At 39.4% G+C, this 144,179-nt stretch overlaps 8 protein-coding genes across 11 annotated transcripts; 3 read left to right on the top strand and 5 right to left on the bottom strand.

Annotated features, from left to right (window-relative positions):
- The first annotated feature begins 50,189 nt into the window (after positions 1-50,189).
- On the top strand, positions 50,190-106,069 carry pbx1b (pre-B-cell leukemia homeobox 1b). 2 transcript variants are annotated; one of them, XM_026305043.2, is made up of 9 exons: positions 50,190-50,883; positions 51,906-51,979; positions 90,243-90,487; positions 92,383-92,573; positions 94,829-94,964; positions 98,003-98,162; positions 100,080-100,192; positions 100,905-100,994; positions 103,248-106,069. In XM_026305043.2, the coding sequence occupies exons 1-9, from the start codon at positions 50,696-50,698 to the stop codon at positions 103,338-103,340; spliced, it is 1,290 nt and encodes a 429-aa protein (XP_026160828.1). In that variant the 5' UTR covers positions 50,190-50,695; the 3' UTR covers positions 103,341-106,069. The 2 variants fall into 2 exon arrangements, with proteins under 2 accessions (XP_026160828.1, XP_026160829.1); XM_026305044.2 differs by lacking the exon at positions 100,080-100,192 and having other exon boundaries at positions 50,191-50,883.
- A 7,583-nt stretch (positions 106,070-113,652) lies between these two features.
- On the bottom strand, positions 113,653-116,280 carry med8 (mediator complex subunit 8). Its single transcript, XM_026305146.1, has 7 exons — positions 116,180-116,280; positions 115,832-115,953; positions 115,081-115,225; positions 114,828-114,968; positions 114,633-114,720; positions 114,303-114,542; positions 113,653-113,992 (listed from the first exon to the last, which is right to left on the bottom strand). Exons 1-7 carry the CDS (start codon positions 116,183-116,185, stop codon positions 113,922-113,924), a joined length of 813 nt encoding a protein of 270 aa, XP_026160931.1. The 5' UTR covers positions 116,186-116,280; the 3' UTR covers positions 113,653-113,921.
- Positions 116,281-118,776: 2,496 nt separating this feature from the next.
- aldh9a1a.1 (aldehyde dehydrogenase 9 family, member A1a, tandem duplicate 1) lies at positions 118,777-123,477 on the bottom strand. 3 transcript variants are annotated; one of them, XM_026305516.1, is made up of 12 exons: positions 123,397-123,477; positions 122,966-123,124; positions 122,317-122,462; positions 121,923-122,052; positions 121,679-121,813; positions 121,340-121,536; positions 120,711-120,851; positions 120,422-120,610; positions 120,153-120,240; positions 119,855-119,996; positions 119,457-119,569; positions 118,777-119,281 (listed from the first exon to the last, which is right to left on the bottom strand). In XM_026305516.1, the coding sequence occupies exons 2-12, from the start codon at positions 123,105-123,107 to the stop codon at positions 119,187-119,189; spliced, it is 1,518 nt and encodes a 505-aa protein (XP_026161301.1). In that variant the 5' UTR covers positions 123,108-123,124; positions 123,397-123,477; the 3' UTR covers positions 118,777-119,186. The 3 variants fall into 3 exon arrangements, with proteins under 3 accessions (XP_026161301.1, XP_026161303.1, XP_026161300.1); XM_026305518.1 differs by having other exon boundaries at positions 123,393-123,469; XM_026305515.1 differs by lacking the exon at positions 123,397-123,477 and adding an exon at positions 123,249-123,386.
- A 1,329-nt stretch (positions 123,478-124,806) lies between these two features.
- Positions 124,807-127,425, bottom strand: tmco1 (transmembrane and coiled-coil domains 1). The gene is made up of 7 exons (XM_026305118.1): positions 127,210-127,425; positions 126,625-126,702; positions 126,461-126,520; positions 126,283-126,329; positions 125,928-125,995; positions 125,511-125,655; positions 124,807-125,280 (listed from the first exon to the last, which is right to left on the bottom strand). Exons 1-7 carry the CDS (start codon positions 127,277-127,279, stop codon positions 125,182-125,184), a joined length of 567 nt encoding a protein of 188 aa, XP_026160903.1. The 5' UTR covers positions 127,280-127,425; the 3' UTR covers positions 124,807-125,181.
- Positions 127,426-128,254: 829 nt separating this feature from the next.
- On the top strand, positions 128,255-133,131 carry uck2a (uridine-cytidine kinase 2a). The gene is made up of 7 exons (XM_026305117.2): positions 128,255-128,359; positions 130,520-130,679; positions 130,913-131,009; positions 131,452-131,594; positions 132,011-132,108; positions 132,216-132,264; positions 132,626-133,131. The coding sequence occupies exons 1-7, from the start codon at positions 128,255-128,257 to the stop codon at positions 132,760-132,762; spliced, it is 789 nt and encodes a 262-aa protein (XP_026160902.1). The 3' UTR covers positions 132,763-133,131.
- A 943-nt stretch (positions 133,132-134,074) lies between these two features.
- On the bottom strand, positions 134,075-136,284 carry aatf (apoptosis antagonizing transcription factor). Its single transcript, XM_026305115.1, has one exon. The coding sequence runs from the start codon at positions 136,220-136,222 to the stop codon at positions 134,585-134,587; it is 1,638 nt and encodes a 545-aa protein (XP_026160900.1). The 5' UTR covers positions 136,223-136,284; the 3' UTR covers positions 134,075-134,584.
- Positions 136,285-136,834: 550 nt separating this feature from the next.
- On the top strand, positions 136,835-138,681 carry magoh (mago homolog, exon junction complex subunit). Its single transcript, XM_026305436.2, has 5 exons — positions 136,835-137,026; positions 137,363-137,421; positions 137,808-137,918; positions 138,275-138,357; positions 138,463-138,681. Exons 1-5 carry the CDS (start codon positions 136,936-136,938, stop codon positions 138,560-138,562), a joined length of 444 nt encoding a protein of 147 aa, XP_026161221.1. The 5' UTR covers positions 136,835-136,935; the 3' UTR covers positions 138,563-138,681.
- Positions 138,682-138,876: 195 nt separating this feature from the next.
- On the bottom strand, positions 138,877-142,416 carry cpt2 (carnitine palmitoyltransferase 2). The gene is made up of 6 exons (XM_026305435.1): positions 142,367-142,416; positions 141,834-142,071; positions 141,501-141,581; positions 141,307-141,413; positions 139,916-141,220; positions 138,877-139,395 (listed from the first exon to the last, which is right to left on the bottom strand). Exons 2-6 carry the CDS (start codon positions 142,013-142,015, stop codon positions 139,067-139,069), a joined length of 2,004 nt encoding a protein of 667 aa, XP_026161220.1. The 5' UTR covers positions 142,016-142,071; positions 142,367-142,416; the 3' UTR covers positions 138,877-139,066.
- Between the last annotated feature and the right edge of the window lie 1,763 nt (positions 142,417-144,179).

Below are 144,179 nucleotides of genomic sequence, written 5' to 3'. Positions count from 1 at the left end.
TATCTGCTGAAAGGGTAAATTGGGAAGTTCGCCATGTGAGATGTTAGTATTTCAGTTTTCTGTTAATGGCTTTTCCCAATTTACGGCTCAAAATATGCAGTTTCAAGACACATTTAAATGAATACCTAGAATTTCCTGATTTTGGAAGTTACACTGGGAAGTTCAGTTTGACAGTTCAAAGATTAGCAGTATAAAATGATGGGGTTTTATACTAGTTTACTTACTAAATAGATGCAGTGTTTCTCAACATAACACTGCAGTTTCAGTTTTCTGAAAATAAATTTGATACCCATTTTACTCCTCATCCTTGGCTTGATGCAACCTTTGAAAAGCTGACTTTGGTATCAAAGGAGACTGCTGGGTTTATATTGGGTGGTGTGTTTCATACTGTAGACTTGTTGTTGCCTTTGTAGTCGTCTTGTTGCTTGTCTTGTAATTGACAGAGAAAGTAGACCAGAATGTTATGGATTGTGGGTGTTATCTCCAGTCTAGCATCCCCTCAGTACACTGCACAACTCATTTCTCACTTTGGTCGGAGGGGCTTGGAGCGTGTCTCTTTCTTACAGCCCTCAGAAGTCAGGTGGCCCTCAGCCATTCCAGCTGTCTGTCGGGTGTCGTTCTGAATCAGCATCACACAGGGGTGTAAAAGACAATCACACAGTTTTACAAGCTACATTTGCCTTTAATCGAGGGGAAATCGCGAGCAGAGCCGAGCCCCAAATAGAAATCTCCAGCAACACTTGTGTGCATGTTTAATAAGCACAGTGAATCCCCTAATTAGCTTGTTTTGTTGTCGGTGTTTATAGCAACATGTGAAGTACTGGGGGTGTGGTGGAAGTTGTGGCAATGGTGGTGGTGGTGGTTGGGAGGGATTCAGCAGATGGCTGAGTGCTGTCTTGCGGGCACACAGTCATGGAGTGGAGAAGCAGAAGCTGTGTCAGACGTTGCTCCGTCAGGCCTCTGCCAGGAGCCCCTCCAACCCACATGCCTTAACCCTGCTCTCCTCCACCCCAGCAGCCACAGAAGCAGAAGTGAAGGATACAGGAAGTCTTGTCACATTGCATGTAAAGCCATCCTGTGTTCTAAGGGGTGATACACACTGGAAACAAACATTGCCACTCGGCCGTACGACCCGATGTTTGCTTTTTTTCCCCTAGTTATTAGTCCCTTTTGGTCAGATACTGTCACAGATCTGCACTGTTGACAGTTAAGTTTAGGCCTCAAGTTGAGATAATCCAATGTGTGCCCTGCTGTTGTTTCCCTTTATTGGGATAGAGTCTCAGTATGCCACTGGATTGCAGTGCTTATGTTGGTATCATTAAAAATCCTATGCTGTCAAATCTTCTCTTTTCAGATTTTAATACAAATGTTTTTGCCAGGAGAGTGTGGACGAAAATGTTTTAATGAGACGACAAAGATATTTTGTGAAGTCTGTGACTTATTCCAAAAATTAATACACCAAAGGATTTTTGATGTGCTCCAGTTTAGAGTACACAGATGTAGAAATCGTAATTCTCTAAATGGAGACAGAAGCTGTGAAAGCCCTCCTTACTTGGTCACTGATGCTAAAATGCACCTTATTTAGTACGAATCATTGCAGCTGACTTTAGATGTAGCTCAGTCTGTCTGAAAATCTTTTCTGACGTGTAGAACAAAAGCAGTTTCAGGGACTTCGTCCTTCTCCAGATGTTGAATTTGATTCAAAAAGAAAAGGTGATTTTGAGGGGGTTGGGAAAAAAGGAAAGGGGGGGTAGTGGGGGGGTGGAGGAACAACACGACAGCAGCTGCTGCAAGAAAGAGAGCAGACAGTGCAATGCTAAGAGGTGAGACAAAAACACAAAAACATTCCAGGGCAACAGCAGCACTGGGCGAAATGTGCACTTTGTTTGTCAGATGTTGTTGTGTTTGATGGATTCCTCATTGCGCCTTCTTGTTTTTTTGCCCGTAAAACAATATTTCATCCTTACATATAGGGAAGCTCACAGAAATACACTATAATCACATGCATTCATTAATGCTTACTGTTTGATTTTGAAAAGCTTGTCAACAAAGTAGTTGTTTAAATGGATAAGAATGGATAATTCTGTTCAGTTGTTTTTTTCTTATGAACAATGTTGGTATTTGTGAGATATCCCACTATGGCTTTTGTTCCTTTCATAGCCCTAATCAGTGCTAAAATTTACTGCTTTCTGCCAGCACTGGTAATTGGGTCTCTTCCAAGCCTGTCCCTGTCACCTGTGGTGTCCCTCAAGGATCGAGTTTAAGTTCTCTTATTTCCTGCTTACATACCTCCACTGTTTATTTTACAATCTATCACTCTGAGAAGAACAGCACCATGACTAATTTCACTCAGTGCTCCAATACAACATCTGTTTAGGGGATTACAGATTAAAATTCAGCAATAACAGTTGCTGTTCCTAGTAATGCTCCATTACTTTGACAGTTTGTGGTTGACTTGTTGGCTGTCTTGCTGCAAGTTTGACGGAGGTTTGATATCGGTTTGTTGTTCAGTGGCAGACTGGTTAGGAATATGGTTGAGGAAATTAAATGCTGAATTGTAATCTATTATGAGCCACAGGGACAGCCTGCTATCCTCAGGCAGGGCGTTTTTGGTCCTTTTAACCACTCATCTCATAACTCTGAGTAATGACACCTTTTTGGTCCATAACCCCAGAACTCATTTCAGGCTTTCCAAGTCTACATATTAGCATCTTTTAAGTCCTTCATTAAAAGTCACTTTGATTGGAAAGTGTTACATTTTAAAAATGTTTTTAACCAGTTTTAACTGATACATTTACTTGTGTTCTACTCGCCAGCGTCATTCATATTTAACATTTTCATGAACCTCTTATCTATTCTTATTACTCTTATTGTGTCAGGTATTCTCTTACCTATAGGTTTGTACAGACTGAGATTATATAAATGTGGACTCAAAGTCAAAAACTGTCCATATCAGTTCTTTCTGCCTTTATTTTTTTTCATAAAGGCTGAGTTTATGGCAAAGCTACAATGCTATTGGTGTATAAATATATGACAATATAACTGGGGAATTACTCTAACATCCCTATATTACTACAGTTAATATTTTAATGATGATGAAGTTTGATGTGAATATTATTTTGACAGATGTGAGTTTGCCAAAGGCACAAATGTTCCATAAGTGTCAAATGTCAAAAAATGAGCAATTTAAGAACCACTATGTCCTATATATTTCTGATATAGTTTAATTAAATGACTTCCAGTGATTGAAAAAGATATAGTTTCAATTAAAAAGCTTTAATTGAAAAAGGTCATTTCAAAAACTAAATGTTCTATTAGAAATTCAATTACCTCCCAAAGAAAAGGAATATAATATAATTCTTCATAATGGACTCTGGATTGTAATAAGTTGGCCAATTAACTATTTTTTATTTGATTTAGGTAGATTTTATGATCTTTGTTCACAATATCAATTACATGGAGAGCTTTGTGTAGGCAATGTTCATAATAGCTGTAAATGGCAGAGGAGGAAAGAACCCTTGACTAATTAATGCATCCCTAACCAGCTTTCAATTATAACACAAATCATGCACTAACACACATCTAGGTCAGGATTCTCAGTCTTTGTTCAACATGGAGTTTTAGTACTGACGACGAGTCTTTTTCCAACTAAAGCTGACTTTTATGTGGAAACAGCAACATTATACAAAAACAACACATATTGGTATATGTTAGTAGCTGAGGTTGGAGTGCTGCTAAACATTGTCAGGTGAATCTTTGCTCCGTCTGGCTGCTTTTACCCTTTTGACATATATCAATCAATCCAACAGATGAGGTCAGCTGTTTTAATTTGCTCACGCTGCGCCCTGGGAAATGAAGATTCAGCACTTTGATGATAGAACGTTGCTGTTTATGCACAGTGAAGACATTTATTTGCTGGCACCATTACTTTTTCCTCAGTACATTTACTACAACACATAGGTCATAACAGGCAACTTTATGCTGAGAAAATTAAAATTCATCCAATAGACAACAATAATGTTGCAACAGGAACCATGTTGCCTGTATCAGGAATGGACAGGAAAAGGAGTACAGGTCTGATAAAATCCTTCAATGAGTGGAGTCATGCCTCCTATGAAAGACAAAGGAAATGCTAGTGGATTTTCCAAGGTGTAAGCCTCCTCCGTATCCAGTCAACATCTGTGGACATTGAAGTGGTGCCAGCCTACAAATATCTAGGTGTACACCTGGACAATAAGTTGGACTGGTGACAACAGATGTTCTAAATAAAAAGGGCAGAGAGAACTTGTCCTCTCAATGCCGCTTAGGTCTTTAGATGTCTGCAGGAAGATGCTCCATATGTTTTACTAAACTATGGTAGCCAGTGTGCTGTTTTATGCTGCAGTCTGCTGGGGAGGCAGCATTTGCTGCTTTAGCAGAAGGATGCAAGATAACACGACAAACTGGTGCAAAAAGCTGGTTCAGTGACTGGAATGAGACTGGACTCAGTGGAGGCTTTGGTGGAGAGATGCAGACAGAAAAAGATAGAGGCCACCCTGGAATACACTGATCATCCCTTTCACAACATCCTGATGGACCAGAGAAGCAGCTGCAGTGGACGAGTCACCTCACTGTGTTGCAGGACTGAATGATACAGAAGATCCTTCATCCCCACTGCCATCAGGCTCTACAACACCTTAGCCAATGGCAGATGACTAACATGGACTGGACTGTTACTAAATACTTTTACAACTTATGACTACCTGAATTTCCCCTTGGGGATTAATAAAGTTGATCTCATCTCATCTCTCAATAAAAGGATACTCCAGAGAAAAAAATAAATGAATTAAAAAAAATAGTAGTTGGACTTGAGTGAAACAACACATGCTTGTTAAAGATCTGCTTTGTGAGTGAGCTGGTAAATGTGGCATAACAGTGATTAGCAGGTTTTGCTTTAAGGCACATGCCAACTGCAACACTGTTACTGAACAATTAAATACAAAAGATCCCAGAGAAAACAACTAAAAAAATAATGCTTTCCCATTTTTGATCATGCCAGAATTCATACCAGAATGCTGAATATAATGATAATATGTACATTATACTGCCTAAGCATATAGCAAATATAACACATGATTGAAGCTAAAATGTAAGTACACTGGTTCCAGATTCTGTTAAGAGTTACTGCTTTTCTCTGTGACATGATCGAAATTGTGGGTTTCAAACAAGCCACTTATAGTCATCACTGTGAACTGCAACATGGTGATGGGCAATTTTCACAATTTTTTGTCAGTGTTAGGACTAAATACTGAGAGTAAATCAAGATAACAATAGTTACATTATTTGATAATAGAAATAATCATTAGTTGTAGCTTCTAACTGTGTAAAGATGCAATTACAGTATAATATCCTTCTGTAGGTTTGGAGCCAAAAGATGGCAACTTAAGTTTCTTTCCAGCAGGGGGCAATATTACCCAGGGAGGGATACACACCAAAACAGCAGAATATAATAAAATGTTGCATGATATCAATTAAACTCCAGCAACAGAAATAAATATTGTGGTAACTTGAAAAATAGCCCACAAGCATAGCTACACCTGATTACAGCCTGTAAATGATACAAAATACATTAAGCTGTTAATGTTGGGGATCCAACCTCAAATGCAAAACCATCATTGCTGCTGCTACTGAGTTAGGGCCACCTTAAATGATCAGAGATTCTTTGTGAAATGTACAAAATAAACAAAGGCCTTGCTTCACAGGCAAGAGACACTTTAATAGCACATGAACTGATTGGTTCTGCACGCAACTTTAATACACATTTTGTGTAAAATCCCCAGTGTGAAAATGCATGTTGTTTAAAAGACAACACATTCCATACACACACACACACACGCACGCACGCGCGCGCACACACACACACACACACACACACACACACACACACACACACACACACACACACAGTGTAACAGTACAAGCTGCATAATTTCATAGCGCTTCCTGAGGCAAAGAGAAGTGAGACTACCACATGAGCAGTGGATTATTATCACTGCATAATGTATTTTCACCTTCATAGGTGAAGTAAAGGTGTCATGCAATTATTCAGAATTGTTACCAAAAACAGAGCAGAAATCCAAAACCTGCAGATGAAGGAAGCATCCTGAATATATCCATCACTATTTTTGACATAAATATTCATTATTGCTCTGGTATTCATGTTTGCTTCTGATAGACTGTAACTGCCAGCAGTGGATAGTTGTACTCAAGGTCTGCACAGTTACTTGTAATTTCTATGTAGTGTAAGTTAAACTCACACTGAAATATTACACTTTTTTCCACTTTAGTTATTTGACAGCCAAGGTCTTTTACAAACTGTTTTCATACCAAACATTTCATCATCTTAAACATATGTTGCATTTTATGCACACAATAGGTTAACTAGCTTGCCCAGATGCATATTTAAAATGCTACTTATGTATTGTAACATGGTATATACAATAATGTTATCTCTGATAGGGATCCTTGTGCATGTTTAAAAACAGTAAAAATCAAATACATATTTTTATTTTATTTTTTGTATGTGTTTATTTCTTTGTCTTTGTTCAGCCTCTGAAGCACCTGTGTCTCAGGCAGGCAACAGCATGTCTATCAGAGTTAAGTTGTGGAGGGAGATTAAGCTTCTATGTGTGTATTTGTGCGTGCTATGTGTCTGTGCATGTGTGAGTGAAGGGTTGGGTCGGCAGCTGGCTATGGCTTTTTTTTTTTTCAGTGCACCCGCCTTGGGGAGCCCCCACTCCAGCTGTGATTGATGCGCTCCTGTTGCTGACCGTGCAGAGGCCAGAGCACAGGGACCTGCTGAGGCTGATGTTTATTTGTGGTCAGAAACCGCCTCGGTCGGGGGGCCCTGGTCGTCAAACATCTTAATCCTCACAAACACAGCTCTGGGTCTGATTTTCTCCTCGAGACGGACACATCAACTTCTCTTTTTGCTTGTGGCTGTTGTACACATAGGCTAAATCTCTACTGATCTGTTTGTTGCATTTTCAATATTATTTGAATTGTGAAACATCTAAGGTAACATGGCTCTAAATACTGGAAGTGTCTCCGTGGCTTTTATGTTTTGGAAAATTGCATTTTCTTTATTTAATGTTCTCTTCACAGGAAAAAAAAATAGTTTTGGGAAATCTTGTGTGTTTTGCTCTGACACAGCCAAATATAGTAGTAGACAGTGGAGTCTAAACACTGAGGAATTATGTTTCTGTGGGAGAGTGGGAGAGTGCCAAATACACTCAAGTCTCTTTGATCACAGTGGACGTTAGGTTCTGGGCGCTGAATGAAGAATGCTTTTTGTATGTGACATTCTGGAGCACTTCAAGGAAATGATCGGTCAAAGTGCAATCAACAGGTGAAGCCAGGGCTTCATACCTAACTCCCTGTGGGGCTATGAAGGTAAAACCACAAGACCTGAAGTCACTTGGGGAAAACGAGCTCAGCGGTTTGTTTTTGCTTGAGTCAAGATGCTTTACAATTATTCTGCTTTACAGTTATTGTGTTTGCAAAAAGCTGGTACTAAACATGTAATTATCCAGTCCATTGCATTTGTCTCATAATGTAAAATTATGTAATTGTTATTTCAGATAATTGAAAAACATACTTTATAGTGATGAACACTCACTGCACAGCTTGTTGGTTTTTATGCTAATCATTAATGCATGAGGGGCTACTTTGCCTCTGTCAGTCTGTAACTAATTATTCAGTATTGTACCTAAGTACATCTATGATGCACTTTTGCTTTATTTAATAATTACATTTTCATGTAATTCATGTAATTTGACATTATAATATGCTTTATAATATATATCAGCTCCACTACATTTTAGACCAAAATACTGGGCCTTTTACTCTGCTTCATTTATTTTACTGCTATGATCAGTGGTGGAGGAAGTAGTACACTAAAAATGTAACAATACTGGTATATATTATATAATTCTTTTAGTATTAGTGATGCATTAATGCATTTTACTGGTGGTCAGGGTGGAGCTCATTCTAAATATTGTATATAATTTTGTGTGAACTCCAGTATGTATAGCAGTGAGTCATATAAGCTCATTATATCTTTTGTAATCTGTAAGTCAACACAGTAGTATCCTAATATGTCAAATAAATGTAGTGAAATAAAAAGTACAAGAAAGCACAGTATTTGTGTACTTAACACAATCTCACTAAATCCAATCAGCAACATTACACTGTTGACTAAAGCTACTAGTTACTTGCGGATTCAACCCATTGAGTTGTATACAAATAATATGATCATCTTACAAAATAAAACACAGAGAATAAACTGCCCAGCAGCATATTATGTAGTTATATTAGCTCCACCTTGATGAGCTGCAACATTTAAACACTCCTTACACTTTAAAGCTTTAGTAATAATAAAATGATTATCTAACACTCTGAAAGAATGAGAATGGGTTTAATTGCAGAATACTTGTAATTGAGCATATTTTTGATTGTATTGCTAATAATCCTCACGTCTGCCAGTGCTGTCCAGTACATAGAGCATCTCTGTCTCCCGATCTGTGTGGATGTAAGTTTTTATAGAGACCTGCCTCACATCTCTCATTTCACATTACACCGCAGGTTAACGGTTGACTTTTAAAATTAACAACCCCTAAAGATATACAAGCTCAGGAGATTAAATGTATGATGTACAATTCCATGTCATCGTTACTGTTGGCTCCAACTTTTAGCCTAGTATCAGAGAGAAATTAGTTTATTTTGTTTTCCTGCAGTACACAACACACACAAAATTGATTTTTATCCACAATTTGTGGATAAAAGTGAAAATGCATGGGCAACAGCGTTATTTCTGCCAGTGATTCCCATGATTGTTATCTAAAATAACTAAATTCTTTCGAAGTAAGAGGCCAGTGTGATGGCTATATAAATGCAAAGTGATTGCAGTAGTGTTTTATCGATTAAGATCACACTGAGACACAATGTTGTGTGCTGACAACAGACGTTCTACATCCTTCCAGGTTAAAATGAAGCTTCCTCCACTTGGCATGCCAGAGTGTGACAGTGATGCTCTCACTACACTGTCCAAAACATTCAGTGGATTACCAGGAATAATAAAACCAACACCTAGCACTTTAAACTGGATGTACCTATCCGATGCAAGGGGGGAGATTGATCTCCCATAATGCTTTGTCTTGATGAGACAATGAAAAATGGCCCTAGCCAGCGACATGTCAATATCAGGGCTGGAGATGCACCGACGGTCTTAGGTTCTTATTTAATCCAGTTTTCTTTAAGATGATAGCTCTTGTTACATTTTCACTGCCTGTCTGTCAGCTTGACGTGGCAATATTCCCCCTCTCCTCACTTTCCTGCTTGGTTTCATTTATTTTGAAACGCCATTTCACACACGGCTGACTTTAACAAGGCATTATACAGCACTGAGGGAAGGCCTGAGAGATAGAATTGTGACAGATACAACATTTTTTATGGTGAAAATACAGAATATTGTAAACAACAGAGTGCATAAGTGTGGCAGATTTAAAAGAAGAAAGCTGGTCATGTATGTTTAAATGTCATTCAGGCGCCTCTTCCCTTGTGAAAAAAATGTCCATTGTCAAGACTCTGTTCATTTAGGGTTTATAAGTAACAGCGGCTGCAATTGCTCAGCATCATTTACCAAAAAGCAAACATACAGATTGCAGATTTTTAAGCATTGATTATTTCTCAAGGTTACAAGGTGTTAAAAACATAAACATGCAAACATGCAATTTCTCCAGCTAAAAAATCTAAAATCATTCTAAAAAATTGCATTGCATTCTGATCATGAAGATATTTGGTATGTGCATATATTATAAAACACTTTGGCTGGTGTGCATACATAAAATGTTACAAAATCAATTTTATTTAATATTTTACACAAATATTTATTTGTGTTGTATTTTACACAAATATTTATTTGTGTAAAATGTAAAATAGATTTTGGCAATGATATAGAAGATCATATATCCCAGGAAAATGCTCCAATCTGATATTGATGCTTTAGTTTTTTTCCCCCCTGTGTGGTCTGGATGTAGCCACTATGGCATTTTACAGTGAGAGTGCAGTGACAGTAGTGGTGTAGCTGCTCACTGCACCCACCATGATGCAGCTGTGGGTGAAACATGCTGTGGCTGACATATCAGTGATGTTTATTAAGAGACGAGTCTATCAGGTCTCATAAGCCAGTTCTCGCAGGCGGCAGATCTTTTGTTTCTTCCGGAGGGTGTCATCAATCTTGCGTGGCTGCGCTCTCCTGAGCGCTTGATGGGAGACCACGGATTCCTCCCTCCCCATTGCACTGGTTCAATGGTGGAGGCAGGTAGACAGCACACATGCAGATACACACATAGAGAGACATACAGTACATGCCCTGTAGAGCACCTCTATTCTGGGACAGAAAACACAGATGGAGGCTCCATTTTAGACAGGACACTGTAATTCTCTCTTCTTACTACGGGATAAGCTTGCAAAAAAAAAAAAAAAAAAAAACCTACAATATAAAATTTTTGTTTTGACACACCATGGGGCTGTTATATTTATTGTCTGCTCTAGCTATATGTTCAAGAAAGCATTCAGTATACATTTGGTTTTCAGTAATTTAACATATGCTGGAGATTTTATGCTAAATATATGACTTTCATTTCTTTAGCTGCTAGGTTCATGATTTTCTTTTAGCTGCCTGATCAGGCTCCCAGAATATCTATTTTCATGGTTGCCAGTTTGAGCAAACCATCTTTACCTGAACTTGATTACTATGGTAGTAATGTTTGTAATACAGGTTATGTCATATAAAATTGTCTTTAAAAAGTAAGACTGCATTAAAGATACAGAGGAGCACATATACAGTACATAGTACCGACTGTGTCTGTTGAGAAATTAAAATTAAATTAAAAGGAATATGATATTAAGCTTCAAAACTCAGTTTTGACGCTTAAAACATTACCTTGTCAACTTAACATCTTTTTACTGCCTAGTTGCATGTTTTTGGCAGTTGCCAGCTCTTTTTGCTACAATTTCCATGACAACTGGACAGAGTTCACCTGCTGATGAAGTTCATGTCACAATCACAATCTTCAATCTGTTATTTGCTGAATTTTTTTTCTGAACCATTATTCCCCATCCAGTCTCCAGATGTCTCAGGACCTTTCCTTTGATTCATCGCTGCGTACTTGCCCCTGATTCCTTCTGCCAGATTGTTTCCTGTACTTTTGCAGCAATGGAGTTCTAGCTTTATTGTTATGTTCCTGTTCTCCTGTGTTGTTACCTACCTGGTTTGAACTTTCAGGCAGCATGGTTGGTTTGGTGGTCAGAACTGTTGCCTCACAGCAAAAAGGTTCCTGGTCTGAATAAGGCCTTTCAGTGTAGAGTTTGCATGTCCTGCCTGTGCTTGCGTGGGTTTACTCGGGGCACTCCAGTTTCCTCAAACAGTCCAAAAACATGTATGTCAGGTTGATTGGTGATTCTAAATTACCCATAGGAGTGAAAGTGAGTGTGTGAGGTTGTTCATCTACATGTAGCCCTATGGTGGACTGGTGACCTGTCCAGGGTGTACTTCTGTATCCTCCTCACACACCAACTATCCTCATGTCCTCCTTCACTACATCCAAGAACCTCCTCTTTGGTCTTCCTCTAGGCCTCCTTCCTGGCAGCTCTAACCTCAGCATCCTTTTACCAGTGTATTCACTGTCCCTCCTCTGAACATGTCCAAACCATCTCAATCTGGCTTCCCTGGCTTTTTCTCCAAAACATCTAACATGAGCTGTCCCTCTGATGTCCTCATTCCTGATCCTATCCATCCTCGTCACTCCCAGAGAGAACCTCAACATCTTCAGCTCTGCTACCTCCAGCTCTGCCTCCTGTCTTTTTCTCAGTGCCACTGTCTCTAAACCATACAACATTGCTGGTATCACCACTCTCTTGTACACCTTTCCTTTCATTCTTGCTGACACTCTTTTGTCACACATCACAATGTCATCTGCGAACATCATGGTCCACGGAGATTCCTGTCTAACCTCATCTCTCAGCCTGTCCATCACCACTGAAAACAAGAAGGGGCTCAAAGCCGATCCTTGGTGCAGTCCCACCTCCACCTTGAACTCCTCTGTCATACCTACAGCACACCTCACCACTATCTTACAGCTCTCATACATGTCCTGCACCACTCGAACATACTTCTCTGCCACTCCAGACTTCCTCATACAAAACCACAGCTCCTCTCTTGGCACCCTGTCATACGCTTTTTCCAAATCTACAAAGACACAGTGCAGCTCCTTCTGGCCTTCTCTGTACTTCTCCATCAGCATTCTCAAAGCAAATATTGCATCTGTGGTACTCTTTCTTGGCATGAAACCATACTGCTGCTCACAAAATGCTCACTTCTGACCTCAGCCTAGCCTCCACTACTCTTTCCCATAACTTCATTGTGTGACTCATTAGCTTTATTCCTCTGTAGTTTCCACAACTCTGCACGTCTCCCTTGTTCTTAAAGATGGGCACTAGTACACTTCTCCATTCCTCAGGCATCCTCTCACTCTCCAAGTAGCCCAGTCAAAAACTCTACTGCCACCTCTTCGTCCACTTCTTCCACACTTCCATACTTCCACAGGTTGGTCCTGCGTCATGAAGGGATTTGTATGTGAGAAGAAGGATTTTAAATTGTATTCAGTATTTTACAGGGAGCCAATGAAGAGAAGCTAATATAGGAGAAATATGATCTCTCTTGCTAGTTCCTGTCAGGACTCTGGCTGCAGCATTCTGGATTAACTGGAGGTTTTTTATGGAGATACTGGGACATCCAGATAGCAATGAGTTACAGTAATCTAGCCTTGAGGTAACAAATGCATGGACTAGTTTTTCTGAAAAAAAAAAGACTATCTGACTGACTGACTGACTGACTGTCAGCCAGTCTGTTGTATCTGCACTTTGGTCCCTTCTCTTGGTTGTTGATTCTCACATGAAACTTGACAGCTCCTGATTAGAAGCTCCAGAACAGCCACTAAATCAGTAATGAATTAAACCTTAGGAGTCTCGCCAGCGGGTTAAAAAGTGTTACATCAAACATTTGCTCATTTAACTGAATAGCTTAATGGAAACTTGTGAATTAAAAATACTTATAAAAAAACTAAGAAATTAATCTGAACCATGTCAACATACAAATGTACAATCAATCAAAGAATGTAGAAACTCAGAAAAACATGAGTGTCAGCACAGCACAGAATAAAAAAAATGTTTCAAACATTTTGCCATCCTACTGACAGCTATGGTATTTTCTTACCCATCATCGTTATTGCTAGTGTCATTGTTTGATTATACTTTAAGACAGCAATACATAAACTAGAAGACACTTGACTGCAGATTTGTGTCTTGGTCTGCCCAAGCATATTGCCACAGGTCAATCAGTGTTTCATTCTGAACCATGTTAGTGCCCTGATCCTTGTGTACTTTCTATCAAGTCTAGTTCTAATATTAAATTTGCAGTGGTTTTTTCCTATTTTTTCAGAGTATAACAGAACTTACACAAATATGAACTTGATATTGATATTCTATAGCAAATGCCACATATTATTCAGTGAATATTACAATGAGAAATGAACTTACAGCACACAATATATTAACCTAAGAATTAAGTTCATGCAATGATGACAAATACCTATGTTTGCTAGCAAATATTTTAATGGTGTGGTTTTGCAGCAAGTGTCTCTTGTCTGTAATATGAAATTGATATACTCATCATGTAGAGACTTGGTTAAAAAGTACCCCTTGCGCCAGCTTAAACCAAATGAAAGTAGATAACAGCATTGACTGAGCCTTCTGCACTGTCATAACTTGTATGTAAATCTCTGTGGTTGGGATTGTAGACTTTCATTAAGTGTGCTTTAGTAGATTTATGAAGTGATCTGCGCAGAAGTCGTTTGTAGACGCTGTTCACTTTAGACCTGAACATGATGAATATACTCTGCTTAGCTCTACTGGACTGCTGAATTTGAAATTGGTGCTGTCCAGACAACACTGCTTGTTTCCAGAGCTGAATGAGCTCTCCTGCTTATTCTCTCTCTACTCCACCATGTTGACCTTTAACAAAATATTCCAAGACTCTTGCAAAGGGCATTCATTCCTTCAAGTATTTATTGGCATTATGATTCTTTTGCAGTCTCTGCTGCTACAACATGGTTACCTTTGTCAAGAATATTAACAGTGTAAGCAGCTCTCAGTGCTTCAGTTCTTATTACATATTGCATTCAGAACTCTGTTCGGCCCTGATTCTTTATCTCTCTCCCAGTATGAATTGAAGGGATCATTTTATAGTAATTGCTCTTTTCAGGTCAAGAATCTGATAAATAAACTGCATTGGTTATCTACATGGTGATACGCCCACATAAAATAAACACCCATTTACTTTTGAATCAAATTGGTTCAGTCTCAAAATAGAATATATTCCAATGCCAGGACAGAGAAAAGGCAAGGAAGTTTGAATCAATATTTCTTATTAGAGACGCTGATACTTAAACCAACAATGACCCATGCTGAATGAGGTCCAAAGCATTGTGTGTTCAGGTGTGTGGAGTAATTGAATTCTCTATTGAAAAGGTTCCTTTGATTAAACTGAAGAATAAAAGGAAAATGCAATCAAAGACACGGAGGCTTGGGACAAAGAGTTACCTTCAAAGTTTGTCATCAAAGTTCTTTTGATTAATGTGCGACTCAGTTCCTCAAATGAAACTAGGAGAGGAACATACTAGAAGATGTTATTTTGTAAGCATAGCTGCTTGTGACTTTCTATATGACGTATGTTCAACCATTCTTGTTTTTTTTTTCCTAAGGTATATTTTGCACAACATGCGTGCATGCATCCTTATTCATGTGTTTATAGCTTCCAGGTGGTGTATTGTGTCAATAGAAAGATAAAAATCAGCGCGGAAATGGCTCTCCCAGTGCTGACCCTTCCACTACCCCAGCTCTATCTGTCAAGCTGTCCTCCCTCTGACTTTTCACCCTCTGATCCCCATCTCCTGCTTTGGAGTAAGAGAAAACAGACCAGCACTCCCTGAGCACACTGCAAGCCACTTTAAGAATGCTACAGAAATGCCTTGAAACACGAGCTCATTTTGATAAACATACACTTAGTTTTTTTTAAAAAAGTTTAAGAATACTGATAATAAAGTGATTTTTAAATTTTTTCTTGTTTTAAAGTCACTTTTTGTTCAAATAAATGTAAAATATTTTTTAGATTTTCAAAATGTGATAAAGAGGAATATTTGTTGTAACAACATGTTAGCTTCAAGAACTGAAAGTAGCACCTTCAATGGTGTGCTACTGACTGGGAAACATGCCTACGAACAACCATACAAGGCATTGCCCCCCCCTTTCAACAAGCACACACAGCATATGTATTGAGCATTTAAGCCATCTTGTCTGACAAACTGAAGGGAAAGGATATCAGGCATGCAGACCGAGTTTGGTGTGATGGACTTCTGGACTAGACCATGCTGAACCTGCTGCTACAGAGACCTGACTCCTGCAGAAGGTGGATGAATGAATAATAGTACAGTAGTGACATTTATAGGTGGAGCCAAGAAATCGTGCCCTCCAGAGAACACTAATATAGGCAGCATTATTGCTATGATAAAATAAATTAAACTTTTTCCTTTTGATAATAATTTTGCCTAAATAAGTACATAAGTCAAAACACAGACAGAGGATATATATTTCCTTTCTTAGCAAAAATACATTTAAATTTCAGTTCAGCTTTAAATGAGCTGCAGTCTTGAAATTAGACTCTGAGGAATAAACAGTGTACAGAACACTGTGAAAAGTGCCATGTTGTTATAGGGTGTATAATGTGTTGGTAGAATCTGATTTGATCTCTGCAGTATATTTTTGGTAATCTCCCCCACATGTCCTCAACAGCTCCATGGGTATCTCTGAATCAGTAGCTGATAAATTTTGCTGTGATAAAATGCTGGTGCAGGAGAAAAGTAAGAATTGGTTGCTGTGCTGATTGCTTTCCCCTGCCTGTGTGTCAGATAGTGATCAGTAAGAAACTCTTGAGTGTGCTTCATCCCGTCTCCACCTGCCTGCTGTCCGTCCGTCCGTCTGCAGCTTCTCATTCTGTTGACCTGGCAGAGAGGAGAGCAGAAGAGCAGGACTGAATGGATGTCTTGAAGGCTGAGGGAGACTTCTCTTTTTTAAACTCCCATCTGATAGGACAGGCACAAAGAAGCCAATCACAGTTCTGCTGAAGTCGGTATATTGGAGACACATACATTACAGGGTTACCAAGAGAAAGAAAGTAAAGGTGAGAAGCAGAGAAATGAGATAGGCTGCTTTGTAACCCTTTCTGGTAATTTCACTTCTGCAGTCCCTGTAAACTCAAACCGATAAGCAGTTAGAATTTGATTATTTTCTTCCTCTTAACTTCATCTGTTTGATGAGCCAATGACAGCAATAAACAATTTGTACTCTCTTTGTTTTGATGAAAAAGTACTGACATCTTCATTCATAGTCTAACAGTTTCTTTTTGCAATATTATTAGCTACTGTTTGATGTTATTCAGTGTTACAGACAGTTGCCTCTAGTGCCTAATGGCATACAGATGGACTATGGGGACTATTTTCAGAAGGTGATTCAATATGCATTTAATGTTTTAGTATGCATTTACAACAGTGGGACAATGTAAGTGAGATTTGATTCAAAATAGACTACAGTGACCATATTTATTACGATACAGGAACATCTAGTGCAAAGGTAAGGCCCAGTTGATCATTTTAAACAATATTTAAGGAGAAGCTCCATAAGGTTTGGATACATAAACAATATTGTATAGGATCATATGTTAGTGCTTTTTTTTCAGTAAATACATTTATTACCTACATCATTTTGTCACTTTTCCTTTAATGCCACTAGCAGCAAATGTCTTCTCTATAGATGAGGTTGGTATTGAAAGTATCACGTTGCTTTTAAAGGTATATTGAGTGATACGAATTCATGATGCATGTTGTCATGTTCAGCAAAATTTTTCTCACATTGCTCTTCCTGGCCTCCATGTGCAATCCAAAACCCCAGTTGGTGTTTAGACCTTTCCCACTGAGAAAAGGGGTGTGTACAGGGGCACACTGAACTCCAAAAATTGACAATGTCACTCTGCAGCCAAAAGGGAGAGATGGCTTAAAATACCACCTCCACCACTTCAGAGTCTAACGTTACACAAACAAGCAAAGAGGATGATGTCAGAAGAACAAAAACTGAAAAGGTAGGGCTATGATTAGGCAAGGTGGTAGACCCATGTATATACAGGTGAGGCCGGATGTGGAGGTTACAGCTTTTCTGCTGGACAGGTGAGTGTTTGCTATTTTGAAAACCATTGTGGTCAATATGATGTTTGTACAGTTAAGTAATTGTTTTGGTATGTTACAGAATCTTACATGTGCTTTAAGAGGAAGCAACACAATGTGTCACATTAGTATTTCTAAATGACTTTCCCACAGACCAAATATATGCTGTTGTTGGAATGTGTGCAGTAGCTGAAGGTTAGTTGTGTCTGATTATCAAGATTTTGGAGCTAATTATAATATATATAATATATAATATATAATATATATGAGTGTTGACCAGTGTATAGTATATATATATCATATAATTAAATGTTATGTCATTTTAAAGGGTCACTTCACCCTCATTACAAAATAACAAAATTGCTTGTATAGTTTTAGCCCTGCTGATATTTTTCATATTATTTGCTTGTTTTTTGAGATGCCTCCATCCCGGTACAGCACAGGTGAATGGAAATAAATGCCCTGTTCTGTCAACAGATTCCCATCGAAGTACTTTCTGCTAAAAACAAAGTATCTCTGTAAACAGTTTTCCAGTCTTTTCTGGGAAATATTCAATACAGCAGTGCCATTGTTCAAGGGAATACCTGTTATTGTATTTTTAAATGCTTATTTTCTGTAATGTGAGCAGCACAAATAAAATTCCATTTATCTCCATTATATTGTGATGGATGCACAAATGTCACTATGTAACAATCAAACTTTACATGCATATGACATGCATATGAATATTAGTAGCTCTGATGATAACTACATAAACACTGTAGAAATAGTGGTACTGTCACTTTTTTATTTTACTATAACTATTGGATAATAATTCAAATATGTAATAAAAATCCATCTAAATTTCCTCCACACTGTCATGACTGAATACTTCAACAGACAGTCGGCCGGCGTTTACTCCTGTTTGCCTCCGAGAGGAAATATTAGGCCAAAACATCTCAGGCGTGATGTGCCTATTAGATTATTCCAGAGACCAAACAATAAAGCTGCGAGAGGAGGCAGTGGACAGGGTGGTAGACTTGGAGCAAAGCCTCTGTGAGCACTGGCAATCAGGTGGTATTAGGCTGTACCAGTTAGAAGCATCAGTGAGGCAGACACAGCTCACTGTTAGCCATACATGTATACATACTCTCAGCCATCAGCCCAGACACAATAATGGAAAACCAGATAGCTTATCAAGCTTAACTGTCAGGCTGGAGGCCAAGCCATGGAGATTAACTATGGGATATGTGTGATGGTGCGGTGCATGTGGGAAATGGGCTGGGAGGAAATGTGTGTAGGGATAGAGGCAACTTCCTGAGGTTTAGTTGCAGAAGAGTCCCAACAGTATTATGTCTGCTTTGTTATGGAGACAGTACAGCATGGTTTTGTTGTCTTTATCCTACTGGGAGATCCTTAGAGTGTTTCTTGATTGACGCTGGAGATCCACCCACTCGGGGTTGCTAATGAGAAAAGCCCAGAAGACACAGAAATTCAACAGACATTACTCTCTGACCTTTGTAAGGTTTGCTGGGGACGCTATGGCAAGGCGTTCATGCAGCCACATCGTAAGCGTGTCAGGCTCCCCGGGGCACCACTCGGGGATGGGGAATAACACTGGGGAGCCTTGTTATGTGTGCAACATCAAAACGAATCAGGCTTCATTCGCCACCCCTCATCTCAGGCCCCCACTGTGGGCTGCAGGGTTAGCGTGTGGAGGTAATGAGACCACGGTGCTCCTCTGCCCCCATCGCCACCTCGACTACAAGACACTAACAACTACTGGTGCCCCGGGGATGTCCGTTAGATAGGCAGTGAGAAAAAGAAAGAGGTAAATAGGAAAAAAAAGGAGTGTGAGAGGGAAAGGGAGAGACCAGGCAGTCCACCTAACCATTTGAAGTGGAAGTTATCCTCATGAAGTGTGTATGCATGTGTGACTCACGCACTGCCGGGGGTTTTCAGAGGTCTTGAAGGAGCTGTGCCAAGTTGTGTGGAAGTTTCTCTTGTTGCCAACAGGCGCTGAGCAGTCAAGCCTCTTCCCTACAATCATACAGAAGCATGTTTGAATCTAAGTTAATAATAATTCAATTACGTGACAATAGTATATTTTTGGTCTGAACAGTGGTAAATATCGCACAGTCTTCACATCATCAATATTGATGAACTGATCAATGGCAATCTTGCACCAAATGCTTGCAATTATATAAAGTGAAGACAGATTTTATGTATTGGAGCCAAGATGTAGAAAGAAAATCAGCACACAAATCTCTAGCAAGTAAACATCAAGCCCACAACTGTTTTTCTCCCAAACAGATAATGCATCTTTGTGTCAGGAGCAGATTTGATTACTGCAAGGCTCTTCTCTCTGTTCGACCCAAGAAAGACTTGAATAACCAGCAGCTCAGCCAAAATAGAGCAGCTTGTTTGCCAGCAGAAACCAGAAAGAGAACCCTGCATTACTCCTGCTGTTTACTAATCTCAGTGGTTGCCGTTAGTTTTGGAATAAATGTTTAGAATCTGTTTTTGGTGAATTAATGCCAAAACATGCTTTTAAGAGTTCATCTGAATAGAAAGTATGGCTAGTAAGATAAAGTTTTTATTCTGAAAAATTCAATGCATCTGTTTTAGCATGGAGAGGTATTTGTCTAAATCTTAACTAACTGCTGCAAACTGTCTTTGCCACCCTCTCGCCAGACAAGAACATCAATAATGGAATGTTACTCCAAAGCCATAATGCATTAATATAATGTTAATAGACACAAATGCTACACATGCATTCATCACCCTAGTCACAGCAACCCAACTTTCTGCTTTGCTATCTATAGGGCACACTTATCTCCTGCACTGGGACTGAAAGTTGACATGCTGGACATTCTTTGGGATTTGTAGAATTGTCCAATAGAGTTCAACAACATAATTTTCTAAAGAGATGGACTGATTTTCTTTTTACCCAGCTGACCATCTGTGTCTTACTACCATTGCTCTTCTCTAAGTAACTATTCATTCAGTGTGCAAGTAACATTGGCAGTCACTATCTTTAGTTGCCCAGTAACATGAGGCATAACTATGGGAGTCTTCTTCATTGCCAACTGCCACCCTACAATAAGTGAATGCAGCATTGGCATTCACATAATTAAAAGGCAGGTTCAGCCAAGTTGCAAAAACATATTTTCTCACTGCACCATGCAGATAGTTTGAGTACATTTGCTAAAGTTTTGAGACATGCTCTGAAATTTTTGTCTTCACCCTAATAAAACTGGGAGAAGGAGAATGGAATTTTGTTTGTGATGCTCAAAGCTTTAAAAACTCAACTGCAATGTGTCTTTTCCAGAAATGGTTTCCAAGATACTCTGGATAATGCAAAGACCTTAAGATGTCAATTTTCTGCCTAAGAAATCTATTTGTTTCATGAAAACTGCTTGACAGCTTCATAGTTAAGTCATTAATAACTTATTTTTGTGAAGGTCAAGTTAGATTCTTTTCTTTTTTTACCTTGTTTTCTTTTCAGAGAGGAAAAGCCAATCTCAAGCTTGGTGAGTAAATCTTGGCATACTCTACACTGAAGCTTTTGTTTATGGCGTACTCGGGCAAGTGTCTGAGAAGCAGGTATGCCACTGAAAGCCGTCTTTTAGAAAATCTTCCCACACATTGTAAGTCATTTATTTGTCTAGGGGGGCTCATCTGACAAGTAATTGCACATAAAAAAAATACTTGAATAGAATTTCATTCACACTGTATCCACACTGTATCATTAAAGTGTGGTAATTACAGTCAAACGATTCTAGGTTTATGCACCAGGAAGAGCATAGTTTGTTATCATAAAATCACACATATCCTTAATAATACAATAAGATTAGAACATTTATTTTTATGTAAAACATTAGATACAGTTTGTAATTAATACAGCTCTTTCTCTTAACTTTGGCACTGTTTGCTTTTATAGGATTATGGACTTTTTCAGTTCAGTAAAATCCCAGAATGCAGTATGTTATTTTTAAATGAATTTTGACAGCATGTAATTGCCTTCATGAATGAAACTTTCTGTGAAATACAGTTTGCAAGAAAGAACAAAGCAGGAACCCACCAACCAAAACAAGAGGCCTGGCTTCACTTGTTTGGTGCAGTGATGGTGAAGAAATACAAGATGCTAAGAGATGGAAACTGACACTGAAGTTCCTACAGATGTGGAACGAGTCAGATAACCAACAGCCTTTAATCTACTGTACAGCCACAGAGATAGGTTAGCTTTCTTTTGAGATCCTAGTTGCAAGCTACACAATCTAGTAAATCCTCAGCTGTGTTATTAGCTGTCTTAATTCCACGCCTGGAACTGTTGGTGCTATAATATTCATTAGCCAAATTTAGCTGCATGGTTCTTCAATGGCAGTGGTTGATCTAAGAATTAAAAAAAATGGTGAAGTATTGCTCTAGTTGCACAGGGCAAATATCAGCAGGCCTAACTTCAAACTAGATTAAAAAAATCTAATGGAGTGTGAATATTCTTGGGCTGATGGATGTTGAGTGTCTGTTTAACCTTCAGAATTTAGCAGCTTGAAACAATAGAAACAATAGAAATAGAAATAGAAATAGAAATAGAAATAGAAACAAAGGGTGTTGTGGGTTAATTCCACCATGTTGTGGTGTTTTGCACTCAATGAACATTTTACTAAAGCAGATACCAGTTCAGCAGAAAAAATATGTGTATCAATAATATTATTTTAGTATTTCCCCTACTATTCCACAAAACCTCCTGCCCCCTAACACCACCATCACACACACACACAAAACAGAGTTACGAGACCAAAACAAAACAAAACAAAACAAAACATAGACAAAGGGGGGCTAGGGGGAACACTGTAATTTGTATTAATATTAAAATATCAATAACATATAGATAGTCAATATCAAGGTCTAGCATTGTGCACGCTTCCTGGAGCAACTGAACAGAACCATTTTGATGGTATTCACAAAGCACTTCACAACAATTTACCTGGTGTGACAAATTAAACTATCTGTATGGAAAAAGGGTCTATTGCGGAAACATGTTCAATTGCTTCCCAATATGAGCATTATTTTTGTGGTTTTGACTGACATCCCAAGCAGAGGCCAAAAAGGGTCACCATAAGCCATGCCAATCAGATGGACTCTTTAGTAACAACTTGCGCATGAAAATTTGGGAAACAAAGTTACAGAAGCAACGGTGAGTGTATGAAGTGAGGCTGTGCTATTTGACTGACCTCAATGTGACTTCAGATCAACAGATCTTGAACTTTGGAACAATAACCTGCATTCTTCAGAAGTTTATTTTAGGTCCATTGTTCAGTTTGCATGATGGCAGTTTCATCACTGCCTCTGTACAAAGTGATTTTCCTGCAATAGGCAGTGGGGGACAGTGGAACAGTCACATGTAAAATTGTGGATATAGAAACATTAATGGTGTCTTAAATTAACCAGTTAACACAGCTAAATATTTAATAATTAATAGCCCAAGTCTCCATCTTAAGCTAATGTGAGTGAAAAAAAAAACTATGTTGCTGTTGTCTAGAAGCTGAGTCATGTTCAATTCAATTCAATTCAATTTTATTTGTATAGCGCCAAATCACAATACAAATCATCTCAAGGCACTTTACAAAAACTAAAACTAAAAACCCAACAATTCCCTTATGAGCAAGCACTTGGCGACAGTGGAGAGGAAAAAAAACTCCCTTTAACGGAAGAAAAAAACCTCCAGCAGAACCGGGCTCAGTTTGGGCGGCCATCTGCCTCGACCGGTTGGTCGAGGCAGATGGCCGGACTGTTAACTGGACTTCTTTTTATTGAGTTGAAGTGGTCAAAGTGGCTTCTTCAGTCTGAGGGGAGTTGGTCAGAGAACTCAATTTATGCTCCAGGTTTGTTTCACTTCACACCTAGCTTGAATAGTCTTGTTAAGTGGACTATGTAAATAAGGCAATGAAAGTCCAGAATCAGACTCAGCAGTGTACATCCATTTAAAGCACACAGGGCACTCATTTGAAGATAAGGATGCACATATTTTGAACAGAGAGGATGGACGGTTTAAGATGGGGGTCAGAGAACCAATACATCTTCATGTGGAAGACCCTCTGTTAAAAAAGAAGGGGGAATCAGACATAACCTGTCCTCAATCTGCAATGCTGCCCTTTTTATTTATTCCCAGGAAGTTAAGGAACACTTTGCATGTCCTTCAGGGAGGATGCACAATCAGTGGGGTGACAGGAGTCGACCATTATATCCTAATGACCCTCGCTGTGCTCACTTTCATTGTCCACCCAATGAGCCTATACATGCTAGGTGTAAATTGAAACTAACATAGAGGTTAAGTGAGAGCCTAACAGCTCTCATTGACTTATTTACATGTAGTCCACTTTAGAGGAATGTTTGCATAATTGCAGATAATTCAAACATGCTGATTTGCTTTTTACTAATAAGAAGTTAGTCTGTACTTTTGGTTTAATAGAAAAGTGAGTTGAGTCTAGTAGGGTATATTTCAGTTGTTTTGTGTCTGGTCACTCATTTTGAACTTGGCCGATTTTGGTTATACTCTAATTTCAGCACAAATTAAACTGGTGAACAGGAGGAAGTGTCTCCAGCAGCATGTGGCACAGCAGCTCAAGCTGTTAGCAGCTGAACAGGCGCAGCTGAGGAGCAGTCTCCCTGGGTCTCAGGGGGCTCGTGCAGCAGCCTGTCTATCCTTACCTATTTCATTTCTTCTCTGTTCTCTTTGGGGACTTCTCCTGTTAGTGTAGTGTTTGCTGTAAGAGACGCGTCTGCCTTTCCATCTGTGGCCAGTTTGAGAGTGAGCTAAACTACAGTCAATGTCACACAAGAAGTTGCTGAATTATTAAGAGTCCCAGATTTGCTGTGCACTGCACATCTTTGATCCATCTGTTGGAAGAGCATTCATATATGGCAAAGTGTACCTGCTGCAGTTGCTGGCAATCTGTCATGGATCAAAATTTGATGGTTCATACATTTGTTGTCACTGTAAAAAAAAAAAGTTTGGCTCTCATGGTGTTTGACTCACTGAGATTGCTTTGCTTCCATTTTCAGTGTTTTGTGGTAGCTCTGTAGGTAAAATCGTTTTTAACTCTGAATATCTTAAAGTAAGTGAACTCAGACACCATTATGCTACTCAAGGCTGAAATTTGTGTCCTGAAACAAGGAGAAAGAGATAATAAGAGACACAGAGAGACTGAAGTGTAAAAATAGCAGCCCACTAACACCTTCCTAATCATCTGGCCCATTTCCTCAAGGTGATATGGCATAAAGGTTAGCGCTGTATGTCCTTGTGGAGAGCACTTGAACATTGCATCGCCTCTGGTTTAATCATTACAGCTTTAATCAACATTTTTTTTAATCACGTGAACAGCCTTTGTAGTACAAAGCCCTTTCATCTCCTGACCTGTATCTATTCTATGCATCATTATTCCTGCTGCAGAGAAAGCAATGTAGTAGATTAGACTGGTAGATTGACATGGCTGAAAATGTTATTAGGAAAAATGCATGATGCTCTTTCTCCATTAAATATTTAAAATGGGTAAATTGATAGAATAGCTGCAACACAACAAGCGCTGATGATGTAAGTCCACTACCACTAAACAACCAAAAGATCAACCACTTTGTATTTGTCATTGAGGAATAGAAATGAGATTTGAAATTTTTGTAACAATTACTAACGCCTGTTCTGTTGTGGTACTTTAGTCTGTTGTGGTTGGTGCCTCCCAGTACAGAGGCTCTTCACCGTGTTCTGTGACAGACTTTGTACTTGACATTTTCATGAATCATGCCTGGTGTGATGGCTGGCCTGGAGGCTGGCAGAACCTTTACTGAGACAGAACCAAGCTTTATTTGTCTGCATGGCCACAGAGCATTACTAAACCACCGTATACTTTGTGCATACACATATGACTATATCTAATATTCCAGTTTTGGACCATTATCGAAGTTTAAGTCCTAATTTTGTACAATCTGTTTTCGATTTATTGTGCAAACCTTAGTTTCTTAATTCATAGGTTTATTCTAGCATGCACTCACTGTTATAGCTGAACTTTTTTCTTCACAGAACTTGTGTTCAGAGTGGTACTCGCTACTTTTGAGAAACCCACACTGTCTGTGCACTTCTTTTCATGTTTTAGAGAAATCATGAAGTCAGCTTTGCACGCATATGTTTCAGTGCTTTGGGGAAATGATAGTGGCTATGAATAACAAATAGATGTGAGTCAGTGCAGTCGAAAAGCCTCGGCTTTGTTGCTGTTATTAAAGCTGTGGTAGCTGGAGAAATGGATCCAAAGCATGCTGTTGATCTTTCGGCGAACAGATATCAAAGCCTGGACAGCAAACGAGTGGTAAGTACTGAGGGACAGGGAGGATCCCTGGGGCAAACTGAGGGTAAAGATGAAGGGATGTGAAAGAGATGAAAGAAGGAAGAGTGAGAGAGACAGAGAGAAAATGGGGGAGGGAGAGCATGTGCGCCTTTGTGTATGTCTGTGTACCAGTGTCTGCTGGAGGAAGGACTTCAAAGACCTCGCAGAGCAAAGGCTGCTCCTCTTTTTCAGTTTTTTTTTTTTTTACAAAAGCTCCTCTCGTGTTGTATCCCCCACCCAACACCCCTCAACCCCACCACTCCTCTTTCTGATTATTCATCTGTCTCTCCTCCTCAAAGGCAGCGAGGCCTATTGGATTCTATAGGGCAGCACTGACATGAATATTTCTGTTGGTCCCTCACAGTGCTTCAACTGTAATTGACCACACGATCTCAAAAGCTTCCAGCAAAGTTCATTGACTGCAATATTTGTTGCATTATAGACTGCAGTGTTGCTGCCCGGTCTATCTATTAAAAGTGGAGTCCTTATGCTTTTGCTTTTATTGGTGTTGTATTTGTGAAATTGCATGGCTTTTACCAAATACAAATGTTGAACAATGTATCATTTGCAAAAAATGACAGAAAGCTTTTTAGTGAGTCTTGCAGTGAAGCTATCAGAGGGTTTGAACCAGAGTGCCCCATTTATAACAGTGAAAATGAAGGATAACACTACTGAGCAACTAAAGGGTTGTTGAAAGCGCTTTTACATCTGAAAGATTATGACTTACCAGCAGTTTGTATTTGTTGCCATAACTATAAAACTACACAGCAGTTATTATTGAATATAATTCAACTTGTAACACAATTGCAGTAAGTTTATGTATAATTTAATATTATTTTCTTGCAGTCATCTGTTGTGCAGTTTTTACAATGTTGTTTCTTACTTCTCCCAAGCATATAAATTTTGGAATTTTTAAAAATTATTTTCTATTAGCTAAACAACTGCTCGTACGCGTACACTTAATGAAAAAACAAGACAAGCAAAACTACTAGAACAGCTGATATCACTGTCCTAATAGGACAGAATACATTTAAAGTTTTTAGGAACTTGTAGCCTTTACTGTTGTTGACATGCCTCTTTCCAAGTGTGTCAGTCTTCAGCTGTTTGACTGATTTACTCTCCCCAGCCATGGAGAGACTCTTTCAGATGCTATAATGCTGATCATGTTGCTCTTTGAAGAAGACGACTCTTCCCTTGAGGTGCAGATGGCTATGCGTCTTCTCAGATTGTGTTAGGGGAGATGAGGGGCGGCGGGATAGAGTGTGTTGTTGTTGTACGTGTGGTGGAGGAGGAGGGGGGTTTACTTTTTGGGAAATTTGTGGAAATCAAAGCTTTGTTTGTGCTTACAGGCATAGGTGAGTGGGTACAATTGATGCTGGCTGCTGTCATATAACGATAGGCTGTTAGGGCTCTGATGGAGCTCATGGTTGTCTAATTTTGACTGCTTCTCCTTCGCAGCACAATCACGAAGTATTTGTGTCTCCTCATCTCAAATCTTAATGTAAATTTTTATATCTCTTTACTCAAGAGTCAAAAGGGTCCACAAACCAGAAAACTCTCATCGTAAGTGGGTCTTGAAAAGGTGTCGTAACAAATTAACTTTTCACAATGAAGAATTCATATGTATAGGCGTTCAGTGAATAATTAGTTGGCACACCGAGTGTTTTTTGGAATCCTAAATAAAAAGAGTTCAGTTTCATGGAATCATCAGTTATTTGTCAAATAATTTCATGGCAGGGGCACAGACTTAACAATCTTCTTTTGGATATTTTACATATTTTTACGGCATCACAAGCCAAGTTGCACAGCAACTGTCATGCTTCCTACTACTACTTCTTTCCCAAGATGCAAAGTTGCTTTAGCGCTGAGTACATGAGTACATGAGTACTTGGGCCTCCTGGTGTCTCAGTACTGCCCTTGTTCAAAGAGTTTGACAGACAGATTTTCCCCCATATGTTTTAGAGTACCCAAAGGACTTAATTGACTTGTGAGGGCAGTATATTGGTCCTATGAATTTACTTTAAGATGCTGGTTGTCAAGGTGAAACACTCACAGCTCATTACATTGTACAGGTTCAGATTGTTATTATATTGCAAATCCATGAAGATGGGACTTATCACTGTGGTGGATCAACAAAGGGGACGGGTCATATAGCGTGAGTGCACAGTTGTTAACATTTAGACAGGGTGAAATAGTTACGAGCATATAAAATTTGATTGCCCCCTTTAGAGAACTTAGCAGTAAGTGTAAAGTTTGCACCCTGTGGGATCAATGGCTCCCTTTTTCTATTGTACACTATATCTCAATATCTGTCTGTTTCTTCTCTCTGGTGGGTTGTAGATCTGAGTTCATGTTGAAGTAATAGCTCCCTCTCTCAGAAATACTGTCTTTTGATGCTGCATGCTTTAGATCCACAGTATATTTATTATAGTGAGGATGCTGTAAAACATATATTCTGGGAATAGGGAAATCCTAGTTTCTAATATTAGCCTTACTCAAAGACTTCAGTGTGTGAAATAACCATAAGTCCCTCTCATTGTCCATAAAGTGATAGCTATAGTTTTTTATGGAATGTACATACCACAGTTGTGAAGTATATCGCTGTAGCACTGACAAATGATGCACCGGGGTTTTTGTAAAACACATTAACATGCATTCAGCATGGTTGTGTGTGGATCTGATTCCACACTGCGTATACATGTCCCCTTACCCTCAAGTGGGGCCTGTAAAGATTTTATTTGGAAAGGTAGGGCTGCAATTAGGAGTGAACACAAAGGCAGTTTGAGAGGGGGGCGTCGTGTTAATGGGTTGATGTGTGAGAGCTAATCACCGCTCGGCCATTAACTGCATGCCAGTACCACTGGGCTCATTCCAGGGGTTAACTAAACTGAGCCGTGACACATGGCTGGGCTTTATGGGGTCCAGACAGGGAGAAGAGGCCCACGAATGACGCTAAAGAGCCCATAATAATGACAGCAATTACCACAATCCGCTTAAACAAATGGGAGTGCACCAAAACCTCATCATACTCTGATCTGATTGGCTCTAATGAGATAAAGATGCCAATTAATCCTGTGTTAATTGCTATGGCACGTTCTTGGAAAACAGTGAAATATGCACATGCAAATGTAAGACAGGACCTGCTGTGCTGTCCAGGATCCAAACTGCAAAATGTTGAGAGCATATTTACATAATGATTATGATGATGATGGTCGTGTGGATAATGATGATGATGATGATGTCGATGATGATAACGATGATGATGCAGATGAGGGTTCATATCTGGGCTGTATTTGCTGTAGATCTTGAAAGATGACCTTTCCTAACTGATTGTTGGGGTTGTTCCTTTTCTGTTCTGGGTGTCACATAACAGAGACATGCCCAAAGTCAGACTGGCATTTGCATTAGGGTAATGTTTGGTGACTGATAACATCTTCTAATGATTCATAATGCTGGGGAGGGAACCTCTCTCAGTACCATGTCTGAACCCCAAAGTGCTGAGATGACACTGTACAGTTGGTGACCTCATTATCACTATTACTGGAGTCAGGAAATTTATACCATACGTGTCTGCAGTGACAAATTCTATAAATCACTGCATTAATTCGTGTTCCCAGGTCCTGTGCAATAACGTTCTCCTCAGTGCTGCAATCCATTTTCTTTCATGTTCTCTAATTGCCATTCTCATAGTTTTGCTCTTTTTCTTGCCTGTGTTGACGTGCTGTAATAGTCAGTCCATCCAGAGTGGCTGAGTTGTCGCTTCTGTCATTATACAGGCCATTTTCATTTCATCTGCAGAGGTCCTGACTCTTCACCACAGTGACAGCATCCCCCTAAATCATCCTCATGTGTAATTGCTCCCTACTTACACAAATGGCTGTGGCGTTCTATATTCGCCTAAGAGCATTTCCTCAGACTTTCAGGAATTCATGCTTCTGGTTCAAGCCACTTTGACTGGTCCTTTATACCAAACCTAGAGTTAGTTCTGTCCAGTCATTCAGTGTAATGTCAATCTAAATGTGTTTTGAATTTTGTAGGCATTGATGGAAAACCTTGAAACCCTGTTCATGGTTTACCTGGAACTGCCCTCTATAGGTTAAGTGCGTTCTAAACTACATCTGTGGACTCTGTCTTTCAAAACCCATCAAAATCATAATACTTATTGGAAAATTATGGTATATTACTCTGCAACTTTGGACTTTATTTTTATAGCTGTGTTCATTATATCTAACAGTTTGAATTTGAATTTGAATTTATTTATTTAACAGGGACAGTGCACACAAGAAAAAGAAACATTAACCTTACATGAAAAAAAGAAAATATGTTTACATAGCCAGAATAATTGCTGAGATCTAAGAATGTAGCAACACTGATAAAAGTAGAGCCACCAGGGCAAAACAAATAAGCCATGTGCCTTATTGCACAGCTACAGCAATTACAGTACAGTACATTGGTCAGCCTGATATTCACTATATTTCCTTTTTTCCTGACTTTCTTGTTCAGGATGTCAGGCTGTAAGCTATAGTGAATGTTTACATTGGACAGTTTGGGTTATACTTTGCCTCCATGTCCTTCTTGAGTACAATGATGATGATGACAACACTAAAATCCAGCCAGTATCACAGTTTCAGTCCTTCATGACACCTGTGGTAACAACAAATCCCTTTTAATAATATAATATAGTTCCTGGGTGTGGATATAAGAAAATAAGATTCTAACTTTTCTGTCAACTTCTTGTATTTAATTTTTCTTACAGATCTGTCCATAGCTACATTTACGGTACCCGCTGAAGCTCTATATTGAGCATAGATATCTTTACAAACAAGTGTGAATTTGATCTACGACTTGTAGTCCTGGATCAGAGTCATATCTGGTCCCTGATTATATGACTGCTGTCAGAACGGTCAGATCATAATTCATGTGCTCTTTTAAAAAACATCTCACCACTCTATGCACCTGCATATGGCCTGTCGTCATCATTCAGTGTCAGTGTTTGTCAAAGACTGGTAAAAATAAAAACACAGAGGACAGCAAGAGCAGAGGCATGGGATACATTTTCGGATTTGTTGGACATATGTGGAGAAGCTTCTGATCAAGCGAAATGGAAAAGTACTTGACTTTAGTACAACTTAAATTACTTTTGTACATACAAAGCTCACATTTCATTTAAGTCTGCATAGTGCATGACTGTAAACCATCAACTCACAAAGCTTGCATCTGATAAAAAAACAAAAAAAAACAAAAACCAAAGTTACAAATTAAGGCCTGTAATGTTAATGTGACATGTCAGGCTGTTACTGAAAAATTTCCAGAAATGAATAGTGTCAAAAATTGAATTTGTATGATGGAAAGGATTATAACTTTAAGTTAACCAACACTTCCTGACAATTCAACATTTTGAGGATTTTCACCAGCAATGATATTTGTCTTGTTTTTGTGTTTATTTATTACAAAAAAGATGGCATCAGAGGAGAGGCAAAGATCACCCTAACACACACACACACACACGCGCGCGCACACACACACACACACACACACACACACACACACACACACACACACACACACACGACATGCACTCACATACAAAGCAGCTGGCAGATTGCGGCTACCCCATAACAATGATAATGGCTATATCCATTGTGATGTCCTACTTTTTAATTTTGATTTCAGAGGGTGAGTAGAGTCATTATGCTGCAGCCCTCAATTGGTTTTATGAACAATCCAATGCCCTAGAGACTCCTCTCCACACACACAAACAGCCACACATGGACCACATATAAGCACACACACATTCACGCGCCCTTCCACAGACATCACAGCAAGTCAGTCCCCTTCTCCCCAGTGATTTGCCCTGCCATTAGGCCCACAAGTTTCAGAGGGTTGCAGAGAGAATGGGGTGTCCCAGACCCACTCAGCGTCAGAAACACATCACTTAACCCTGACGCTTTCTCTCGCCTTTCCTCAGCACGAAAAGCCAAAAGCCTTTTCCAGTTAGGCCCTGCCTGTCTTGCCTCTATTGATTTTGTGACAATGGGAAAGTCCAGCATCAAATCAAGTGGCAAATCATTGGGAGAAAGTTTCAATTAGGTTTTTTTCTTTCTTCTCCTGAAATTAAAGGCTACAGCAGATTCTGCTCTGTCCTCCCCTGCCCTGTGCTGTCATGGGTAATGGGCTGGTGGCAGAGGCTACACACGAAGAAGAGGAGGTAACAAGCTCACAGACTAAATCCTGCTGAAAAACATCACTGAATATATGTAGTGTTGCATGTAGCCAACAGTAATTTACTCATAAAGATAATTAAAAACCAGCTCTGTGCAATGTGTCACAAACAAAACATCCTAAAAATAAAATCAATAGCAATTCATGGCATTACTGGTGAAAAAACAAGCCAAGTAAATGCAGCTAGTTAAGATATTATGTGGCTGTGATTCCAAACCTATTTTGTGCGCACAGTTGCATTTGATTATTTGTCATCCTCTCATGTAACAGCCCATAATGAGGAGAGTGGGCTTAGAAGTGATTGGATTAGTTGAGGTTCCCTATCTTTTGACTTTTACATACTTCTAATGGAGATGGAACTGGCTCTAAAGTGATTACTGTCTTATTCAATCATTTCAGGAAAAATTTGTTCTAATCAATTCTGTGAGTGTGCAGCCAGATGTTTGGAGTTTCTATAATTGAGTTATTCCAGTCAGACAAACAGAGACGTGTTTTGTCTAATTAGACTCTGCTGTCAGGAAAATCAAAAATTCTTCAAGTGGGAGCTGAACGCTTTTAATGCGCTATTGAGTGATGTATCATTTTTAGAATTAATTTCTGATGCAATAAAAACTTGTCTGATCTTTGGATGTTCCTGTTCATCAAGAGCTGTCAGTTATTTCTGTCATAATTCTCTCAGAACAAACTGTTTAGAAAGTACATTGTTTGTTTCAGTTTGATCTTCCCAGAGCAATCAGGCGGTCACAGATATTTATAGCACCCTTCCTCAGTCTTGGATGGAATTAACATTTGTGTAGATGAATGGACTCTTTACTTCTGTCACTGTATGTGGGGACGGAGAGGAATTGTGTTGCCATGATGTTTAAGAATAACTGTGCATCCTGTAGCATTCTCTCACTTAACCTGTTTATACATATGGTATTTTGAAGAGAAAGCATCTTGATTTGGACTAGAGTAACAGGCTGATTTTCCTTCTGGCAGCTCTTAGCCTGTGTTACTTCATTACCCCAGTCAGGCCTGCCAAACACATTGGCTAATTACTCAGTCAGTCCAGCATTGGCAGGTAGTTGCACACATATTGATCAAAGTGCTTAAGGCTAGACTCTCAAGCAGAAATTAATCAGGCATTATTTTTGCTGAGGAAAAATATTAAATCTCAAACTGTTCCATGTTCAAATTGTTGTGGATGATGTGCCATTTTTTTAAACTGGATTATTGCTTGAACATAAGATGACATCAGGGAATATGAATCACTATGCAGTGACACAGAAACATTCAGGGTGGAACAGTTGCCCTAATCGTAGTCCAGTCAGCAAGTCAAAATGTCAACAACTCATGGACATCTAATAGCTGGATCCAAAATATCCGAGCACACCTATGGGAGCACATCTCAATAAAACTGAAAATGAGCACTGACTGTAATATCACCATAGGACCAGTATGTACTTTAACCGAACATCTAAATTGAGAATACATCAAATTCTACTCTGGTTTTAACATTTAATGCGCTAGATTTTTCTTGATTTTGCTAGACAGACATAATTGGGTAAAAAAGGCAACCCTTTTGGCAGGTTATATTGTGACAACACTTCATACTTAATTAAATCTCTTCATCCCCCAAATAAGTGGTGAGGCTTTGTTATGACATGGTGATGATTAGGTCTAAACACTTCTCTGACACAGTGTTATGGAACTGAACATTACAAGCTTCATAAGTAAGAGTTTATTGCAAGGCTTTTGTATGAGATTGCACTGGATGTAGTTAGGTGTAACTTACAAACTGCCAACTCATTTTACAGTACTTTATATCTTATTGTCTTCAAACCTTCAAAAGAAGAAGACCTCATTCTTACCTTTGCCATTGCTGTGCTGTCTGTTCATATGTCCAGTGCATTCAGAAAGTATTCTCCCCTTTGCTTCTTTTATCTTATGTTGCAGCCTGATACTACAATTGTTTTAGTTTTTTCTCATTAAGCTACCCTCAGTGCCACATAATGACAAAGTGAAAACAGAATTTTAGGAATTTTGTAAATTTATCAAAATGGAAAAACTGAAATATCACATTTACATAAAGCAATCAGACCCTTTGCAACAACGTGAAAATTAGCTTAGATGCCTCCAATTTCTCGATCATTGCTGAGATGTTTCTACACCTTGATTGGAGTCCACCTGTGGCAAATTAAATTGATTGGACATGATTTGGAAAGGCACACACCTCTCTATAGAATGCCTCACAGCTGACAGTGCATATCAGAGCAAAAACCAGAGCCCTTGAATCCTGTTAAATATCTCTGGAGAGACCTGAAAATGGTTGTCCTTAAGTACTCAGTAAAGGAATACTGAGTACTTATGTAAATGTGATATTTCAGTTTTTTCTTTTTAATAAAATTACAGACTATATAACATTGATGAAGCCTTATCCTTCCACAACAGTGAATGGTCCTGGGTGCACATGCCAGCAGATTTGGCCACCTCTAACACACCTCTTATAAAAGAGGTGATTTTTGGCTGTGCCTCCAAAGGCCACTTGTCCCAGGGTTAATGTTGTAGTTTAGAAGTGTCTTGCATGCCTAAATAATATGGGAACACTATTTTAATATCTTCACTCCCAACTCTGAATAAAAAAGCTCTGTTAATGTGATAGATGGATTGTTAACTTCTCTGACTCTGACTCTATGGTTTGCATTTGTTTTTTTTCCCCCTCTATATGTCTTTGCGGCTACACCATGTGTCAGTCCATACATTATGCAGTGGTCAGCCAAACAGCAACCGGAGCAGACAGAAGAGTATAAAGAAGATCGCCTTTGTAATTGTATTATTACTGTGCTGTTGTGCTGTACTATATGGACACTCAAATAAATGGCAACATGTGTATCTGTATGCAGTATACAGTATAGTACACTAAAAATAATCACAATCAAACATATAAAGTAGCATGGATGATATATAGAATAAATTCTGCTAATAATCCAACATGCAAAGATTATGGTTGATTATGGTTGCTTTTGCAAAGTAATAATAACATGCACTAATTATGCATCTTAAATTTCCACTGTATAGATGAAAAACTAGCAGACCAAAACAGACCTGCATGGAGTGAGCAATGTCTTCTATTTGCATAACAGTCATAAGAAGGAATGTTCATTAATTTTTTATTTGCTGGTACTTTTTCTCAAATTTTCTTTTGATAGTTGAGCTTCATTTGGACAGAAATTCACTTAGGGCTCTTTGACAGCATGGACCAGTGCAACATTATAGTACATATATATATATATATACATATATATATATATGTACTATAATGTTGTTGAGGGTTCTTCGCAGTATCTTAGCTGTGGATATATATATATATATATATATATATATATGTATGTATGTATATATATATATATATCCACAGCTAAGATACTGCGAAGAACCCTCAAACTCCCAGGCCTCTGGTAGAGGACCAGAGGCCTGGGAGTCTACCAGATTCCCGTCTCAACCCCGGGAATTTTTTTTTTTTTATGTCATATATGTCTGTATATATATGTCATATATGTCATGTATGTATTGCACTGGATGTAGTTAGGTGCAACTTATATAACTTATATGTGTCATATATATATATATATCTATATATATATATGACAATGACTATGACAATTTTCTTAATAACTGATTGAAATTTTAACTTTTAATTGGAGACTATGTAGTTAAATTTGCTCACATATAAAATGTTTTGGTTATAGTGAATGTCTTGTCTAGTGTATATGTGTCTGCCCTAATAAGGGAAATGATAAGTTTAAGTGTGTAAGTTTGGTTAGTGTCTGGAGTTAAGATGTGCTCTGTAGCTCTGGATTTATTTGAGGTCATTTATGTAGCTTGGTGAGCTGCCAAGAAGCCTGGATTGAAATGTTCGTCAGCAGCGTGATTAACGGATAATGACAGACCTGGGTGTCGATATGGTCTACGCACAGATTTGTAGTGTGGGCATTATCACAGGCTCAGGCCCACTATATCATCCAAAGGGAGTCAGCAGAGAAGTGTGGCAGGAGAGCAGCACAGCGACCACAACTGTGCTCCAGAAGAAAAAACGAACAGAGAAGATTTGAGAGTCCCATGGTGCAGTGTGGAACTTATTTCTCATTTTTGTGCACACAGAGTAAATACCTTGCTTTTCTGTCTGTGCTCCTGACCTGAACCTGTGACCTCACCTTGGTCTCTGATGATACTCCCATGGTCTCCTGCTCAAGGCTGCCGAGCAGGCGGCATGGCTGGATCCAGGCCTTGTAATTCACAGGCTTCTAGATCGCCTGCCACAGTGTATTGATTTTTGTTTCCCCAATCTCCAGGAGAGAAGCAAAGAAAAGATTAAAAACACTGTCAGTTTGAAGTTGAATAAGAATCCTGCACAGGGGAGATACCTTGGGGAGCATGGGGTCACAGCTGAGGAACGTATATCTCTTTATAGATTTAACCCTTCCTTGGCCTGTAATCCAATTATCAGTACACTGAAACAGCATCTGCATTTTATCATGATAATGAATATAGCAGCCGTTAATATTGCATTAAACTAGGCTGTGAGTCTATTCTAATTCTAATCTGATTGCACTATAATCTAATTCTTTCACAAGTGTTTCTTAACCTTTAATGAGTCTATTTCCTGTTTCTAAAATTCACTATTAATAATGGGTGGCATGTGAATGGAGACTGAATTTTAGGAGCATGAAGGGAATTTAAAATGAGAACAGTGTGTTTTAATATTATTTAGTATACTGTGTTGAGCTAGGCCAAATGTGTCAATCATCACTTTCCATGCTATAGTCTGACTTCAATCTGTTAAACCTCTTAATACACTAACATCTATTTTATCATGGTAATGAATACAGCAGCCATTAATGTTATGTTAAACTAGGTTGTGAGTCACATTCTAATTTTAATCTAATTGAACTATAATCTAATACTTTCTTAAAGGTTTCTCAACCTTTCATGACTCCATTTTTAGTTTTTAAAATGCTCTTGAGACCACTAGTATTGGGTGCCATGTGAATTTGAGATTCAATTTCAGGAGCATTTATGAGTTTAAAATGAAAATAATGTGTTCTAAAACGACTTAGTATACTTTGTGTTGAACTAGGCCAAACAAGTTATAGCATCAGTCGTCAACTTCCACAATACAGTCTGCATACCAAGTGATTCCAGTCTGTTAAAACTGCACCTGTTATGCTCTATCATATTTTTTATGTATTTTCATTGCTGATTAAATATTTAAGTAAAAAGTTACATTTTAAGAAAATTAAATTTCAGTGTAGATGCGGGGATTTTAAAGTAATATTTAAATGTGTTTTGTGAAGATTGTTAACATTTAATGTTAGCAACTTATATGATTTTATGTAATCCTAGGCAGCTTGCCTGGTGAACTGGTGAACATAGCAGACCATTTAGTAGCTGACTTTATTTTTTCAGCAATTAATTTCAAATGCTAAATTAGACTACAATACAGTAGTGAGTCTTTTGACATCAGTAGAAACAGTGAAGTTAAATTCATGCTTTTAAAAAAAAGAATGTAGGTGTGAATTAGCATAACCAAATTGCTTCTGTGAATGATGCTCTCATATTGAGGAAGTGATGTAGAAATATACATCACAGTGTGTCAGTGTGTGATTACAGGTACATCAGACAGAGGTGAAGCAGGGTTTAAACTTTCTTCCAAAAGATGCTGTGAAATGATGCTTTTATTTTTATGTGAAATTGCTGTCTAACTTTCCAGAAGTGAAGATGATGATGATGATGATGATGATGATGATGATGTTGATGATGGCGATGATAATGATGATGACAGTGATTATGATGATGACAATGATAATGATTATTCTCAATAAATTAGTCTCAATAATGATAATGAGGGGCTAGTGGCTATGTTCTGGTTGTATTTTGGTTGTAAGCTTGAATCCAATATCATCCAGTGATGATATTTCTTGGAAATCATTCCAATCAATTCCACTTCAAAAGATTTAAAATATGCTGTGGAAGGTAATATATGTATAAATTGTACCTCAGTTCTTACCTACATATTTCTCATAATCTAAATCAAATATAGGCTTAAATGACCAGTCTTATATAATCGCATCATTAAATTTATCCGAAGCAGTGTGAAAACGGAGTGACAAAGTCTAAAATAAAAGCGGCATCTTTACTATAGCCACCCTTGCTGTCTATAATTCCACCAAGTAATCCAAATTTCAGAATCACCATGCATGCCTCTTTTATTCTCTTACTTTGTGTTATCATAAGCAAGGGCTGTTCTTTATTCCTCCTGTGTGTTTTACATTCTCTGGGCTGCATATGTGTGTGTGGTCCAGTGAGTCCATGTGTAGCTGCCATTTTGATCATGGCAGTCAGGCCTTATTCATCTCTGTGGTGATGAAAAGGCTCCTTATTGGCCCTGACCTTACATGAAATATTGTCTTATCAGCTGAGCATGAGTTGCCATAAGGCATTAGGGCCAGCACATTTCTCTGGCTCCCCTCCCTAACAATCCCCATCCAGTGGATAGAGATCACAAGTACAGTCTTGTCACTCCTTGTCCGCTCTGTTTACTTGATTTCTATCTATTTGTGGTCAAAGAAAGGATATCAAATCAAGTCAGGCTCTGTGGGTGTCTTTTAAATGTTACTGTAGTTTTTACTCCATTGAAATGTTTAAGTAGGTCTGATTTCTTTCTCTTCTGTAATGATATTATTTAAATGTCACAAGTAATTGGATGAAATGTATATACACACCATTGGTTTTACAATAACCACATGCTAACTGTACTAGGGACATTACAAATGCAGGTGATAACTTTAATAAAAGATGACAGAAGACATAACAAAACAAATTAGAGGGTGACAGTTTTCTCAGATGCTGTCACCTAAGGTTCAGATGGCAGGCACTGTGTTCTATTATTTATTGAGTTAGTTGATGAAATGTCACCTTTGATGATGGGATGTTCACAGGGAACCCTGACGTCTAAGAAGTTTAAGTGACACGCATCGCCGTAGCCTTGCCAAAAACATGTACTCTTCTTTAAATATTAAGAGCCTACATAAGGTGGAACATGGAGTCCTTTGTGCTGCCTGTCATTATTATACACATGTTGACTGGTGTAAATTAATTGGATGGATAGTACTGTTTTTTGTACACTGATTAAAGGAAGTGGTAGAGTGCTCGGAATTGGCTGCAGAGTAAGTTTTTGCATGCACAGGCTTACAAAATAAAAATTGTACAACCTGAAACACAGACATTGAACAGAGCACGTTTGTTTTAAGGTGCACTGCTTTTTATTACAGCAGTATTTATGTAGTTTACATTACTGGCTTTTCTGTAAAGCGTTATCAGTTGTATACATTTGCATATTTTCATTTAAAAAACTTACTTTACCCCTTGTTGTCACTGTTTTTGGCTAGATTATGAGCATTTTTAAAAATTCAAACTAGCAAATATTGTTTTGTGGTAATGCATTACACCATCATTTTGTAAGATTTTTAGTGAATGTTCAAAAACAGGCAGCAGTAGAGAGCAAAAAGGCAACTGACAGCATACACAGCACCATAAAAAATCCACAATTTACAGAGCATGATATTGTACTTTATGTTATTCATAGGAATTTGCCTTTAGGCAACTTAACAAGCTTAAAGTCTCTCACAATATGCCAGGCCTCCTCAAAGGACATATTAGTGTTTTCTGTTGCATATTAATTTAGCATCCAGAATGACTGACTGGATACAACCCACCATGCTCCTTTATGCCTTCTTCTCATGCCCTGGAGGGGTAATATTGCAGGATTATGAGTCCTGTGCGTTATATTTATATATCCCCCTCTCTCTACTCCTTTTTATCTCAAGTAATTATGTCTTTCACCCCATCAATCTGTCACTCAACATCTACTTATACCCCACCACACAGTGTTGCCAGGAGACTTGTCTGTTCATTCACTGCTAAACACTTGATGTTTTGATCAATTCTCACTTGTTTAAAAGATTTTAAGGCTGTGGCTTGCATGTGGCAGGCATGATCAGATGTGGATTTTGAGAGTAAAGGAGGTTCAGTCATTAAAATAAAATCACGTGCACTAAATTTGTACTGACATTTGTACTGACAAAAAAAAGAAACACATTTGGCGTATTGCTGTTAGCCACAACGTGGTGTTCAGAGTTTACGTCATGCTAAACAGTCTCATTGAAAAGTTATTTTTTGCCTTGTTGATGTGCCTCCATATGGCTATACAGGTGTGAGGAGAGAATATGTGAGGAATCTATCACTACTGTACCACTGCGGTGCTAGTTATTTTTGTTTGTCCCATCCTCTTTGGTACAACACTGGGGCCTCTGCGCTGAGCGGAAAATGTGCGAGTTGAGGATCAATGGAAAAATGCAAAAGCCCATGAGCATAAAAGAATAGAAACTGCAAAAAGAAATACACACACCTCCAGTACAAATCACAAACACACGCACACATGCAAACATTATAAATACACAGCATAAATCCAGGTGGATTTGGTGCAAGCTGTTTTCACTGCCAGCAACATTCCCCTTCTCAGCACCCCTCCCCATCCCATCCCCAGCCCTGTTCAGCAAAGCTGTCACAGCGGCAGCACTCATAATGAAGGGTAAAATATTTTATTCAGATTTATTAATTTGAAAATGAAGCATGCCTGTCGACAGAGGGACAGTTCTTCTCAATCTGTCAACGCAGAACCACTCGGCGCTGACACCAGGATTCATTTGTCTTGTCGGCTCTGACAGTTGGATTCTCCCAGTGCTCTACGGAGAGGGATCGCCCAGGGATTTTTTGAGCTGGATAAAACACATTTCGACAAGGAACAGCCTCTTTATTAATGCAAATTAGGCCAGAAAAATTCCAGCAACAGCTACTTGGCTCCAGAGTCCTGGCTCCATTCTCTGTGTTTTTTTTTTTCTTTTGTGGGGGGGGGGTGTTAATAAAAGCAGCCTCAGAGTGTTTGTGAGAATTGGGCCTGCAGGAGGACCTGTCACACCGCAGCTGTGACACTCTCCACACACATGGGACCTAGACCAAATTTTGGAGCCTTTCCTGTGCTCTTTTAGGTGTCCTTTCCAGCTATTATACTTCATGTCGCAACAATGAATATTTCTTACATTCATACTGCTTTTTTCAAAACACAGAACCAAATCATTAAAATCCTTCAACATGGTTTCAAATTGTATATTCCTTGGCAGCATGGTCTCAAGCACTAATTGGGTTTAATGTATTCAATTGCCTATGGTTAATGAGTCCATGTTAGTCAAACACTTTGATGTCTATTGTTGATCTTATGCATAGGGATATATGGATTTTTTTCCTCTGCTGTGTCTCTGTGTGTCCATTTAGACCAAGGACCAGGAAACCCACAAACTGTGGCTGACTTGTGCTTGCCTGGGTGAGTGCAGGCGAGTTGTTGTTTTATTTCGCCGAGAGTCCTTTGACATTTATCTCTCTTCACCTGCTCCATGATGGTGATTCCAAGTGACAGGGTCTCCTCTCCTCTCTTCCTCCTCTGTCTTTCTGTCTGTCCTCTCTCCCCCTTCTTCCTCACTGTTTCTCCTCCCATTGAACCATCCCCCTTCTAAATTCGTCTTTCTTTCTCTTCACTGCAGCCTTGGATATGTGCATCCTAGCCCTGGCCATTGTCGGCAATGCTCACGGTAAATTGAACTTGGTATGCCAGTACTAGGGGACCCTTAAAAGGGAAATGCTGCCAGTCAGAGACATTTGACAGGGAACAACACAAGATGAGGATGAGGACAAAGATATGCATGATGGGATTGTTCCCTTATAATGTTTAAAATGGAACAGCCACTCCAATCCTTCAATTACATAAATGGACTAGATAGGGAAGGAGTTTGTGCTGCCACTGTAACTCTATTGTAACATTCAGATTAGTTAATTGGGTATACCCTGGAACAAGGTACCTGTTGAGGTTGGGTTTTACTCAAGCAGACAGCAGGCATCATTTATTCCAAGTCCTCCCACTCCTCCTCAGTCCTCAGTGTTTGGTGTAACAGAGAAGGGGCTTCTCTCTGGCCTCCAGCAGTGTGGGTTTATTCTTGCTGAAAGATAGATGCGATCCATTTGTAATCACCACAGACTGTAGCTATTTCTGCAAGACTCTATTAGAAAAAAAAAACAAAAATAAAACATTGGAGCAAAATATCAATGAGAGGTGGCATTTTGGTTTGTTTTCATCCATACATTGGCCAGCTCTTATGGGAAAAGTCATTTTAATTGCAAGGACTTCAATACTTGACCTCACCGTCAGTTCATTAACCCAGCAATAAAATAAGCCCTCATTCTGCAAGAACTGCACCTGATCTGCCCATTTGAAAACCATCTCACTTCCACAACCCTGTTTTCTCTATAGAGTAAACACCTCTCCTAGCCACCCACTTTATCAATTGCCTTCATAATTTTAAAAGCCTTTTTTATGTTGTTGTTTTTCTCTCATATAGTAAATGGAGCCATAATTTAATATTTTAATGCATGTTAATGTGTTGTTTAACCTTCTAGCAACAATCAGGCGTCTCTAAAAGGTTAACCTTGAACGTGAGCCAGTGCAGACAGCAGCACAATAACGCGTCAATCTTTGAAAAACATCTCTGTCTAATGGATTAGTGGTTGATTGCACAGCCCCATCTCGAGGTAGATGCCGTATATATTGGATAGGCATTAAAACGAGCATTTCTCAATTTTCTCACTGCCGGCCCTCAGGGTCAATGGATCGCTAGGGCAACAAAATGCTGAGTCAGCACTTGCCTCTTAATTTATCTTGGGGTTCGATTATAGCTTCATTTAAGTCTCCAGCAGCCCACCAGTACAAAAATTATACAAGTTAGATTTAAAAGAGATGAGGGGTTTCTTCAATGTTCAGTTAGGATTTTTTTCCTTATACATTTTTTTTTCTGTGAAAATGTTTAAATAATTTTCTCATGTGGCGATATTAGATGCCAATACCAAGTGTAATAAATAAGGCCATATTGACTGGGCCCCTAGGGGTACATGACACTTAAATAAATAAGTCTAAATTAAAAATTATACACACCACTTTGGTGCTAAAAGGTATTTGAAAACATACCAATCCTGCACTGGTACTGTTTGAGATATAAATATGAGTGAAGCATATGTTAGCCACTGCTTGAAATGAATGAGAGAAAGGCTATGCAGGTACTGGTGTATGAAGGATAAGGACTGGTCAGCTGGAAAGGCACTGATTAGGCACAGTTTAATGTCCTGTTCTAAAAGGGGAACTCTGTTAACATAAGTCATTTCAGATATTTTGAATAACCTGAGGTACTTGATTTTAAATGACTCATTGCACTGTATTTCTAATTGCATGATTTAAGACAGTTTAAGGACATTGTGTGCTTCAGAAAGTGCTATAAAGTGTCTGAAATCCCCTTCCACGACCTCTGTGACTTCATGAAACCAGCAGTCGAACACTGAAACTCACTTTCTGCTCTTTTTCAATCTTCAAATGACTACTTCTTTCACTTTTTCAAGAATATTTCCGGAACGCCATACTTTAACAAGCTTGAAAATGGTTTGGTTGGAAGGTTTGGTGGGATTAAATAAACATCAGCAGGAATCTCAGCCTTGATGACCACACAGACACTGTCTTCATAAGGGAATACTCTTAAAACAAGACGATTTTTGAATGTAGGGCTCTCAGCAGCTAACTGCTAGTTTAAAAAAAAATCACATCCAAAATAAACTTTGCAGTTTTCAAAGTGCATTTTGCCCTTCTTTTGTGGGAAGCTAGTTCCAAGCGAACACATCCCTAACCAGTCGCTCCACTGCACAGAGATCAAACTAAGGTTATGTCAGCCAAATCCTGGTAGCCTAGAAGCAGATCCCCAAAATGTCAAAGTAACAGACCATTGCTAAGATTAGTGACTGCAATGTAATCTCCAAATTTAAAATTGTTCTCCCATATGATTAAATTAATCATGGTACTGTAATACATTAGTTAGGTGTTATTGCCCAACATCTGCTAAAACGCATTTTCATTTCAATACAATAAAATTCAATAATTTTATTTAAAACAAACTGTTACATAACACTGTTATATAACAAAATAACTGCATTAGCCAAAGTAGCTATGTGTTTGTCACATGTGACAAACATGCAGGAGCAGTTAATCTGTCTATCTCCTGGTTGTGTCCCAAGTTTCCTCAGTTTATCCAGCCCTCCTCACATCTGTCTTTATCCCTGTTCTGTAACCGGAGGCTGCAGCCCTGAAACGTGCATGTGAGATGCCTGTGATACACTACTGTGACAATGGTTGAGCAATGAGTCTGTCTTGTTCTGGGGCCCCTGCTGAAGCATAGTTCCCCTTTGTTCTGTGATGTATTGATCCATTCAGACCTCCTCCTGAATGTACTCCACTGCTGCTCACTCTGCTCAAACCAGCTTGTGCCATGGATCTTCCTCTAATACTTACTCACACATGGCAAATAGAAGCAGAGCCTCTGCTAAACTCAAAGACTCATTTCTTTCTACTCAGCTGTAAAGACTTTGTTAGCACTCACACAGCATGTTGTACTGTACTTTCTGTTTCTGCTTCCATCATATCATCTGCTCCCAGTACTTCCTCAGTACCTCCTCAATTCATTGTTTGGACCAATGAATAAATGACTGTACAGATCAACTGTTCAACTCATTCATGTTTTCACCGGTAATACTCAAGCACATCTAAAAAATTGAGATAGGTGTGGAGTAATTTTTTCACTTCTAAGTCTTCATATCACACTGAATAAGAGCAGAATATAACTCACTCAGAATATAATTACCACTGCATCGCATCGCAGCCATGGTGACGCATTGGTTGTTTTATACAAAGACAAATTTATTGTTAATTTATTAAACAAATCAGAGTTAATGCCGTAACTTAATAGTAATTTCTGATCTTTCTAATAACTGTAGGCTTCCATGAAAGTAAAATTCCAGCATTATTATTCACTACCGTACATGTATGCTGTGTTGTATGTGTGAAAATAGAGCAGACGTGGAGCTTCTATGCAGTCCAGACATATTATAATCAAAGAGAGGCCTATGTGTATGAATCCATTCTGTATGGGCTGCTTCCATACAAGCCAAATCTGTGCAGGATGAAAGGGAGGATTTATCTGCACAACCTCATCACATGGTGTGACCCAGGGCCTAGAGTAGAAAGGTCTCTCTCTCAGGTGCCATGGAAACCAACCCCCCCTCTGGCTGCTTGTCCTGTCATCTTCCAGTCGCCCTGTGTGTCCTATGTGGATATGTGGCCAGAGTTCTGTGGGTGATTCTCAGGCCTGTTGATTATCTGAGTAAGTTTTTATACAAATGTTCCAAAGCTGTGAGAAGTTTGTTCTGCACCATTTTAACTTGTGGACTTCAGTATATTAAGATGACAGAAATTTACTAAAATCTCAATTTTTTTTTGGCTCCTGACTCTCGGCGAAATTTTTTCTTCTTCACTCTCTGTGCTAGTGCACGGTGATTTTGAAAATGTCTGATCTCAGCTTTAATTTGAATTGGTTTACATTAACATAGATATGTATGTGAGATATAACTCTAAAAAAGCAGGTATAAAATGTAGGTCGTTTAGCAAAATCAGTGGTTAGATAAATTGTAAAAAGTCCAGTGTACAGGGAAACTACAAGTTGGCAAACAACGTGGTAGAGCAAAAAGCACAAATTATGTGGGTGAATGGAATAATTATTTGCATGGTGAAGAAAAAGCACTTTATGTTTGCACAGCTAAGTCAAAAATGTTCTCCAGAATGTAGACAAATGTTTTCTTGTCAACGATCAAGAGAAGACTTCATGACAGCCTCACCACAAGATGCAACTACATGGAAAACCTAAAAACCAGAAAGGCCAAAACGCAGTTTGCAAAATGTACAAAAAATGGTAGTCTTCTGGAACAAAGTTCTGTAGATTGATGAAAAAAAAAATCAACCTCTCTCAAATTGATGGAAAGAAGAAAGTGTGGAGAAAAAGGAACTGCTCATTACCCAGAGCATAGCACCTCATCTGTCAAACACGGTGCTGGCTCTGTTATGGCTTGTACCAATGGAACTAGCACAACAGAATGATTGTCGAGGTGTACAGGAATATTGTGTGTGCTCAGATTCAGCCAAATGCACCAGAACTCACCAGTCCACATTTCATTGGCAGGACAATGATCTTAAACAGACAACCCAAGCGATGAAAGAGCTTTTATGGGTGATGAGATGGGATATATTGACTGATAAATTGAATCACCACATGTCAGTCCATTACACCAAACTAAACTTTTCTGATTCAAAAATTGTTAAACAATAATCTATGTGTGGAGGATCAAACATGACTTTTTGGGGAAATGTAATAATCCATCTATCCATTACCTATAGTCACATGGGGCTGGAGCTGATCCCATCTAATATGGGGCACAAGGCGGAAGCACACCCTGGAAGGTTTATCACAGGGCTGAGACATAGAGGCAGCAAACATTCATGCTCATGTTCACACCTACAGGCATTTAAGAACCAAAATCACTTAGCGTGCATGTCTTTACAAGAGGAAGCCAGAGAAACCCCACACAGACATGGGGAGAACATGCAAAATTAACACAGTTGGCCATGGGTGTGAACCCATAACCCTCTTGATGCAACAGTGCTAATCACTGGTCCACCATGTTGCCAATTGAAAAATAGCTAAAATAAACTGAGAAACATATCTCATAATAATCACAAAACAAAATGTTAGGTGATTTAGCAACAGAAAATGGCCTATAGAGGTGAATATGTTTTGACTTGTATAGTACCTAATAGTCTCATCTTTAACAGGTTACTGGGACATAAAAATAAGAATGACAATGTTGGTGTGTCTGGCAGCAGATATGTCAGAAAACAACTGTTCAGTCAGAGCAGAGTATGTAAAGCATGTGCTTAAACACAACCACCAAATACTGCCAACTACTCTGTATTCATATACAAGATTGATATTACATACCGAGTGGAAATGCAAACAGAAATGGAAAGTTGTTAGCTGACTAGCTAAAACCCTTACTGGTGTAGTAAATGCACTGCTTAAGTTGTTCTTCAAGTATTATAGCTTCAGGTTGCATTACCAAGACCCTTTAGATTGGAGTGGGCCTGAACCTGATTTGCATATGGTCCAGGAAAGCGAGGCAGAAGCAGTTAGATTTATAGTGTGGTTAAAACAGATGCATATACTGTAAGTTTCAATGAAAGTTTATAAAATTGCACCTGGATTTTAGCCAGATATAAGACACTAAAAGTGACAAGCATTAATGGAGTCTAAGTGCACTGTGATAGACTGGCAACCTGTCCACAGTGTACCTGACTTCTTGCCCAGTGAATAGTGGGGTAGGTTTCAGCCCCCTGGCAAACCTACAAAAAAACAGAAGTGACACAATGATAAATAAATCACACCATTTTTTAAAATGCAGTAAGAAAAGCATCTGTAAATCTTTGGAGTGCTCCTCACCACAACCCAGGCTTTACTTTCCTTCAGCAGGATTAATTTTCCTCGTCTAGGCTTTTAATATGATGTGACACAGATCAGCAAATAATAAATTTGGGACAACCCATAGAAAGATTTAACTGCATATTGAAGTTATAAGGCACATTAGGCTTCCCCCTTGTACATTGCATTTATTCATTTAATAAGCTCCCATTATTTAGCTGTGTTAAGGTGGAGTTCATGTGCTCTGGGCAATGTACAATATAGAAGGGTAAGGGCCAAAGTTGCTGTTGTGTCCCACACCTCAGTGTTACATTTGCCACTGGTGATAGAATCTGCTTTTGTTGCTTTTAATAACTGTGACAGTATCACAGAACCCCACTAGTATGGATGGTACTCTGGCACGAGAAATGCATGTAATCAGCCTCATGTGCTATTATATATCACTTATGTCTCTGCTGCAAATTAAGCATTTTACAGGATGTCTATTAGCATTTCCTTTTTTATCACTGGTGAGTGGCTTGATCATACATCAGCCTGGCAATGAATGGATGAAGATCACTGCCAGCTCTGTGATTTGTCTGCCTTGCCATGTAGCCTGAAAGTATCAGCATATATTTAGATTTCTAAACGCCTTGCTAACGTAACTTAGCAGATGTTGGGGAGTCATATGGATGTTGGTGTAACAGAGACCCCCTCAGGTATTCTCATTATTCTACTACTGAGCAGATGGCAGGGAAAACTTACCACTTACCATTATCCATCATACATATTCTGCTTCCAATTTACATAGCTGGTGCTTTGCAGGAGCTCCTACAGGGAGAGTACCTAGCTCCAGGATCGCACTGGAGCTCCACCTGAGCCTCAAGAAGACAGTTTGGGATGTCAGTGCCACCACATCTCAAACTCAAATATGCTAATAGTTGTACAGAGGAATTCCAATGGGTGTATCCCGGTTGAATATTTTGGATTCTGAGGGTAAAAAGCTGTAGCTTGATAGTTTTTAGTTTAAAAACCAAGGAAATGTTTTATCTCAGTACAATAGTGGCTTTTGTTGTAGCCAGCAGTGTTGGACACTAAGTCATTTAACAGCACCTCAATTTCCAGAGTGAGCTGGCATTTCAAAAATACACTGAAAAAAATGCCTTTCACCCTCAATTTAGACATTTAAAGGTCCTGAGAACCCTTTTTTCCCATTAAGACTACACAAACACACAATTCTTTAGCAAAGTTGATTATTCTGTCTTTGTGTTTTTGTATGTGGTATTCCGAGTTAAAGCAGGTGGATAGGTTGAACAAGATGTCATTTACATCAGTGGACAATCAGTTATTAGGCTTGAGCAACTCTTTTTAAAGTCGTCAATTGTTTGGCATTTTTGATCACTAGCAGTGCGATGGAGTGATGTTTTTATCATGACATCCATTTTGTGTCATCACACAAGGTTGCACATGCATGGTAGCACAAAAATGATGTGATACATATTCCTGCCTATAGTTTCATGTTTACACAAATCTAGGGGTGGTGATAACTTGTCAAGAACTGATGCAATGTGCCAGTAAAGCTAGGAAAAGTACAGACTGGGTGTAAACAATACAGGCATCAAAATGATAATAAAATTGTCTATGAGGACGGAAACATATACAGCATATTTGTCAGACCACTATGAAACACACAGTGCGTTTTGTGAGTAACACTGTATGTAAAGAGAAACGTCTGAACAGTCCATTGGTTCAGATGAGCACTGTTTACAAGAGTCGGTGAAATTTTTACGACAAAATTCATAGCAGTGAAAATGAAGTCACAGGTAGCAATCACGGACATCTTGCTCTTTTATTTTAAACTGCTCTAAGTAAAACACTGGGGCACTCTTAAGTGTTTACACATGTACATATACATCCAGGCCAATGCACAGCACTGTTCTTACTTTAGTTCCACAGTGGAGTTTTTTTTTTTTTTTTTTTTTGCCCCTCCTTCTCATCCTCCTCTCTTCCCTCTGAATGGCTCTCAGTAGTGGAGGGGAGCAGCGGCAGTGAGGCAGCATTGGGCCTGAAGGGCACTTTTCAGCCTGGCCAGACACACTTGGGCCTTGCTGCTTGGCTGCGCAACATGGGTCACCGCCTTACATTAGGAAGACCCTGTCAGAGTCAGCCAAGCACAGCCCTGCAACATACCTGAAAATGAATGAACAAAGTCAACTTACCCCAAGAGCAGCAAGGAATAAGCATGTTTGATTGGAGGATTCTGTTTACACTGTCATGTCACATCAAAATGAAATAGCTTTTCATTATATGTTTCATCAGTGCATTGCCCCCCCCCCCCTCTTGCCATAAATCCTTAATCCAACTAATAATTTTAACAAATTAGAGTGCTGGCCAATAGTTTTGATTGGTGGACCTTGTATCTTGGCTCAACATGGAAATGAAATGGTTTCCCATGGAGGCAGTCAGGGCTGCTGCTGAGGTCAGAAGGAGAGACTGAAGCAGACCTCTTGTGTCAACCGCTGTTATTTATTTGGAGTTCAGTCTCGATACATCACCGCTTTGCCGTCCCCTCCTTCCTTGTAGGTCTGCAGCCACATCTCCCAGCTTCTTCTCTGCATCCCACCTTTACAGGCCAATGATCGACGTTTCATGAGAGGCACCTCAAGGTGGGGCTAAATGGTCTTATATTCCCAATGATGTCGCGTAGGCGGAGTCTGACTCTCGTGCTCTTTGCTATGCCGCCGCCTGCCCAGCCTGTACTGTACATGACAAAAGCAAGAGGATGGAGTGAGTGAAATAAATCCCACACTTCTAATTTCTCACAGCTACTTTTTTTTTGTAATTTGGCAGGAAGAGGGGGTTTTGGATCACTGCGCCACATTACAAGAAAACCAAGTCCTAGTTCATGGTTGTAGTAGAAACCAGCAGCCTCTCTCTTTTACGCACACCCTACTCCAGTGAAGGCAGCGGCAGTTCAGATCAGATTTCACTTTCAGCTCCGACCAGCTGACAGAGAGACAGCCACAGAGCAGGAGTGCTCGTTTCTCCGCTTTCTCTCTCCGACACCCCGTATCTGTTCGCCGAGATCCACAAAAAACCCCAGCGAAGAAAAACAAACAAACAAACAAACAAACAAAAAATATACGGGTGCGCAGCGCAAATACTAAAGCGTCGCCGGGATTTCCCCCGTCGTTTTTTTTTTCTTTTATGTATTTTCACAGGATTTCAGCAGCGATATCACCACACAGAATTAGATAGAGGGGAAGAAGAGATGGACGAGCAGCCGAGGTTGATGCACTCTCATACGGGGGTAGGCATGGCAGGGCACCCCGGCCTGCCGCAGCATATGCAAGAAGGCACCGGAGGAACCGACGGCGACGGGAGAAAGCAGGACATTGGAGACATTTTACAGCAAATTATGACCATCACGGATCAAAGTCTGGATGAAGCTCAAGCCAGGTAAATATGTGCTCTGACTCTTTCTCCCACTGGCAGGACTAGGTAGCGGTGGAAAACTATATTAAAAAAAAAATTATAAAAGAAGCTCAACGAGAAATGGATAAAATATATTTCAAAATCTAAACGTAGAATAGAGTGTAAGGTAGATAGAGCGATAAGGGCATTGCAGTGCATTGTGCAAAAGCCGATAAAATAGTGGAAAACAACAATGACAGTGCCTTTTAACCACTAGTTAGGTTCACATTTAAATAACTCGAGAAACCACGCGCCTCAAAGACAAAATAAAGTGCGTGAATGTTGTGTTTATTGCTGTGACATGCCAACGTGTCGCCCACAGAAAGTATTTTTACCTTCATGCTGTCAGGCTGCATTTGTTTGTTACCAGAAAATATAGCTGATAGGATGTCGTATTTTTAAACATGAAATATATTTATTGAGTTTTAAGTGGTTTACAGTGTGGTGGGATAATGCAGTACAACTTTCTGTAACTATCATTGTGATAATAATGAAGCTGAAAGTGAGTGACAACAATTTTATATACACATATGCAGAATGTAAGCGAGTTGGTTAGACTTTTTTTTTTAATTCTGCAATTTTAACAATGGGTAAAACTCAATAAAATTATCATATATATATATATATATATATACTTTAACACTGACAATAATATGTATATACATATACATACACACACACACACACACACACACATATGTATCTATATATATATATAGATACATATTAATGCCAGTGTTAAAGTGTTTATATGTGAACATGTTAACAGTGGAAAATATATAAACACTTTTAGTGTTAAATAAGATATATAAATGTGTGTATCTTTGTGTGTGTGTGTGTGTGTGTGTCATATATAGTTGAAAATTCTTATATTGTAAGTACAGTGTAGTGTTAATGTGAAAGATAAAATTATAAATTAAATGAATAAATAACCTTAGAGGTTGAATAGGTTTTACATATAATATATGTTTCTGTGGTTTTCTTATGAAACCACTTTTCTGTTTCAGGAAACATGCTCTGAACTGTCACAGAATGAAGCCAGCTCTTTTTAACGTGTTGTGTGAAATCAAAGAAAAAACAGGTAAGTTTACATCAAGTCTGCACTCTAATAAGAGAACTTGTACACTAAATACACCACTGTTGTTGTCTCCATACTGTGTACAAGACATACTGGAAGTCTCCTTAGGCAGGTTAAATGAGTACAGTAATGCACACAGTAGTTTTCACTAATGGGACATGTAACTGCAAAAAATCCACAGAGGCACTGTACCAGCTCCGTGTGGGGTATTCTATCATGAAAGGGTAATCTGCTCTTCAGACTCAAATTCACGTTGGAGAACCTGGTGGTGGATATTCAGTCACAACACACTTCACCATATAAATTTCACTGACATGTAAGACGTGTTTCCTCCTGTAGCAATAAAGTCTGCGCGATTTAACTATTGCACAATAGGAATTGTGGACAGTTATCTTGAGCAGTCCTTATCAATTATTGTGTCAAAATATGAATGAGCTTTTCTGATGCTATTGTGAAATAATGGAGAGTATTGAGCAAAATTGTCACAAGCACACTGACGTCTCCCCTTGTGAGTTAACTGTCAAGTCTGGTGAATACATCTCTTTCTGTTCTGTATTGTGTCTCTCTATTAATGCAGTTGTGAGAGCGCATGTCAGCAGAATAATTGCTAGGAGAGAAATAATGTAACATAGGAGGCGTAAGTCAAGTTTTCAAATCATTTTCACTGTGACATTTTTGAAATTGGCACAGATAGAATGCAGTGCACTTCAGACCGATGGCATGTATCTTGTGCTTTATTTTCATGTTTTTAGAATGATGTGCTGAAGGACTCTGCAAAACTTGCAATGTTGAAATATTGAGTTGCAAAAAGCATGCCTGTTTACTGTAAGAAGCAGTGCTCTTTGTGTGTTTCACAGTCATTAGTGCATGAAATCAGACAGAATGGATGGGAGATGAAGAAGATATTCTTTTCATTGTCTCCAAAGTTGCACTTGTTCATACTTGACCGTTGTGGTGGTGTTGACTGGTGCTGTTTATATTGTTTGTGATCCCACCCTCGCCTGGTGCTTTCATGGATGTTTTCATTGAAGTTCACCTCGCTGCCTACCCCCCAGCCAGGCAGTTTATCTTGAATCGGCCACTGCCTCAGGAGAGAGCAGGGGGCCTTTTGAAGCCTGCTGGCTTGCTCTTCTTTTTTGTTGTCTTGGTAGGTTTTTTTGGAGAGGGAGTGACACAGTTATGCATAGTGTTTTACTCCCTGGTGCTTCTCGGAGTTCATCCAAAGTTCGGCTCTGCTGAAAGTACAAAGTAACTTGGACCTCTTCCTGCTTGTACAACCATCCTCGTCTCTTTCAGCTGGCAACCTATAAATACAAAGTGCAGCTTATGGAGCTTTACCCGAGAGATCTGGTGCTTGTCTTGTTTCTGTACACTTTAAATTTATCCAGTGAGCTTTATTTCAAGTTTAGGAGAAAAACATTTTACATTTACTATAGATTATAATGTTAAGAGTGATAGTTCTTTATATATATAAAGTCTGTCTCAAATCTTTATTTCACTTACCACTGAAAAAAACCGCTGGCAAAACAGTCCAGATGTAAGTGTTATTTTCTCATGTCTCCATAAAAAATGGCAGTTTTGTACTGATTATCAATATGAACTGACATACTCATTTTTTTCAAGAACGCAACAGCTTGTTGCTCCCTCTAGTGGTTCAGTCCCCTTTTAAAATTTAATTAAACGATACACTGAAATGGCTAACAACATTCTGTAATTCAACAATTACAATTTTTTTATTGTATTGTAATTTTCACTTAATTGTTTTAGATTTTCTTAACCTTTACAATTGTAGTTATAGCTATGGCAGTGCAATGCAAAGTATGGAGCTGTTTTATTTTTTGAAGTTGTAAAGTTGACATTTTCTTAATATTTGTAGCTTTGAAGTCGGTGCTGTATTAGTGAAAGAATTCAGCTGGCTTCATACTTTAAGACTTTGACAGAATGCTGACAGTGAAAAAATAAATGCAGTTTTGCTTGAAATTACTTACTTGGATGATACATTTTTACAGTTTATAGACAAATTGAGCTGTAATTCATTTCCCAAAAGGCCTGATTTTCAATTGTGTTAATGTCATTACTTCAGTGAAAATTATGTCACCTATGAAACCAACCTGAAACAATTGTCTGTCTCATCCTTTTGTACCAGTAGCCAAACTTGCCCACTCCCACCTTTAAATGTTTCAGTGTGTGTAGACCGACAGAATCCAGCACCTTTTGTGACTCTCTAAGCTGCAGTTGAGTCGCTGTAACTTTGTCCCAAGTACCATCGGAGTGGAAAGACAGTGTGTATCCGCAGAGCTGCTGTTTGCTTGTGTGTATTTTCCATCTCTGGCTGTCCCTGGAACAACTGACAGCACCTGCAGGGCACAATGCCAGTGTTGATCTAGGGCCTGAACTTCTGACCTACTCTGTGTATTTTTACTGGGATGAAGTGAGGGATGGCCACCAGAAATATTGTCCAGTATAAACAAGCATAGTAGTGCAGAAACAGAAGAGGAAAGAAGGAAGGAACACATTATTTAAACCAGTGTCTTGTTTTTTTGACACATTTCAGCTTCATCTTTAACTGGTTTCATTCCAGGCATATTTGGGTTGTCTTTCTTACTTCAAAGGAATGCTGTTTTTCAGAATTTATGCATGAGTCTGTGTGTGTGTGTGTGTGTGTGTGTGTGTAGTGTAATACATTCCTTAGAAGAGACGAAGCATGCATTATATAAAACAGATTAATTAGGGTTTGTCTGTGTTGGTGCTCATTGTATCAGTGCCGGTGTCCTTTGGCAAGAGACGTTCTCACAGAGACTTCCCAGAAACATATCCATAGTATTTGACTCCACCGCTATTGGGCAATGAAACTTTAACCTTTCACTAATTATATTCTTATAGTTATCAGGCTTGGAAATATAGAGATATCAAATAAAATGAGATAGATATTCAGGTACATTGTGTGATCTATTTATCTGTTACTTAATTTTAAGGTGGACTCTCTGGGTCTTCACTGTAAGTGTTTTTTGTGATTGATGTAAGGCTTCTTTAGATAAGCAAATGCTTGACAAACTGATTTAGAAAATGAGCTGCCTTGACCTCTGTAAACACTTTACCAACATCATAAATCTTCACCAGTGTCAAACAAAACCACTCCTTGGCTGAGCTGCTCAGTAAATGGGCTGCTCTGACTTGCTGTTTAATTTTTTTCCTCTCAACCTCAACAAAAGACCCGCTTTCTTGTGGCCTGTGTTTGTATAGTGTAAGGTTTCAAGCCTAGGGGATCCTCTATTTATAAAAATGACTAGCCGAGTGATGTAATGTTATTTTTTGAAGGGTGAAAATAGGGTGTTTTACAGAGGGCAGCCGAGCAGTTTGACAGGATGAAATGAACCAGAGGTCTGATTATGAAAGGTGTGTGGAAGCCTACACTACATTGATTTGTCAGTCCATTCAGAAGCTTGGCATCTGCCTGTTTGTATTACAGAGCTCAGCCCTGCATGTCACTGTCTAAACACCAACATTAAAGAGAAACACAGTCTGGTGCTGTGCTGAGACAATTAGTCAATTAACTGAGTTAACGGATGAAGTAAAATGAATCAGTAATAGTTTTGATAAGTGATTAATCATTTATAAGCCTTTTATAGCTTAGGTTTGGGATGTTGGTTAAACAAATATATAGCTGCAACTACAAATATTTTTTGTTACCATTAAATCTACAAATTATTTTTTATTTGCCTGACTAACAATCCAAAACCCAGTAATATTCAATATATTATAATGCAAGACCAAGAAAAACTTCTTACATTTGACAATTTTTTGACACTTTGCTTCAAAACTGTCTTAGGAAAATATTTTGAAAAATATCTGTGTTAAATGTCAATTAATAAATTATAACTAATCATTGTAACTTAATTTTTTTGCTTGCTATCACATATGCCAAATTATATTTCAAAAAATCTTAAAATTTAAAAAGGTGGAACTAGTGAATGTTTGGCATTTTTTCCATTAGCTTATGAATTATTGATATGCTAACCAGTTAATCTTTTGTTGCAACCATAACCTGCAGAACAAAATCCAGAACAAAAGGAATTTCTCTCACATTTTCAGGTCAGCTGATGGTGTGACAACACTATTAAAGAAATCCATCTTAAAGAATACATGCATTAACATTTGTAAAGCTTGTTGAGAGTCACTGCGAGTGTAGAGCAGGAGCAGCAACAGTTACCTTCTCCTGTATTACACGATGATGTAGATGTCTGCTCTGATAGCAAGCGCAGTGTCACAGGGCTGTGCCTCCCCGCTCGTGCACAGCTCTCAGCGGACACAGAGACGACTCTGATACGTGCAGCTTTTGTTTCTGTCTTATCCTTCCTCTTCGATGCTGAAACAGCAGCATTCAGAGGGAGAGAAATGCCAAGCTCACCGCCACAGCTGTTTCCTCAATCTCTCTGCTTAATCATCCACTGAGAGAAAGAGAGAGAGAGAGAGCTGAAGTCTAATTCTGCTCCAAGGATTTAGACAACTGGGGAAAAATGTATTTTGATTAACCAGGCATGTACTGATTTTTTTTTTTTTTTTTTTGTATTTGATGCAGAATTATAGTAACAGAATCATCAGTGAATGGCAGCATTGTAAATGATGTGTTAATACCATTACAGTATAGAACAATGTGGTTACATTATACATTATGCAAGTTGTCAGTGGCCTAATTGATACATGTTAATCATATTAAGGAGCTTAATTATAGGAATCTTACTGTGCTGTGATTTAGTAATTAACACTGACATCACATGTACGAGGAAAGTGATCTATTTTTTTCTAGGACATGATTCTCTACCATGATAATCTCCTCTCATCTTTGTGAAAAGGAAGCACAAGCACTATATTGTTTATGTATTTTAAACTGATTTCAGAATTTCCTGCACTGATAAATGATTTTTTTCCTCTCTGCTGAAGGCCACTGGAATGCAGTTTGTTGAAAAATTACATTTAGCTCAGAGCAGCCCTGCCAGTGTGGAGATTACAGAATGAAGGCAAGATCCAAACAGACTTGTTAAAGAGCACAGGCCGTTTACCTGAATGCCGACTCCTGTGCTCGATGCTGAAAAACGATTGCTTAAATATCACTGTTCTGCCATTTACCTCATTCAAGGCTCTCTTTGCAATCTCATTCCCTGCAGGTTTGGTCTGCCTTTTTTTTTTTAAAACCAGCCTCCTTAATATGTTACGAATTTAATCAAGCCTGCAAATTTGTTATGCACGTTAAATTGAACATGCAATGGCACATTTGAATGTGGTTGCCATACCAACCCCCCAGGAGTTCATTTTCTATAATGTAGTGTTTGGAATCTCATTTCCTCCACTCTCCCCTGCTGCTACTTGCAGACACCACCTCCAGGCTTCCACTGTACGTTCAGTACGAAAGAGGCTCGACTGCCACAGCTTTCAAACACTGGAGGGAGGGAGAAAGAAAGGAGAGAGGGAGAGAGAGGCTCTCTCAACGTAGTGGAAATGACACAAATTAATATACACTACTTAAACCAGACCAAGATTAATGGTTCCCTTTCGATGCAGCTTAGTCCCACTGTCAGTTGTCGGGTGCTCGTTGGACAAAATCAACACTAATCAACATTTATTCCACTTTTGCCCTGGGCTCTCAGGAGTCTGGCAGGACTATGTGCCCCCCTCCCTTCCCTTCCAGCAATCCAACCCTCCCTTCGTCCGTCTCGCTACGCTTTTCACCTCTCATCCAGCTTCTCCATACATCACCCTCCTCACACCGCTCAGCTCCTCAGAGTAGAGTGCGCCCCCTCCTATCAGACCACATTAGAGTCATGATAGATTTTCTCTTTTCATTTGCATCTGATATTTAACACAGCAAAGCAGTTGCTCCATCACTTTACAGTACGAGTATGTGTGTGTGTGTGTGTTTGCGTATGTGGGGGTATGTGCACACAGGTATTTGTCCATGTGTGTTTTTGAAGCAGTCATTCCAGTCAGTAATCTTATCTGCACTCAGTCACTGCATTATGGGAAACAGGATATGCGTTCACTGTTCAGTCCTTCAGGCTTAAGTGCATGTGTATGTCAAGTAGTATATTTATATAACACTACATTTTTGGGAAAGTAGCATTTTAGATTTCTCTCTACTGGGAAACTGCAAAAAGGCCATAGCATCTTCTGAGCAACTGCATGCTTTATCCTATAATTACACAATAATTGCAGTGCCAATGCATATCAGTTGTGTCTCATATGTTTGCTTTTGATTGCAATGACTGGCAGCAGTGGCATCCACAGATATGCTGACTTTTCTCTCAGCTTCACAAGCAGCCAACCTCACAGAGGAACAATAAGCATTCCATGAAGACTCATAATTGGCCAAGCTAATGCAGGCCTCAGTTCCACTGCTGCTACTCATCTCTTTGTCATTCCACCAGCTCCTATAAAAACACACTCAGAGGGGCGATTATTAAGAAGCATGTCTAAAATTAAACAGTGTCTCTATAATGTAACTGTACACTAAATATATTTACACAATTCTTATAGAAAAAAATGACTGCATTCCCAAGTCACATTAACTCTGACTGTTTACAGAATATCTACGTTTGTGTTTCATTTATTACCATGACATGTATGCTTGTATTAGTACTTTTTCCCACAGATTTAAAAAAAGTTTGCCCTATCTTGTAATTTAAGATTCTGAAATGATTTACAAAGTGTGTGTGTGTGTGTGTGTGTGTGTGTGTGTGTGTGTGTGTGTGTGTGTGTGTGTGGGATCATTCAGATTTTCATTCATCCAGCTATTGTCTTACTCACTTGTTACTATTTAGAGAGCTGGATGTGCTGGATCTTTTCCCTGCATGCATTGAGTGGAAGCCAGGGAAACACCCCGAACTGGCAAACAGTCCATCACAGCAATTCAGATTTTATTAATGTCCAGTGATCTTATGCGGGCTCCATCCTGCAGCAGTCGTGCAATTAGAGTTTGTGTGTTGCTTTATTCCCTTCTGAAGAGGAAACTGTGCAAACAGCTGGTGCCTCTTTTCCTACTTTGCCAATATATGCAGCGCAGTGTTGTCCATCTTGTAGGATTGCATGGCCAGAAGCATTGTCATGGAACCAACTGGCCTCATTGAAGTGACACAGAGTGCTTTGTCAGCTTTGTGTCTCAGGTGCCAACCTGCGCTTCCTAAAATAAACTGTCATGCAATGTGGCTAGACAGAAAAATGTAGAAGGAGCATGTTGGGGCCCTGTGCCCCCCTCAATGGAAACAAATGTTCCATAGCAGAAATATATCGTGGCTTTGGACGCCTTCCCAGCCTAGACACCAGTGACATGGTGGAGAGTCTAAAGGGGGGAGTGTGATCGTCTGCAGCATCAGCAGGGGTCACAGCAGGTGGGATCACAAATACAAAACTTGGAGTTTCTCTGCAGTAACATATCCTTTCATTTATTTTTAAGTGATTCTTTTTCACTGTGGACCTGTTAGATGTTGACAGCTCTTTGTTATTTGCAGACATCCTTCTCCAAAAATAGCATATGCTTACTGTAGTTAGCTCCTCTTCCTGTTTTATAAATGGTCTGTCATTTTCTTTCTGTGGTGCAACATTACACCAGGAGAGTGTAACACAGGATGTGCTCTTGGTTGAAGTCACTTTCGGACTGATTTCAAGGAGGTTGGAATGGGTGAGTTTGTGGAAAGTCATATGCAGAGATTCCTTACCAGCCTCCATACTGTGACCACTGGCTGTATCTGCCCTGTTGGATTAGCCCTGAATGTGCTATTCCTGTTAGATCTTAGTGTGGCCTGTGTGCTCTATAGCTGCCATGACATTTTTATGACTAGTGGACTGAAGTAAAGGTGGGAGTCACAAAGGCTTGAAATGGAATTTCAGACCTCACCTCCATAATGAGGAACCAGTAGTTAAATCATGCAGCGAAAGGGAAGGATTCTGTAGCCTGACAGGAAGAGTGGTATAATGATGTTTCACTAAACACAGACTGCAGAGGTGGGTTCTGACTTGAACAATGTTTGAACAATGATTGCCTTGGAGGTGGTGAAATGGGCACACTAATACTTCTTAAGGGGGTCACTGCTCCATCCAAGCAGAAATCAAACAGTTCTGCCAACATAATAATAAAACAATATGGAAAATGACAATAAATATAATATATTTGATATAAAATTAGTTTTGTTTTCAGTCGCACTAAATGAATGAGAATTTGCCTTTGATTGGATTAGAGACATTGGACAGATGGAGATTGTAATAATGGAAGGTTTTATCTTTTTCTAACAATGACATGCTTTGGATCAAACCTTGTAATGCCAGAAGTGCCTAAATGATAGGGAAATTAATTAATTACCTTCATGAATGGACAAAAAATCATTTAGTTAAGTTCCAACTTTTCAAATACAAGGATTTGCATTTCTTTGTAATACTGCAAGTTTTTGTGCACTGATGGCCAGACAATAGCAATTTAAAAGCATCCCCCTGGACTGGAATTTTTGTTTTAGATTTCTGACACTATAGATTCTATCAATTAATCAGTAAATGAAAAAAAGCATGATTATTTAGAAAACAGTCATTACTTGCAGTTCTAAAAGCCTGTCATTGCTATTCCTGCTGATAAATTCCCATTGCTCATGGCTCTGCTGTAAAGGGATTGTGATGGTAAGTTAATATTCTGACAACAGAGATGAGATAAAGAGGTTTTAGGAGTTTGGAGGATAGCGTAACCTTGATAAAACACTCATCTCAGTGACATTGATTTTCACCATCCATCTTCATCTGATATGAAGTATGCAAATGGTGGCATCGGCTGGGAGTGGAGTACAGTGCTGTTAAATGGCCCATTTCAAATGTTCTTTGTAGCATGCTGACTTCCAAAAAATTCACTGTCAGCCTGCTCTGTACATGCCGAAGTCTTGCTTTTCCACCTTTATCTTATATCTTCTTCTATTTCTTCCGCTTCTAACTGGCCTCTCTTTTCCCCCTTTTCTTCCCTTCTTCAGCTTTTCTCTTTCTCTCTCCTTACATACCATACAAATTAGGTATATACTGACAGTGTCAGAATGGCTACTCATGAAATATTAACAGCTTGTAGAGAATTTTACACTGCTACATTTCTTTTCATTTTTAACTATGTCAGCACAGGCTGTGGAACACTTATTTGTATGAGTTTAGGTAGGCTATTACCCTACTAGCCTTTTTTATGTTTTAGACGATTTCCATAAGTCTCACCTCAAATATAATCTTTTCTTTGCAAATATAAACGATACAAATTTCCAGTATGTTTCTTTGTGACTATCAAGTAATGAGGTGTTTTTTGTTTATAAGAAGTTGGTTATTATTGTTTTATATCTTTGTTTATGTTTAAGTAAACATTAACACATGAACAGTTAAAAAGCCTATAGAAGGTAAAACCTTGGACTAGCTGTGATAAACAATAAATTCTATCAGAAGTTGCCTTAGATCAACATTTCTGAACATAATGCCGAATCTGAGAGAGGTGTTTGTCTTTAAGACAGTTGATTTTGCCTTTATTTATTTTTTATCTCTCGAGTTCAAATGCGTTCAGCTGAGTGGGCAGGGATAGCCTCTTCCTTTCTGCATTTTTTTGGATGGCTCCTGTAAAGATGGAGCTGTCAATCATTCGCAGGCTTCCCAAGTTCTAAGAGGCGGCATCATTTCTTAGTGAGGAAGTGGAACAATGACTTTTGTTGTCACATATGGGCATTTCTGAGAATCATTCTGCAGACCATGTGTAACCCTGTAATTATATTCATCCTGTCAAGCTGAACGAAGCTAAAGCCAAATAACTGATTTGGGTTAAAGGCTTTTCAAAGCATAATTTCAGTTTATTACAACTTGGATGTCTTTTTTTTGTTACCCATTTTTTTCCCATCAGCTGGAGTATAATTCTCACCAAAATAAGTCCTTTGATACTGGACACTACTACCAAATAATCAAATGGTACTAATCTAATGTATCTAATAATAATCCCTCATTGTACTGGAAAATTGCATGGGAGCACACCTACTGTAATTATGAAACGCTAAGATGAAAAAATTGGTTTATAAATTGCAGTAAAGGCCTTGGGATAAATTGGCAACCTGTCCTGGGTGTACCCCACCTCTTGCCCAATGTCATCTGGGATTGGCTTTAGCCCCGGGGGCTGCTACACAATAAACAGTAAAGCTGATGAATGGATGGATTGAAGTTGCTCTTTGCCTTTGTTTTTCTTTTTGAAATAGATTTAGTTAACCTGATGTTTCTCTAAAACATGGATTGTTTTTATCAGCCTGTCTGGTTTCTTTTTAGTGATGTTACCATATGTAACAGATATAAGCACTTGATAAGTGCAATGTTTTTATTCTTAGCAATACTGACGAACGCTTTTAAAACAAAACCCAGGCTGTATTAAAAATGCAATAAACCTAAAGAGAACTTTTACTTGCATTTCAATATTGTTTAATATTGTTATGAAACTTTTAGGATTGCATAATATGGATGAAGTTATCCAATGCCAGTTTATACTGAATTGCACTGCAATAAATATTCTAAAAAAATCAATAGAGAAGCTGTATTGAAATGATCAGTCCCAAATATCTGATTGTGGTCAGTCGAAAGGACCTGACAAGTCAAGGTACTTCATCTTATTGCTGTCGAAATTATATAAAAATTCAATATTGCCATAAAACAGTCCTGCTCATTTACCTTCAGCATTGCCCCAGGTGGTTTAATATACTGAGAGTCAAGATAAATCAGTTGTATTAGACCAGTGCTATAAACAATATATCGCAATATATCTTGCCACACTGACCAACCTTATCCTTACACAGTTCTGTAAAACATGGAAAGTCAGCTCACAGAAATCTGGCTATAAAGTCAGATAGAGGTGTAAGTACTCTTTCTGTGATTTCTGTTGCTGTAAAAAAATAAATGGAGGAAAATTAGTTAATGAGGTGTATCCTCCTCTCTTATCATATGTGGCTGGGGCTTCCTCTCTTCTTGCCTAATGATGATGTGTATGGCACAGGTAGCTGTCAGCAAGGTATGATTAATTAAAAGGAAAACTAGGCCAATTTGTCATATTGTTCTAACAGTGGTCAGAGAGCAAGCAGAGTTACACTGCTCATGCCTCCACACCCTCCCACTGTACCTAGACACCCATAATGTGTTGGCTTCTGCTGCTATTTGTGAGAAGCCTCAACAGCTCCGGGGAAGTTCTTATCACCGACTTTCTGCTCAGACTGTCTCAACGCAGACCCGATAACAATTAGGAGTCTTTGGAGTGGGGCTCAGAATATTAGTGTGCCAAGAGAGGTCGACATAATGAACAGATCCGGCACAGAGGAGAACACGCTTGTGTCTGCTGTGTTTGAAGTCTGAGGGAAGCATGGAGCCTTTTTCTGCTAACATACAGTTAGAGCTGCATTTGATTTTCTGCATTTGTGTTTTGGAGGTCCATTCATGCAACAGTGATTGCATTGTTGAGAGGCCAGTGGCTCACAGCGTTGCTTTCAGCACTCCCTGACTGAGGCATCTCAGCTGCTAGCTGTGAGTCTCACTGCAGGCCTAGTGAAAAGAGCAGAAGTCTTGTTTGTGTTGGACTGCAGTGTTGCTCCCAGCGTGCAGCCTGGCCCTTGTCAGCGGCCCTGTCATATCTGTCTTGGGCCTGTCCCGACAGCCAGCCCGGGCTACCACGTCACAAAGGCGGGCTCTTCCTAGGAGAGACAGGTGTCAGCAACCCACTGCAAACCCCCGCCCCTCCCTAACCCCAGCTCCCCGACGCTCGCCCAGACAGATGCCTGCTAACATGGAGTCACATATTTGAAGCTGAGCAACTTGGAAAGAAGGGTCATCTGTGCCACCCAATCACAGTCACCATATCGCAGGAGACTGAAGCTCCACCGGCGTGTGAAAGAGATATGGAGAATCCACTAGAGGAGACTGTCCTAGTCCAAGAGCATTACAGATGGGGGCTGCATCCTAACTGACTGACACACTGACTGACAGCTTTATTGTGTCCTTTGAGGAACAGGGATGAAAGGCTCTCATTCCTTACAAACTCAGAAAATACTCAGCCTTGCTCATGAAGAATTACTTGGTCCTTTGTATGCATTGTTGTTTCTTTGTATACAGTCCATGTCTTTTAATTGACAACACTCTTTTTCTAATTGCACAAAAGCAGTCATGGAGGAATCTAACTTAAATTCTGACTGCATTCTAATTCTACTGAAAATTGTCCAGCACGCATTTAAGACAAATACAGTGTAATGGAACTACAGCTGCGGCCACACTTTTTTTTTTTTTTTTTTTTTTTGATATGTCCAGGGACAATTTTTTTTCCACAATAGTCATGACTTATTGGTGAATGCTAAAACATGAATAATAAAAGTAAAAATGATTCATTACGTTAAGGCAGTTAGTGACAAATTATGTGTGAAGTTTTCTAATGTTAGCTAGCATTAGCCATCAGCAACAGGTCATAACAGGTCAAGTAAGGCTATAACAGCTAAAGGGTTGATCAGATACATGTAGTGAGGCATTTAAAAATGATGTCTCTAATCTTCAGCATGGTGAGACCATGTAATGGCATATGTCTACAGTATACCATGCCAATGGAAAACAAAGTTGGGTGTTTGGATAAGAGGCATTGATGACCATTTGTAAAGCTCAATTCACAACACATCTTTAAAAACTTCACTTTGCAGCGTGCTTTGTAAAGATGCAAAGTGCCCATCATTTTAGAAGTGAATTTATTCATATTCTACAGAAGTTCTCCATTCACGTGCATGACATTTTCATTTGAAGAAATGACATGAAATAGTGAAAGCCAAATACTCCTTTCTCTCTCTTGTCCCTGTGTCTTGATACTGAGTGGCTAGCATCCCTGTTTTCTCCCGTGTTATTTTTGTAGTCATCTAAATTGATCCACGTTGAAGCCAGACAAAGATTGCTGTATTTTTAATGTCTTTCAGCAGCCACATTAAGAGCGCAGTTTGTATGGAGGTGGGGGTGCTGTGACATTAATAATTTAATTGCAGTCGTGTATCTGAATGCTGCAGCAGTGCCAAGTGATGGATATTTTTAATGATATGAAGAGTGAAGCCAGAAAGATCAATGCCAGCGTGCGCGCACACACATAGTGTCTGTCAGTATGAATCTAAGGCCCTGGTAAGGATGATTATGCTCCTGCACTAATATTGTTTTGGTCCATAAGCCGTCTGGTCTGATCTTATGTGCTGAAGGTCTCTGGCCCAAATGACTCTGTCCCTTTTGCTGGTGCTGTCAGAACTGACAGTTCTCATGTTTATTTCATTTTGTGTCTGGGCTGTCTCGTTTCCCTATCCTCCAATGTCATTAACGCTCCGAGCCAGGACCCTGCAGTGGCGCTCCTAATGAATTCCTCTGCGGCTCCTCACTCCCCACTTAGTTACCCCAGCTGAAGGTGTCAAATTAAAACAGCTTGGGAAAAAAGACAGGAACTGCTCTAGTATGTATGTGTGTATGTTTGTTTGATTGCATGTATGCTTTCTTGTTACAATATGTATTGTGTTTATGGCAACAGTTTGTTTTAAGTGACTAGGATTAGGAGTGTGTTGATTACCTGAACAAATGAACAAAACAAACTTTAAAGCTTTAAATTTCAGAAACGTCAAAACAGACACCTCTCTGCTCTAGAAATTAGTTCGATCCTGTAACACCAGAGATGTTTCTGATGTCAGCATGCTCCTTTAACCTTCCTTTTGGTTTGTGACCAGTGTAATTATCATTCCTTGTTGAGGAATTGTTGCTTTTAACATTTGGGATCTGTGGTATAATTTGGGGAATGAAATCAACAGCAATGAGGATGCCTGGGCTGCTAATTGTGCTTATTTAGTTGTCATTGTGATAAGCGTAACGAGGCAAGACATGTTATTGAGCTGTGAGGCTGCAGTGGGAAAGCAGATTTCTTATGATGATGAGTCTTTATGTTTATAGGAAATGTTCAGTGAATGAATCTGGTATTATTTTCATTTAGTAATTTTTTTTTTGGTCTGTTTTATGATTTTACAAACTGTATATTAAGTTTAAGTAAGGCCATATTTTGCTATAGAGTATATGTCTGTATTCCAGTAGAGACCCTTCAGGAGTGACCATAACACTGCAACTGCCAGAGTGTCAGAGGAGCAGGGCTCCCTGTGTGGCTCTCTCTCTTTCTTTGACATCACTGGAAGATGGAAAATGGTGTCAATCAATTCATCAGAGCAACATGGGTGGCTGTGCAAAGAGGAAAGCTGGGGGTGTGGTAATGGCAGGATGCAGGAGGAGCACAGCACATGATTATGGCTCACTGCTGCAACTATTTTCCCTCACTGCTGTAGCTGATGCTGCAGTGCCTTAATGGACTGAATGACTGTACAGCCGCTGGCCCACAGCTACAAAGAATTCGTGCTGCATGTCTTTAGTGGACCACAGTGTCACTTTGTTGTCTTGTGGGAGTGTGTAAAGAGCTACCTTCCAAGTATCTTTGTATTCTCCACAGTTGCTCCTGTGTTTTGGACAATCTTGGCTCTCAAAAGTCCATGGCTTGTTAAACTATAAGAATGTGCTGCATTAATTAAAGATGTGTAAATATGCTTGATTGGGCCGCATCTTCACATTAGGAGAGATTTGCGGAATCTGTGCTGTAATATATTTTAATTAAGGATTAATTTAAAAATAATGGGGATTTTATTTTGCCTGGCAGACTGGTTCATGACATGATTCTGGCGTCTGCTGTGAGCTCATCAGTGGAATATTGAGCACCTTGCCTGCTTCTCAGGAGCACAGGGAGACTTTCAAGGTCTCTTGAAAACAAAAAGCCTGCCCTCTCCTAAAAAAAAAATAAAATAAATAAAAAACAGACATTTACTGTGGGAGGGAGTGGCCAATGTGTTGGCTTAATTAAATTTTTTTTCTACACCCCCTCATCCTCACGCTCAACCATCCCCTTCTCTCTTTTTCAGCTGGCAGAGCAGCAGAGTGGCTCTGAGACACGGAACACTAGTTGTGCTGGCAATTATGTTAATGGGATGCTATTAGGCCATGATTCCGTATGAGCGATCGGGGAGAAGAAGAACCCCGGCGGCAGAAAATGATAACGGAGCGTGCGCCTCGTTGATACCGCTCCAGCAGGATCATTTGCATAATGAACCCTCCCCACTAACGAGGGGTGTGGCCTCGACACTGAGCTACTTAGAAAGCTCAGGAGTCGCAGCATGAGGCGAGCCGACAGTGAAAGCACAATGTGACAAAAAGATTCATGGACTTCACTAGTCGTTTCAAAAGCCATTTTGGCACAAATGTAACTGTAGCATGCAAATTTCTCAGTTGGTTCCTTTGCAAACTTAGTTTACGAGCCCTGCTCAGTGTTTCTTTCTACAGAGACATGACAATGCAATTTCTTTGTAGTGCACTTGAAAATATCTTGAAAAATGAATGAGGAAATCTCCATATTGCTGGCTCTTGGGTCTAATTTAGTTATGAGTCTTGGACTGACTTAAATCAAAGGTGTGTTTGCTGCTTCTGTGCAGTTTTGGCACTTATAGTATATTGTTATTTGTGGTAGCTGCATTCTAAAACAGCTTCTATAAATAGTTACAAATCAAATATTCATTATACTGCCATTGTCAATTTCTTCATTTTTATTTGACTTTCAACATTTCTGTTCAGTCAACATTTTGCAGTCTGTGTACAGCTCAGACACATGTACACAAGCACACATCCAGACACAGAGTAGGATTTTAGGCTGTATGATTCACTAAGCGTTAAGAAGGAAAGTACTTTGGGGCACCAAAGCCCTGTGGATTCTCTCAGCAGCTAAAATAAAACAAGCTGAGCAGGGACTGCTCCACTACATCTGCTAAACATACTGCATCTATGATACACTTTCTTTACTTATTTATACAACTAAGGTTATTTGCTGAAACTATTGATCCCAATCCTAACAATTTATTATTAATTTGGCTGCACAGGATAGTGTCTTTATTTATGCACTATTCCTCTCTCTTGATGTCTTGATGTATTTTTTGTGTTGTCCACACGGTGTGTGTGTTTTCCTAAGGCACGGCCTGTCGTCTTTAGACTTCGCCCCAGGATTTGAACAGACTGATCTCAAGACCCTGGGGAAGATATTAAACACCCAGAATGCCCCTCAGGCTGCTCTCCCCTCCTCTCTTTCTCAACCTTTCATTCTCCCTTAATGAGAACTCCTCCTAATTATTTCAGTGGCTGGAGCGTGGGGACACAGCCGGAGTTAGATCCCCTGTGCTTGGACGTGACTGCTATGCTGATGAAGGCAGGGGATCAATAATTTAGGCCCTAGTCTTAATGGCGGGTGAGGAGAAAGCGATACATCTGAGTCAGAGATTGCATTTTAAAGGCACAGCCTGAGCTCCAGTCGGGAGTTAACTAGAAACCTCTGAATATGGTTGCTGTAAACAGCTGACACATTTATGTTTACTGGAATCCTTATCGTTCTTCCGCTAAAACTAAATCTGTGTCTAAGTGCTTGTTTACCTAGCTTTGTATATCCTGCATTCAATTATTGCAGTCTGCAGAGTCACTCTTAAAACATCTCGCTTGCCAAATGATTTGCATTTGAAGTACATGGGGATATAATTGATTTAGAGGCATGAATATTGATAGTATCTTATCAGCTTGGTGCTCATCCCTCAAACCACTCTGTGGAGAATAATGGTCCTCTGAGCATTTTTCTGGTCATCTTGCTTTAGCAGATGCACACATAATCTTTAAGTGTGCAGAGCCTCGGCTCCATGAAGCCCTTCCATCTCCCTCTGGGGAGGCATCCATGCATCTTTTAAGGACTCACATCAAGAAGGCCTGAGCAGAGTACCCTGCAGTCTCTCCTTCAATTATTAAAGCCAGGATTTTGATGCTCTGCTTTAACTTAGCCTTTGCAAGAGAAGGAAGCCACATCCAGAGGACAGTAGTCTAGCCAAGCTTCACATTCCTCCCCTGAAGGAAGAGAAAGATGGTGACAATTTTCTATGGCAATTTATTAGAAGATTCTTTTTTAATGGAAACTTGGAGGAGGTTTTGAAACATTCATATGGATTTCATATTGCAGACATTCCCTCTTCAAACAGAATGATTTACTGCGGGTTGCATTACAGTTTTCTAGCACTGCATACACTGTCGCTGTGTGATAGAAAGAAGAGCTGCATCCAATTATAAAAGGGGACACATTTGCTCACAATGTTTGCTTTGATTGATGTGTGAGGGCTGTGGTCGGAGCTCTAACTAAGTCCAAATGGCTCGAATTGAAACGTTACATATTGACTCAGTCTGACAAACAATCACATCAACAACAGACATCAGCGTGCTCTGCGCTGGTTGCCATAGAAGTGGGAGAAATGAGTGATGAATCTAGTAAACACAAGGCAGGATCTCATGTTACTCTCATCATCACTTGTAAAGTAAGAAGATTTAGTTATGGCATACAGGCTCAGGGTACAGAATCCAATTTGGTCTTGATTGGATGTCATTGTTTATTTTTTCATGTAAGTGCCAAAGAAATCATGCAAACTCCACCAATTGTTTTGACTTATAACAACGGTACTCCATACAGTATAAACTCCATCAATTGTCTCTGTGAATTGTAGCTGTCTTTAACTCAGATTAAATATTGATAAACATGTAAACACTCATGCCATATTGAGTACTTTATTCCGAGTCACAGTCTCCCTATGTTGAGTGGAATGAGAAATAGGTCCATTGTTTCTGGGCTTACTGTTGATTTATGGTTACAAAGTAAAGTGTTCTGACATAGAGCTGAAATTAAGGCCCAACCGATTGCCAACTAAGGTGTCGGTGAATTTGAATAAATCCTTCTGAAAATGCGTGCTAACATGAATGCCCTCAGTTTGTGGTGCACATGAAGCTGCTGTAAACAGAGACTGTTGTCACTTTAATTTCTTTTATTTTTCCACAGGCATAAATATTCTCTGGGGAAAGACAGAGGATTAGTGTGACCTGATTGATGGTTGACAAGATTTATTCAGCATCAACACTCTGTAAAGTGGTTTGTTACATGAAAACTAGTAATGTCTGTGATTTGCTCAGTTGTTATCCACATTATTGTGAATAGAAATTTGAAGGATGCTATGCAAAGATTCATTTGTGTTCATTTTAGTTAAAGGTAAATACGTGCCCTGCTGGTCATTTTATTCCTTAATATCAAAACTTACCAAATCATCATGAGTTGCAATGAGAGCGAAGTGTTGTGAGAAGTGTGTGAGATTTACTGACAGCAAAAAGCAAACAAACAAACAAGCAAACAATAGAAAAGTATTTTTATTGCGCTTAAACTGCGGTCTCTAAAACACAACCCTGCGCAGATATGTTACATTAAAATCGAAATTCCAGTTGCTTATATTAAATTGCGGCTACTGTCAATGACACTTGATTTTCTGTTTACATACCTTACATACCTTAAATGACCTCCAGCAGATCAGAAGCTGGATTTATTGTGGTAGGATTTATTGTGAAACAACTCCAGGAAATGTTGAGTTTCTTTGACAGTAGTTTAACTGATTTTAAAGCTGCACAGTAAATAGTTTCAAGTGCAATAAAGTGGCATGGAATGGTACATTATTCAGAATTGACCATATGAGGTATTATTTAATTTACTTTATTTGATTTAAATTTATTTTATTTTAAATGTCTTTGTTTTTAAATGCTCTTTTCCATACTTTTAATGTAATTATATGCCTTGTAAAGCACTTTGAATTGTGTAGTGTATGAATGGTGCTACACAAATAAATTTGCCTTGCCTTGCCTCCTTATGGGGAGTAATGTATTGCCCCAGATGCATTTTTCTTGGCAACTCTATTGTCTTGGCAACTGACTTTTATTTTTTCATGCTATAATTTGTGACTTGAACTCCCAAATTTATTTAAGAATCTACTGTACTTAAGTGTCAAGCAAATTGCTCCGGAATCTGGGGAAACCATCTTCTTGGATGATTAGCTTGAGGCACAGTGGACCTCACTACCACCTGCAGCTTTCATCCTACACTGCAATAGTTGCCACATACTGAGATAATACTACTGCAAGGGGGGACATTTTCTTTGCTTCTCTCTTTCAGCTTTTCTCTCTGTCTTTTCTCTGAATAATATAGCTCCTGCCAGTAGAGCTTCTTTTTTCCTTTTTGTTTGTTTGATATCTCAGGGTCAACTCAGTAGCTATGTGAAATAGAAACATTATAGACTCTTACTGTAAGACTATACAAGTGCATGTGTTCATACAGTATACCATGATCCGTGTCTGAAATGCCATACTCTTGGGAGAGGCAAGCTATCCACATATAAGAAATGAATGAGGTAATGTGCTGGGAGGTAATGGCTTTATGCAACATACTGGAACAGAGAAGCTCATTAGGAGACTGGAGTCTTAACCCCAGTGCTCCTTGCCTTTACTCCCTTTGTCATAGTAGACTGGTGGAAGCCAGGGAATTTAGTGCCGGAGGGGGGAATCCATTTTGGAAGGTAGAATTCAGTAGTCTTTGCAAGAAGGCACAGGTGAGTTTCTTTATGTATGAAATGGCCTGTCTCCAAGTAGCAGACCAGCCATGCTGCTTTCACTGGCAAGGAAGCACAATCAATATGAAAGCACTCAGTATTAATACTATATAAATGACCTACACTATGAGTCATGTTAAATGTATAGAAAAGAAGGCAGTAGTGATTCAAATCTAAATCCTAAAAATAAGTTCTTATGAGGGCTCGCTGTTGAAACTGAAGATTTTTTGGGTACTTTGTTTGGTACCAACCAAAATGTGTCCATAGAGCAAAGTAAATGAGAAAAAAACATACTGTGCTTAAATTATTTTTAAAGACAGAATGGTTGTACAACATTTTGTATTTAGATGTTGTCATTGGGGAAGTATGGCTTCTGAAGCATAGGCAGAGCACTGAAGTCAGTGTTGTATTACCTGATCATTTATTTTTCATTATCACTGGCTCATTCAGCTGTGTGACTATCTCCTGATCAGTAACATCCAGTCTGATTCTTGCAATTGGACTGTGCAGTCATTATGACCCACCTTTTCTAGTGTTTCCTCTGACTAGCAGTTAAACGTAAATATATTCAGTTTGTAATCACATAAGGCAAAATAATCTGTAAATCATTACAATTAAGAAGTTGGAATTAATGAATAGTATTTTTGCTTAAAAATCAACTGAAATGATTAATAAGTTATTACAAAGGATTCTTTCATGTTCTCATGTTCTTCTGCATGTTCTCCCCGTGCTTGCTTGGGTTTACTCCGGCTACTCCAGTTTCCTCCCACAGTCCAAAAACATGCATGTCAGGTTGATTGGTGACTCTAAATTGCAGATAGGAATGAATGTGAGTGTGCGGTGTGGCTGTGTGACTGGTGACCTGTCCAGGGTGTACCCCTGCCTTTCACTCGAAAGAGAGCTGGGATAGGCTCCAGCAGATCCTCGTGACCCTGATTAGGAATAAATGGGTATAGATGATGGATGGATGGATGGATGGATGGATGGATGGATGGATGGATGGATGGATGGATGGATGGATGGATGGATGGATCCTTGTTGCTACTTGAGTTCTTTGACATCTTCCTTAAAAAACATTTTCCAGGGTTTAGTTACACTTGAACATGAAGGTACTGAAAAAAAGTTTTGCTGTAGTATTTGCATCAAAAGTGGGGTAGTAGGGTACCATTTCAATACCCAATGTTAATGCTTACTGGGTTGTATGAATTGCTGTTACCTGTAAATTTTACATCTTATATAGGATTTTGTATGGAGGCAAAGTCACCACAACAGAAACACTGTCTGGGTTTTGTTGAGAGTTTTGTTGCACAGTGAGTACAGTGTTTTGTTGGTAGCTGTGCACTACACAGACAGGAAATCTGAGTATGGGCCTCGTGCCATCTACAGTGTTATCACACATCACTGGACAGATGACTTAAGTGTGCTGCAGTATGTGCACTTCACTGAGTGACAGTGTCAGCATTAAAACTCAGTGAATAACATGCTTCGATCATGTTTGGTTTTTATGATTGAGACATAGTTGGGGGTTTCTCTCTCTCTGCAGTGGTAGGATTTGTTTGGCAGGCAACAAGCAGGCAAGCATCACCAGGTTTCTGGCCCGCATGGAGGCAGAGTTTCCGGTCTATTTCCAGCGCTGTGTGTTCATTTTAGGTGACTGGGGGGACTGTGTGTCATTACAGGCCTGTCCTCTGCCTCTACCCAAGTGTGAAATGCTGCGCCTTGGAGATGCTGGTCTGCTTTTGTTTGTTTGATCAGTCTGTCGCAACTTGGAAATCCTGGGCAGAAGGCTAATGCTGCTTGTAGAGGACAAGAATTCACACTTCTTTATGGGTATCCCATACTTTTTTATGCAAGCTTCAGTGTGAGGTTAAATCCTGATTTTATAGATCATGATGGATTTTTGTTTGTTTTCAGTTAAATGAAAGATTTCTAATAAGACACAAACAAAATATATTTTAATATAATATAATTTGAATAATTCAGCCTATACAGGCTTATTGACTACATTGTATATTATAAACTTTTCTCATTTACTGTCAGAAGAGAGAAATGAGCCCATTGGGACATATCACCATAACTATAAAGTTGGGCAATTATCCCCTTGTTGACAGTTTCCAAACCATTTTATAGTTGATACAAAGATATAAAACTTTATTGGATAAAAAGATAAGGGACGGAGGACTGTATGGTTTTCTTGGCTCTGGTTTATACCATCTATATTATAGGCCCTTCATGACATTTAAAACTTTATTGGACAAGACTTAGAAATCTGCGGGAAGTATATAAAATGAAAAATTATTAGACTTTGTGCCCTGTTGTGTAGGTTCTGTGTGAAATATTGTATAGAGAGACAGATGAGTTCAGGCTGTGTGGTTTTAATGCTGCAGTCAGTTGGTAATGATGTGCAGTAAAGAGCAGGTAACAGATGCCGATATAAAAAGAACATGATATATCAATATTTAGCATAACAGATGTGATATGGCATTTTATAATGCCAATAATCCCCAACTGACCCTGTAAGTCAGTACAGCTGAGTGATTAGTAAATTTCACAATACAATGGTGCAGAACAACCTCTTCGATGTTTATTATTTCAGTTTGTCAGATACACCAAATTTTATTTTTATTTTTAGATTCATATTCTAACAATACACTGAGCTGGAACATATATTTCATGCACAGAGAATGATATGTTCTAGGTGTGGTTGGGGGAAGACTATAAAAGCTCCGGGTTAAGCTGGAGATTTCTGAGGCAGGTGTGCATCCCCAGCCACAAGAGCAGAATTTAAAAAGAGCCGGGGAGGTAGGCTCTGCGGGGAAACCAAAGTAGGAAGTCAATAAGGCCTGAATCTTTTATGAAGGCAGAGGTATTCAGATCACAGCTCTGCCAACAGAAAGAGCAGCCTGCTGCTTATATGAGGAGACAGAGAGAAGTAGAGGGTCTAAATTTCTCCCAGTTTCAACCTCAATCCTCATTAACGCAGGAGCTGCTGCTTGTTACCGCTCGTATCTTACAATGGAAGAGGTGAATGTATAGGTTTCTTACACTGAACAACAATTTTGATATACACCAAAGTCTGACATGATAACAGTCATTTTCTTTTTGTGTTTGTTTGTGTTATGGTTAGATTTGGATGTCTATGAATATGTATGACTTTAAAGAATCACTCTGGCTTATTACAGCTTAGTTTTGCCTACTGTTTTGAATGGTTATGAAAACACTTGGATAGCAACTAATAATTACTTTCACTATCAAATAACCTAATTATTTTTGTCTCAAAGTATCCCTCATTAATTACAGATCATATGATTAGTATGGTGTGATACTAAAGATGATGCTTTTTTTGTTAGATTCACATCTAAGCAATTAATTTGATGAGTACAAGTTAGCATTATCAATAAGAGTAGTAGTCAAAACTATGAAAATAAGATTAAGTTGCAATACACCCAAAGTATCCTGGAAGAATAGTATAATGAAAGTCCGAGGAAGCACTTACTATCATAATTTGGACATCACTGCTTCCTCTTTGTCAAATGCTTAAAGCTGCACTTATGATTATGTTTTAATTTAATTTAAACAGCAGATCAACCTTAAGGCTTATCACCTGACTACCCAGTCCCCCTCACCTCTATGGAGTGCTTTAGTGTCTTTTAGATCACAGTTTTGGATTTTAGAGCCCATAATTTTACTGCCTTGGTTCAGTCTCACTGCTCTCATCAGTGTTATTTTCACCAATAAACAGCAGACAAATTTAGTTTCATAGTGGAGCATTTAACAGCAACTGATATTTTTCTCAGGAGACAGTGTAATCCAAAACACAGCTAAAAGGAGAAAAGGAGTGAAACAGAACTCCAAATGAATGCTAATAATACTCTGTTGTATGTGCAAGTGCTGTTGATAACTGTTAGCACATTTGCTTTAGCATCTTTATATGCTTGTAGCAGTCAGTGGTGTTTTTAAAGCTTATTGTGCTGCCCCCAGTGGAAAAAAAATAATTAAGGCTGGCTTAAAGATGTCAAAATCTAAAAAAAGCTTTTTTGAACAAAAATTATGTATAATTCCTTGACTGGGGCTTTAATTCTGAAATTTAAATATAATTCTTTATATTTACGACAGTCTTGTCATAGCACACAGTTCCTGCAGAGCTCATAGGCTCAGTTCATCCTCCATCATGTCTGTCTGCTGTCCTCACTTCACTCCGACTTTTACTGAGGGTGTTCAAGTGTGTGTTTTGTGCTGAAAGACAGACCGTCTGAGTGGCTCTTGTTTACTAAGACCATGTCTGACAAAGTTCAAGTTTGGTATTGATTAAGGAGACAGAGCACATCTGAGAACTGATGCTTTGTGAAGCATCAGCTGAAGAATAGCCTGTGTTGTGTTGAGAAGTGAAAATAGCGTTTAATTCAATTAATGCATACTTGCCAAGATCTAATTTAGCATGCCGACGAAATGCACAATGACACCAAATGACACCAAATGATGCTGGATGAAAAAGGAGAATATTAATTTGAGCAGGAAACAAGTATCCAGTAGGGCTTTAATAGATTCCTGGAAATGTAACATTGATGCTGCCCTGCTCATTCATGATATCGTCTCAGTGCACAAGAAGGAGCAGGTGCAGCATTGCAGAAAGGTCGAGGTTGGTCTTTGTGAATGTTGGCCAGCTACACCGGGGCTGGGAGATCCACAATAACAGACCTATTTTATGTCCTTTTTCTCTCCCAGTGATGCTCCGCTGGCTCTCATTGCAATTAAAACCAAGTGTCCATCAGAGGCTATCTCTGCTCTGTGTGGCCCATATGTTTGGGTGCTGATAGAGCATGGATTACTCTGTTTGGGACACAGATAACAGGCTGTTTATAACCTTGGCAGAGTCTGGGGCCTAATCTGGCAGGAGCATATTTCCCCTTGCTCCCCGATAAAGGCCTGTTAGCAGCTTTATCACATGGACAGATAGAAGTCGAGCCAGAGCGAGATGAGCACAGCACTGAGCCCAATCTGGCACCACACACATGGTTCTGATGCTTTATTTTTAGAAGCCTTGTCACCCCCCACCCATAGCCCAAACGCACACATACATTTACAGAAACACAAGCACCACTCCTTGTCAGAAAGAGCAATTAATTTCTACATCTGCCTTTTCGGGCAACACAAGGACCAACAAACAAATTAAATGAACAATGTCCCCATTCATCATTATAGCATTTGGAGTTACATTATGTCCGTGTGTAAGAATAGAAACAAGATGGACACCATTCTCTCTCATACATGACATCATGTTGGGTTGTAGTTTGTTGTACATAATGTAGAACCTAAACGTAATTAGTCTGAGCTTGAAAACACAATGTACACAGGTTGTTGCTTTGTTTATGAGGGCTATTGTTTTTTACAACCTGCAGTATGAATGGGCATCTCCATGTATTTTCAAAAAAATATATACCTGACTAAATAAAGGCAAGGTTGTAAAGCTGTTTTTCTGCTTATACTTCTAAGTTGCTCTGGGATACATGAGAGCCTGGTTGGCTATTTTCTGTATCCCCATCTTGATGGCTCTGCGTAGGCGCAATTAGAGAAAGTGCTCCTTTCACAGCCAGAGAAAATTGTCGTCCTCTGTAAATTGCTTTTGCCGCAGCTTAAGGAAGATCTCTTGTTACCCTCTCATTCAGTCTTTCTTGCGGCCCCGCTCTCCCCCTCTTTCAGGAAAATTGCTTTCTCGCAATCAACAGATTGCTTGCTGCACTTAGGGGTAAATACAGGTAGACTAGAGCATTAGCATAACATTATTCAGACAAGTGTCAACCTCTAGGTAGTTAGTGGTGCTTCTAAGCTCAGTGTGAAGTGAAATGAAGTGCTACAGAGTTGGAAGAGCTGTTACTGCTGTGGAAGAGATTTTCAGAGCGAGCTGGAATTGGCCAAAAGTGCAAGAGCAAGAAAAAAATGACGTTTTAGCACTGAAAAAAAAAAAAAAAAAACACAAGTCATCTTAAAAGAATTTAAGCATGGAAATGTGACAGCAGATCTTGCTTCAAGGTGACTTATAATGGACAGTTTACTCCCTTTCAGGTTGGGGGAGTAGTTAGATTCTGGATCCTCTGGAGGTCTGCATGTAGGTCAGACTGGCCTCATCATCCAGCTGCACACCACGCAGGATCGGCTAGATGGGAATTGGCTTTATTGGTACAGTGGTGATATATGGCCCAGTGATACGAGACTGAAAACAGAGCTTGATGTTAGATCAGTCCCTCTACAGGAAAAATTTTAATGCCTTTTCACTCACGTCAGTTAGCTCAAATTAACCTCACAAGCTTGAGTCTAATTAAGTTTCCTCATTGAAGCTTAGCAGCACTCCTCTCCTTTGCGGATTATTTGATACCCTCTGTCCTTGGGGACGGGCTGTGAAGAGCAGCACGCGCAATCTTTCACTGGGTGAGACACCCTCTCTGTCCTCCTCCAGTACACCACCCTTTTCCCTGTTCTTTCTTGACTGACAACTGGGGTTCCTTCTGACCTACATTTGCATCTGCTCCCTGACCCAAAAAGGACCCACGTAATGAGCTGCTCTGCTATTTTTTTGAACCCTGAGCAGGACCTTGTGTGATTTTTATCCTGGGTACAGGGGGGTGTTTAGCTGTGCTGCAGTAGCAGTGTCCCCCAGGGCTTTGTGTCTGTAGCTGCAGGGCTACACAAAGACTCTGTCCCTTCCAGACGCCCGCCTGCACGGCCACCTAGGTCATTCTCAGGTCATCTGATTACTCTTCATGGTGATTACTAATTAGGGACTTGTGCTAATGTGCCCTATCACCAAGACGCAGAGGCGAAGTCATCAGTTAGATTTCAATCTTGTTTGTCAGGTGCTATGTCATCAGTTTTCCTGAAGTGTCTTCCCAAATATGGCAATAAAGCCAAAATCCATTCAGAGTCCTAGCTGTGCACAGCATCAGGCTGTAATATAATCTGACTGTGCAATGAGCCTGTTATTGTTTCCTCCCAAACACCAGGAGCAGTCAGCACTGGCAGCAGCTTGTAAACAGTGAGAGAGATCCCCTGGGATCCCACTGTGGATTCCACGAGCAAGCGTGAAAGCCCGTTTGGTGCTCTCAAGGCATGTAGCTCGTGTTCGTGCAGCAGCCGTCACAGCAAAACCTGTCTAATATAGAAAATCATCACAGTGAAAATATGAGCATGTTCTTGATAAAGATGCTTTGTAAAAGAAAGAAGAAGAAGAGATAGCGCTGTTCTCTGACACAGGGTATTTTTAGGGAACAAATTGTTTTTTTCTCTTTGTTTACAATACTGTCATATCAAATCTATGAGCTTTAACAATGCTTCACAGTGTCGGACATGTTCCCAAAGTTGTGGCATTCTTATGCAGTATGTCACAGGCAGGCTGGCATGCCTAAAATATGTATATACAGTATATACATATACACACATATATCACATATATCATAAATAACTGTATGGCTCCCTCTCTTTCTATATATATATATATATATATATATATATATAGTTAATTATGTGTTGCACACATCATGTGTAGACATAGGGAGGAGACTAAATTTTGCTCCAGCCAAAATACAAATTTAGATTCACAGGAACAACTCTGGAACTTGTTTCCTGGTTTCATTTCCTCTCTCCACTGTGGGATTTTCTCTTATCAGCGAGTTTAATTTTATGAGAATAATGTCATTTTCCTGTAGCTTTCAAAATGACAATTTCCCCAAATCCTGATTTTGAAGAACATCCTTGTTCCTTGTCTTTACAGTTCAAAAATGTCCCTTTGGAGAAAGAAAGAAATGAGACATATTCACCTAGAAATAGCTTTTCTTTTCATTCATTCCCTTCCAGCTTTGGTCAACCTCATTTCAGATAATATTGCTCCCATCTGTGCTGAACAATCAGAAAAGAAACCTTTTCTAGTGGCTGCATTAGATGGCCTTTCATTTTCCTTGGGCCTGCAATCATAATGACATAATGTTGTGCATGAGCCTCTGCAGGGCTCTTCTCTCTATCTCTCACTGTGGATTCATTGTCAAGCAGCTCTTCTGTTCCTGATATGTAAAGTACCAAATCCTATTATTTCTCTGGCTAAATAACACCGGTCCCAAAGGCGTTGTGTGATGTTTTAATGAGAGCCCTGATTCCCAATGCTCAACACTGTCTTCTCCTCTGCATTTCCTTAAACTGCCAAGTAAGAGCCCCATTAATAATTCAGCTCATTAAAGTGTGTAATTAATCTGGAGCTGTGTACCAGGGAGAGACTGTGGAGCAGGGAGAAAACTCTCCAGGGGGGCACAAGAGAAACATTGGGCTAAGAGACACAGCACACCCGCTGTGACGGAACCAGTTCCCCAGCACACAGCCAGTCCTCCTGCATCATTTATCTGGCAGGAAAAAGCTACAGTGAGGCACCAGCGCCGCTGCGGCTATTCACTGAGACATCTTCAGGCAATTCAGCCAATCATCAATGAAGCGCGGGTACACAGAGCGCTCGGAGTGTGAGTGTGTGTGTGTGTGTGTGTGTGTATGTTATGTGTCCTTGTAAACATGGAGAATATGTTCTGGTGTCTGTTTACTGTAGATGCTCAAGTGAGTTTCAGGTCAGGCATCAGGCTGTTTCAGTCACCACAGATTTCCTTAAAATGTATACACGAAAGTTAAAATTGGAAATGAATGTAAAAATATATGTATGGATAGCATGTTTAACCCCCATCGGTATGTAGCAATGTCCTGTTGTTGTGAGATGTTAATACACAAATAGTGTACAAATTAAATAAGTATTCCAGTGTTAGATTTTCTCAAATACTGTGTCATGTGCCTTGAGGTGTCTCTTCAGGTTTGTGGTTTTCTTCTCAGCAGTTCTGTAGCCACAGGGCTTCTCTCCCAGCAGCTGCACTACACTACACTACACACTCACTTTGACTGAATTAACTGGCTTTGCATACTTTGAGGACAAGAAAGCACTGGCTTACGTTTTGTATTTACACTTTAAAATGTCCTGTTCATTATGTAATTTGTCACAATTTTGAAAAAATTAATTTAAAAGATCCTTTATGTTTTTATGTATTGAAGAAAAAATAAGCCCAGCAGCCCTACAATATAATTTTCATGATTCACTCTATTGCTGTCGGTAAGTGATTCTTAGCTGCATAAGTAGTTAACAACAATAATTGCACAAACATTGGTGAATACTTAAATTCTATTTTTTTTAATACACTGTGAAAGTCAGTGCGCCTCTCAGAACGGCACTATCTGAATTTACTTGTCACATTTAACACACAGCCCAAACAAAGCAGTTGAATGAGCCTTGTGCTGTTTGCATTCAGATGTTTCAGGTAGACCTCAGTAAACAGTGGCATTCATACTCAGCATGCCTGCTGCCACTTACGAGCCCTCAGCAGCTCCAGATGTGGCTTAATTTACTGCGACTTGGCTAATCATGGTGATTAAGGATTAATTACTGTTAATCACTTTTACATAAACTGGTTGGCAGTAGGAGAGCTGTTCTCTGTGAAAAATGTCACACAAGTATGTGTTGTCAGATATGGGATGGGACAGAGCTGGAAACTGTGGCTCTGTGGGTGTATACTGTAGCTTTTTTATTCATGAACACATCAGTCAAAGCAAGTTAACCTCCAATAATTCTTTGGATCAGTTAATACTGTTCAGATAGACCAAACTACATGTACTGAATGCATGTGTAAATTAGTTCCCTCCCTAATGAGAGTCATCCTGAGCACAGAGGAAACACTGTCAATATAATACAGTAGTTGTCTCTGGTCAGCCGAGGCTAAACAGACACTGCTTTGCTGTGTGACTGTCCTGCTGCAGGAGATAAGAATGTGAAGGAACATAACCACTGTGAGTTCCATTAACACAGGCTGACAAGGGAATCACAGGGACATCAGGGGGTCCAGGATGAGGCTGACAACAAAGCCTCTACACTGTGCTCATATCCCCCCCTGCCCTCTGCACAAGCTGAGGGTGGCAGTGTGGTCACCTTCCCTCCTTGGCCTGGTTTCACACTGTGACATGCTCATCTGCTCTCCTGAAGGAATGGCTTTAATAAGGTAGAGCAGATCAAGGCGACTGTTGATGACATGGCAAGCCCAGTCAACACAGTGCCCAAGGCCATTTATGGCCCCAGTCTGGTACATGCTGCAGGATGCTTACTATCTCGTGTGGGACACACAGGACACTTTCCTGGATGCTCTCTAACTGCTATCCATCCTTTAAGTGGTCTGAGAAGTTGCACAGTTGAATGAACCTACCCCAACTTTGCCAATGGATAAACACGTATTACTTGTCTTCAGTGCACCATTACAGCAGTGCCTTTTGATGTTTAGCCATTTTTAAAATTGTACATTTGTTCAGTGATTCTTAACACCTATGAGGGGACAATGTTATATTCAAGTACTAGGTCAAAAGAGCGGAGAGTGACAACTAGGCCTAAAATTATCTAAGATATTAGAAAGGAAAAGAGAGAAAACGTCCTGTGAATTGTTGAGGAATGTTTTTCTTCTGTGCATATTGAGCTTACTTTTGCCTTACACCTTCATCTTCATGATTCCACTGGAGCTGCTTGTGTTAAAGCAACTCCATAACCCCTAGTGGTTCAGTGGAATGTATTTGTGGTAGAATACTGTATGGTAGAACTATGTTTCTGGTACAAGATACTGTGTAGACCTCAATAAAACATTTGTTGGAGTGCAAGAACACTAGCTATCCTGAAAAAAACCTTCACCAGACCTTCTCCTTTGTATTCCAGTGAGCTTTGCCCATAACCAGAGCAGAGGGCCAATCACAGAGCAAAGCAGTATATCAAAAAAGTTTGTAGGTGCTCTATGTTTGTGATTCAAAAGATTACAATAGCAATATAATCAGTAAGACTATTTGATGTTAATATAGACAACACTGTATTATTGTTTTACTATTGTATCAGGGATGAATAAAGTTTATCTCATCTCACCTCTCATCTCATCATTGCAGATGCAGTCATAATTTAGCTGGCTTCCAAATTTCAGTCAGCCTGCGTGACATTTGTTCAATTTGTAGTTTTTTCAGTTTTTTTAAAACCTAAATAGCTTGAAGAGACCGTTGTATGTTGATGATGGACTTGTCCAAGATAAATGTGAAGGGTGATTAAGAAGATAGGTAGAAAGTAAGTATAAAAACATTTGACAAAAAAAACAAAAAACAACTCAAGATCCACTTGGTACCTTTCTCCTTCTTGTCATTTTTTTAGTGGATAGAGGCTGAACATGATCTGTGATTGACAGCTCTGGAAAAAAATAGGGAGTGCACCTTAGGTTGAGATTATTTTAACAAATTACCATTTTAGTAAGAATTGTACCAAGATCATGATTTTTTTTTTATTTTCAAGAAAAAAACATTAACTCACCACAAACATAGATTGGTCTAGTGCAACGAAAAATAGTGAAACACAAATTTTGACAAAATTGTTTACAGTCTTTATGGCTCTGTAGACATTAACAGAATAAGGCGCAGATGGAAGCCTGAGGCTGCTAATGTATTAACTTTTTTTTAGTATCATACAGAATGATGACTAATATAAAACATTTTCACATTCTAATAGGAAGTATACACCAAATACTACGTTGTTATTAGTGGCGCTAAGCCTTCAGAGGACAAAACTCTGATTACTTTCATTAGTGGTCACTGCAGAGGATTGGTGTGTGTGTGTGTGTGTGTGTGTGTGTGTGTGTGTGTGTGTGTGATGAGACTAGGATTTCTTAAGAAAGACTATGCTGCTTCATTCTCTTCTCAAGTGGTTAGAAAGCGAAAGCAGCCATGTAGGGAATGAGAAGCCAGAAAAGCACTTTAATGTGAATGCTGTCAGCTCCACTCTGAAGAGCACAAGGCCTTATCGGTTTAATTGACTCTTTATCTATTTGTTAATTTCCCCTTTAGTGCAAGAACTCCCAATCTACCTTTTGATATGTCATTTTACATTGGCTTTTGCATGACTTACAGAAGTGGCTGTATAGATTACCATATTTCATAAAAAGGGATATTTCTTTTTAACAACACTGTTGTGGAGCTCAGTTGCTTTTTAATTTTCTTCATTGTCCAATAACCTCTTTGATATCTGTTAACCTTTTTCCCATAAAATGAATTGCATGACTTTGTGTTGGTGCCTTGGAAGTAAATCATTTTAATCTTCACACACCCCAGAGTTCTTTTTTGCATATGTAATAGGTGTGTATCATTTTATATTGCTGGGAGGGCTTTAAAGATTTTAATCCTTACAAAGGCAAACAGAGGGGACTTAAGAGGAGCAGGATTTAACAGTTTGATGCCTGTCGTCTTCCTCCTGGTGTATGTTGGTTCTCTTTCCATTCCAGTACACTTGCGACTGTATAATGAATTATGCCGATGTTGAATTAGCATGTAGCTGTCGCTTCAGCTCTGGTGCCTGCCTTGTGACAGGACCACCGTAGCACAGGCTGCCGTCGAGAGAGGGGGCTTGTACTGTGATTTATTAACTGCTGAAGCCACAATGAAGTGTGCCCAGTGAAGCACCACTGCAAACAAATAGGGCCAGTGCTGTCACTGTAAATTCAAGCAGACAGGCCAACCACAGCCTGACCAAAAAGGGTTAATTATGCAAAAGGGTTTGGCTTCTAGCGGACACATTGGACTGCTTTTAAGGACGGACTGATTATTCTAAGGAAGATTACATCATTACTCTTGTTTTATAAACAATATGACTAAATGAGGAATAGCACTGAAACGTAAGTACAGTAAGACACATTACTTTTAATTATAATCCAGTTTTATTTGACAGTTCCAAAATATCAGCAATGATTTAAATATGCTGTACATTTTCTTCCGAACACTAAAAGCCATAAAAAAATACTTCTCCAAATCATTAGCAAACATGGCTCATGGAATATTAACTCTAATATCTTTTGTGCAGCTTTTTTTCAGACAGTTTTTTCTTCCAATGAGTAAAAAACCACATCCTATACATTTTTGTAGCATTCTATGGCTGTGCTTCCACTGCCTCACAGAGGCCCTAATGGGTACTTATTTCTTTGGTTTTAACCATAGTGATTGTTGCTGCTGATGCTAACAATCTTCCTCTTCTTCTACTCTTCGCCTCAACCAAACAATTTCTGTGGTAACACAGAAGGCCTTCCTTCCTGTGCTGCAGAGGGGTTTTTTCCCCTCATGTAAAGTTTTAATAAGCTGTGTATGAGCTACTGTTGGATGAAACTGATATGAGAACATCACAAGATGCCACTTTAGTGTCTTGTGCCCTTCACCTTTCTGATCAAAGCACTCTTACAAATGTCAAGCCTTGTGGGTGTTGATCTGCCTGGACATGCTGCCACCTGACCTGCATTGCATGTCACTTTTGGCCCAGCCTCCCTGTGCTGCTAGCTGTGACTTAACACCACAGATCACATTTCGGCATCTGGGTGCAGAACGGAGGGCCTCCTAAAGGTGTCCAGCAGTTTGAACCAAGGCACCCAGTCTCTGTCAGAGGGCTTTCTGTTTGGCTGTCCATCTCTCTAACACTGACAGAATGGCGCAAGATCATTAATTAAACATCAGGTTCTCCCCAGTCACCCGATTGCCATGACAGGCTGCCATGCCAACAGTTTCTGTCAACATGCCTTCGAATCTAGAAGGGGATTACATATGGTAATAGTTTTTGACAGGCTGCCATTTGCCTCTGTTAATCTGATAGGATAACATATCTGGACTGCAAAGCATGGTGTGCTCTAACTCTTTGAGTCTGATATTGTTAAGCTGTGTTAAAAACGAATCACTCTGAAGAAGTTAGCATGGTCCTGGAAGAAATCTTAATCCCCTGACAAGTTTTTGATACAATCAGAAATATTGTCACAGACTCAAAGGTGCATTTTAAACCTGGATCTTGCTTGTATTTGGACTATTTAAATTTTTTCACATTTATGAGCTCATGGCATGTATGGCAAAGGGATATCACTGATTTTACCAGATCTGCATCCATCCCCAGTGATAACATTTCTTCAGATACTAGTTATGATGCTAATCCCAGGTTTCCAACCCACACTGAATCCAGAGAGACCATAGTTACTCTAATAACTTCACCTGGGACTGAGAATCTTCAAAAACTTCATTCTCCGATCTTTGTTCAGCACTACTTCTCAAATTATGTATCTCTGTTGCCAGTAGTTCAGTTAATATTTTAATACCCATGCCCATCTTCATATGAGGCTGAAAGCCAATCTTTTTGAATGACTAATATATGGGGAACACAGGATGTTACACATGTGCTCACTGAAAACAAGCAACAAGGGGGGAGAAGGAGGGGGTTTAAGCAAGCTGCTTTCCCCCAAATAGGGACGTAAATCATCTCTGAACATGATAGTCCAAGCTTATCCTCAAAGAGCAAAAGCTTTTTCCCTCAGCTGTGTGGAAATGAAATAAATATTCCCAGACAAATGACCAGACAGCTAAGCATCCACCTCTCCAAAAGCCAATTGCCCTGGGCTTTTATTAAATATCGATTTGATTTGCAAAAGGCCAGATGTTGCAGGGTTAAATAAATGTCATGTTCTCCCATTCCAGTTTACTTTTCTTGTCTGCTCAGTTGGTGACATTTTGTCTCAGTGTGTACACAGAGCAGTAAAACCAGCGACCATGCACACCCATCCTGACCCAAACCATCCATGCACAGATGCGTTTACACCGCAAACACATGTAAGGTTGCTTTGCAGCATTACACCACATTCCTGGATTGTGTGTGTTAATACTGAGTTCATTACCAACCAATGCCAAATCACATTGAAATCATGTATTTATATTCATACTGATGCACCAAATAGAGTGAAGCCCCAAAACCTTGTGAGAATTGCTTGTCAACAACAGGAGGGAGGAATAAGGCATCGTCTGACAACAAGCCATCTTTGAAACGCCTCGACGAGGGGAATGGCATCCATTAGAGACATACAGAAATGTGTGTTCACTGAGGGGGGAGGGTAGTCCGAATCACACACATACACAGATAATTGTTTATCCCTGGGAGAACCTTCAGTGTTTGTCTGTGGGTGGCTAAGTAAGTTCACCAGCACTATTGAACAGGGAGTGCCCAGCAGACCCAAGGCTCGAAAAACATTAGGATGAATCAATTAGGCTGCCATTAGCCAGTAAAGTGGCCCTCACTGAGTCGTGTAATTATGACCCACAGCAAAGCCAATTTTATGGAAGCACATTATCCCTTTCTTTTCTTTTTTAATTTTATTTGTTTGAGATAATCCCTCTCTGGTTTTAATTATGTGCTTTAGGTTCAGGATGGAAGAAATAAATCATCGTTTGCTTCCATCACTTCCAAACATTGCAAGTCTGCGGCTTCTCCATGTGAGGAAAACTACCCATCACAAGACAAGAGACTGTTACCATCATGCCTGTCATCATTATAAGGCTCACACTGATTAGTCACTTAAATTAAAAATGAGCACCATCGCACCCTCCTCCCAGAATCCATATTAACCCCACACCCGGAGCAAGTTCCCTTCAGATTACATGATAAAAGGCAGCAGGAAGAGCTGATATTATAGGGAGCAGCTACTTAGCTTGTTCCCAGCTCAGAGGATGCTGTGTAAGTGTGACAATGTGCTGTCAATGAGGGATGACAGTACACAGCCAGCATGGCGTAATGTATTGTTCCTTCTTCGGTCCCCCCTGACAGATGCTCTCCAAGACAGCTGGATCAGCAGCAAGAATGGAGCTGGGATCTGGGCTCTGTACAAGGAGAGCATGTGATATGCAGCTGATTAGCAAGGGTATACACATGTCAACAAGCAAGGCCTGGGGATCATGTTGGAGTTTGTGATAATTGTTGGTGAAAAACATGTAGACCTGTTTTTTTTCTGTGTAGAATCCCTGCTATGCTAAATATACAGTAGTAACTTGCTCTCCATTTGTCCATGACATTTCTTATTCCATCTTTCTCAAAAAACAACTCAGCCTACTTGTGTTTTTTCTCTATCCCTTCCAAGAGATCTCCTAAGAAATTACCTTCTTTGCAACAGCCACCCTTATAAGAGTGATGTTGGAGGTGTTCAAGCCAAGTAAAATAAACACTTCATGAATGTTAAGCTGGAACTTGGCAGACATGAACCGAATCGTTTTTGTGAACACAGGGAATTTTATGTTCCATTTTCACTTGACAGTTTAGATGTTTTATGAATTCAGGAAGAAATCCAGCTTTGATTTTTTTGGTAGAAACATCTGAGAAGAGCTTCCTCCCTTACATTGGTGTGCTGTTGCTCTTTGAATTATGCTTTTACTCATTATTGTGTGACTTTTCTTTCTTTCTTTTGCACTTAAGGGAATGAGTTGTCCAAAACAATAGGCCTAACTTAGAAATCAGCATCTGAAAATAGACATTCTCTAACTCTTGAGACTCGTAACTCATTTCTAATCCATGCTAGAATACCTAATGCAACTTCTTATAGTGCACTTGAGTCACAATTGACAGTTTTCTTTCTTCTTCTTTAAGTTAGTTCCGCTATGAGTTGTTTTCCTGCTGAAAATTGCTTCCAGAAAGTGCAGCTCATTTTCCTCCATGGGATATTGTGGTGTGCTCTCATTTTAAAACCCACTTTAGTCTGGTGTTTATGAGGTGGTAACTACAGAAAAAAATGGCTCTCAAACACTGGTGTGTGTTCATAAGCCGAGGAGCAGTGGGGGCCTTTGCTGATGTACATTAATTAATGCAGACAGGCAGGTTTAAAGGTTCTGGTGGGGTAGGTCATGACGTAGATGCAGTCATGGCAGTGTGGAGGTAAGGCGGGTGTGAAGCCATCTGAGGTTTTCACGTCCAATCCTGTCCATACATTACAGGAGTGATGAAGGAGTCTGGGTAATGAGACAGGATGTTTGTACAGCCCTGCCAGCCCCCTCCAGCGTCCTCCACCATCTCCTCCAACACTCCACCCACACTCAATCTACCTCCTGCTGAGCCTGTGGCCCAAACCTCTGACCTCTTCCACTTGCCAACAGTTGCCATATTTGCATTTCCAGTCCACTTTAAGGCGGGGGGAGGACTGAGGGAGCCCCTCCTCTTCCTCTAATAGTACAGCAGGCCTTATTCTCATTCCGCTGACCCCCTGCCCAGGCCCATGGACCCAGACAGTAGTCTGGGGTTAATGCACCAAGCACTCCCATTGTCTCTGAATTAATGAAGTGCTCCCTGCCTGTCCCTTCTCATTCAGTGACAACAAGCCAAATGACAAGTAGTAACGTTTTAAATGGTTATCGACACATGCAGGGCGTAAAGTCACAGAGTCATAGCACCTGTTAGCGCTGCAGCCAAGGCCCTGTGACGATAATGCCAACTGCCATCGATGAACTTTCGATGTCCACACTGGGATCAATTTGGATCCTAGCAGCACCGCACTGCACACAGGAGAAGGTGTTTTATATTGAAATGGATAGTTCTCAGATGGAGGAAGAAGAGTCAGACACTGGGAGTGTTTTCAACTCAGAAAATGGAAGGTGGGATTTCATTTTCCTTAAGAATGGCAAGTGAGACCTCTAGTGGAAGCCAAATATACAGTATCTTTACAGATTACTGCTGTTGATGTCACTCAGTTCTCAAGTTTACTGCTTAATGTACTGTTTAACACTTAAGCTTGCAGATATCATTCAAATACTTAATAATCAAAAAAAAAAAAAAAAAAACACAGCAGCACAACAGTTGCAACTCCAGCAGTTGGAAAAGAACAAGAAAGAATAAATAAATAAATACAAGTAATTATAGTGAAGGAGATGGAAATGAGAGAAAAGACGAGACAAAAGAAAATAATTTTGGGAGAGTTTAGCTCTTAGAGTACAAGTGAGAGACAGTGGTTCAATAACAAATAAAACCCCTAAATATCTTTTCCAGATGGTCACATATTGAGTCTAGGGCTGCAACTAATGGTTTATTTCATTATCAGTTATTCTGCTCATTCGTTGCATAGCTAAGTTATGAATCAGTAGGTGTATAAAATGTAAGAAAATAGTCTATTAGAATTTTCTAAAGACTAAGGTCATGTCTCCAAACTGCCAATCATGTCTGAGCAATAATCCAAAATCAGTGGTATTAAATTTACAAAGATATAAACCAGAGAAAAACAGGATTCGCAGTTTACGAGAATCAACGGTCTGGCTGTTACAGTGGAGAAGGCCAGAGTATCTGTGTGGAGACTGAAGAGGTTAGTGTTTTTTGGAGTGCACACAGCAGACAAAGGTTGATAACTGTGTTCATTGCTGTGGATTTAAATGAGGCTGTGGAATTAAAGCTTAATTTCCAACTACTATCACAAATGACTGACAGAACTCAGCAAAGTCATATGTTGATACAGAATTTCAAATGTGTTAAAGGTTTTTTTAGATCATAGGGTAATGACTTATCTTGTTTAAAAAGGGATAAACCCATGAGCTTTAGTTTCATTTAGCCTTCTCCTTTATTGATGCAGATGATGTGTCTGCACACCTGACTCTTCCCCTCTGCCTGTGTGTCTCTCATTGCTACAGCATGCTGCATCACTCACTCACTCACACCAAGCTGGCGGATGTGTGGGTGCAGCTCGGCAGTGTCAGCTGTGCAGCCTCTGCAGCTGACAGCTTGTTACGGTGCTTCACGCCACTGTAGGTGTGACCTTTATGACTGCTCATGACTGACCTCTGACCTTTTTCTGTCACTGTAGTGCTGAGTATCCGTGGCGCCCAGGAGGAGGAGCCCCCGGATCCGCAGCTCATGCGGCTGGACAACATGTTGCTGGCAGAGGGAGTATCCGGTCCAGAGAAAGGTGGAGGGTCAGCGGCGGCGGCAGCTGCGGCGGCGGCCTCGGGAGGAGCAGGGGCGGATAACTCTGCGGAGCACTCTGACTACAGAGCTAAGCTGTCCCAGATCAGACAGATCTACCACACAGAGCTGGAGAAATACGAACAGGTAAGAGCAGCAGACTAGACTGGTTTCTTTACTTTTTTTGACCTGATGATTACAGACACACTTTATGTATTACAGCATCAGTGCTCTCATATCATAAAAGAGTAATAACAATCTTTATTTATATTGTTAAGGTTACACATATTTCACATATACAGACAAGAAGAAACTGATGTTTTCCGTGCCACATTTTGTCTGAAATGAACCCTTTGCAATTAAAGCATGCAGACAAAGGAGAACTCTGGGACTGCATTACAAAAAGAAATGGTCAGAATCAATAAAGAAGTATCTGAGTTATCCTAAGCCTCTTTCACACGCCACACACTTACTAATGCAGGCTTTCTGTTAAAAACACCTCTGACATCAGTATGGTATAGGGCTGCAACTAGCGATTCCCTCTACTAGTTGCTTTTTTGTGTATAATATGTTGACAAATAACAAAAACTAACAATCACAATAATGTATATGTATATGTACAGTGTATCCTCAAATTGTTTACCTTGTCTGACCAACAATCCAAAACCCCAAGATATTCAATGGGAAAAGATGTAAAACAGAGAAAAACAACCCCTCAAATTTGTGAGGATGGAAATGTTTGACATTTCTACTTCATAAATTTTTCAAACAAGCAACTGATTATCCCAGTTATTAGGGAATCGTTTCCCGTCAGTCGACTAATTGACTGATCGACTATCTCAGCACCAGCAGGGTTATTTGACTCATTCGTTCATTTCACAGGCTAAATAGTACTCCCCTGAATGCAGCAGACACAATAGAGCTTTATTGTGGAGGCATGTTCACAGGACACAGCGGTAAGACCACTGGAAACAACAAGCCTGGCCTCTTAGGGTGCTTTCCACCAACAGGATCTGCTGTCAGACAGCAAAATTAAAAAAAAATAATGATAATATAAAAAATTAATTTAAATGTATAAAATCAGTAAATTATATTGTATCAATTCAAAGTGCTTATTTTTCTCTCGATGGATTAATTAATCAGTAACTACTTTGATTGTTGTTTAATGATTTTAGTCACATTTGCTGTCCTGAAATGTTTTTATTCTACACTGTGGCAGGATGAGCCCTAAAATATGGTGGCAACTGTTGTATGCTCAAAATGTTTCCTCAACACAAATGGCTGTCGACATGAATTCACACAAGACTGTGGTTTTACCCTGGAACAGTCCGTCATATGCAGTATGTTGTGTGTCTCCTATGTGTATTCCGAGTATAGTCTTGAAAGGGGGATGATTTCCTCTCATTTCTTTGATAACCGATGCATTCGTGACAATACCATCCCTTTCAGATGAATGTGAGTAAGACAGATGAACAAGCAGATAGACAGACACAGACAAATCCTGACACGGCTAAATCCAGGGAGAGATCGACAGCAGGAGAAGAAATAAAGAAGAGGAGACAGTAAGAGACATAGAGTCAGAGTGTAATATTGTAGCAGATTCACGCCTGGTGTCACACGGGGGGATGAATGAAACGTCGTGGCATGTTCATCTCTCAGGGTGGCTATGCTGTGAATGTGTGTGTCTGAGAAGGGAACAGCTGTCATTGGTTCCTCTCAACACACTGCCATCACCACTTCTGTTAAATGTGAAATATTTCAGCAGTTATATCTCCCTCTGGCTTTGTAAGAAAGCTTGCCCCAGAACTACATTAAGCGAAAAGCTTGATTTTTATTTTTTATTCACTTCTGGCATCTGTGAATTTCAAATACTGCATTTACCCTGTGTGTGTGTGTGTGTGTGTGTGTGTGTGTGTCAGATATGTGTCTCTGTAATGTAATTTGATATGGTTGCAGAGACAGGTCCTATTCACGTCTTACCTAGGAGCACGTGTTTTTGGTACGTTTTTGGATTTATTCCTGTGTTTGTATCTCCTTTGCAGGCATGTAACGAGTTCACCACTCATGTGATGAACCTGTTACGGGAGCAGTCACGCACACGACCAATTTCGCCCAAAGAGATCGAGCGCATGGTGAGCATCATCCACCGCAAGTTCAGCTCCATCCAGATGCAGCTCAAACAGAGCACCTGTGAGGCCGTTATGATCCTGCGCTCTCGTTTTCTCGATGCCAGGTGTGTGTCTTTGTATTCATGTGTTTATTCAGACCATACACATTGTACCATGCTCCATGCTGCAAATAACCTCCCAGTTTAACAACACTGCAAATATCTCATCATTCGCTTCTGTCTCAGCCTGATATCCATATGAATGCCTGATGTAGGAGGCCTATCGTGGTATAAACATGCTGTAACACATGCTGTTTTGCTTCTTACCACACACACTGAGCTGGTTTGCATCTATAGATGCCATTTGGACCAACATATCCAGCAACACTGGCCAATAAGAATTCCCTGCATGTTCCACAACGTTAACTGTTTCCCTTTTTTTAATGTAATCGCTTGTTTCTTTTGATGCGTGATTCGGATTTGCATACATTTCTTGAAGGATAAATCTCACTCAAAGTCTGAGTTGGAGGCATAACATTTAAATGAGGCATGCACTCCCTTACAAAGCTCCCTATCTATTCTCTTGCAAATGATTGTGGTGGTGCAGTGGGAAGGGGAAGGGAGAGGAAGAGGAACACTTTCACTGGTTGAGAGGCACTGCCATGCTCAGCTCTGCTGATTAATCTACTAGCTTCTGGAGCCCATGCTGTGCACATTTACATATTTTCAAGCAGACATTTGGAGTGAGAATATAGCACAAATCTCCTCACCGATGGATACATGCAAAGAGATTTTACCGGGTTCCCCTCCAGTTTATGCAAAGCCCTTTTTAGATGTGGTACATGCAAATATGACCTGATAGGTACAGAAGATAGAGTCAGCCAACCCATGGGCATCAGCACATAATATCTGTCTGCTCTAAGGTATTGTAATGAGGGTTTGCAGAGGGTTAACTTTTATATGCATGTTTTAAAAAATGTATATTAGTATTTCATATTTGATAAAGCCAGCCTTATTTCTGTGCTGCCATGCATTTTAGCAAGCTAGAATACTGACATATTCACTCACATTTCTTCTACATTACTGTTCAGTTTCAGCCAGGGAGCTGTGTTGCATGTCACGCCTTCTCTCTCTGTCTCTTCACAAGTCACTACACCAAAAAACATCTTTTAAAAAAAGGGTGACATTTTAATGAGATTCAGTGCAGATACAAAGAAAATATGTTTGAATTCTTGCTTTAAAGTTGTTCTACTAATTTTTTTTTTAACCTCTTTCATCTCATTATTTGGATTTTATGATCCTCTACTGTACAGTTAGCAAATATCTGATGACTGTATTGGATTGTTTGAAATCTAAATACCCAATGGCAGAGGTATTTTTATCAGGTGGCTGGAAACGTGATTTCTGATGAATGCTGTTTAGGTCTGCCAGATATGGAAATACACACATCCAGGTTTACAGTTTATAATAGAATAATTGACAATAAGTAAAATGCGAACATGATCACACCTTTATAAAGTGATTATAGTATATTAGTATTGTATTAGTATTAGTAGCAATGGAAACAAGTTTAACGCATATACACTAAATTATATAAAGGCATATAAATTATTTGTGTTTTTATTCAACAAAAGACAAACTGTTGTTTAGTAGCTATACAAGAACTGTACCTAAAATATCTTATAAAAGTGTCAAATTTAATGCAGGAATTATCTGATGAAAAAAATACTTATTGTGCATACTTAACAAACAGCATTCCCATATATCTAAATATCTAGTTGGCACACATTGCTTTAAATGTTTTTCGTAACTTAAATACTTCAAGTTTTTATGAGTAGTCAAAAATTAATAGTAGATATTTACTTGATTATTATAGCCCTCAATGTACTATTGTGCAACTTGATTGTGTTTCTCAGTTGCTCATAAAAGAGCTGAAATGCAGCAGTTCTGGGACAAGTTGTTCTCTTGAGTCCTGACAAAATGTCCCTAAGCAAAATTGCAGGAAAATTGATAGTTTCTAGTGTAGCAGAGTTTTTCACAAATGAAGGAGTAATGCCAACCAAAACAAGTTCAGGGAACCCTAACAAGAACGCATCATTTGAGTACTGCTATGCTATGGAGCTGGGCTCGAGTTAGTAAAACAGAATAGTTTAGATGATTGACTTTAATTGAAGAGCAGCAGTTTTCAAAACCTTGTTAACAAAAAACAACCATACTTTTGAAGCGTGGAAGAAAGTCCTGTTTACAGATTATTCAAACTTTATAGTTAAAGCTTGAAAGCTACCATAGAATAAAGATTCAGGACTGCATGTGGTGTTAACATGCAATTCAAAAAAATCTGGGACCTGCTCTCGTTTTAACTCTTGATACTCTCTTTGCAGGCGGAAAAGACGAAACTTCAACAAGCAGGCGACAGAGATTCTGAATGAGTATTTCTACTCACACCTCAGTAACCCCTACCCCAGCGAGGAGGCTAAAGAAGAGCTGGCAAAAAAGTGTGCCATCACAGTTGCCCAGGTACACCGCCGATCAGTAACACCCCACCCCACACCACCTGTAGGAAAACATGACAGAACATGATTTTTAATCTGATGCAGCTGTGAGCATCTTGGCAAGTAACCTAAAACGTTTTTTTCTGACTGTCATAAATGCAGACAGCTCTTCTAATCTTTTAGTAGTACCTTTCATTGAGACAACAAAGGACTCAAAAGTATAAATATAGCATGTCAAAAGTTTACAGTCTCATAAATCAAATCAGACAAAGCTATTTTTGACCAGTGACTGTTTCTGTGTAATCACTGCTGTCATAGTTCTTATCTCAGTATACAGTGGGTACGGAAAGTATTCAGACCCCTTTAAATTTTTCACTCTTTGTGTCATTGCAGCCATTTGCCAAAATCAAAAAAGTTCATTTTATTTCTCATTAATGTACACTCAGCACCCCATCTTGACAGAAAAAACCAGAAATGTAGAAATTTTTGCAAATTTATTAAAAAAGAAAAACTGAAATATCACATGGTCATAAGTATTCAGACCCTTTGCAGTGACACTCATATTTAACTCACATGCTGTCCATTTCTTCTGATCCTCCTTGAGATGGTTCTGCTCCTTCATTGGAGTCCAGCTGTGTTTAATTAAACTGATTGGACCTGATTAGGAAAGGCACACACCTGTCTATATAAGACCTTACAGCTCACAGTGCATGTCAGAGCAAATGAGAATCATGAGGTCGAAGGAACTGCCCAAGGAGCTCAGAGACAGAATTGTGGCAAGGCACAGATCTGGCCAAGGTTACAAAAGAATTTCTGCAGCACTCAAGGTTCCTAAGAGCACAGTGGCCTCCATAATCCTCAAATGGAAAAAGTGTGGGACGACCAGAACTCTTCCTAGACCTGGCCGTCCAGCCAAACTGAGCAATTGTGGGAGAAGAGCTTTGGTGAGAGAGGTAAAGAAGAACCCAAAGATCACTGTGGCTGAGCTCCAGAGATGCAGTAGGGAGATGGGAGAAAGTTCCACAAAGTCAACTATCACTGCAGGCGCTTTATGGCAGAGTGGCCCGACGGAAGCCTCTCAGTGCATGAAAGCCCGCATAGAGTTTGCCAAAAAACACATGAAGGACTCCCAGACTATGAGAAATAAGATTCTCTGGTCTGATGAGACCAAGATTGAACTTTTTGGCGTTAATTCTAAGCGGTATGTGTGGAGAAAACCAGGCACTGCTCATCACCTGTCCAATACAATCCCTACAGTGAAACATGGTGGTGGGAGCATCATGTTGTGGGGGTGTTTTTCAGCTGCAGGGACAGGACGACTGGTTGCAACTGAAGGAAAGATGAATGCGGCCAAGTACAGAGATATCCTGGAAGAAAACCTCTTCCAGAGTGCTCAGGAACTCAGACTGGGCTGAAGGTTCACCTTTCAACAGGACAGTGAACCTAAGCACACAGCTAAAATAACAAAGGAGTGGCTTCGGAACAACTCTGTGACCGTTCTTGACTGGCCCAGCCAGAGCCCTGACCTAAACCCAATTGAGCATCTCTGGAGAGACCTGAAAATGGCTGTCCACCAACGTTCACCATCCAACCTGACAGAACTGGAGAGGATCTGCAAGGAACAATGGCAGAGGATCCCCAAATCCAGGTGTGAAAAACTTGTTGCATCATTCCCAAGAAGACTCATGGCTGTACTAGCTCAAAAGGGTGCTTCTACTCAATACTGAGCACAGGGTCTGAATACTTATGACCATGTGATATTTCAGTTTTTCTTTTTTAATAAATTTGCAAAAATTTCTACATTTCTGTTTTTTTCTGTCAAGATGGGGTGCTGAGTGTACATTAATGAGAAATAAAATGAACTTTTTTGATTTTGGCAAATGGCTGCAATGACACAAAGAGTGAAAAATTTAAAGGGGTCTGAATACTTTCCATACCCACTGTATAACCAATCAAATTTTCCAGTAGTAGGTCACAACAATGGACACAATTGATATAAATGTACTCACTTCTTATAACATTTGCTATTTAAAAAATGTAGTATTTCCTTGTTTTTTTTGTTTTTGTCTTGTCTTTTATTTAACCAAATGAAAAAATCGCACAATAAAACTTTGAACTGATAACTACTGATTGGCATTTGTCATCATTTTTTGAAGTTATTGGAAAAACTTTTACAGGATTGATAAAAAAATAAAGATTGATAGGTTTATTGACTGTGAAAATGATACCTTCAGCTCTATATGGAAGTAATTAGCCAAGCCATCAGCATCTGAAAATTTGCACTGTAGTGAGGCATGTGCAGTACATTGAGGATTTGCTATAAATCTTACAGTAACTTAGTGAACATCTGAAGACACTGAGATAATTGTGCCCTGATGCTAACAACTACAAAGGGTAAAATATTTGTTTTTTTAAATTTTTTATCTTTGCATTCTGGTGTTGAAGTTGTTTCAGTCCTATGAGAATTGATAATAAGGAAAGCAATGACAACACTAAGGTAAACAGCAGTTTGTGTTTTGAATCCATCATTTGGGAATGGATTGTTTTCTCAATTGGTTTCATTAATTTATACCAAATGATTTGAGGATGCATCTGGGCCTGATTGTGGAAGCTGCTCATGAGCTGAATGATTTGTAGAGTTTCCGTTTCTTGGCCATAATAAAGGAGAATGTTTACCTACTCTGTGTATTGGAAACTTTGCAGGATTGATTTGGTTTTCATTTTAATGTTGTTTATCATTAGCGCTGGGATTACCCCCCCAGCTTCATCTGGGACTCCATTAGCCATAATGGGTGTTAGTGGATGTTGACTGATTGGTGCTTGTGTGAGTTCTGATGATAGCTGCAGTCATGGTGACATAATGAGACTGTTATTGGCAATCATTCCATTCTGCCACTAATGTGGATTCACAGCACCAGTCTATGTAGCCCCTACCTCTGACAGAGGCGCTCTTGCAGGCTTATACCTGAATTTAAGGCCATGCAAGCTAAACACTACCATGACTTCTCTGAGGGGTTCAGATTTCATGAGCATTAAACTACATTCTCTTGTTTGTCTGCTTAGGTTTCCAACTGGTTTGGGAATAAAAGAATCAGATACAAGAAAAACATTGGTAAGTTCCAAGAAGAAGCCAACATGTACGCTGCGAGAACTGCCGTGAATGCGGCTAATGCATCCTCACATGGAAGCCAAGCAAATTCACCCTCAACTCCAAACTCAGCAGGTGAGACAGGAAGTCTCTGGCTCTGCTCAGCTATTAAACTTGTACCTCCTCTCTGTGCATTACTACAACTAAACAAGTATTACAGTATATCAATTTGAGGCTATTTCAATGCTGGTGCTGATGATTTGTAAGGAATAAAAGAAACAGGAGTAACAAAAGACATTTCTTGTCGAAGAAACAAGCCTATCATCTAGTAATGCACTGATTTTTAATGAAAAGGTTAGACATCTTAATACAAATACCCCTTCAAAGGAAAGTTGTGTCAGAGATTAGTTAACCTGAGCCCCATGCCAAGTCTCCATATTCTTACTGTCCTTTTATCTTCGCCTCAATTAATGATAATTCTTCATGAATAACTATTAAACTATTAATTATTGTTTTTCTGCTGCAATAACATTCAAAGGATAAGTCTGGTGATATTTTATATTTTTCTTAATTTAAATAAAAAAATCAAAAAACAAAACCAACAGTGAATTGATCCCATTGACAAGTATTGTGTGTGTGTGTGTAGGTGCGTGTGTTGCTAAAGGTTGATATAGTTTATTAATCCATGGTTGTCCAAAAATTACTCAGTACACATTGGACAGTGAACACATACACTGTAGTTACTATATTGAGTCAACTGCATATATTGCATTCTGATATTGTAATTACTCAGTAGAGCACCAAATGTGTATTAATCCATAAATTAAAATACCAGCAAATACACTATTTGCTCATAATTGGATGTTTGCTGACAAAAAAGTGTTGTCCGGATGTTATCGGAAATTACTTCTTTTTTTTTTTTTTTTTTTTAGTTTTGTTTAAGAATAAAATTTAATTTTTTATAAATTTTTATTATCAGTGTCAGTACTGGAAAGGTAGTCAGAAAGTATGCAGAGAGAAACAAATTAGTTTTGGTAATAAAATACATTTTAAAAATTATTTAAATAATACAATTATAAATACAAATATTAAATATTGCCAGACTTATCTTTTATGGTCCAATATTTTGACAAATGCCTGTATTTGCTGTCTTACTTTAAGTCAAATTAAATTGTGCTTAGCCTAGCCTAGCATAGGGCAGTTGGGGAAACACATATAAATAAACTCTGTTTAAAGAAAAAAGTGTATCCTTAAGCCACTTTATTTAATCTATCAAATTAATCCAAGCCCCCTTTCCAAGATTTGTGTGCTTTATTTGAGCCAATGAAGTTCTTTAGCTTCCTGATTTGCACATACATTAGTGTTTCAGCTGCTGGCCCTTGCCCCTTCATTCCTGCACATATATAAAAACTCTCATAGGGAAGTTTAATATATTAAAAAATAGTGTACTAGATGAATGCTTTTTTATAGAAAAATACTAAATGCCAATCTTGTTAGAAGCTGGAGGTGTCCTGTCAACAGTTGTAAAATTTTATAATGGCCATTGATACCTTTTGGGTAGGAGGTATGGTTTCCAATGCAGTACTATGAGTGACCACTAAGAAAGATTGGCAGCAAAGCGGTTGTGCAGCATCCAGATTTCTGCTTCCAGCAACAGCTAGGCCAAACACGCTCTGATCCTACCCCTGTGCTTAATACTGAAATAAAATTATATTCGACTGTGGATAATACAGCAAGCAAGTACATTTCTCATAATGTTGGACTGCTTTTTCTATACACTAATATAATGTAAAATAACTTTCCTATTTGTGCATGTGCTGGTAAAAATTATATGCAACACAGTTAAAGCTAAAGCTTTTCTATCCTCATGTATCCATTAGCTTCCTCTTTGTTCTGTTCTTCTAGTTCCTTCAGGCTCCTAGCAGAGCCTGTCTGGCTGTTAGCTACCCTGTGCATGGTGCTCCTACAGGCTGCTGCCTGGAGGAACTGACTTGCTTGCCTCTGCTTGTTCTCTGTCTCTCTGTGATTCGACTGCTCCCTCTCTGCTTTCAGGTTCTGGTGGCTCTTTTAACATGTCAAACTCCGGCGACTTGTTCATGAGCGTGCAGTCTCTCAATGGGGACTCATACCAGGGGGCTCAGGTGGGAGCCAACGTACAGTCACAGGTAGGACCCTGAGCAGCGCAGCAGATAATACGGGGTCAGACTACCTTTACATTAGGCCCTCTTTCTTGGCTGACTTGGTGACTTGTTATAACAGTGCTGTGACAAAATGACTGCAAAACCACAATCAGTGGCATTTAAATCAAAATAAAGTCCACTATTCTGTGTCAAATGAACTAATTATAAAGGAACTACACACCATTTGTTAGTATCTGGTTTTATATGTTGACAAACTGCTACAAATGTAACACATTATTCCTGCTACTTTAGGCTATTTCACGATTAGGGTTTAACTACTATTCTAGCAATGGCAGTGGCCTTCTTGAAACCATCTGTGAACACTCCCAAGTCGGAATAATGGGAGATTTTCCTGTTGTTCTCAATCTGCCAGCCTGAATGTTGAATAACCTTTTCTGATGCTGATAGTGATTAAACAGATCATGCCTGTAGACAAAAAGGGCTATACAGGCTTATACTTGCCCCACACTCTCAAGGGCAGAATATCTGTCCCATGTTCAATATATGAACTGTTTTTTTAGTTTTAACAAGCGAAAAGCAAATTTTTTTTTCATCCCAAATTTCCCTTTTGTTTGAATGAACCTTGTCTCAAATACTTTCAGAAGTGTTCACTTGTCTTGTCATCCTTCTTTTTTCTCTTATGCATGTCTTGTCTTCACTCTGACCTTGCTTTGTTTGTTGCTTCTGAATGTTTCAGGTGGATACCCTTCGCCATGTTATCAGCCAGACAGGCGGATACAGTGAAGGACTCACAGCCAACCAGATGTACAGTCCGCAGGGCATCAATGTAAGGATTCTTTTCTTTTTTTGTCTTTCTCTCCCTACCAATTATTTCTAAGCCATAGGGCCCAGAATGCCACTTAGTAGGACTTGTCTCCAGTCCATGGTCACCTAGTTGATTGCTTCTGTATCGCTTGTGCCATAGGCAGCATGCTGCCTGGCATACACGGGCATGAGGCTGGCCACACACATGCAGAGCCGCCCTCCAAGCCTGTCATATTCGATCAGGTCCGGCATAGCACCTGCAGCCACGTATAGACAGCCGTGAGCAAACTGTACAAACAGGTGACACCTTATGCACTGGACTTTAAATCCCTCTGACCACCTGACCCGTGATTAGCTGCCCGAGAGCCAGAAGTTCCCATTAAAGCCTTCCAGGAGACTGTACTGCTGTCGTGCTAAAAATAAAATCTCACACCGCTGAAACAGCTCCGCTTGTGCCATAGGGGTGTGTTTCCCTCATGTTTGTCTTATATTGCGGCAGAGTTCGGGGTATGGAAGTGGGGGTTGTGGAGGGGGAGGGTTGCTAGCTGTAGGCTGCAAACAGTAGGGAAATTCACAGCGACAAGCCGTGTCGTAAAGGGGAAAATTGATAAGACAGACACAAGGAGAGCAGAGTGTGGACTTGGGACAGCAATCCAAGCGCATTGCTCAGATCACGTTCCTGCCACACTAATGGTCCTGACAGCGAGCCGCGCGGTGAGGACGAGGACGGTCACAGCCGTGGCTGGGTTCTTCCACTGTCGTCGTCGTGCCTCAGTGGCCATATGATAATCAGATGAAATGTCTCCCGTATAAAACATGTATGTCTATTCAAATGGGCTTCCTGGCTGCTCCAAGCACAGCCCACAGCCAGCTGTGCTAACCCTGAGAGGCCACTAACGTATTCAGGCCCTGTTCTTTCTCAGTCCTTTGACCTCACAGATATGGTTCTCCTTGGATGCCTGCTTGCTCTACCACATCTTACATTGCCACAATATGCTGTGTTATTCACTTTTATATCCTGTAAAGAAGTCCTGCAATGCATAATGTAAGAGCAGGATATCTGATATCTATCTGCCAGGCTGTTTGCCTATGATTTATGTAGCTAAGGTCAGTGCATTTGGAATTTTGACTCTTGACTTGACTTTTTCTACTACAATTTATGACCTGCATTTTTGTTTAAGAAAATATGTTTGCAAGTCAAAGATGGTAATCTTTGACTATCGTTTACACTATATTTCAAAGGGTATCTTGACCTTTTCTTGTTTGTTTAAGATTCCAAAATTCAGCACATTGGAGCCCCAAATGGATCATCATATTTAAAAATGATAATACAACAGCCTCAACAGTCAGTAGTTGGAAATTGTGTGTTACAGTAAATATTTGTTGTTAATTAAATACATGTACACCCTGTATTCAGCAAAACAGGACAGATTTTATGACTGAAGAATGGAACAAATGAGAGAGTTAAAGGAAAACATGTTATCTGAAATAAAAAAAAAGACTGGATAATGACTGTTCAGATACATAATGCATGCTGTGGATGATTACAGCTGTAATTACAATTTTGAAACAGGCAGTGTCACCAAAGTCAGACATGCTACAATCTGACCCCTCCACTTTTGATTATACACTACTGTCTGCTGCCTTAAATATCAGCTTCTAAAATGAAAGGCTGTCAAGCACCATTTCCAGTTTTTCTGATGGCTTGAAATTTACTGTTAACATCCTAAATGCTCTTTAACAGGCCTGCTTCTGTTTCCACAGCTCTTATTGTATGTTAATTCCAGCTGTCACCATCATAATTAGTGCATAATATGTTGATTGGCCTCGTTTTGTTTTAGAGGCCTTTTAATAAAATTAACATATTATTCAGAATATTTAAAGTGACAGTGATAGGCATTTATTTCAAGACAAAATCTTGTACAGCTAATCTTCTCTTCCATGTATTTTCTTTATCATATCAATTTATGTGTGATGGACTCGAAACAAATTTGTTTCATTTCTTCTCAGTTGAAAATTTTATAGTTTTCTTTTTAATGTCATTGTCATTCTGAAATATTAATTGTAAGTTAAGATAAGTTAGATTCTTCTCCAATCCACAGGGTAATTTGCCTTAAGGCTGTGCATAGCTATGTGGTTAAGTATCCCAGCATTCCTTTCCACGCACATACACTGCCTTACCCTCAGGACTTTCATTCTCTGTGTTTGACACTGTGGTATGAAACCAAGAGACTCACTCCCCACCACCCCTGTTTCTCTGTGTTTTCTTCCTCAGGCAAATGGTGGCTGGCAGGATGCTCCGACCCCCTCATCAGTGACTTCACCCACAGAAGGACCCGGAAGTGTTCACTCTGACACCTCCAACTGATCCTTCATCCTCTCACTCCTCTAGCCGCTGCCTCCCGCCTCCTTCCAACATTACAACCTGCTCCCCCCAGCCATATCTCTCAAAACTTAACCCACGACCCCATCTGGACTGGATGTGAAATACTATGTAGTCACACACCGTGGACACAGCTGGGGTCTGGGATGATGTTTTCAACCTTACGGACAAAAATTTCACTTTTCCTATCAGGACCATCGCCACACCGTTAGCAGTATCGCCACACTTTACAGTTTGTACAGTTTCCACTTGATGTCCATGTTGCCTCTTATTAATATATTATTCTTACATTATATATTCACACATTAGGCACAGTTAGCAGTATATTGCCCCACGACTTGTAAATTGAAATGCTTCCACACTACCTCTTAATCAAATTAACAGCAGAGAAAACAACATTTCAAATGCTTCAATTTTACAAATTTTTATAATTATCTAAATTTTACTGTCCACTGCACCGTCCTCTGTCATTACTGTTCTCTCTTTATTGCCATGTTCACACATCTGTTGTTTATCTATAGTGCCAAAGTTCAACCCTGGAGATTAATTTTGATAATATCATATCCTTTCATTTTCCATGCCAAATTGTGAGATATTAATATGTTAGTCCAGTCATTTTAGTCAGGTAATATTCAGCCTTGATTTATATAGTTTGTATTCAGAATTTCTACAAGAGACAGTGACATATAGGGCATTTTATATTTTATTGACAGAGTAGTAGGTTATCTGGTCACATGCGGTCAGAGATCAGTGCAAAAAAATATAAAATTTTTACTCATATAGGTAACAAATTAAGTTCAGCTAACAAGGTAAGCTGTGCTTCTGTCTTTCAGATTGGCTGCAAATAATATTGAAATAAAAACAAACCTAAAAACACTAAGTCGATGACAGCAATAGCAGCAATGACGGCATATCAGCATATATTAAAGCACAATAACATCTAATGATTGAACACATTTGTAAATGACAACAATACAGAAGAAATTTTGAGATTTAACTATAATAGTAGTATATGGAAGTAAGTGAGTGTACATGCAGTACAAGATCAGACATCATCAGTGTCATAGAGATCAATGTAGCCAAATACTGCTGGTAACCAAATCTAATACAACTGTAATTCAGATTTTAAAGTATTGCATTGTTACATTATTACATGTCTTTGTTCTGAAATCACGCTCACTTTTCATTTATGGAATTATGTTTGCCTCTCAATCCGACTAGGTCGCATTTTTGAGCACAGAATAGATTTTTGTTCTTGCAATAAGAATTTCTTTACAAAATATACTTCATGTATATGCAAAAAAATAGTAATAACGTTCTGTGCCCAAAATGTACCACTGTGTGCTCAGGATTAAGGCTCAAATATACGTCCAAAATGATTCCGTGCCGAATAACTTGAGGTTACTTCACCTCTGCTCTCTAATAACATGAGAGAAAGCTTGAAATAGAGCTGCAGTGTGTATATTTTCAGTATTCAAGAGTCCCTTCACTTTTTATTTAGCTCTAAACACCACCTCCATCAACACCAAGACCAATCCACAATGTGAAACTAGATTTGTGACCTTTGTTGTATGTACAGTACAGTATGTGATCTAACATGTACACATGATTACAGTAGTCATCATGAGAGATCAACATTTACATACTTTGATACCAAAAAGTGGTAGAATTTTTATCCTCTACATTGGGATCAGCTTTATCAACATTTTGTTTCTGTAGGATTTTATTATGTACAGTACTAGTGAGCATCTTATACCGCTCTAGTACTCTGTATTCAAAGCAAAAAAAATGCAGTTTGAATACAGTAGTGTTTATATGAATTAAATCAAAACTAATACCCTGATGGCACACAAATCCAGATGATGTTTGGATATATTTTTATGTCACCATTTTGTGAATAATTCATCATTTTATTGCTTTTGTTTTTGCATTATTTTGCTTTGTGACAGGACTATTTTGATTTTACGCTACCATCATATGTGAGTTAGCCCAAGAATGCTCTATATACAGTGTGTAGATATACTCTTCTTTTGCATCTTTGAATTTGGACAGTAGCCATTTTAATGCAGCATGATGATGATCTTGTAGGATTAAAGGTGAGATGGCGAAAACAGTTTTGTACTCAGACCATCGACACTAGTCTGCCTGCGAGATAGCTACTGTCTGAATGAAGGTGACGTGAAAAGTTACTGTTAACATTGTCCTCCAGCATTGTTTTTAGCTTAATTCAATCTTTACAGAAAACAAATTTCAATCCAGAAATTCCAGTCGGTCACATGTATTTTTTAACAGTTGTCAGTGTGTTTGTATTTATTACACATGTATGAAATCATGGATGCTTCAGTGTGGAGGTCAGCCACGCATTCGGCTCATTCAGAGCAGCTCCTCCTTGACTCCCCTGCTCAGAATCACGGTCGAGGGCCCGAGCACAGATCCCGCCTCAGTCGTGTCTTCTAAGTCATTGGAGTGAATCGACAGCACTGGCCATGCAAGGCAAACACAAGGATTGTTTTTGCACCCTTCAAAAAAAAAAAGGCTTAACTCTACTTTTCACATTGCCTGTCAAATATTATCGAAGCTTCATGTAATGATGCTTTTTAGTTTTTGAATATAAAAGGAAAAGAGACATGAAAAGAAAAATGAGCAATTTGTAAAACATAAAATGTTTTATTTGTTGCATGTCTTTTTGTTCTTCAATAAAATAACGTACTGCAGTGTTTTGAATGTTAACTTCTTTTTTATAAGGATTTCAGAGTGAAATCGTGGAGCCTTTTTCTTGACAAGTTTTAACTTTTAAGATCTCTGCGTATGTAAAAAGGTATCAAATGAAAAACTATTGTCTTTTTAATTCCAATTCAAAACCTGTTTTCTGTGGAGAAAAATACCTGAAAGCTGTAGGTTTTTTGGTCTCTTAATTTGTACTGGCAATGCGTATCCCAAATAAATAGTTTCTTTTGTTGCATAAATTGCAGTTTTGTCATTTTTAATGTTCAGTTTCATGTACTGATGTTTTCCATCATAAACTTATGTGCGGTTTCTCCTTCAGACTTTTGTAATAGGGTCAGGGTCAGAAGTCACTGTAGGATACAAGTTTACACATTGTAGACCTGTCAGTCCAACACCTCTGGATAACATGCACCTCTCACTTCCAACTGATCTACAGCACACAGGCATTTTATCATCACCAACATAGCGCCGGAGATGCTGAGGGTGTGAAGGGGACATTTTCACAGTTTTCGGAGTGAGTGAAAGCTGTGCGCTCCTGGCAGACAGACGCCTCCTCTGCCCACTCCCCCCCACCCTTCCCCACACCCAGCATTTCCTCCAAGGCATGGTTAATGTGCGTTCCCTGAAAGAGGCAGAATCCGCACTTATCTCTCTCTTCCAGATAAACCTGACAGGACGTCTGATTCTGCTCCTCCAATCCATCCCTCTGCTGGAAAAAAGAGAAGGAAAAGGTTGAAACGTTAACATGTGGATTAGGAAAAGGTTCCCAGGAGCATCCAAAATCAGAGAGCGTGACAGAGGCTGTGGGAGTGACATATGCAAACATGATCAAATGTAATTACATGGAGAAGCCTCCTTGTTTCTATCAAAGGGCTGTTGGAGGAATGAAAGACAAGAAGTGCTGGACATATATAATTTATTCATGTGCTCCTGCAAACCAAAAGGCATTGTGAGGTTGATTCAGTCATTACATGGTGAAAAAGGTGTAAATCCCATTCTGGGTGAAATCACTGTACATTCTTTTGAATTTTTGATTCCTTTAACAAATAGGCTGGATAACATTAGAAGCCGTGACAAACACTATGTAGGTTTTTAAGAAGACTACACTGATTGCTGCTGGTTTTCCACAGGGAAAAGAGACAAATCCACATCAGGAGTTTCTTAAGTCTGTTATTCATTAACAACTGTTGACACAATAGTCAAAAAAAGCTGCCTAGGAAAATCACAGTATTCCTTTTTGACATTTTGTTGAATGATGTGATAGAAGAGGTGCAAGCACCTGATTTTGATGATTTTCAGTAAAGATGCGCCTGTTTTAACATATAATTAGTACATGTTTCATGTTGAAATGGAGTCATTTAAATGCTTTCAAAGTAACAAGTAATTTAGGTGTCTGAAACAATCAATCAGTGCTGGCTAAATTGCTTTACAGATAGTGTAGAGTAATGAAAAAGTCTCTAATTAAAAATATTTAGGCTTGCATATGTCGCACCATTCATCTTTGAAGCAAATATAAAGTAACGTTAAACAGATTTTTTCCACAGGCCTTTTTCACTGAACACAGTCTGACATGTCACAGCAGAAAAAACACAGGTTAATGAAATGAATGATAGCTGAATTCAGGTTTAGGGTCCTGGTATTGTGCGTGCTGGCTCACTGTCACACTGTCAGGCCTCACTGGGACACTTCAACAGGATTGGTAATGTTATTAGTAACACCTGTTCTTTCCCTACTAGAGCCAGTCAAAACGTCAGCGGTGAAAAAGGACTAGTGTCAACACTTAGGTGATGCCCTTTGTAACATCTCTTCTACTCAGGGATATTTAACGACACCAGGGGGAGTTCACAGTCCTTGAAACAACATTTAGATCAGACTGTAGGGAGATAATACAGTGAATATATAAGAACAGGTACATGAATAAATACATTTTAAGCTTCTTCTGACCTATTAGCACTGTTGACGTGTATCTAAATATGAGATGTTTATCATTTCAAAGCAACCTCTCCCAATAGGCCTGAACATGGTTCTCTCTTGTTTTACCACCTTACACTTTGGTGCCCCACACCTGAAAGTTGCAGTATTACCTAACTTTACATTTTTGTCATAATGCATGAGGCAGCATGGCTGTATGAATGGCACTGTCAGACTGTCTGGCACTTTGGTTCAGCCTGGAATAGCTGAACTTACTGGATGGATGACCACCTGTTTTTGTCATTCATGGTACACAAAGGACAACGGCACATTGGTGATCCACTGACTTTTTTTCAAGGGCCACAATGAGGTTGACATTTGTGGTTTATATTTTTGTTATGAAATATCTAAACAGTTAAATGGATAACCAAGAAATTTTGTACAAATAATCATGCTGCCCATAATTGTGATCTTTGGAGATCTGGTGAGTTTTGTTTAGTGCCACCATCAAGTCAAAGTTTTCAATTGAAATTGCATACATACATACATTCCTGATTTTCAGATGATGTATTCTCACCTCTTTTGCAATCCTCTCAATTGTCCTTTAGCATCATCATAAGTTCAACATTTATTATCGTTATCAGTGAAATGTCTATTGGATAGTTCATGCCAACCTTCCCCTCACAATGGCTAAATTCTCAAAAATCCAAGAGAGGAATAAGGGGCCCAAAATAAATTTTTTCCCATGGGGCCACCTAGTGAGCTAATCCAGCACTGGCTGTCAGTCAAAGTGCTTAAAACACATACTGGTACAGCTGAAATAGAAGTACACTCTTTTTGGTGGAACTACATCACAAGAAAAATAACTCTTTCTGACTTGTTAATCATTTCTACTTAAAAGCTTCAAAGTACCTCAAATACACCCAAAAATTAGCGTTTTGTTTGGATTCTTTTGGATTTCGAATATTCTTTAATTCTACTTTGCAAAGAGTAAAAACGTACCTGTCGAAAACACACAAAGCTGGCGTCAGACCTCTCACTCTGGCGATTAGATCCACGAGGACAACAGTGAGACAGATACACAAACATGGCCGCATGTTTTCTTTGACCTGATTTTCATTGGTTTAGTACATCTGAGCTTTCTCATCATTGCAGTTTCATATCAATCATTCTCAATCGGTCCACAGTGAGTGTAGCACATGTAGTTGGGCTCAGGGCTCACATTATATCAATGACAATGACAAGGCTAATAAAAAGGCTGGCCTTATTCACAGTGCATAATGTGCATCAGTTACATCAATGCCTGCCAGTGATACACACACACACACATACCAAGTCTACACACATGTGCCTGAGGGAAGGACTACTGAAGCAGACGATGCAAACGAAGGTCTGAGGTCTGAGGGAACGACATAATGGAAAGGCTTTGTCTCAAGGAAACCCTCTGCATTAAAATGATGAAACAAGTTTTCTTCTCCACTGATAGATCTCATGTGAATCAGACCTCTGGGGGATAAAAAGAAGTGTAACTCCATAAACAAAAAGGTTCTGCAGGAATAGGGTCAAGTAATTAGTGACTGTGGGTGTGTTCCAGGCTGTGGTGCAGATTTCAGATTTGGAAACAGTTCAGTTTGGCAGAGACTTGCTGCTGGAAAGCCTCAGTCTCATATTGCCTATGCCACCCACAGTTCTTTAATGAATTCCTCTGATCCCAACTTTCATAAAGAAGACATTTGGAAAAGATTTCACAGATCAGTGTGCGTCATCTCAGGCTTTCAAGTTATTTCAACCGTGGAACATTTGAATTAGAAGCTGTAGTATATTTGAGCTTTTGGGGTGTGGGAGTTTAAGTCTGTAAAGTGTTCCTTTATATTTGCCTAAAGCTTCCATAATGAGTGAGATATGGACCTTATCATGTTCTTCAATTATTGGAAAAAGTCTTTTAAACTGTGCCAGAAGATGCTCTTATTAAAGAAATGAGAACGTTATCGCTCTGTACCACAAATCAAAAATAAAACAAAACTTTGTTTGTGCTGATGATCAAGGACATTTGGATACAGCGCTGTTGCAACAATTATCACTAGTCAAATCCTGCAACAAAAGTGGGATCATTCACATTTATTCTTGTGCAGCTTTGAGCTAATTTGCTTTTGGTTTGTGTTTTTATGTTCTTAAATGTTTTCAGTGCATTGCTTTACATGAAGTCATTTGACATATTTGGTCAGTGCAGTTTGTTTAAAGAGAAATCCTGTCTTTTCAAAAGACAACAATGTTGGTTATGCTATCAGGACAGATTTGTGTCTGGTGAGGACTGGCTGCACAGATAGCAAAAGTTATTAATTCAACCCTGAAAATCTGAAGTGGAAAATTTAAGTTTACCACAACATTTCGACAGCTGTCACAATTTCTATATTGAAAAGCAATCAGTTGATTCGACATTGTATTGGGTCATGTTTTCAACATTGGAATACAATTTTTTTTGTTTTAGATGACAAAGAAAGCTAAATGATAAAAGCATATGTAACAAGGAAAACATCTAAGTCTGAAGGACTTTGTGAAGAATCAAATAGTGAAGTCTCCAGTCTCATCAACTGTGACCAGTCTGTAGTGAATGAGGTAAGTTAAAATCTTTTGATTAAAGGGAATGCTGAGTAAACTCATAGCTGCATTATATACTATACTAAGGCATAATTTCACCACATAATATACATAGGTTTAATTTTCATCACATAGTAAGCAATTTCAACCGCATGCTATAATGAGTCAAAACACATTATAACATTCACCACAAATTAACCATAAAATACTAATTTCGTCCAAATACTATAATAATGCATATTTTTTTAACAAAGTACTACAGTAAGAAATTCATTTCATGTGCGTGTTTCATGCCCTACTGTATTAAGGTATAGATTTCACTATATACTATATTAAGGCAAATTTTTCATGTCATTGCATAATAAGTCATAATTTTGATTTCAGAGTATAATGTTTCATAATTTTCATTATACACTATGATATTGCATAATGGTCACCATATGCCACACTAAGGCATCATGGCATGATAAGGTATAATTTTTTTTATAATTTTATGTCACTACCTGTGTAATTTTACTTGGTTTGCTTCACAACCACATACTGTATTCGAAACTTTAGTCCAATACCAAACAGTAGCTCAAGGTCACCATATTATTCCATCCAACCACTCGCTTTCTCAAAGGTGTTCAAGTTGGACTTTGAAGGTGGTACATTGTCTGACAACTACAGACATGCAAAGTAGACAAAATCGACCTTTATGGGAGCCATTTTGTATGAATATTTTTTAAAAGGTCTTTCAAGTAGTTAATTGGTGGAACATTTCAGTATATCAGAATCAACTAAGATTAAATGCTATGCAACATTCTAGACAATGGGTGAGCAAGTGTTGAGTAAGTGACAGTTATGAATGAAAATCTAACATTTATTCAACAATATGAAATAATGACTGTTTTTAACTTGGTTCCAATATCAGGAGTCATTGTAGTAGTGTACATTTCTTCTCACAATACATGTGAATTCAGTCGTATTTTGCTGTCTCGGCAGTTAACCCTGCTCTGTGTAGTCTTACTGCCATATTGATTCTTTGCTGTTTTGACTGTGCACAGTGAGTCTCAGTACCTCTGAAAGCACTGGATGGGACTAAACCACCTCACACACAACCTTGATTTATGCAAAATAATACTCAAAACACAAGGTGGTTTGACGAGGGGTTTTGTTTGTTTGTTTGTTTTTCAGAATGACACTGCCAGGTTTTTCGCCTCTCAACAGTGAAACACTGCTGACCCCTCATGGTCTGTGTGACTGGGTGTGCAGAGAGAAGTAAGAAGAGTGACAATGGATGTGAGGAAAAAACTGGTTGAAGTTCAAGGAAAAAAATAAATTAGAAAAACTAAACTTTATGCTTTTTTATGATTACAATTGTCGTCACAGTCATTACATAAAACCTAAAAACATCTAGATACTACAGTTAATGGCACAGAAAACACAGAATATAATCCTAAAGAAACAAATTACTGTAAATAAATTATTAATCAAATGCATAAACTGATCTTTAATAAAATTAAATAATAATAATTAAATATGATTTAAATATAGCATAACCACAGAAAATCATGGGAACTCCACTGGAACCAGAGGTTGTAGAGATGGTGCAGTATTTACTACTACTTAGGGTGTTTAGCTTTGCCTAGTGTTACATTTTTTGTCAATTATGTCTATTGTCTTATTTATATATTGTTAAAAAATAAAAGATGTCAGAGCATCTTTTTTTTTGAAATTCCACATAATAGTAAAAATATCAATAAAGTAAGGCTACTGCAAGGTCTTCGCTAGCCTTGAGTAGCAAGAGTATTACCTATACTTTTAAAGTGCACTTTTACTCCTACATCCCAGTTCTTGTAAAGTTTTCATGTTGTTTTTCTTTTGAAAAGATAAAATGCTGTCTTCTAACATACAATAATTTCTTCTATTAGGGGAGAATGTTAAAAAAAAAAACACACACACACACACACATTGTGGTCCTCACTACATTTTTTGACCAAAATTTATTATTACTTAATGTTTTGATTTTGTGGCGCAGTGGGAACTAATATATTCAGCTCCAGATGCAACATGCATGCTTTATGATGAGAAGGAAATTAATATGCTAATTTCAGCATAGAACAGAAGAGACATAATTGTCATGAGGCTAAGATACTGCTTACAGGGGAGTCGGGGAAGGTACAGCCTCACATTCCTGTTTTTTTTTTACATGTCTCTCAGCCACTTGTTTCACACTGCAAACCAACTGACATGAGACTTGAAAACCTGTTTTCTGTCAAAGTTGTGATATAGTTTATATATATATATATATATATTTAGCATATAATAACTTAAATGCATTACCACAGCAAGAAAGTGCAACATAGAAAATACAGATATGCTCACTTGTAGCAAACAGGGGAAACTGCAGACATATTTGAGTCCTGATATGGTTAAGTTTGGCAGAAACCCCTGATTGACCAGGTCTTTGTTTATAACTTAGACCTCATCTGTGGGTACTACTATGACCTTGTGCAGCTTTGAGCTGTCTCAGCAGAGCATCTGACCGCGGCGGCTGACACAGCGAGACGTCCGCCTGTTTGGGGACAGAGGGTGTATGTAGGTCAGCCACGGGCCTGCGTGCTGTGACAGCAGCATGGTCACTGTGCTGTGTGGCAGGACAGGGATTGGAGTGGACAGAGGGAGCTAGCATGGAGAGAGGCCCCCCTCACACGTCAGCACTGATACTTTCTCATTTCCCCACTTAAACACTTTGACATTATCAGGCCACACTGAGCAACGTCCACCCTCATTATTCTCACCTTTGGTACTGCAGGAAAATGGACAAAGAAAAGCAGAAGAAGAAGAAACTGGAGGAAATTCTTTAAGATTAGACCACGGTGCTTGTCTGAAATCTTGGGATGGTTATTCCATTGGTACTGCCTTGTCCATGACAGAACTCACTACGCACTGTCACCAAGGATATTCAATCCAAACAAGTGTGTACAAAACCCAATTGTAAGAAGAGAGCAGATAAAAATGGCAAAATTGTTTTGAAATTTGATATATTTACTATTCAAGAACACAGACAAACAGAATATTCATTATACAAGCAGGTTTTAATACATCAACTGAAAAAAGTATCAAAAGTATAGTTCTGTTGTGATCTTTTAGATGAAGTCATACTGCCATCCAGTGGCTCAAGAGCAGTTAAAAAAAAAAAAATTAAATTGGCTCCATCACAGTAACAAAACAGTTTGAGACCATTTCCAGAGAGAGAGCGAGAGAGAGAGATTAACTTCTTAGAAGAATATAAGAATAACTACATACAAAGGTGGCATGTATGTACTTCAATAAGACGGACAGAGCTCATCGGTTGTAGGGGTGCATTGCACCAGACGCAGATTTGATGTTTGTCTTGATGCTGCTTGGCATTTTTCCTGAGAAACAAAAACAGGAAAAGAGAAAAAAATACATTATCATAATAAAATGTTTAGCTGAACAGCTATAAAAAAAAATGTGTGTTTTTGCAGCAAAACAAGCTGAGTGTACAATAATTTATCAAAATGTAAAAAGAGGCATAGCATTGAAAGTACACCAAGGATCACTGCTGTGTCTTTAATAGTTTTCAGACAATAGACAATGGTCTGCAGCACTGACTGACAAGCTAAACCAGGGTTCCTGTGCTCTGGCTGCAGTGTAATTCCAGTGATGCAGGTGTAATGCTAACCAGCTCTCTAGGTCTCCTACCTGGCTGTCCTGGTTGCTGTGGAGCCACAGGTCCTCCCATACTGGCTTGCTGGCCTGATCCACCACCAATAGTCACTTGCTGTAAGGTTGGACCTCCACTCATCATGGGCCCTTGTCCTTGGTGCCCAGGGGCCACTGGACCCGGAGGCCTACATTTAGAAAGCCCCTTGCCAAATGCAACCGCTGCAACCAGTGCATTAGTGTCAGCGGGGTTGAAAGACGGCTTGTTCTGTCTTAGAGCTGAAATAATGAGAAAAAGTCAATCTAGAAAAGTCAACATATTTAGATTTGTCAGTTGGTTGACAACAATGCATACCACAATGGGCATACCTGCACTTTCTGCATCTCTGTCATCACGAGGGTTGTTCAGCTTCTCCAGCAGATTGGAACACAGCTTATTTAATGTCTGGATCTGTTTCTGTTGAGAAAAATGTACTTCACTTTTCAACAATATGAAATGCTGTACAGCCGTAAGCATTTTTGCACAGCAAAACTTTTCAGTCCATACGATTCATGTAAACTGACCTGTGCCACCTCTGGGCCAATTCGTGCTGCCTCTGCACTCAACTGTTTCTCTTGCTCTTCCACTTCAGGGTCAGGCTTGGTCCGCAAGTAGTCAGGTACAATCTCATGGCTGAACACTGGGACTCGCTGCTCTGTTAGTTTCTGCAGGTGAACAAGCAGAGGTGGGAAACAGCCAGGTCATCGACAGACCACTTAAAAAAAAAAAAACTATTCCAAAAAGATGTCCTGTCAACTCAGCGACTTTGATACTCACTGCTAAATCTTCATCTCGGTCTGGAGACAGAAGCAGAGGTATTATAACCTGGTTGCGAAAGGACGGTGTCTTCTCGTTCTTCAGCAGTTTATTGATAGTGTTCAGCTGACCAGACAGAAGAGCGAAGCTGTCCAAAACAGAAGGCCTGAGTAACAGAAACAAAAATCACTGTGTCTGAGAGGGAAAACCACACCACAATGATGACCTTCAAATTTTATATCTGTACATTTTAAAGACAAAACATCAGGACATCTGGTTTCACATGTGACATGTTACATTTGTCTAGGATTGGTTTTAGCTAGTTGTTTTTTTGATTTTTTGATTTGCTCGGTTCTATTGAAATTGGTGGTAAAGCCTCTCTATGGCAGGAGCTCCAGACCCACATTATTTCGCCAAGAAATGCGCGGGTCAGGCTGGCCAAGCTAGAATCTGTCGGAAAATATCAAAGATAAAAATAGAAGCACCCATCTCCTTATGGAGCTGAACACGGTGACGCTTGAATGACGTTTCTACTGCTTGTTACACAGCAATGTCAGCAGTGAATGTTATCCCTAGTGGAATTCTGCAGCCGATTAAATGCCACCCTGTGGATATCAAAGGTCAGACATACTACACTATGCATGCAAGAAACTGTTTTTCAGTCACAAGGAAACCTTCTTCTTCTTCTGCCAGGTCATAAAAAGGCTAGGAAAGATTTAACACTCCAAACATCAATCTATAAAGTTACTCTTTAGCTAGATGTTTGACTTACCACGTTAATCGCTCGTATTCATTTTCCAGCTTACAAATGAAGCCGTGAAGGGCGTTTTTGACGTGAGCCACACGGCAAATGAGAGCCTCAACCGAAGCCTCTAGCTGCTTCTCCTCTCTTTGCTGGGTAACGGGAAAAAACACAACACAATCATCAGGAACAACACCTTAACCACAGTTAACCTGACCTAAAACGTCGGATTCGTTGTTATGCTCATCTAGCTACATATTAACTACAACTATCCAGGGCTAATTTGGCCAGCTAATTGCTGTCGGCTTTACAGATACAGGAAACCAAAGCACATGAATATATAAATAGGTAACACGATAAAGCATAAAACAGCATTACCTGCATTGTTGAGTTACAGGCTAGCGATGAAAGCCTCACAACAAATAAAGACAGAAGCACATCCGGTGTTATGCTGACGTCTGTACCCCTGTAGAAATGTGTTTCCTGTACGCCAACCCGGAGACAGCAGGCTTGTCTTCTTCCTCTTCAAAGTTCATTGGCGGTTGGCAAGCATGTTTTGGTACATTACCGCCACCATCTGGATGTGTGAGACACTAGTATTTCCTCTCTTTACTTCTCATCTCTCCTACTTTTTATTGAATCTTATAGAACCACATCCTTTTCCTTCCTGACAGTTTCTGCCACTGCTTAATGATACTCTTGACCCCTTCCCTACTAAAGCTGAGAAAGACTTGTCCCCAAGATGTTCTGCTCATAGCACTGAGGCTCTATGGAGCGCAATAAAGCCCAAAACTAACTGTTACCAGTTACGGTCTTGGGAACTGAAAGGGCATACCAACATTTCAAATTTGGGTGGCTTTGTTTTAATGCTGGAAATAATAGACCATTCTTAATGCTGACTTATTTTATACAAAGTGGAAAATTTGTGTTAGGTCAAATTAATGAAATTTAAAACCTATATATGGCATTTTGACACACAGTAATGCTTTTTATTTTTTTATTTATCTAGGAATGCAGTTCTATAATTTGGAAAGGTATGGTATATATGCATCTACACCAAGTATCAGTGGAGGTGAAACACACTAACATAGATGTGATATTGTGATTAATTGTACTAACAAAACTCAATATGGAGATTATAAACTTGGGGATATTTGAAATAATTGTTACAAAAGGTCTGTGATGAACCGGTCACCCATTCAGGGTGTATCCCTGCCTTTCACTGAAAAGAAAGCTGGGATAGGCTCCAGCTGATCCCCATGACCCTGGTTAGGAATAAGTGGGTATACAGTGGGTACGGAAAGTTTTCAGACCCCTTTAAATTTTTCACTCTTTGTGTCATTGCAGCCATTTGCCAAAATCAAAAAAGTTCATTTTATTTCTCATTAATGTACACTTTTGCAAATTTATTAAAAAAGAAAAACTGAAATATCACATGGTCATAAGTATTCAGACCCTTTGCAGTGACACTCATATTTAACTCACATGCTGTCCATTTCTTCTGATCCTCCTTGAGATGGTTCTGCTCCTTCATTGGAGTCCAGCTGTGTTTAATTAAACTGATTGGACTTGATTATGAAAGGCACACACCTGTCTATATAAGACCTTACAGCTCACAGTGCATGTCAGAGCAAATGAGAATCATGAGGTCGAAGGAACTGCCCAAGGAGCTCAGAGACAGAATTGTGGCAAGGCACAGATCTGGCCAAGGTTACAAAAGAATTTCTGCAGCACTCAAGGTTCCTAAGAGCACAGTGGCCTCCATAATCCTCAAATGGAAAAAGTTTGGGACGACCAGAACTCTTCCTAGACCTGGCCGTCCAGCCAAACTGAGCAATCGTGGGAGAAGAGCCTTGGTGAGAGAGGTAAAGAAGAACCCAAAGATCACTGTGGCTGAGCTCCAGAGATGCAGTAGGGAGATGGGAGAAAGTTCCATAAAGTCAACTATCACTGCAGCCCTCCACCAGTCGGGGCTTTATGGCAGAGTGGCCCGACGGAAGCCTCTCCTCAGTGCAAGACCCATGAAAGCCCGCATAGAGTTTGCCAAAAAACACATGAAGGACTCCCAGACTATGAGAAATAAGATTCTCTGGTCTGATGAGACCAAGATTGAACTTTTTGGCGTTAATTCTAAGCGGTATGTGTGGAGAAAACCAGGCACTGCTCATCACCTGCCCAATACAATCCCTACAGTGAAACATGGTGGTGGGAGCATCATGTTGTGGGGGTGTTTTTCAGCTGCAGGGACAGGACGACTGGTTGCAACTGAAGGAAAGATGAATGCGGCCAAGTACAGAGATATCCTGGAAGAAAACCTCTTCCAGAGTGCTCAGGACCTCAGACTGGGCCGAAGGTTCACCTTTCAACAGGACAACGACCCTAAGCACAGAGCTAAAATAACAAAGGAGTGGCTTCGGAACAACTCTGTGACCGTTCTTGACTGGCCCAGCCAGAGCCCTGACCTAAACCCAATTGAGCATCTCTGGAGAGACCTGAAAATGGCTGTCCACCAACGTTCACCATCCAACCTGACAGAACTGGAGAGGATCTGCAAGGAAGAATGGCAGAGGATCCCCAAATCCAGGTGTGAAAAACTTGTTGCATCATTCTCAAGAAGACTCATGGCTGTACTAGCTCAAAGGGTGCTTCTACTCAATACTGAGCACAGGGTCTGAATACTTATGACCATGTGATATTTCAGTTTTTCTTTTTTAATAAATTTGCAAAAATTTCTACATTTCTGTTTTTTTCTGTCAAGATGGGGTGCTGAGTGTACATTAATGAGAAATAAAATGAACTTTTTTGATTTTGGCAAATGGCTGCAATGACACAAAGAGTGAAAAATTTAAAGGGGTCTGAATACTTTCCGTACCCACTGTAGATAAAGGATGGATGGATGTTACAAAGGGTGTAATAATTCATCTAGTCCATCACAAACCTTTATCCAGGATCAACAAGTTACCAGGAAGAGAAACTGTGTATCTCAACAGTTTATTTTGATACAAACGTGTTTCAGCTAAGCATAAAATATCTGACACTGACAGTGTTAGATATATAGTTGTAATGCTAATTCATACACACAAGTTCTAATTAAGGCCCCCCCAAAGCACCATTATGTGTTTTTATGAACAAACTTGGTATAAACATTCTTTAAACTACTAAAGAAACTTGAGAATTGTGAACCAGTAAGACAGAAAACTGGTCAGTGGCTTCAGTTCTTACATGTTCCTTTCATAGAGACATACCTCTTCAGGTATGCAGGTGCAATTCAATTGTTAAGAGCAGTGAAAAGAGAAAATTCTGGTACACAGCATATATTTGTTCGGAGTAGTAAAGAGTTTCATTCACAGCTTTAAGGCAGCACTATAAACTTGGTGAGAGAAGTTCAGAAGAGGCTCTCAACATCTCCCATTTCTACAATCACAGTCTTCAGCTGGGAGAAGTACTCCATTGTCACCTGGCCATTCTCTCTGCCAAAGCCTGGTAATTCAAAGCAGAGACAACATTGTATGAGAAGTTTTTTGTGACCATGGTTATTCAGTAATCGCAATTCATGTCACTCACTGCAATAAAATGCAATACTATGAATATACTGTATTTCCAATGTATCTACAAAGAAAAAGTGTTGATCATTTTAACCTTGCCAACATCCTACCTGACATCTTGTATCCTCCAAATGGCACCTCCACAGGGCTGATGTTGTAGTTGTTGATAAAACATGTCCCTGCTTCCAGGTTCTCAGCCACACGGTGGGCACGAGAAATGTCCCTGCCGGTCAGAGGAAAAAGACAGATTTTAGGTTTGAAGTGTAAAAAAAAAAAAAAGTCAGTCTGTATTTAATCTGATCACAGTTAAAATACAGCTTAATCTGCTCTCTAATCACAAAGGCCATTTTTACATAATGAATTCTTGGTAATGTCTTGTGGAAACTGAACAGCGTCTGATAGAACATAATATAATCTTCAACAGCAAACCATCAACAATGTGTATCACAAGCTGAAACAGACTGCTGAAGAAGGACAAATCCAAGTGTGCTCAGTTGCCTCTGCTGACCTGGTGAACACTCCAGAGGCCAATCCAAAGGTGGTGTTGTTGGCCCTCTGGATCACTTCTTCCTCTGTGTTAAAAGGCATGACTGACATGACTGGGCCAAAAATCTCCTCCTTCACACAGGTCATGTCATCTCTGCAATTATCTGTACAGGGAGAGAGTACTGCATGTAATGCATTGTGCAAACTGGGAATCAATAAAAAAATGTCAGACTAAGTGAAACTGCACCATCACTAGCAGTGAACACCATTTAGGGTTGTAAATCAAAACCTTATATTTGAGAATAGATAATCAGATATACCAAGTACACAGGGTGACATGAAGTAGCCCCCTTTTAGTTTTGGATCACTGGGGATATAAGGTTCTCCTCCACAAAGCACTCTAGCACCCTGGAAAATGTAAACAGTCAAATAACTATGAGAACTGAAATAAGGATAACTTAAAAGTAAAATACTTTATACTTAATGCAGTTTGTAGCTTTGTAATTTAGTGAATATATTGGAGATGTGGTAACAAGTGATTCATTCTCAGATAAATGCCTCACTACAACTTTTCATACTACTAACACACCTCTTTCTTGGCTTGACTGACATATCCCAGCACTTTGTCTAGCTGTGGCTTGCTGATCAGTGCTCCCATGCGGGTGTCGTCCAGCAGGGGGTCACCAATAGGAATGGTCTTGGTCCTCTTCACAACTTCTTCCAGGAACTGGGGCATGATGTCTCGTTGTACATACACTCTGGTCCCATTGCAGCAAACCTATATTTTAGAGAGAAAAAAAAATGCGAATAAATTTATTGGATTACGCCATGATTAGCATCATGCCGCACAACACATATATGATACAACACCTCATCACCTGTCCCTGTGTGAGGAAGTTTGCCATGAGTGCTCCTTTCACAGCGTTCTCCAGCTCGCAGTCTTTGAAAATAATGAGAGGAGATTTCCCTCCAAGCTCCAGAGTCACCTGCTTTATCCCCTTTGAAGACATTTCCATGATCTGAGTACAAGGAAGACAGATAGTTATTTACTACAGAGATCTGAAGCCCTGTAGAGCAGTTTTGAAGAGGTTTGAATGTTATAGCAAAGCACAAGTACTTTTATCTGATCAGTCACAATAATCATCATATCTTCATTACTTGTAATTAATGCTCTAAAAACTTTCTAAACCAAACTATACTCACATCTCTTTTACCAAACACAAATAATGAAATGCATATATGATATTTAGATGGATTACATAACTTAAGAAAGTTTCATGAAGAATATTTTTAAAATGCAATTTAAAAAAAAAAAATCAAAGACTACACTGAACCTATCAAAATTGCTCAGTATCAATACAATCTGAAAAGAATTTGTGGTAAATAGATTAAACCATAGGTTTATCCAAAATCCAGGTCCTTGCTCCATGGTCCTTTAAATAATAGGGTAATTTAGGTTAAGTTCCATTTGGATGTTGGATGCTGTCATTATTGCCTTTCTCTGTACCTTTTTCCCTGTTGGCACACTGCCAGTGAAGGACACTTTGGCCACACCTGGGTGGTGGCAGAGCAAGGTGCCAGTTTCTGCTCCACCTTGTACCACACAGAAGAGCCCATCAGGGACCCCCGCCTCTTTGTAGATCTCAGCCAGTATCACAGCAGTGACAGGGGTCATTGGAGAGGGCTTAAATACCATGGCGTTACCTAACAAGAACACACTCAAGATTTAAAACTGCAGGTTACAGTCTAGCCAGCTGTTAATGATTAAGGAACACATGACTAGTGAATAAACAGGCAGAGGTACTGATCTCAAACTGAAAAATATGCAATAGACTAAGAAACTTACCACATGCCAGAGCAGGAGCAGATTTCCATGTTGCGATCTGGAAGGGGTAGTTCCATGCACCGATTCCCACGCACACACCAAGGGGCTCTCTCCTGGTGTAAGCAAATGTTCCCCCAGGAAGCTGGACATGCTGGCCTGCACATAATGAAAACACAACTCAATTTTAACACAACTCTAAACTATGTATTGGAAAACATGAGGGAGAAAAAAAAAAACACAAACACAAAAATGCCAGTGCACCCACCTGCTAGTGAACCAGCCAGGCCAGCGTAGTATTCAATGGTGTGCCAGGAAACATCAATGTCCTCCAGTGCTTCAGTGATGGACTTTCCATTGTTGATCACTTCCAGCTTTGCAATATTATCCCTCCTTTCCTATTTTTTTTAGAATAACAGAATATTTAATGTCATCAAATGTGTACAGCTTTAAGATTATGTGCTGACAGTGATAAACTGAAGCTGAAATCTGCATGACAGCAAAGCAGCAACACAGACAACAAAAGATTAGTTTTATACAACTGTAGGCCAGTAAGCTCATACTTTTAATGAATAACTAGCGTTTATTGCAACACTTAGGTTCAATTTATGTTGTGCAACACTGAGATCCAACACAGTTACACAATACCTTGATTGTCTTACCCTTATAATGCGTGCAGCCTCTAGCAACACCCGAGCCCTCTCCATGCCTGCCATCTTCCTCCATATTAGATAGGCACTGTGGGCACTCTTTATGGCCTCGTCCACCTCTTCGGCCCCGCAGGGTACCATCTGACACATGACACGGCCTGCAAAAAAAAAAAAAAACAGGACACACTCTGACACTGAGGCAAAACACAAGAACGACAGAACTGTGGTGATATATCATGTATCACTCACAATTAAAATCATTTAGGCAACAAGGAGAGTTTATTCTTCTGTTTCATAGCAGGGGGCATACTGCTTTAGGTGCATTACCACCACCCCCTGACCAAAAACTCAAAAGTTTTATACTCACTGTGTGTGTGTGTTCACTGCTGTGTGTGCGCACTTTGGGTGGAAATGGAATTTCCCCATTGTGGGACTAATAACGGTAATAACTTAACCTATGACATTCCATAATTACATGATCTGCAACCTACTCCCACAGTTCACCAATATCTTCCTCCCTACTCCCCCTACTTCTAAATGTAATTTGGATATTAGAAGTAAAGGGGAGGGGTCATATTGTGTAACACCGTGACCCACTTATCAACCCGTTGCACAAGCATTAAACAAGTATTTATATATAGTCAATTTTGAACATATTTACCAGTTGCAGGTTCATAAACGGGCTCTGCGTTTTTCTCGTGTCCGAGTGTGACTCGTTTGCCACCCCAAAAGTTCAGTGGATCTTTCACGACCACCGTTCCCGTCGAGGCTCCGGGCATGGTGCTGAGAACTGACTGGGCCATTTTCCGTCGGAGAGGACCTGAAACAACAAGCAGAATTAACTTTATAGCAAAGCTACTGGAACTGACCTGAATATGAACTGACGTTAACTAATATTTGAGACGTGTTTCAGTCTGCATAGTCTCGCTGTTAAGTTAGCTTACTGAGGTTCAATGCGCTACGGAGCGAAGATATCTTAGCTAAACTAGTGCGAGGAAAAGCAGCGGAATACAACGTGTAAAGCATGGGTAGGTAACTAGTTTATAATTAACAATAATGTTACAAAGGAAGAAAAATAACGAAACGACCTGCCTTTTTGTGCTTCTGCAGAAGAGCTAGCACTCTTTATGCCAGGTCACATATGAAGAACAGTCTAAGACACGCCCCTTTCAGTCAATCAGTAACGTTATATTCTAAGTATGTTTAACCATTTCATTTCACCAGTACAACGATAACAGGAGAAATGAATAATATGAAAACGATTCATATATTACCAACAGAACACAGAAACGATCTTTTTTTTTGGCTTATGTTGCAACCTGAAGCAGATTTACAGTGGCTTGCAAAAGGATTCCCCCCCACACCCTTTGCGTTTTTCCTGTAGGCCTATTGTTACCATACAACCTGGAATTGAAATGCATTGATTTAGAAATGATTTAGATTTAAGGGGTGAATACTTCTGCAAAGCACTGTAAGACTGTATAATGCTGTGAAGTATCTACTCTGATTGGGTGAGATTAGGATTTGACAATCCAGGAGTTAATGGAAAACATAGAGTATTTTAGATCAGGTCAAAGGTAGGTTAGGGATATAAAGTGTCTATCATGAAACCCAGCCGATTTATGATGGCATGGTCTAATGCCAAATGTGGGAACCACTCATACTGTAGGTCAAAATATCATTTGCAGTTATCTAGAATAACTGCAAATTTAGTTAGACCATGAAATGCATCTTCATTTCTACTGCTGTGAAAAAGAAAAAAAAAAGTTATATATGTATATATATCAGTCATCAGTTTAGTAAGCTGTGCTTTTTCTCAACAAAGTGACATTTGAAATGTCACAATAGGAAAAGCCTAAGTGTAACTAATAAAACAGATCATGGTGGAGTACTGTTTATTTAACAGTTTGTCACCTGGAAGTATAAGGAGCTAATTTGCAAGGGTGGACCAGTGTTCCTTCAAAATAAATATAAGGTGTAATGGAGTAATGCTTGTATGGTGCCAAAGAACAGCTGGAATCCCTTCAGGAAAGAACAGCTCTTGACATCTGCCCTCCAGAGTGGGGTTGGACCAACTGGTTTAGCAAAGTGAATGCATGTTGAGTTCTCTGTACTTCCAGCTAGGTCATTTTCTAATGTAAGAAACCAGTGAGCATTTTTGTCCTTGTCATTTGTCATGTGTCTAAGGCAGCAGGTATCTGATTGCGTTAAAACCACTGGGATGTTTGTGTTAAATCACTCTTATGGTTAACAGGCATTCTGCCTTGCTCTGTTATCTCCTCTGACCACTCTTGTATAATGTTCTAGTTTTTTTTTTTAATTGATGCCTAATCTATCATTTTCCACATTCACCGACATTAAATCAGTAACTTCGTACTCCTAAACAGTTATGTGTTGCTGTTCTATCCCTTAGAGTAACTAGGGTCATAACAGGGAGTAATAACGAAAAAATGAAATAATGGAATGGAATAAATCAAGTCATTAAAAATGGAAAGCCACCACTAAAATGTAATCATAAAACTTTATTAAAATTAATGACATACAATAATACTGACAGATGGATCAGATAATACAGGCCAATTAATTAAAATCCAAAAACAATGCACAGCATGTCTTGAATACAAGATAGTCATTTGTATCCTTTGATAATCAACCTAATAAAGAAAAACTTTTCTTTCTCTAATTTCTAAAAGAAACAAGTTAAATAAACCACAAATGAATGAGAAATAAAACAAAAAGTAGTGATAACAGTAGCTGCAATGACTAACACATATTCTCCATGCGAGCAGTTCTGTCAGTGCGATCTGTAAGCCCTCAGATGAAGGAGCTGTGACTCTTCATAGTCGCAGTGCAGGAACAGCACAGAGAGCCTGGTGATTAGGAAAACTTAGCTGCCTGGGGTGGAGGTCCCAGGAAGCCTCCGGCCTGTTTTGTTGCAGCTCTGGAGGGGGCGAGACCAAGCATCTTCTGAATGTTCTAGAGAAAGGCACAGTGCAAAAAGCTCACAAAAAGAAGAAAACTGGATATCGTTTCTGGCAAAGTTCATATAAAAACAGGTTATATAATAGAGAATAGAATAGTGTTTCCTTTCAAGAAACTAATTCTCTCTATTACAACACAACCCATGAAATCCACAACTACCCAGTTATACAGAGTAAAAAGGCAATGAACCCAGGTGTCCCCAGGTTGATGAGTGTAGAAGTTACCTGTCTGATGGACATGGTGCAGAGGATATAAAGGAAGATGAATGAGCAGTCCGTGTAATCCTCGCCCAGGAGGTTGCGATGTGACAGTCCTTGGATGTAAGACAATGGTACGAATGGCAGTTTGGCAACTACTCTTCCATCAAAGCTGAAAAAAAAAAAAAAAAAATACTATACTATATTTGCACAACACATGGTGGGTGGGAATCCATGGCATGATAAAACTCTATGTATAAAAAATAAATATCTAAGGGAAAATAACCAACCAGTTGCATACAGACTGGAACACTGGTGGTTAGTTATTAATATGCAACTTTCTTGCATGTGAGCCAGACTCTAGTGCTCTCCCTACTTCTGATAAATTTATATTGTTATATAAAAATATAGTATTAACCTGAAGTAACTACATGTGACACTTACATGGAGTTGAACATGCCCATCAAGGCGGTAAAGCAGAAGCCAATGGCGAACATAGATTTCATGCGCACCTACAAGCAAACGCACAGAAGGTTGAAAATGAAACCTTTCAACCAGATGACATTTGACTAGAGTTTGTTTAAACTTACACATTCACACACCACTTTAAGTGCTAGTACTGATAACATAGTAATATAGATAAGACTGTTAATGTTCTCATACAATTGGTCTGTGAGACTACAGGTGGCAGATATGATCACAGGATAACTACAACCCCAGACATGACCTCTTCCCATACAATATGAAGTTGCTACCAGGTTTGATAGAGTATGTTCATTGTAAACAAGTTGGTTCTCACCATAGAAAGGTCTCTGTTGTTGTTTTTCAATTTCTCCTCTTGTCTTTCTGTAATACATTAACAAACATAGGTCACTTAACACTGACACTGTGAGGAAAAGGCAGTATTTTTGAGATCTTTCTATTTAGCAATGTTTTCTTAATTGAAGCTCATCACAGGTTGGTTACTGTGTTCTTACCAATCTTTTTCTTTTGCTGACGTCCTGCGGATTCTGTGATGGTTTCCTTTTTCTTCTCAACTGACACCAAACAAGCAACAGTGAATGATGCATTCATCAGTCCAGAGAAAACAAAACAAATGCAAAAATCACAACAGAATGAGGCTTATATATGAGTCACTTACGCTTTTTGCTTTGTTTTTCCACCTCAGCCTTTAGCCTCTTGTACTTTTCAGTTCGATACACTAAAACCCAGGTAATCCCTGGGGAAAAGAGAAAAAGAAAAGATTTATTTGTAAAAATAATAGTACAGCTACTAACTGAATATATATATATTCCAATATTCCAATATGCAATTACATACACTAACACAAAGAATTGTATTCAATCCTGCATTATCCATCACAATGTTCATTTGGTTAACGTTATATAAACAGGTCAAACTTGAATAATTGTTTTCACTTGAAAACGCACTTTTTATTTTAACTTTAATTCCCATTACTAAAGTTTTCGCGAGACTTACCACAACTTCCGTTCCTTGCACTCTACGCTAACCTAATGTCGATCATTAGCTTGATTGGCTAAATTCGCTAGCCAGCTAGAACGTTACTGTCCCTTAAAAGCACTCTACACTACATATTAGACAATATAACAATATAACTAAAGTTGTAAGTGCCCCCCCCCCCCCTATCTAATCCAGAAAGGTGTATTTTTTAAAAAGTAAAGGGAGTAAAATTGCTGCTCTGATGCTGTCGGAGGGTTTGACTTACCTTCGGCTAACAGCGCTGTACAAATAGAGATGAACACGATCAGAATCGTGTCTGCAAACATAGTGCTCATAATGATAGAGTCCCGTTAGCCCACTGCACCGAGAATAGTTATGTATATATATCTGAATTAGCGATTACACCCCGAACACATTACACTGACAGGAGCTTTCATAGATCTAAGTCAGCATTACTGCAGAGGTCATGCGTGTAGGAAGTACTTCCGGTTCATCACACGTTAACAGTGACACAAAAAAGATGTTTTTATCACAACAGACAAGTACAGTAGCTAAACCAGCCATCTTCCATGTACTCTATAGGCCTATTATTGGATTAGCCTATGCATCACTGTGTATTACTGTCATAAGTATCAATTAACTATAATGATTATGATGTTTTTTTTAATAAATAGTGTCTGTAGGCTATATAAAGTACTAGAGAAAGTACTAAAACCTGAAGTTATCAAATGAATGTAGTAGTGTAGCAAAAAGTAAGTTGGCTACAGTAGTCTACCCTCAAAGTAGAAGTAGGCTACTGTAGTCTACTTGAGTAAATGGAACCTTTCCACCATTGTTTATTAACTTTTGTTGTAAATGGAAATGAATTAGCTAAAAACACAATATATTTATATGTCTTAAAACACTGTTTGAAATTTTATTTCAAATGGTTATGAGGCACGCGCTGTGGTTGACTAATCCCTTAGGCAAAAAATGTCAATTTATATAGCACTTTCCAAAATAAAAGTCACGCAGGACTTCACAATAAAAGACAAGCACAAGCATGAAACAGCACGTTATAGCCTTGGTCGCCAGACAGTATGTAACTCCAACCTAACTCTAATTTCATCATGAATAACAAACATAGGCTAACTACAAGTAGCATCCCCATAACCTTAACGTAAACACCAATGTCATGATTTTCATCGTCGCTTCCACGACCATCAATATCAGCCTCATCATCACCATCTTCATCATGCACACCGTCGTCAGATGGGAGGAGCGCAGACAGCCCAGTGTGTCAGAGGGCCGCATCGCGCTGCAGATGAAGCATGGCAGGCGACAGCGAGACAAAGCCAGGTGACCAAGCCGAAAATGAGAGCAAGACCCGGCAGCCTTTCCTCATTGGAGTGGCTGGTGGGACAGCCAGCGGCAAGGTTGGCACAGGATTTTATTTCTTCCTATATATTATGGGTTTATAGGTTTGAGCTTTGTGAACAGATACAGATTATTGATTTAATATGTTTAAGAACATTTAAGATGACGTGCGCATTTTTTTCCCCAAAAAACAGTTAAAGCTTATTAAGCATGTTTCTGATGGGTAAGTTCGACTGATTTTATCAGTAATCAGCCATGTAAGAACAAGATAACCTGCGCTGTCAAAAATAAGAGTTTTCCAAGTGCTTAATAAAGTAGTGTGATGACATTAGGATTCATATATCGCTTGTGTGTTTTCAGGTTGGGTTTTTTTTTATCTTTGGGACACACGGATCAGAGCAAAAGGATAAATGATCTTAGTTAATTGCATCAGCTGCGCAGGGTCAGCTGCCTTAGAAAGTGAGAAAATCACTTCCAACACACACACACACACACACACACACACATATTTCTAGTCATCAAAAGATGTCCCACTCTGTATCTGTATGTGGGAGCCAGATGAGCTTTTTCTATTATGCTGATCAGTATTGCTGTTTTTGGTGGATCTGCTGATAGCACCCTGGACTGTTCACTGATGTATCCACTGTTTCTCTTAGTGTTAGTCTCCCTTTTCACTTAATTTTTCATTGACTGGCTCATTGGTATTACAATTGTGTCTTCAGTGATATCTGCATTATCTTTGCTTTTCAAGTGTTGCAAATTACTCATGCCGATAAAGAAAGATTGAGGCATTGGATTTATATTTTATCGGCGCAGTTGCTCTGCAGAGCAAACAAGCAGATACACACCCCAGGACAACAGCAAAGTCTGTTTGTTCCTCGTAATGTGTGACAGATTTGGTTATTGAAATGTCATAAATGCAGCGCGACGAGTCAAGTTGTCCTGCCATCAGGCAGGCTGTGGGACATTTCTGACACTGTAACTGGGCGGTTGACATTTTTTTTTAAGTAGCCGTAAAAACTACGTAGTTGTATAGTCCAAGCTCATTTCCATGCAAGAAAATATGTTATTATTGTTTATTTAGAATTGTACTTTTTTTCTATTTTCTGTGTGGCAGCATAAAATGATTATATGGAAATACCAATATGGACTCCATTAGACATAATATTTTAGGTTATGTATTAGTTAATAATAAGTATTAGCACCATCAATTCAAACACTAGGTTAATATAATATTTGCAATATTCCATTTGGAAAACTAGTCTTTCTATTGTTAGGTCACACCAGATGATTTTTCATCCCACCACATGATAAAAGGATTAAGCATTTCCTTATAAAAACAATGTCCCCAATTTTTCTGACCAAATATATTCGGCCAGAGCTTGCTTTAACATTATGCATTGACATCACTGCTTTCTCTTTCCCTCATCTTATTATATTACTTAAACTGTAATTGTATTAATGTATTTATATTTTGCTTGGATATATTATTATATTAGTAAGGTCACACCATGTGACAAATCTGGATCAAAATTCTCTATAGAGATCTTAATGCACCAGCTTGAACTCTAATATACTTTAAATGCTTTCAGACAAAATAAACAGATATATTTTAACAAATATATATTATTATTAGCATGTGACACCATGAACAGTTAGAATTAAATGTCTTGTTATATACCTGAAAATGTAAACTGGGATGATAGTTCAATGTATATTGTGCATTCATTCATTAATTAGCCTCTGTCTTGATATTAGTGGGTAGATTTTATAGATGATGAACTGCAGACAGTTGTTTGTGGGTTTGACTTCCTGGCATGATGCCCTGTTTCTCCCACTGAAGTAACTGCTCACAGAACCACCTGTTCTCCCACGTTATCTGAATGAGGCGTAAACTGCAAGCTCTTGTTTTGTGTGCATGTCTCTGTCTGAGCGTATCTGTCTGCCAGGTTCAGATAAGATGTCAAAAATCCAAATGTGCTTTTAAATGCACATTGTTTTGTAATAAATCAAGCTACATTTCAAGGCTACAAACATATGAGTAAAGTGTAAATGAAAGTTTATATGTTGTTCAGAGAACCACTGAGAATCAGAATCAGTTTTATTGCCAGTTATGTTAGACATATATTTGACTCATGTTCCAAAAAGTGGAAAAATGTGGTAGATCAGAGGGCCAGTATTTTATTATAAAACTTGTTTTGTTTTTCTTGTGTGACTAGTCGTCTGTCTGCAGCAAGATCATGGAGCTGCTGGGGCAGAACGAGATTGACCATCACCAGAGGCAAGTGGCCATCCTCAGCCAGGACAGCTTCTACAGGGTCCTCACCCCAGAGCAGAAGGCCAAAGCTCTCAGGGGCCAGTTCAACTTTGACCATCCAGGTATGTCACAAATGTGCCTCTGTGCTTTCAACTATCATCTGAGAGCAGGATGGAAGGATGGAAGTTTGTCTCCTTCTGTGTAAACACTGCAGCATTGTTTATTCTCTATACAAATCCAGCAGTTAATCTGAGCATGATTCATGCTCTTGGTGTGAGTATTTCTATGGCCACCCTGGTGATATTTCATGCTGCTAAAGAAATGATTTTAATAGCTACTTTTTCCTTCTGCATAGATGCGTTTGACAACGACCTCATAGTCACGACCCTGTGGGACATCAAGGAGGGAAAAACAGTACACATCCCTGTTTATGACTTTGTTTCCCATTCCAGGTGAATGAGTCTTATCAAGTCCATACAGTGACAACATTAACGGAGTGTATTATGCATACTTCATTCCACTGTAAAAAATGTTATGTAATGCTTTAAAAGTAGACACAATAGCCATTCTGGTGGAATAAATAAACTAAATAGACTAAATTATTGAAAAACACAGGTATGGTCCTTTTTTAACTCATGTTTTTCTATTTCTTTCCCCTCTCTATGAAATAGAACAATTTAGTAGTTAACATTGTTCATTGTAACATTAAAGCGGGACTGTAATTTGCAAAATAAGACATTCTTCCTCTCAATTCATTAGCAATAAAACAATTCTCGGTTCAATACACTAAAGCATTTTAATGCTACACTCTCACTTGGTCTGTACCAGTAACTTAAGGTGGCACCTTAAAGCATGCTTTAAGTGACTTTATACTTAATGTCTTTTGTATGGCAGGAAGGAAGAGACAGTGGTAGTGTACCCTGCTGATGTGGTGCTGTTTGAGGGTATCCTGATGTTCTATTCTCAGGAAATCCGAGACCTTTTCCAAATGAAACTCTTTGTGGACACTGATGCAGACACACGGCTATCTCGAAGGGGTGAGACATACAAGCATGACCAAACTATTACCTTTCATTTTAAAATACGAAAAGCATCTGTAATAGTTCACTGAAATAGTTGTTAAACGGAGTAGTCTGACATTTTTAATGGTACACGTATTCACTCCTGTGCCTCTACACTAAATATGAAGCCACCATAAGCTGCCAGTGAGTTTAGCTTAGCATAAAGACAAGAAATAAAGGAAACATATTGGCCCAATGGTAACAAAGTTTGTCTACTGTTCCCTTCAAACCTCTGGAGAGAGCCAGGTGAAATCTTCTGTGTAGTTAACTTAAACAGCAACTGGCTGAAGCTTCACATTTACCTCCAAAATTAGATACAAGTAGAATTTTCCCCATTTCCCCACCAACGTCACACTATCTCTTTTTAAAAATCAGTTTTCTATCATTTTCAGTGCTCCGTGACATAAGTGAACGTGGACGGGACTTGGAAAGTGTTCTTGCACAATACATCACCTTCGTCAAGCCTGCGTTTGAGGAGTTCTGTCTACCGGTGAGTGCATGTTCTACAAATAACCACTCATCTCAAGTGTGCATGGTTGTGTCCGTGAACTTGGGCTCATGGTTAAATCTTCTTTCCTTTTCCTTGACACTATTTAGACGAAGAAATATGCTGATGTTATAATACCGAGAGGAGTTGATAACATTGGTGAGTGTGATTTTTTTTTTTTTTTTTTACCTGGGAGAGTCTTCAAGTAAGTGATGTTTTTGAAACCAAATGTTTGAGAGTCTAGTCTCAACAGTGATATCACGAAGGACACAGCTGTGTTTGTTGTTGACCTTCAAGCTGGGAACTGTGCGAAGCAAACGCCTCTGCTGTTGGGAGAAAAAAACAACTTTGTTGATTTGAGAAAAGAACTTAGAAGCATCTAAAACAAACTGCAAAAGGCAGCCACTTGTATTACCAGTATCCTCACATTATGGAGCTAAGCATCAGATTTTCTGAAAAATATCTTCTGGGTCATGAGCTCAGCTAATCCAGTTTACGCATTCTCTTTGTTTCTCTACAGTTGCTATAAATCTCATAGTTCAGCACATCCAGGATATTCTAAATGGTGGTTTAACCAAACGGCTGAACGGGTGTTTCAATGGTTACGGGACAACAAAGAAGCAGCCAAACATGGAGTCCAGCAGTCGGCCCCACTGAGCACATCGCTGCCCTGAAGAGAGGATAGAAGATCCACCTGCACGTGCCAAATGAGCTCTACGGCGTGGCTGACAAGGCAGGAGTAATTGCCAGGGAATTAAAAGACCTCTTTTTGATATGATCATACTTGGGCTGATAAAGTTGATAAGAAAAAGGGAGGCCATCCCTTTTGCAGAGCTGGTTTAAAGCTGTTGCATTCAGTTATATTTTTTCTGTTTGGCTTATGTGGCATGTTGAGATAGAAGGTGGACAAATACGAAGGGACTTATAATTTTAAATTGCTGCTTGACTTTATCACAGCACTGAAACAGAAGTAAAACATATGCAATGATGATGACTTGACAGCCTTTAAAGCATACAATAAATGCAGCGTAGCAACATCCTGTGTAATGGAAGGGCCTTACCCCATCTCACTGTGTGACCTGACAGAGTCCCTTTATCAATGCAACTTGCCTTATTTTTCAAGCTATATGTAAAGCATATTTTGACTTATGCAAATTGATTTGGGACTAATGTATTAATGAGGTGGGATTTATGATATTTGTGTCATGTGACCACCTCAAGCTGTACTTGCCTTGTCTTGTTCAAATCAAATGGACTTTGGCAAATTAAATGGCAAATAAAACAACCGATTCCCACCTCAAATCATCTGATGTATGACATCATCAACCAAAGACAATTTTCTGTACTGTCATGGACTAATTGTATAATAATTAATTTTTATCTCAGTGTGGTATTGACATTAATGTTGCCCATTTAATAAGTTATTGGCAACATAAAGAACATTTCATTATGTTGTTACCAACTTACAAAATAGTTTCATTGATTCTGTCAAACTTAAATCCCAAGGAACACATTTTAATTAAAAGTATTCAGCTGCAGAACATATTTAAATTTAAATATTAACTAAATCATTAAGTGTGAAAATCCAAATGTTAAGAAGGCTCAGAGATCACCTCATAGGGGAGGCTTGGGTGATTGACCTTTATCCTTTTTTTGGTGTTGCTGTGCATGTGATGACATAGGTCCACAGATGTATCCCAGATCCAGCAAATACTGCATCCTTATTCTCAGCAAGTTTCAGTGTGTAGTGTGTGCACACCAGAAAAGTGAGAATAAAGTCTCACTAAAATGGCCAGTATGGATACTAACAACCTTGAGTTTTGAATTTGCTGTTCAGTTTCCTCTCACTCAAACACACAAGGGAAAAAGAAGGAGTTGCTCATAGCTGGAAGAAATTGGAACTGTGATAATGGTGAAACATTTGAACTCCAAGAACATCTCACAAAACAAACTTAAGGTCAACTGGCAGTGGCACTTTAAAATTGCTTTTTGGTTTAATAGTACAGGTATTTTATCATTTCCTGATAGTCTAAGACAGTGCTGACTGACTTGACTGCACTAATTGCAAAAACATACTATAACAATTAGCATACTGCATAATGTGATGGAATTGGGACTCAGCGTATTCAGTGTCTATGGTAGCAATCTTAACACTTGATCCATATGAAAAAAAATGTATTATTCTCCTTATCCACTTCACATTCTATTATGTACATTTTAAATCACTAATTAATCATTAGGTACAAACACATGCTGAAAACATTACTTAGTATAAAAAGTGTTTTTTAAGAACTTATCGTCCCGTGTGTTCATTTTATTCCCATCCAGTCAGAGCACAAATCCACCCCAAGAGTATGAGAGGTCTTGTGACAAAGAGCAGGAACAGTCTCTGTCCTAATCCAAACAGCTGCCTGGCATCATTAATGTGTGTATGCAGAGAAGGCACTACGTTTATACCCAGCCATTTGGGAGTACCTCCTTACTGGGACTCTATGACTGAGGAGCTCTGACCAAAGAGGCCAAGATACAGTTCACTGCGTGCCTCGTCGCTCATTGAGCTGTGGTCAACAGGTGCCATAAAATTAACCAGCTTACTGTGGATGTGGAATCGGACTTTACGTCCCTTGCTGGCTTTGGTATCTACCTTCTTCTTGATTTTGCTGCGCAATTTCTGGATGGCCAGCCACTGCCTACCCATAGCCACCTGGTCATTGGAATCTGCTGCACTTGTCTTGCGCTCAATCAACTCTCTTAGTAGCTGGTGGTAGAAATCATCATCATCAAATATGTCCTCATCCAGATCTTTGAGATGTGTGTTTGCTTTCAGCAGTTGCTCTGCACCTGCCCCCTCATTGCTGGTGGTTTCATAGGTGAGAGAAGAGGCCTCTGTTTTCCCCAGGACACTGTATTCTGAGCGTCGGGTCTGGGTGCGTCGCACTAGCCTCTCTTTGTCCATCAGCACCTGCTCCACCTGTGTCAGTATATTCCTATCAAATGCTCCAAAACCCTTACTGCTCTTGCCCATGGTCAGCCTGGTTTTGTCATGCCACTTCTGCAGTGTGGCATTACAGTGAGGCTGGAAAGCTGCAAATCGTTTTGCCATGAAGTTAGGATAGTCTGCCATCTCCAGTTTTCGTTTAGGCACTGACCCCTCTTTGTCCTCATCACTGCCGATCTCCTCGTCCGCCTTTGCCAGAGCGATGTCCCTTGTGTCTGTGTTCTGGTGCAGCAGCTGATCGTGTAGCTCCAGCATGGTCCTCTGAAGAGCTTTCAAGGCTTTGTGGGTGTTTTTCAGTGCCCCCGCAAACTCTGTCCCCCCACTCCTCTTGAACGCTGGGAATGTCTCAGGCTGTGGAAGCTGGTTGGCAGTCGCCAGAGCTTTTTGGAGCTTAATTCGGCCCTCAAGGAGCTGGTCCCACAGAGCCAGCTGGTTCTTCACAGCCTTTCCTTTCTCAACCTCTTCATCTACTTTTGCTTGAGAAAATGTGCGGACAGCTCCCTCCACCTCATCTTCCATCTCATCGTCATCACTGCTTTCTTCTGTAACGTCGCCTTCAGACTCCTCGCTACTAACGTCGTCGTCGTCGTCGTCATCATCATCATCATCATCATCATCACCTTCACTCACTCCCAGGTCATCCATGCCTTCTGTCAGCTTATGGAAGTCCACGACCTGAGGGAAGGCGATGTCAGCAGTCTTAGATGCAAAGTTAGGATCTAGGTGTGCATCGCTGCTCACCAACTCTTCCTCATCATCTTCTAAATCATCTTCATTATCATCATCGGCAGCCTCTGCATCCCCCATGGAATCATTTTCCTCATCTTCTATGCTGCCCTCCTCGTCTTCTTCCTCTGCGTCCTCACCAGACCCCTGCATATCCATCAGCAGCTGTTTGCGAGAGATTGCCTTCCCCACGTACCGTCTATCTGTGTCCGTGAGCACGGATGAGTTGTGCTTCCGCAGGGCACTAAGCTCGACCCCATCTTCATCGTCGTCTTCATGGAACCTTTCGATGACTCTAGCTTTGGTCGCCTCGTCATCGTCATCTTCTGGATCTGCAAATTTGGGCAAAGGGTTCAACAAATCCTCGAGATCTTGAGAAAACGAGCCCGCCATGGCAAAAACTGTATAACAACCACACGTGTGTTGTCGACAGCGCGAACAGGGTTGACGTTACAAAGCTGCGACGGCATAAACTTAGGGTATTAAGACGCAGGGTAACGTTTTTCAGGCAAAAACCTTTTCGTGCACAAACCTCATGGATAGACACAAACCTCAGAATGAATTATTATATTACTTAAAGAAACAAGTTCGAAATATGAAAGTAGTAAGAATTAACTGGAAAATTCAGAAAAAAAGCAACGAGTACGTAAAGGAATTTATTCACAAAATGATTGATATTGTAGGGTCCAGCAGATCCCCGTGACCCTAGTTAGGAATAAGCGGGTATTGATAATGGATGGATGATTAATAATGTAATAGAAACACTGAACAAGTAATTAAGTCTATGGGACAAGACATTTCGCATAGAGTAATAGGGCAATTTGAGTCAAACATTAACTGACTACAATAAAAATAAGCTAGAATAAATACATACATACGCAATAATAAGGAGAAATGTCGGGTCTAAAATGATGTTTTTGCATTAGAGAAATAATGGCTAAATGATGCAGAACCCTCCTGACAGACAAACATCAGGGTGGAAAGTCTCTAATGCCTGTTTGGCCCAATGCGCATGCGTACATGAGTGCTAAGCCTTCGAACTGCTCTTGCTAGCGGAGTTTAGTTTAGCAGTCGTGACCAGAAAGCGTAGTTTCTGGAGAGTAAAGATGTCCACAAGTGACTTTTATTTGAGATACTATGTTGGACACAAGGGGAAGTTTGGACACGAGTTCCTGGAATTTGAATTCCGACCTGACGGTAAGTTCAGCAAGTGATGTTACAGATGGGTTAGCTGCATTTAGGCTACATAGCCTTTGGCAACGTTAGGCCGCAGCGAGCTCCAAACGAGGTGCTAGCGCCAAACACACTCTGTGGTTTTCTCTGAGTGCTAAATGTTATTAGTTAATTTTTAATTTGGAATAATATCTTAAATACATGTTTGATAAAGGCGGGGGTGTTTTAAGTAGCACCCTGTTCTCAGAGAAGCGCTCTTTGGCCCACCGAGATGCTAACGTAGTGGACTGATAATGCTGTTTAAACGTGATGCATTGTTTCAGTAAGTTACTCTCCCTTAAGACAAATATTTTCTTACAGGTAAACTGAGGTACGCCAACAACAGCAACTACAAGAATGACGTCATGATCAGGAAAGAGGTAATTGATGAAGAATAAATGGAAGTCAATGCAATTTATTTATTAGTGGTTTTGGTCATGTTTTAGCTTGTCACTGTAAAATGGCACCGATGAGCCCAATATCTTTGGCACAATTCTCGGATTCGGATTTTAGTTTTGACTAGTAACGTTTATGCTGTCATGCAGTATTATACCTGAGTGGGGGTAGCTGTGGTTAATCGTAAGAGCCATTTATAATGTTTAGGTACGTAGAATGGTTCATTACGGTTTAGTTAGTGTAAAGTAATTTCACGTTTATGTCAAGAGATCATTGTTTAGTATCTAGTCTCACTTCATGTGTCTTGTAAATATATGGCAGAGCTCAAATGGTATGTCTAACGTGGTTAATGTGTCTTCTGTCAACAAAGGCATATGTTCACAAAAGTGTGATGGAGGAGCTGAAGAGAATCATTGATGACAGTGAGATCACCAAAGAAGATGATGCACTGTGGCCACCACCTGACAGAGTTGGCAGACAGGTTGGCAACTCCATTGGTTGTCAGTGATATTTTGCATGGTTACCCACTTTCTCTGTGGCTCTGTAACTTTCTATTGTTCATTCGGTTTCTTTTACACAGGGCCTGTTTGATTGTTCTAATTATGTCTCTGGAATGTTTTCATAGGTCCTGTTTTGTTAGCTGGGACCACATGTTTTGTGTTTTTGATGTAGATCACCCCATCTTTTAATATTTTATCAACCTACTTATATTATTTCCATTGTTTATCAGAGATTACCACGTCAATGCCGGGACATTGTAAATCAGTTTTCCACTGACAAACACAATATTTGAAGCCTTAAGAATAACTTGCTTGTCTTTTGTCCTAATTTTCACAGGAACTGGAGATCGTCATTGGAGATGAGCACATTTCATTCACAACTTCCAAAATTGGCTCCTTGATTGATGTCAACCAGTCAAAGTGAGTACTACAGGAATTAGGGGAATACACAGCCTGTATTTGTCTCTGACAAAAGGGCACAACTGTTTTTAAAAAAAAAAAAAAAAAAAATGCTGTTTGTTTCAGGGATCCTGAAGGTCTGCGTGTATTCTACTACCTGGTCCAAGATCTGAAATGTCTTGTCTTCAGTCTCATCGGATTACACTTCAAGATCAAGCCCATCTAAGATGTGGATTTTTCTCATTTTAATTGCTTTAGCCAGTGATTCTGTTGAACTACCCCATTTGTACATTTGCTTTTGGACGAAGTGTTTTTTTATTTTAAATAAAGGGTGATAAACATTAATCCTTTGCTTAAGCTGTTTTACTGTTCACTACAATGCTTGTATCAATACTAAGGCTTGAATTTTCACTTTAGTGTGTAACATAGTTCTTAGTAAAATAGTTTAAAATAGCATCATGAGTTGTGAAGAACATGCAATTAAATTCTTATTTGAAAATATTCAAAAACATTAAGGCTGTAAATGACAAAAACTATTAATTTAGGCTGATTAAAGTGGCTATCATTTATTTTCTGAAAACATCAGACCCATTCACTCTAGTTCTGAAGCATATAGTGGATAATAATACATTGCTTGTCTCACTTTCTGCATCTTTTTGTGGATACATACTGTAAAAACTACTTTTTTTTTTTTTTTTTTTTGTCTTTGCTGGTAAAAAGACCTGTTTTCTTAGCTAAGTGGCTTTCCCTCTACGACAGTGAAAATGTCCTCTAAAGACATTTGTACACACTCGAGGAATTCATGAACGTTGCAGGCTGGGTAGCTGGACACGTTGCAGCCGATCCATTCATCGTGGACACCATAGCCAACACCATACCCATCAGGCACTACGGGCGCAAAGCCACCAAGGTTCACAGCTGGACTGGTGAGAGTGCTAGTGGAGAGGATGTTGTGGTTGATGGCAGCATAAGTGGGGTCAGTGTATAGACTGTGCAGAGCCTGGCCCTTTGAGTTGGCTAGGTATCGTAGGGCAAACAGGTGACGGTCAAAACCTTGGCCTGGGGAAAAATTAAAGTTGTCAGTCCAGCAGGTCAAAAAATCAAAATTAGGGATGTTTTTTCTTTTTTGTCAACTTCTTGATTAGTGATGAATCATCATGTATTAGAGAAATATTACAAAAAACTGATGAGCCAGTCTAACCCATTCTGCAGAGATGGTTAGAATTTGTGTACAATGTGAAGTCCCCTTGGGTGAAAAGATATAGAATTCTGATATAAGATGTACATTTACTTTAAAACAGAGGTTTATTTTGTCTCAAATCATTTTTTGTCTTATTTAATAGACTGGAACTGTCCCCAAAGTTAAACCTAGGCTGGTCTTTCCTGTTAATAAATGATCAAAGCATCTTGACCTGAATATAAAATACCACTAGGAATGGAGGAATGTGCTGCAAGTATAAAATTACTTTACTGTAACTTCAAAAACAGGTCACAGTTCTCAATCTGTGGGACAGCACAAGTATTTCATATGATCTGAATTGTTATCAATAAAATACATGTAAAAAGGTATTATACACACCCATAGCTGCCTCCCTGGTGAGCTGCCCATGATATTTGGAACATTCATTGAGCATGGCCTGTAGCTGCTCCACACTGTGCTGTCCTGGCTGGCAGACAAAGGCATATGAACATTTTTTGGTGTGTGTGGTAGCTGGTCGGATGGTCTCTGTGCGGCCATGCTTGAACGCCGCCGTGCTGCATGACTCATACGTGGCTACTGTCTGTCCATATTGCCTCAGGAAGCCCATCTGAAAAGCCAGCTGGGCTATAGCATCTGGACTCAATTTGCTCCTCTTTAATTGTTCCTTACCACCCCTTTTGAACTCCAGGGCATCAATGGTGAGTTTTGACACAGCTGAATCAAAGTTCTCCTTTGCTTTTTTGATGCCATTCTCCAGTTCTCTGTCTAGGTTGAACTGCAGCTTACGCACAGCAGAGGCAGAATCCACAGCAGCAGCAGCTGAGCCTGGGTTGACTAGTGGCTGTTCCGTCGTGTCTTTGAAGATCTCATTCTGAAAGCGGAGCACAGCTACACCGTCGCCCCAGGAGTGCTCGAAATTGATGGCTGCCTGTCCATCTTTGGTGAGAATGACGCTGAAGGACTTGTCATACCACCGGTTGCAGCCATCACCATGCAGCATGTTGTGTGAGATGTGGATATGATCCCGCATGCTCTCATCATCAAGACAAAGACAGAAAAGGGCGCTGTCAACAATCTGCAAATGCTCTGCGTTTCCAGCTGCTAACAGCTTGTCCCTCAGCCCAGCCCACACATCCCTATTCTCACTGGTCAGCACCCCAAGAGGAAAGGTGGGTGCTGGTGTGGGGTCAGACAAAATGTACTTCAAGTGGGACTGGATCTCTGCAGGCTTCACCAAGTTTCCATCCTTGTCTACGATATCAAACACATACATGTTGCCTTTCCTCATAACAAGGAGATGTCGGCCTCTCTCATCAGTGAAGAGCTCATCTCGCCCTCGCTTGGGAATCCGAGTGGAGTTGAAAAGGCGGAAGTACTGAGACATGTCCAGGGGGTAAGCATTCACCATGTAGGCTCCATACCAAGACAGAGAGGATGGGACCCAGCGGATGAACCTTTTGAAACGGTCTGTGTCACTCTTTGCTGGGTTTAAATGGAAAACCTCTGGCTCCAGTAATCCGGCTCTCAGGGTTTTCATGAAGCGAACTGCTGAACACACCATATTGGTTGCCCGTACAAGCTGGTCATTGTACTTTGCCTTAGGATCAGGATTGAAGGACATGAAGGGATTGAAGTTCAGCACCACAGAGTCACGTGCAGAGAGGTACATATCAAACCATGGCCCTGAAAAGATACCTCATTTATTAGTATTTGATGGTATTTTGCGATGCTGAATTTCATATTAATAAGCCCCAGAATGGTAAGGCCACCTGAGATGTAGCTTGTGTGCTTATTGTTTTTATCTTGAGCTACCAGTTCCTCATGCAGCTGTTTTCCCACACCACTCTGGAAATCTTCTGCAACTTTCTCTGTTGATCTGAAATGATTTTTGTGAGATTAATGATGGCCACTGTGAATCAGGTAATCAAAAGGTTTTTTTTTTTTTTTCCTGGTTAAAACATACCTGAACTGGTCATCATCCAACAGAGGCCTCTGAGCAGCTAAATATCTTCTTATAGTATCCTCCAGTTTTGGAATGGGTAGCCTAAAACAATGATTCTCTCAGTAACAGTCGAGTAAATCAGGTGTCAGTAGATTTCACTCATGTCACCGCCCCCTAGTGATCATGGAGTCCAAGTCAACTGTGCACTTTCACCTACATTCATCTAAAAGCTTATCAGATCCCATTCTTTCATTTAAAAACACCAAACTCACCACGATTTATTTTTTCCCTATTAATGATGCATTAAAGCAACATCTTAAATTAATGTAAAAAAACAACAGGCTGGCTCCTTACCTAGGTAGACTCTTTTGGTAATGCATGGACGGAACCACACTTCGGTGCAAATATTGGTCTGAATACGCTTGTTTGCTGCTGCAGTTTCGCTTGGCGATGCCCAGAGCCGCAGCCCTTACACGAACCAGACCTCCGGACCCTCTCACAGATGCGGCGCATTGTGCTGAAAGCAGACTGGCCATGGTGCTAGTACCTAGAAAACCGAATACCTGATGGGGGTTTATCGACGCACACCACACTGGAGGGTTGAAACAAAGACAAAAGAAAAACTAAAGAAACGTCCTCGTCGCTGATGTCACCATTGGGGTTAAAATAAAAAGCGGTAGCTAGCGAACGACTAGCATTAGCTGACAAATTTCCGACCTGTTTGTTTCAGAATTAGCGTCACACTTAGCTGCGTTAAGTCAGCGAAAATAGTCATATAAAACCCACTCCCGATTTGTTGCACAACCAAGTTAAACAGTACGTTAGAGTGAAAAATAACTGAGTCGATACCAGGAAGTGTATGTATAAGTTACTTCTTCTATGGTTACCAATTGTATACAGCTGGAGAGCTGGACAGGCGACCTGCAGCGGCAATGGCCCTATAATAATAAAGTTATATGCAGCACATGACCTGTCTGTCACATGCAAGCCTAAGATCACAGTCAGAGGTATCAATAATGAGTTTCCTACATTACTGCAGTATAGCCATCTTTGATGTGAATCTAACAAATGTATGTCATTACATAGACTTTAACAGCATGGATCCACAGATACAATACAAGCCAATTATTACAAATAAATTAAGACCAATGAAGGAATAAAAAATTGAAATCATAAAGCCTGAGCAATTCTCATCCAGACTGCTTTATCGGTCACAATTAGCTTTTTTTTAGCAAATATATTGATGTCTATGTCAGAATAAGTAACAAGGGATTTTAGCATAGACACGTCAAATACTCTATGTATATATTTGCAGTGGTTTCATTACATAGATTGCTCACCTGAAAGCAGTCAAATGTCCCTCCCCTTATGTCTTGGTATATATTGTCACTATTCATAATCACAATTCACCCAAACTGAGGTGGGCACTGGGGCCACTGCCCTACTTGTTTTCCGACTATCCCTATTCATTTTGTCTTCCCTAACGTCCACTCTCATCTGAGATGGTATGTTCGAGCTTGTGATTGGCTGAACACACTTTATCCAGGTAATCAGCAGTGGGTAGTGTATGGATAGTTGGAAAACAAGCAAGACAATGGCCCATGAGGAACATGGATTGCCCACCCCATTCTCTGTCAACATAAACATCATTAGGTAATGCAGGCTTAATACTAGCAGGTATAGCTAGCTGGTTTTGCACAGTGTGCTATAACAGCTAGAAATTTGTCTCGGTAACTTTATTTAATATATAATTTTAACGTTATTTGAGTTCAGGTAGTTTCCATTAGGACAGGTAATGTTAACATGTCATGTGTAAAATCCCAAACATACAGAATAATATTTAAAACCCACATTTACAAGTTCTGACTTTACATGCACTTTACTGTGCAGAACAAGTTAACTTTTCCAACAGGTTATTATGGAGTCTGGCCACCAGAGAGCAGTGTTCTCCTGACAAGTGGCTTTTCTGACCTTTAGTTCAGCAAACTGTGTGGTCTGATCTAAACACCTGCACATCCACTACAGGAATAAAAGCTGTGTAGTATGTGGCTTTCCACAGCTCGGGAAGCACTCAGCCTATCATTTATGAGATAACAGTGATGAAGCATCAGCTGGGTGCTTGACCTTGAGCCCAAACCATGCCCTTCTCTTAGCCTACTGCTCTACAAAAGCACTTCCATGTCCATTAGACAGATGGAATTTTATACTGTATGTATTAAATGCAGTGTCAGTTGCTGACTTACCCTGTTTTCATGGCCTACAATACATTAAAACTGGATGCTGCATGTTTAAATAGTCTCTTATTTGGCTGTTATTCCCATGAAACGACCTATCACTACATGTTCAACCTGTATATTTGAATGGCATAATTTTATGGAGTGGGTGCTATTCTGAAATATGCAATCTCTCTCTGTATCTCTCTGCATAACACCATCACATTTCTCAGTGTCTATCATGTACAAAGGTATCTAGAATTGGTTAGAAACTTGGAGGCTATATGATGATCTTTAACAACCAGGCTGTATATTTGGAAAAGAAAAGTGTAGAAAAGGAATAAAAAATAAAATCCTCTTGTATAACCACAACAGTCTTCCACTCATGGCCAAAGGATTCACTTGCACTCCTTTTTTTCTAGCATTATTTATTTGTGATTTTTTATGCAATATTATATTAATAGTGTCGGTCCTAGTGTAGGTTTGG

Source organism: Mastacembelus armatus, chromosome 4 (assembly GCF_900324485.2).
Source record: "Mastacembelus armatus chromosome 4, fMasArm1.2, whole genome shotgun sequence".
In the NCBI taxonomy this organism is placed as follows: Eukaryota; Metazoa; Chordata; class Actinopteri; order Synbranchiformes; family Mastacembelidae; genus Mastacembelus; species Mastacembelus armatus.
The sequence above is the reverse complement of the archived record's forward strand: the minus strand, read 5'-3'. Positions and strand labels throughout refer to the sequence as shown.

Excerpts from the sequence above, each read along its gene's own strand:
- pbx1b (XM_026305043.2), top strand. The coding sequence starts at position 50,696 with ATGGACGAGCAGCCGAGGTTGATGCACTCTCATACGGGGGTAGGCATG. Across the intron at positions 50,884-51,905 it reads CTGGATGAAGCTCAAGCCAG|GAAACATGCTCTGAACTGTC; the intron begins GTAAATATGTGC and ends TTTCTGTTTCAG. Across the intron at positions 100,995-103,247 it reads ACAGTCCGCAGGGCATCAAT|GCAAATGGTGGCTGGCAGGA; the intron begins GTAAGGATTCTT and ends TTTCTTCCTCAG.
- med8 (XM_026305146.1), bottom strand. Across the intron at positions 114,969-115,080 it reads ACCGAGATGAAGATTTAGCA|AAACTAACAGAGCAGCGAGT; the intron begins GTGAGTATCAAA and ends GTTCACCTGCAG. Across the intron at positions 113,993-114,302 it reads ACAGCAACCAGGACAGCCAG|GAAAAATGCCAAGCAGCATC; the intron begins GTAGGAGACCTA and ends TTTGTTTCTCAG.
- aldh9a1a.1 (XM_026305515.1), bottom strand. The coding sequence starts at position 123,330 with ATGCTTTACACGTTGTATTCCGCTGCTTTTCCTCGCACTAGTTTAGCT. Across the intron at positions 119,997-120,152 it reads CATGTCACCCTGTGTACTTG|ATAATTGCAGAGATGACATG; the intron begins GTATATCTGATT and ends CTCCCTGTACAG. Across the intron at positions 119,282-119,456 it reads TGGAGGATACAAGATGTCAG|GCTTTGGCAGAGAGAATGGC; the intron begins GTAGGATGTTGG and ends TTGAATTACCAG.
- tmco1 (XM_026305118.1), bottom strand. The coding sequence starts at position 127,279 with ATGAGCACTATGTTTGCAGACACGATTCTGATCGTGTTCATCTCTATT. Across the intron at positions 126,703-127,209 it reads TACAGCGCTGTTAGCCGAAG|GGATTACCTGGGTTTTAGTG; the intron begins GTAAGTCAAACC and ends TCTTTTCCCCAG. Across the intron at positions 126,330-126,460 it reads TCAGCAAAAGAAAAAGATTG|AAAGACAAGAGGAGAAATTG; the intron begins GTAAGAACACAG and ends AATGTATTACAG.
- uck2a (XM_026305117.2), top strand. The coding sequence starts at position 128,255 with ATGGCAGGCGACAGCGAGACAAAGCCAGGTGACCAAGCCGAAAATGAG. Across the intron at positions 128,360-130,519 it reads GTGGGACAGCCAGCGGCAAG|TCGTCTGTCTGCAGCAAGAT; the intron begins GTTGGCACAGGA and ends TTGTGTGACTAG. Across the intron at positions 132,109-132,215 it reads TTGAGGAGTTCTGTCTACCG|ACGAAGAAATATGCTGATGT; the intron begins GTGAGTGCATGT and ends GACACTATTTAG.
- aatf (XM_026305115.1), bottom strand. The coding sequence starts at position 136,222 with ATGGCGGGCTCGTTTTCTCAAGATCTCGAGGATTTGTTGAACCCTTTG.
- magoh (XM_026305436.2), top strand. The coding sequence starts at position 136,936 with ATGTCCACAAGTGACTTTTATTTGAGATACTATGTTGGACACAAGGGG. Across the intron at positions 137,422-137,807 it reads ACGTCATGATCAGGAAAGAG|GCATATGTTCACAAAAGTGT; the intron begins GTAATTGATGAA and ends CTGTCAACAAAG. Across the intron at positions 138,358-138,462 it reads ATTGATGTCAACCAGTCAAA|GGATCCTGAAGGTCTGCGTG; the intron begins GTGAGTACTACA and ends TGTTTGTTTCAG.
- cpt2 (XM_026305435.1), bottom strand. The coding sequence starts at position 142,015 with ATGGCCAGTCTGCTTTCAGCACAATGCGCCGCATCTGTGAGAGGGTCC. Across the intron at positions 141,221-141,306 it reads GCACACAAGCTACATCTCAG|GGCCATGGTTTGATATGTAC; the intron begins GTGGCCTTACCA and ends GTATCTTTTCAG. Across the intron at positions 139,396-139,915 it reads CACCAGGGAGGCAGCTATGG|GCCAAGGTTTTGACCGTCAC; the intron begins GTGTGTATAATA and ends ATTTTTCCCCAG.